Here is a 121,896-nt window from a genome sequence, read left to right as displayed (position 1 = left end):
ATTATAGTTATTAAAATCAAGAAAACACATTTATCATTGTTCATGTGCAATGTTTAACTCATGGACAAAACTCACAATGGAAGGTCTTTTCATGTTTTAAAAAGACGATCACAGGTTTCATGAGCCCATTGTCTGCAGATAGTGCATTGTATCGTATGTTCCAACACATTTGCCTCACAAGTGAAGAAACTACCGTCATCTACAGCAGCTTCAACCAGAACTCTTTCAAGAGACGATTCCGATGAATGAGCGGTGTTTTCTTTGCTTTTCTGCTTCTTCCTGCTAGTGTCCCAGGGTCATTACTTAATTTCAGCACGTTCTCTGAAACCTGAAGAGATTTTTTTATCCTTAATTTCTTGCAATGCTCTTTCACTTTAGGTACTGAGGAGGCTGAGTTCAGTAAGTCTGACATGGCTCATAGAATTCCACAGTTTCTGAGCTTCGAAAATTAGGTTTTACCCAAAGAATGCACGACACAAAGCTTTACGTCTCGCCTGAGCCCGTCAACACCGACATTGGACTGTTGATGACTCGAAACATGTTGCCCTGTCGCCCGAGTCTCTTTTCTAATTGTACCGAGCGGATGGACGTGTACGGGTATGGAGACAACCTCATGAATCGATGGACCATTCATGTCAGCAGAGGACTGTTCAGTCTGGTGGAGGCTCTGTAATGGTGCGGGACGTATGCAGTTGGATTGATATGCGACCCCTGATACGTTTAGATACGACAGGTGACTCTGACACGTGACTCGTACCTAAGCATCCTGTCTGATCACTGCATCCATGCATGTCCATTGCGATTTCCGACGGACTTGGACAATTCCCGCAAGGCGATGCGACACCCCACACGTCCAGAATTGCTACAGAGCGGCTCCAGGAACACTTTTTGCGTTTAAACACTTCCGCTGGCCCCCAGACATGAATATTATTGAACATATCTGGGATGCCTTGTAACACGCTGTTCTGAAGATGTTTCCTCCCCCTCGTACTCTTACGGATTTATGGATTGCCCTGCAGGATTCATGGTGACGATTCCGTCCAGCACTATTTCATACCTCTTTTGTATGCCCATCATTTTGGTAGGAGGTCTTTGGGATGACGATTGTTTACTGTTGTGAGACAATAAAACGCCTGCAGCTGTCCTTATGGTTTATTTATTTTGTTGCAACCAGTTTAGGCACTTCAGTTCATTTCTTCATGCGGGCGGAGGCCCTACACGATGTTAGGCACGTGTACCAATTTCTTTGGCTCTTCTGTGTATTATTGTCAGCGACTTGAGATCATGAGCTGTTAAGAAGCTTGTACCATAATTCTCGCACTTGTCAGCACTTCCAATCTTCGTAAAATTTTTCCGAAAGATGGTATATCGCCGGACTCGTACATTCTACGTATCAACGTGAATGTTCATTTTATTGCCACTTCCGCCAATGATTTTAGAAATCCTGATGGAATGTTATCTATCTCTTCTGCCTTATTTGATATGAAGGTCTCCAAAGCCCTCTTAAAATCTGATTCTAATACTGAATCCTCTATCTCTCCTAAATCGACACCAGTTTCTTCTTCTGTCACATCAGACAAATCTTTCCCCTCATAGAAGCCTTCAACGTACCCTTTCCACTTGCCCCTCTCTTCTTTGCATTTAACAGTGGAATTCCTGTTGCACTATTAATGTTACCGCCCTTCTTTTAATTTCACCGAAGGTTATTTTGACGTTACTTTATGCTGAGTCCTTCCTTACGACAGTCATTTCTTTTCCGATGTCTTCACAAGTTCCACGTAGCCATTTCGTCTTAACTTCCCTGCACTTCCTATTTATGTCATTCATCAGAGATTTTATTTCTTTCATCTATCAGTAGAAGTATTTCTTCTGTTACTCATGGCATCATCGCAGCTACCTTATTTGTACCTATGTTTCCCTTTCCTACCTCTGTGATCGCCCTTTCTAGAGATGTCCAATCCCCTTCAACTGTACTTCCTACTGAGCTATTCGTTGTTGCTGTATGCATAGCCCTAGAGAGCTTGAAGCATACCTCGTCATTCTTTAGTACTGCCGCATCTCCTTTGCGTATAGATTCTTCCTGACTAATCTCTTAAACTTCAGCCTACTCTTCAGCACTGCTATATTGTGATCTGAGTCTGTATCTGCTCTAGGGTATACCTTGCGATCCAGTACCTGATTTCGGAATCTCTTCCTGACCAAGATGTAAACTAACTGAGATCTTCCCGTATCACCAGGTCTTTTCCAAGTATACCTCTTCCTCTTGTGAGTCTTGAGCAGAATATTCTCTATCACTGGCTGAAATTTATTACAGAACTCAATTAGTCTACCTCCCCTCTCATTCCTTGTCCCAAGCCCATATTTTCAAGAAACCTTTTTTCCTTCTCCTTCCCCTACAACTGCATTCCAGTCCCCCATGACTTTTCGTCTCCCTTCACGTATTGTATTACCGTTTAATATCCTCATTTACTTTCTCTCTCTCTCTCTTTTTCTTCACCTTGCGACGTTGTCGATGTTGGTTTGCTGTCGATTCTGATACCAATCCTATCACTGAACCGTTCACAGTAACACACTCTCTGCCCTACCTTCCTTGTCTTAACGAACCCCACGCCCGTTATACCATTTTCTGCTACTGTTGATGTTACCCTGCACTTACCTGACCAGAAATCCTTGTCTTCTTTCCATTTCACTTCACTGACCCCTACTATATCTAGAGTGACCCTTTGTACTTCGGTTTTTAGATTTTATGGCTTCCCTACCACTTTCAAGCTTTTGACATTCCACACCCCGGATCGAAGAACATTATCCTTTCGTTAGTTATTCAGTATTTTTCTCATGGTCACCTCCGCTTTGGCAGCCCCTCCCCATAGATCCGAATGGGGAACTATTCCGGAATCTTTTGCCAACGGAGAGGTCATCACGACTCTTTCTCAATTACAGGCCACATGTCCTGTGGATACACGCTATGTGTCTTTCATTGCCTTCTGCGTTCTCGTGCCGTTGATCTTTGCTGATTCTTCCACCTTTGCCGGCGTAATGGCCGAGCAGTTCTAGTCGCTACGGTCTTCGACCGCCAGTGTTGATTATTAATCAGACTTAAAGCGATGTCAATTTTTCCGAACCCGGGATGGACGACGTTATTTTACATTTCTGAACAATTAATGAAAGCTGCCAATTTTTGTACCACTTTGATATCTAACTGAATATTTATGCAGCTTCCTACGGACATCAGCGGTAACTGCATGATCTGAAAAAAGTCTGGGGTTAATATTGTCTGCCAAAAGGTCTTCAGTCCAGTCACAATTGTCATTTGATAATACATATCTCCGAATTTTTGACAATAAGTGTAGATGTGGTACTGAGTCAAATGCTTTTCGAAAATCAAGCTATCACCCGATTGCCTTTATCCAAATCTTTCAGTATGTAATGTGAGAAAGTTGGGTTTCACATGATCGATGTTTTCGGAATCCATGCTGGGTGGCACTGAGGCATTGAGGACGCTCCTCTGTTCAAGATACTTCATTACTTTTTAGCTCATAATATGTTCTAAGGACACTGGACGGTAGTTTTGTGGATCACTTCTACTACCGTTCTTGTAGACGATTGTGACCTGTGCTTTTTTCCAAGAACTGAGCACCGATTTTTGTTGATGGGATCTACGATAGATTATAGATAGAAGAGGGGTAATTCAGCCGCAGATTCAGCATACGAGGTCAAACGGGTTTCATTCAGCATCTCTCTATCTACAGCTCTACGCTTCGTGTTACACCTATTATGAGGTAATCTCTGCTTCTTCAGAAGTTTGTTTACAGTGACTATATGCCATGGAAGTGCCCTCCCATTATGGACTGTTTTGCTGGGTACATACCTATCCAGTTCGTGATCAATTATTCTTTTAAATTTGAGCCCTATTAAATCTACATGTTACAGCCTTGTGCTAGAAGTTTCAAGTTCCTCATTGAGATACGACACTTCCTCATTGAGATATGACGCTACTGACTTTATATCTGGTTTATTGAACATATATATCTTTCTGCTTGATTTAGTTGTCCTTTTTACTTTGGTAATCATTGTTGCCACAATCGCGTCATTGTCGCTGTTACCAGTTTCGCTGTGGGCATCCTCAAAGAGGTGAAGTCTGTTTGTTGCCATTAGATCCAGTAAGTGCCCATTATGAATGGGGTTCTTAACTATTTGGTCTAGATTTCAGAGAAGGCATTTGGTATTGTTTCAAAGGATGTCTTATCACGCTCACCACTAACAATGTAATTTTCCCAATTAATTGTTGAGTGATTCAAGTCTCCACCAATGATTACAGTACGATTGCGGAACTTATATTCAAGTGAATTCAGGTTTTCTCTACAGTTTTCGGGTACATCAGGTGTGAGTCTGGTGCGCGATAGAGGGATCCAATTATCATTTTATGCCCACACCAGTTGCTGAGCCCTGCACGAAGAATCTCACATACAGCATCAATTTCTGTCTCGGTGGATCTGAGTTTCTTGTCTACTGCGACAAACACACCACCCCCATTTCCCATTTGCCGATCTCTCCATATAAACCAAAAATTTCCCCAAAAAGCCCTGCTATCAACTTCAGGTTTCAACCAGCTGTCTGCACCTTGTATTATGAGAGCTTCACTGCTTTTCATGAGCGCTGCAGCAGACTCTGTCACTTTGCTGGGAGTGCTTCGGCAGTTCACAATGAGAACTTCAATATCTCACCTGTGGGAGGCACTTCTTTCGATCTTACACTGATGATTCTGGGTCACCTACAGCTATCGTTATCTGGATTGGATGGAGAGTGGTCTAATGTAAAAAAAAAAAAAAAAAAAAAACTGGTGTGGACCCCACACACAGTCAGCTACCTGAGTAGCAACCCCTGACGACTAGTGGACATTTGACCCGTTCACGCGACCCACCCATTCTCAGACCTACGGCGCAAGTCCAGGAAGTCGGTATTTATACTTCACTTCACAAGGCTCTCCAGGAATATCCTCTGAAACTGTAACAAATCTAAATGTCTGAGTCAATTTATCGCTTTTTGTAATGTCCGGCATTATATCTGTCATAATGTAAAAGAATGGGGCAGCTTTAATGTCATTAGTACGTTTGTTAACTCATTTTGATTTGAAAGGCTAAGGTATTCTTGCGTATATTTTGATTTATGTATTAGATCGGTTGAAACCTGACAGTGTTTCACGAAAAGTTCGAAATTGCTAAAAAGTTACATTGTTTAATTTTCAAATTTACTCCCAGTGTCCCGAAAGGTTATTTTACTGGATGGAAGTGCTAACATCACATTCACAATGCGCTCAAGAACCTGTTTCCGCATGTTTTCACTGTTCTTTAGTTCTGACTCCATACTCGCGTCAACTGTGATTTTCTTACACACTAACTGAAAACAACGCACGAGTTCAAATAGGCATAGCTGGTTTCGTGTCGCAGTAAAGGTTCGGCTAGGCACCTCCAATCTCTAATTCCTTCTCTCCAAGTTGACGACTTGTGTCCTCGAAAAAACCAACAGGTTTACAGTAAACAATCGTTTTTATATGAATAACACAACCGTTCTCCCCAAAATCTTTGTCTTGTCAACGTGAACTTTTTGTAACTTTTATCCTACTTAGCATCTATGAGGAGTGGACTCACTGGCTGATGAGGATTTTGTCTTACGAAGAACTCTTTAGTTTTATTGTCTACATATAACTGGTAATCAGCACGATCATTTAAATAGTCTCCAATATTTGTGGGCTTAGCTACATTTATGGCGACTTTGTTACAAAAATCTTTTTCGCTTTCACAATTGCTGTTTACCTCTTTTCGCTTCAGAAGCGTTCTCACTTCTCACTCTGAATCCTTTCGTAACCATTCTGCTAGCGATACCACGAGGAACAGAAAAAAATATTGTTGTGACTAGGTTGGTTGTTTCTTTTTCTAATTCTCGCTACTTCTTTCTTTTTTGTGCACCACTTAGATAATAGTACTTAACTTCAAAAGGTTTCATTTTTCCGCAAAAGTATACAGATAAATGTTAAACTTTAAATTATTCAAGTCAAGTTTGAAAAATATCCCACCACTTAACGATTAACTTCCCGCGAAGAGGGCACGTCTGAAACTGAGTTGGCTGTCGACTGGTAGTTACTACACCACAACGTTTTATTCGATAAATGACACTTTTGTCGAATAAATGTGTGACAAGTTAAATATTTCGATAAGATGTGCATATCACCATCTAAGATACACTACAAGACAGTATCATTTTCTAGCTAAATGTGATATTTGGATATACATTCTTAATGTTGTCATTGTTCTTTATAATAACTAACATGCGCTGCCCTTTTCTGTCGACCGAGGAACATTTCGCAAACCTTACTGGAGACGGCAAGGACAAGATTGTGTACACACTCATACAACTATACTAAACTCAACGCTGACCGATTCTGCGAAACCATTTTAATCTGATCATTTCTGTGTATACTGGCGTTTATCTTGACTATTGTCTGATACATACAGTAGTGGAAATCGGTATAAAGGCACATTTCCAGGAAAGATTTAGTATATCTAAAGCATGCATGTATCGAATTTACTATGAAAGTACTAGATACTTATAAGACGTATACAGACATGTCGGAATTACATAATTTCTTTCTTAACGCGTGTAACAAAATACGGTGTTAGCATTTTCTGAACAGAAATGGGTGTAAAGGCACTCACTACCCTGTTGTGTTACTGCACTGTTAGTACTTTGTCCAACCTCCAGTCTTCCTAAATACCGCAAAAATTCTCTCCGGCATTGATTATGTTAGCGTTAGTAGTTCTTTCAGTGAAATTTTCGCCCACTCTTCTCGTGTTCCTCTTTTCAGCTCATATACCGTCTCCAATTGCCTTCCATTGCGATAAACATGCATTGCAAGTATTCCTCAAAGATTTTGCGCGGGGTTCAAATCCGCGCTTCGTGCAGGCAGGTCATGACATCTATATCTTTATCTTAAGACCACTTTTTGGCCGAAGCAGAAACATACAAAGACGCATTATTTTGTTGGAACAGTAGACTTTCGTCAGCTAGGTCCTCATACATTCTACACATTTCTGTCGCTGGCGTCTCAGTGTTCGTGTTAGAGTTCATTTTAGTGTTGCGCTAAGCAGTGCGCGACTTACCTCTAGCTCAGAAGACCGCCCAAATGGCAATACTTGCACCATCGAAAGTTGTGATCATTCTTACCTGCTGCTCTCTTCTCATATTATGCCAATACTATTGAAATCCATCCTGACCATATAAACTTCTTCTCGTCTCTGAAGTTCACTTTATCCAATTCTGAAGTCCATGACATATGTTTTTCGGCAAACTTCAGTCTAGCCTGTTTATGTTTGGGTGTTAGAGCGGGTTTCGGCAGTCGCTTCTTGAATGCAAATGTTTGTCATGTGACAAAATTTGTCGTACACGTGTAGCTGTTACTGGCAACTGTAAAATCAACAACAAGTTGAGAGAAATAACGGTTTGTGGCCCTTACTTTGTGCAAAGTTAACCATTTCTATGCCTCTGATAATTTCCTACTTAGCCCATATTTTCCGTTTTGTCCATATCGTGCGCCAAAGCACTGTACTTAAACAGTTCAACTTCTTGATAATGAAAGAGTCCCATTTCCTTGTATGTACCGATATCTGCTTTTTTTTCACACGATAGTTGTTTTCCTCGTGGCATTGTCTCAGTCGTGGGTTACGTACACAACAAGCTCTATCACTAATTGTGCCTGTTTCCTATCTGCTGTAAAGGCACGCAGGACACACTAACGCTTCACTGCCTTCATAAAGAGTTCCACGCTCTGCCACCTGAATCGTTGATGTTGTGTACTACTGACATCATCTACGATACCATTTCACTGTACTTCTCAGTATATTGTATTTCATACTGTTGTATACACATTGCGCGCAGCTGTTCCAACCGACAGCGTTAATTTTCCTGTAAATATCAGTGCTTTTATGCTGATTTCGACTACTGTATTTCTTTATTTATATTCATGTATATTTTAATATTTTATGTTCAATTTTAATATTGATAACAATAAAAATCATATTTTAATTGTTTTTCTGCTGGCTCCTAAGGTACAGGGCTGGCGTCCATTGCAGATTCTGCATGCCCTACCTAACTTCACGCCCCTCGGGGAGACCTACTTCAGCTTACTGACATCCATTACTAATATTGTCATTGGGAAGCAGTAAGTATATAGGCATCTCTTCAGGTTGATCTGGGTTGCGTATGTGAATCGCTGGAACAAAGTGAGCAACGGAAAATATTTTTCTATCTACGGACCAGATTCCATTCTCTGTGAAAAAAAAAGGTCGCTGCTCGGCTGTAGATTCGGAAAGCGGAGAACAAACCTCGAAGTGAGTCACATGTGGCTCATTAGCTAGCAGCCATTTACACAGCACTCCCTTACAATAAGTTTGCAGTGGCTTGAATATTGTCACGTCGATGGGCTACAACAGTGTGTGCCCCGCAAGTTGTAAGAGTAAAACATCAAGTGACCTCGCAAGTTTAACAGCTTCAGGATGTTTGGAGTGCGTCGGTGGCCACCCAACGCAAGAACTTTTTTCTTTGATGATGTTTTGACATAGCCGCACTGACGGAAAAAAACTGCAGCACCAAAAAATTATTGATGTAAAGTAACGAAATTTCGGGAATACATTCGTCTAGGAAACATATTTGAGTGATTAACATTGCAAGACCACAAATTAATGTATGAACGAGATAAGCCATTGCAAACGTGAAATGCTGGTACATTAATAACCGGTGTAACCTCCAGAATGTTGAATGCAAGCATGCAAACGTGGATATATTGTGTTGTCCAGTTCCCGGATGTCTGTCTGTGGGATGGAGCTTCATGACTGTTGCACCTGGTTAGTCATTACAGGGACGGTTAATGCTGTTTGTGAATGACGCTGGAGTTGTCGTTCAATAACGTTCCATATGTGTTTCGAATGGAGACAGATCTGGTGATCGAGCAAGCTAAGGCACCATGTCGAGACTCCATAGAGCATGTTGGGTTTGTAACGTCTCCTAGCAAAACACATATTATATGTGGTAAAAAAGGAGAAAAGAATAATTGAACTGGTTGATTGTAATTGCGTGGACAACGATTGTGTGAACTTTATGCAATAAAGAGAAACCATTATGTGCCATGTTTTATACTTGTATAGAATTATGTACCGATATTTTTTTAAGATAATATCTGTGTCCGCGAGTACTGAAAACGCCACAGACGATACTGATTAAATATCAAACAAAGATGAGAATATGTCACAACGAGTATAAATAGTAGTGACCGAGCATTAATTTCTCTGTCGTCTCCTTGGAGTTACGTGGGTAGGAAGAGCCTGTGACGCTATATTGTATGCTTGTGTAGCATTCTTTTGTCAAGATTGAGAAAAGGACGCCATTAGGTACTGTTTTTTAAAGGTGGGTAATAATTTAATTTTATGCACAAAAAATGGCTTCCTCTCATGTTAAATCAGTGTCCGGAGGTAAAATAGTCCCCCATTCGGTTCCCCGGGAGGGACAACTTGAAAGGAGGCAAAAAATCAAAACGAGAATTGGTACCTGGAATGTCAGAACTCTGCTACAAGCAGGAAAACTAGAAAACCTTAAAAGAGAGATGGAAAAGAATCATATGGACCTCGTAGGAGTTGCTGAGGTAAGATGGAATGGACATGGAGAGTTGCAGTCAGATGAATATGTATTCTACCACTCAGGAGGAGAAGTAAAAGTAATTAATGGAGTAGGAATGATTATGATAAAGGAATTGGCTAAATGTGTGGAATATGTAGACTATGCAAATGACCGGATTATTGGTGTAAGGCTGAAAGGAGCACAAAAAGATTTACTGATTGTCCAGGTGTATATGCCAACTTCAGAACATGATGACCAAATTGTAGAGGAAACGTACAATGTAATAGAAAGAATAATGGACGAAAATAAAAAATGCTGCAAAATAGTAATGGGAGACTGGAACGCCATTGTGGGAGAAGGGAAAGAGGGAAACATAGTAGGCAGTCATGGTCTTGGAAAGAGAAATGACAGAGGTGAATGGTTAATTGGCTTGTGCAGCGAAAGGCAGCTGATAGCGGCAAACACATGGTTCAAGAACCATAAGAGGAGGCTCTACACTTGGAAATCACCAGGGGATAAATATAGAAACCAAATCGATTTTATACTGGTAGAAGAAAGATACAGGAATGGAATCAAGAAGGTGCACACATTACCAGGTGCAGATATTAATAGTGACCACAACTTACTTATGGCAGAAATAAAAATAAGAATGAAAAAACTGAAAAAGGCGACAATGGTGAAGAAGTGGGATCTAGAGAAGATAAGGTCCAACAAAGAACAAATTACAGAAATGCTGTCTCGGGACTTTCTAAACACATTACGAGACAAAGAAGCACATGATAATGCCAACGAGTACTGGAATACGCTGAAAGAAGGAATCATTAAAGCAGGACAGCAAAATATAGGATATGTAAAAGGGAAAAGGTCAGAAAAACCATGGGTCACACAAGAAATGATTTCCAAGATGGAGGAGAGAAGAAAATTGAAAAACAAGAACACTGAAGATGCAAGAAAGATATACCGAAGGTTAAATAACGAACTGCGAAGAGAAACAGAGCAGGCTAGGAAAAAATGGCTAAAAGAGGAATGTGATGAAATTGAAGAACTGGACAGGAAGGGAAGATACGACTTACTATACAACAGAGTAAAGACTATGACATGGGAACAAAACAGAGCAGGAAGTGCTACTATGGAAATTTTGAGTAAAGACGAAGAGGTAGGGTACAAAGATCGTGACGATGTCCTCCAGAGATGGGAAGAATATATAAAAGAGCTATATGACACAAATAGCAAACCAGAAACTCTGGAACTTGAATCACACAACAGTGTAAGTGATGAAGAGAAAGGGCCGACCATCATAATGGAAGAAGTAAAGTCTGCCATTGCTGCAATGAAAAATGGCAAAGCAGTAGGTACAGATACAATAACGGGAGAAATACTAAAATGCTTGAACCACAATGGAATAAGAGAAATATTGAGGTTATGTAATAAAATATATGACAGTGGTGAATGGCCTGAGGACTTTTTGACAACAGTAATGATTCCATTACCGAAAAAACAAGGAACCAAGAAATGCAGCGAGCACAGGACAATCAGCCTCATTTCACATGCAACCAAAGTGATGTTAAGAATAATTAATAAAAGACTTGAGAAAGTAATAGAGGAGAATCTCGGCGAGGAGCAGTTTGGCTTTAGACGGAATACGGACACCAGAGATGCAATAGGGCTCCTACGAATCTTGGGAGAAAGGTTTATTGAAAATGGAAGAGACCTATATATGTGCTTCATCGATTTAGAAAAGGCATTTGACAATGTGGTTTGGGACAAGCTGGCGACTATTATGAGGGAAAAGAGAGTGGACTGGAAAACCAGAAGACCTTAATCAAAAAGTTTCAGTTAAAGTGAGAGGAGAAAGTACAAACTGGATCGGGCTAGGGAAAGGAGTAAGACAAGGATGCTGTTTATCACCTATTCTTTTCAACCTGTACTTGGAAAATATGATTGACCAATGCTCATTAGATGACAAAGGAGTAGAAATTGGAGGAAGAAGAGTAGGGTGCTTGAGATTTGCTGATGACATGGTCCTTCTAGCCACAGGGGAAAAAGAATTACAGGATTTGGTGGACACCATTGCAACTAACGGAAAAAATATGGAATGAAAATTAACACAAATAAAACGAAAGTATTGGCAATAGGAGGAAATAAGGAAATAAAAATTGTGCTGAATGGAGAAACACTAGAACAGGTGCAAAATTTTAAGTATCTTGGAAGCAGGATAGATACCGACTGGAAGTGCACCACAGAAATTAAAACAAGGATAGCAATGGCAAAAGAGGCGTTTTATAAGAAAAGGAGAATCTTCTGCAGCGGTCTGGACAGAGAACTCAGAAAGATACTCATAAAATGTCTTGTATGGAGTGTTCTTCTATATGGCGCTGAAACATGGACTATGAGGAAAAAAGACAGAGAAAGGCTGGAGGCTTTTGAGATCTGGACATGGCGGAAGATGGAAAGAATAAGTTGGATGGACAGAGTAAAAAATGAAGAGGTACTGAGAAGAGTGGGAGAGAAAAGACAGTTACTAGATGTAATAAAGAGAAGAAAAAGCAATTGGATTGGACATATATTAAGAAAGAATGACGGACTGATAAAAACAGTTTTAGAAGGTTATGTAGAAGGGAAAAGGAAGCGAGGAAGGAAGAGATTCCAGATACTGGATGACATGATGGACGGTACAACATACAGCAGCCTTAAGAAGGAAGCAATGGATCGCAGAAAATGGAGAGGCAAAGGACCTGCTAATATAGCAGATAACTGATGATGATGAATAATTTAATCTATCTAAATGTTCTGAATACAGTTACTTAGTGAAAACTTGCATTATGATTTGTAATAAGCTTGCCTGGTATTTAATCCCATCCTTTTAAGACATTTTCAGCTATTTAAATATTATTCGTGGTTCAGAGCTGCGCTAGGAACGAACGAACCGCTGCCGCGGCGCATTCAAACTGCATTAAATGAAACCAATCATACCGCAAAGAAGCGGACAGGTAATAGTGAACTAAAATTATTTCTTTCAACTTTCGGGATTGCAGTGCAGAACAGCAGATTTTATGATGTGTTTTACACGTGGACGCGGCCTGCGGGTGATATATTATTAACAGTGCAGAAAGACAATTTACCTTCATGACATAAAAGAAATCTTGCTGTGCGTAGTTCTGGTCTGGCGAACATTATAGTAAAAACATTATTTCTCTGGTAATAGTCTCATGTTCTCGTGTTAGTCGTGGAACTTATTGGTGTTTTACTGCTAACAAAAATCCACTGCAAAATTTTGATGTTAAACAAGCAATGCGTACTGTAACATCAGTATTGATAACGAAATAATTTTCAGTAACATTTTCCATAACTGTAAAGAAAGAAAGATATGTTGAACTTTATAGCGAGTTACAGTAACGAAACAATGTTCCTTTAATAGAAAGCCAGAACCAGAATAATAAGAACATAATATATTTTGTTTTGTTGAGACAAAGAAAGTCACAGCACCGCATCCCAGGAAAGTATTTCAGGGCTCTTTCCGTAGCAAACATATTTTATCTCATGTATTAGTTGCTACGCGAGCAATAACAAAGCAGAGAGCGAGCGAAAGCTACAACAGTGGTAAGTGGATGAGAGATATCCTGTTGGGAAACAACCCCTTGAACGCAGTTCATGATTGGCGGCTCAACAGGTCGAATCACCAACTGACGTACAAAACTGCGTGGGTAACCATGAGACTGCTCCTGCTCTGATATGACATAGTACTCCAGACCATAATTCCAGGTGTAGGTACAGTGTGTCTAACACGCAGACAGGTTGGTTGCAGGCGCTCAGGTTGCCTTCTTGTGATCAACTGGCATCGAGGCAGAACCAACTTTCATTAGAAGCACATACAACAGACCTACGCCGTGCCCCCAATGAGTTCTCGCTTGACACCACTGCAGTCCTAAGTTGTGGTGATTTGGGGCCATTGGAATGCATGCTACGGGTCATCTGGCTTGGACGTGTCTCGAAGAAACCAATTTGTAACAGTTTGTTGCATCACTGTGCAACCAACTACTGCTCACATCGCTGCTGCAGATGCAGTACCATGCGTCAGAGCCATACGCTGAACGCGATGGTCTTCCCTCTCGATAGTGCAACGTGACCGTCCAGAGCCCTGTCATGTTGCGACCGTACATTATCATGACCACCGCTGCCAGCAGTTGTGTAAGTGGCTGCATACCTGCCAAGTCTTTCTGCAATTTCGCAGAAGTAGCATCAAGCTTCTCGAAGACTTATTACACAACCTTGTTCAAAATGAATGATATGTTGATAATTACGTCTTTCTCCCCTTAAAGGCATTCTTGACTATCTCCAGCTCACCACTTCCAGAGGTAACTAACGCTGACGGCCGCTACAGCGTGTATTTGAAGCAAACCATATTTGCATCCTCTTAGTGACGCTGCTAGCGCCACTCTTATGCGACTACTGCGAAATCTTCAGCCATCATCTTTCAGATGTTGAAAGATGCCTAGCAACTTTAGCATGTCGCACAACACCTCCTTGGTGTTGCGACTTCTTTGCGACAGAGCTCATTATTAATATAACCAGAGTCTGAAATTTCCACAAGAGCTCCAGGTTGAGGACAATTTTTCAGGGAAGGATGAATCCTAAGCCTCTTATATATCATCATGGGAAGCATATAATTACCCCCCAGCACTCGTACAACAGACAATAACGGTGTTATTTCCTCAGTTGGAACTGGGAACACTACCCCCTTGGCAACATCTTAGGCGATTCCTCCCCTACAATTGAGAAATTCGATACTTCACGAAATAAAATCCTCAGTTTATTTCATTTATGCTGGTATCCAGGTTTTTTTTCCATAATATCGAAAACTTTGTTCACATCTTCTTTATTAAAACCTCAAACCCTAATAATACACACTTTCAGCCTGCCGTAAAGTTAGTGTGGTATGCCGTTTCACAAAAGAGTACAACCGTTTCTCACCAGCTATTTTTTTCTCTTTACTGAATGGATTGTCAAGATAATAATTAGCCTCAATTAATCGAAAGCTAACATCCTTAAGTCACTTGTAGTAAGACTGAGCAGGTTCTCTAGGAACTCTAAAATTACCTTAACCAGTTCTTCTTCACCTTAAGGTAGTAACGCTGTTTGTCTCCTATTCAACGTCCCACTGTTGCCATGTTCGATTCCCCAAAAACTTCCCCTCCAAAATGCCTCAGAAACGTTTTCGTTCGTATTTCATATGTTCTGCAACATTCGTTCAGATTTATTTTCGTTTCTTTAAAATCATCCAATTCGTGTATCACATTTTCTGGAGACCATTTTACCTATTGCTTTCCAGCCATCTTAATGAAAATCTGTAAAGAAGAAGAGAAAAAGATACTATAGCTATTGTGGAACGTCAACTCTCGCGATCAGTACTGACATTATTTTTCTCAGCTTAGGAATATTAGACTCCATAAATGTACGAAAATATTTAACCTAAATGCCTTTCTTCAATAAGATTCTTAAGTTACACAAGTGTACTTTCGGCAAATATGCCATTTTGTGAGTTTGTCATACCATTAACTAAACTATTGATCGGATGACAATTATCACGATGTCAAATAGTATTTAAATATGTATTAATTGCATGCAATATATGTGAGCGTAATTATGTTTCTTAGCTTAATACCAGGACCTTTACGAGAAGTGCACAAATTATACACGAAAACTGTCCCATTACTTGTGAAGCAAACTGAAATGCGAGACATACAATCACACCCACTAAAACCACACAGTTGTAGATCAGTGTAGTAAAACTACCGTAGGCTACTATAGACTATCATAAGTAAGGGTAGGCTACGATATTTTTCCTAGTAGCTTCGGTCAGGTGACGTCGCATGTACGTTACCTGTATGTTAGGTGTGTTGCATACCTACAGGGCGTTACCTCATAGCGACCGCTTTCTTTACGAATGCGATCAGTGCCATACTAGATTCCACCACAACAGGAAGCAGTGAACCATTGGAAACTGAGTGAGGATATATATAAAGTGCCGGGTAAAACACAGAACATTTTTGTTTTACGTAGTTACGCTTCTGCCTGTTACTTAAGAGCTAACAGTATTTATAGCAAAACTGAAATTGTCAATAATTAATTCAGGTTTTATTCCAGAATTGTTTATCTGTAAAGTGAAACTAAAAAAAGACGCAAAACAAAAATGTATCAAACATTGCTTCAATTCTTCGTCAAAATTATATAAAACATTGTTTCAGTTATGCATAAAGAGCTTTCGCACTTTTATGTAATGACATGAAAGTCTTGCCTTTCATAATAATGAAAAATGTTCTATTGAGTATAAAATAACAAAAATTGTATACATATTTTTTATGTTTGTGCATGTAAACTCTGTTTTTATCAAAAGTAATTGCCTTGTCACATAAAAGGGCAGAAGTTATGTGATCAAATAATTTTTATTACTTATAAAACTGAATTTATATTCTGTAAGGATATAAATTAGAGAATGCGCTAACACTGAATGATGTGCGGTTCTAATTACGTACAAAACGAACCTCAAAACAAACAAAAAAAACACAAAGAGAAAGTCGGCTCCCAGTTTCTCTGTTACTCATTCATTTATGCTTCTTTTTCCCGCCAATGCTACCAACACTACCGAGAATCCTATCATTCATTACACCATTTATGTAGTGTACCAAAACTACGGAACCGTAGAGCGCAACAATGTTGTAGTATCATCGAGAGTATTTCCTAGTCCAAACTACAACGTGATGCATAAGTCTGGTCGGTACATTTCAAACCGTTACGGTGAGACTTGATAGCTAGTGCGATACAGCTACTTTCAAGTAGATAGGGTATTAGTCAGAGTTTAATGGAACTTACAATCAAATGTTGGATGGGAGGGTGGGAGGGGGGCGGGGGAGGGGAGGGAGCGGAAGAAAACATTCCGTCGGAATTTCTAAAATCATTGTGTGTAGTGGTAACCAAACGACTACTCTAGTTGGTGTGTAGAAGCTATGAGACAGCAGACGTACCATCGTACTTTCAGAAAAATATTAGCAACAGAATATCAAGGGCAGATAACTGCGAGAATTATTGCACTATCAGCTTAACAATTCATGCATCCAAGTCGCTGACAAAATTAGTATGTGGAAGAATGGAGCTGAAAATTAATCTGTTAGACGACGATAAGATGAGTATTATGAACGGTAAAGCCACCAGGGAGTTGTTCCGAAACTGCGCTTGATAATGGAAGCAAGACTTAAGAAAAATCAAGTCACAGCTATAGGCTTCGTCGACCTAGGAAAAGCATTCAACCATGTGAAATGGTTGCAAGATGTGGAAAGAGTACTTTGAAGGTCACTACGAGGAGAGGAATTTGTCTGACGATGTCATGAACGAAGAAATAAAAGTCGACACGGAAGACATAGGACATCTTACGTGTAGGACAGAATGTAACAGATCTCTAAATAATATTCATTGCATTAGACTCTCGCGAAAATGTCATTCAAACAATTGCGAAGATAGCAAGGGTAGATGAGTGCGAGAATTGTAGAACAAGCATCTTAACAGCAATGCATTCAAGTTGCTGACAATAATAATATACAGAATTATGGAAAAAAAACTGAGGAGCTGTTAGATGACAATGAGTTTGACTTTAGGGAAGGTAAAGGTGCCAGAGAGGCAGTTGTGACATCGCGATTGATAATGGAAGCAAGATCAAGACACAGTCATAAGATTTGTCGACATACAAAAAGCTTTCGACAATGCAAAATGGTGCAAGACGTTGTAGATTCGGAGGAAAATAAGAGAGAGCTACAGGGAAAGACGGTTTACATGCAATATATACCAGCAGAAAGAGAGAACAATATCAATGGAAAAACAAGAACGAAGTGTTCGAATAACAGTGGGTGTTGGACATGGATGCAGTCATTCCACCTGCTGTTCAGTCTATACATCGGTGAAGCAATAATTGAAATACGAGAAAGGTTCAAGAGTGGGATTAAAATTCAAGGTGAAAGGATAGGAATGATGAGATTCGCTAATGAGGTTGCTCTCCTCAGTGAAAGTGAAGAAGAATTACAATACTTGCCGAATGGAGTGAACATTCTACTGGTACAGAATACTGACTGAGAGTAAATCGAAGAAAGACGAAGGCGATAATTAATAGCAGGAACTGAAGTCAAAGAATTCTGCTATCTTGGAAGGAAAGTAACATATGATGGACCACGCAGGAAGGACATACTCGTAAAAAGCAGATTAGTATCCGCAAAGACGGCATTCTTCACCAAGAAGTCTGCTAATCTTGAACATTGGCATTAGTTCAAGGAAGAATTTTATGAGAATGTGCGTTAGAGAGCAGCAATAGCACAGCAACGAATAGTTAATGAATCATGAACTGTGGGAAAACCGAAAAAGAAGGGGATCGAAACACTTGAGATGTGGTCCTGTAGAAGGACATCGAAAATTTGGTGGACCGGTAAGGAACGAGGGGGCTCTCCGCAGATCCGGGAGACACTGAGTAGCAGAACGGCCAGGATGATAGTATATGTGTTAAGGCATCAGGGAATAACTTCGTCGGTACTACGTGAAGTTGTAGAGAGAGAAAACTGTAGAAGAAGACGGAGACTAGAATGTGTCCCCAAGCAATTGAAGGTGTACGGTGCAAGTGGTACTGGGAAACGAGGAGATAACACGAGAGTTGGATTTCTTAGTGGGCTGCATCTGGACGGCAGAGAACCTGTAAGATGACTGATGACTTAGCAAAGAGAAGAACGTAAAGTCGTAACTTATACTGATCATCTCTCTTAATAAAGATTCGTTGGGATGGATCCTTAGAATATTCACGTGAAAAGGACATTAGGTGACACATATAGCTTGATTCGATGTCAAATGAAGTGATTTATAACTCTTAACAACATTCGCGTTGATTTTTTCCCACAAAAAAAGAAACAAAGAAAAACAAGAAACAGTAAATACTCTTTTTATCTGAGATCTGTGTCCGTTAAGGCAGTTCAGTTTCAAGGTACCTGTTCCGAAACAGCAAAATGGGTCGAAACCACTCTCAGTCAAGTACTTTTAGATAAAAATTTCGCTGCAAAGATTGACATTTCTTTTTCGGTGCAGTTCTTTCTGTGACTTCTCGAATTATGTTAAAAAAATTTGCGCTATAAAATCAATAGTTCTATAAATTTTTCGATACACAGAAAAATCGTAGAATCGTTTAAATACAAGAGAGTATTCCCTGAGTTACATCTGAAGCACAAAAGGGTTCCACAATCGTATTACAAACCGCTACGTCACGTTCATTTACATAGATACACTGATGGCATTGAAGTCAGTAATCAGGCGCCTGAGGGACACCTATCATTACAGAGGAAACCGAGAAACTGAGAAATACAGCCGAGTACAGTTTAGCAGCGGTAGCAGGCCCGCAGAGCCGGCGGCTACGTGTGCGGCGTCATCAAATTTTAACTGAGCAGCAGTCGGTTGTGCGGGTGAAAAAGTCGGAACGCCAGCTGGGGTCGCGTGAGGTCGTACAGAACAAAAGAGCCGTCAGCGGGACACGACCGAGCCCTTTGACCTAAGGCGGAGTAGTGCCATTGTTGTGGGGTAGCGTAGCCTTGACAACGGAGAAGGTACGGCCCACCGCCCGGGGCGCGGGAATCCCTAGCCGACAGTCCAGCATCGGTCGCCTCAGCCGTAGGTCACGCTGGGGCTGTGTGTGGACAAGGTGGAGGCGCTTCCCGACTACAGGTACCACTCGGCCTCCTCCACTGCTAGTTCAGTTTTGACTTTCCCAAACTGGAGCAAGCGCTGTATTTTGAAAAATACTTTTTTATTCACAACTAGCTGAGTACTTGGTGTTGGCCGGGTATGTATTAATTCCGATCGTCTATTAGTTCATCTACTCCCCCCCCCCCCCAAACACCCACCCTCTCCCACTATCGGTCCATCTCCATCACCGTGTCCACCTCCTTCTCCCCCTGTCTCTGTTCATCTTCTCCTCTTTTATTTCCATTAATGCTAATTCACAATTCACTGTCATTAAACTTTGAAAAGACTACCTATATGCAGTTCAGAACCTGTAAGAGATTTCCTTTCAGCCCTTGTGTATAACATGAAAACACGCAGATGGAGTAGGTCGACAGTGTTAAATTTCTGGGATTACAACTTGATAATAAATTCAGCTGGGAAGAGTATACCACAGAATTGCTGCAGCGCCATAAACAAGGCTCTATTTGCAATGCGAATGAATTCAGATGTAGGAGACGTAGACATAAAAAATCTTGCATAGTTTGCTTATTTTCATTCTACAACGTCATATGGTGTCATACTTTGAGGTAATTCGTCAAATGCAGCAAACGTTTTAGAGAGTAAAAGCGTGTAGTAAGACTCATTTGTTGTATAAATTCAAGAACATCATGCAGAAACCTGTTCAAGTAACTGGGTATTCTAACCACCGCTTCTCAGTACATTTATTCCTTAATGAAATTTGTTGCAATACTAGTAATAAGGACAATCTGCATAAAGACCAAAAATAACTTACCTTGGTCCAAAAAAGGGGTCAGTATTCTGGAAAACCGGTTTTCAATAAATTGCCAGAACCCGTTAAAAAATTTGGTTTCAGATAAAGACTTTTTCGTAGGCAACTTCTTCTACTCTATTGATGAATATCTTAAAAGGGGTGTTAGACCAACTTGAGTAAAAATGTCTGTTAGATTTCAGTCTTGACAGCACTCGATCACAACAACCAAAAATAGATATTTTGGGTATGATAAATTTATTAAAAGCACATATCTGTGTTTATTCTGACAGTGTATTAATGCGGTAGATATTAGCAGTTCCAGTTTACTGTAATATATTCACATACTTTGACAATGTCCTGATAAATAATCAAGAATGTGAGTATTATATTTAAAAGTCCTATTTTGTGTTATACTTTCTTATATGTTCCACACTCACGAGAATCATCTCATTTTTTGGGTCTATGGAACGAAAACTGAATCTAATCTAATCTCCTCCTCTTCTCTCACCCGGTCCATCTCCTCCTCTTCCCCTTTTCAGTCCATTTCCTCCTCATACTCCGTCTGTCCATCTCCCCCTTTCCTATCTTTCTCCCTATCTCCTCCCGCTGTCTCTGTCCATCTCCTCCTCTATTTCCTCCTCACACTCCGTCTGTTCATCTCCTCCTCCTCTATCTTTCTCCCTATCTCCTCCCTCTGTTTCTATCTCTTCCTCTTTCCTTTCTATGTCCATCTCTTCCTCTCCCCTCTCTCTCTGTCCATTTTCTCCTCTGTCTCTGTCCTTTTCCTCATCCTCCTCCTATCTGTACCTCTCTCTCCCTTTTCCCACGCTGTCTCTTCGTCCTCCTTTCTCTCTCCACGTTGTCACGCTCACCCCAATGGAGACTGGTGTTCCTTACCCCAATAGTACCTCTTTCCATATAGTAATTAATATGAGCACCAAATTTGACTGAAACCGTTCCAGGGGTTTGGGATGAGCTTCTTACCCATGGTTTTGCTCGCATACTCCCATGCCAAATATATTTCAACCATACTGCAGCGACGTGGTGTTAAGAAGTACAATGCAATATTACTTCGGATACACATGCATGTCGGAAGGAACATTTCGTCGTACTTCTGAGCAACACAGACACTGCAATACCGTATTTATCCACCGAAACCGGGCAAGTGACTTTCAATTAAAACGTCTCCCCTATACAGGAATATACATAATGGATGTACTAGTGCAAGCTGTAGACACATGGTTGACGGCATGTATAAGTTTGGGTTTGGCCGTGAAGCGTGCTCGGATAGCCTAACGAGCACTCGGGAAATACGTGTGCGAATCCTTGCCCGGCAAAAATTTCCATTGTCGTCATTCCATTACACAGTTGAAGGTTGTTCGTATTTTCAACTGCGAACACATTTCTTGTAAAAATATTTCGGCATATTTCACTTGTGCTTGTACATATTTCACTTGTATATCTAGCGAATTTCGCCCTGCAGTTCCTTTTTGACTCAGCTCGATGTTTGATGCCATATCTCCTGAACTATAGGCAGTAAAATGACATAATTTTGCAAGTACATCCAGTACATGTAAATATTGTCTGCGGAATGTAATGAAGTAAGTAGGAAAGAAGTAAAAAATTAAAACGTCTAGTATGGTGCAGTAGTTTTTCACGTATCTCAGTATTTTAGGTCGTATCTCTGAAGTACGCGTCGTACAGTGGTATATTTATGTAGGTATATTCAGCAGAATACGTGGATAGTGCCTGCCTAATTTGTTGCGAATAGAGCTAGTATCAATGCAATGAAGCAATAAAGTTTTTCCTGCGTCCAGTGTTTATGACTCCATATCTCCTGAGCTAAGTGTCCTACACTGATGTAATTCTTCTGGTACATTAGTGGTATATGTGACTACTGTCTGCAAAATGTGTCACAAATACTGTTAGCAGTAAAGAAGTAATAAAATAAAATGTATTGCTTCATGTGGCAGTTTTATTACACGAACATCGAAAATGTAGTAAACGATGAGTTTTCCTGCTTTCATTATTTTGTGGGAGTCGTCAGCGAGAAAAGTTTCGCAGAAGTTTGAAATTATTTGTGAAGTTTGTTGCAAGTCTAAGTGCTCTCATTCTAAAATGCTGGATGACTACGATATAGGTATTCTCATGTCGTACACTACACTGCTTTTTCATCCTCAACTCTTTGATAGGTTAGTTGTTCTTAACCCCACAGGGAGTCTTTCGTGACAGTAAATGTTATGACGTTTACCAAGTTTCGTTGAAATCGATCATATGGTTTGGAAGATGTGTAACAATTACACCTATTTTTATAATTTTCGTGGATTCCCTTGGTCGCAATGTGGTGGATTTATGACACAAACAGTTTCCATTGTAACGACTTGAAATCAACCAAACTCATTTTAGCTGGCCAGGATGGGCGCCAGATGACTTGTGTTACTTTTGTATCAGTATACTGGTTCTAATGATAACTCATCGACTCGTTGGAGACTAAATCAACCAAGCTGATTTTTTAAAGCGACCACGACGGTCGCCAGAAGACAACTCGCGTACTTTCGTAGCAAGATATTAGTACTAATGATGACTCATTACAGTCGAAATCAAGCAAGTTGATTTTCTTAAGTGGCCATGATGGGAACCAAATGACAACAGGTGGTACTACCGTCACAAAATACTGGTCCTGATGACGACTCGTTGAAGTCGAAACCAGTTAACTGTCACAAATCCACCAAATTACGATGAAGACAGCTGTGAAATAAAAATTATTCAAATACGTTTTCTAACCCATTTTTCCAACAATTGTGGTGTTAGTCTTCCATGCTCTGCGCTCATAATCACCCTAGTGCGGATGTTTGCTTTTGTATTGACTCGGCTATACGTCTCCCAAATTCTCAGTCTGTGAGATTAAAAAAATATTAAAAGATATTCGATGATAGGCGAGACAGGGAGAGCCCTAAGGAAATCCTACTCGAAAACTTGTCACCAAGCATTCTCAAAATCGCGGATGTGCTGTTCTAAGCAGGTTGGCCCCGTACTGTAATCACGGTGTTGATCACCAGCGCGACGCTAGAGATGTTAAGGCGTTTATGGAGGTCACTTACCCTGTCTCTCCTACTTCCCTTTTCAATTATTACATTTTAATTTGGTTTGAAGTAATTCCCCATTTCTTTTTGAATCTATACATCCACAACACCCAACAGTTTCGATAATTTGTTAAGGTGCTAAAAATTGTGTGTTGCTACAAGTTTCTGATTCTAGTTCTTTTATGCCAAGGTTGCTGCAGAATTTCTACATATGTCTCATTAACCAGTCCCTCATTTCGGGGGGGGGGGGGGTCATTTGGCCTTCGTACACGCCTATTCTTTCTAGTATCTCCAGCTTCGGTGCTTCATCTATCCACTGTATTTCCTACACGCTTAGTTAGTATTATATTTCAAATTTATCAGCCTCCTTCTACATCAGTTTTTCCTTTGCTCCAGCCTCTCTTCCCATTCAGAGCTTTACTCCAGAAGAGCCTACCATTACAGCAAAAACATAGCATCTTAATTATTACATAGAAAACAACGTTCTTCTATGTAATTCCTGTTAAGCCACTACATATTGAGGCAAATGTCGGTTAACGTGACACAGCGCAGTGTGTTACAAGGAAAACAAAGAGCAGAACTGTAAAAATGGTTAATGTCATTCATACCAATGCTAGGAACCATACATATTCGGGCGTTATCCATATTTCTACTACAGCGTCTTCGTGCCCAGCTGCTTTGTTTATTCATCCGACTCTCTGCATGTATCAGGATCAGTTGAATTCACTCATATTTCACGATCACTTTCGCCTGGTATTGATTTTTCTGACCATTTTACATTTGTAGCTTAATTTAAGGGACAGTCAAATGAAAACGACAGAGATGGAAAAAAGTAAGTGGTTCACTATTTCAAAAGTAGTCGCTACAGCTGTTAATAGATTTACCCCACTATGAGAGAAGATGCACAATGCTTCCATGCAAAAATAGTTGAGGTTGCCTACGGAACCATGATTGTACCCAGGCGTGCACCTCTTCGTCTGAAACAAAGCGACGCCCAATAATGTCTTTCCTCAGGATAGATATAGAAACCGCATGAAGGGAGATCGGAACTGTACTCGTATGTAGGATGGGTAAGGGCTTCCCAGCGAAACTTCTGCAGCGTGCTGGAAACAGCCTTGGCAACGTGTGGGCGTCCATTTGGTTGGCAGAATGTTTCGAGTACGCAGCAGAAGTTTTTCTGGGGAGTCCTTACCCATCCTGCACACGAGTACAGTCCCGATCTCCCTTCATGTCATTTCCATATTTCTGTTGCACTGAAGAAAGATTGGTGGCCGTAGATTTGCGTCGGACGAAGAGGTGCACGCCTGGATACAATCATGGTTCCCTAGGCAACCTCAAATATTTTTCCGCCAGGTATTGTCCGTCTTGTCTCACAGTGGGCTAAATCTATTAACAGTTACTGCGATTAATTTTGAAATAATGAAGTTTACTAACCTTTTTCCATCTGTCTTGTTTTCATTTGACGGCCCCTCATGCATTTTGAACGATGTTCCTTCAGCAGATTTCAATGTTATGCTAGTTTCACACACCGGTATTTGCTACAGATTAATCTAGCTTCTGTTCTGTATTTCACTACACACTCAACGAAATAAAGAAGTCTGTTTTCAGATAGCACGCCGTAATCTGGCAGGTTCTAGCGGTAAAACATACGGGTTGGACAGAAACATTCCTAAAAACATGCAAGATTGTTGCAGGGTAAATTGTACTGAGAAATAATTGTTAAGAAAAAAATTCGATACGTTGCGCTGTTTTAGGATTAATTAGCGTTGAATTTGTCCAATTAGGCCATTGCGCGATCAAATACAATGGGCCCGCCAAATACAGTTAGTGTTACTTGTTTTCATAGCGTAGATGACAGGACACGAGAGTGCTCAACCTTTAACTCGGGTTGGATTCTTACTACCGTCCCATGTAAAAATTTTGTATCGCTCTTTTGATCGGTTTTTAGCAAACGGAACAAAGGCATATTTGGCGGCACAGTCTCTGGCGGGCCTCTAGAATCTGAGCGCATAATGGCCTGATTGGCTAATTAGCTAATTCTCTCGAAAAAGGCGCAATGTGTCGAATTGTTTTCTTAACAAGCATTTCTCAGCACAACCTGCTTTGCAACGCCCTTATAAGCTTTTCAGGCTGTACCTGACCGCCCTGTATGCAGAGTGTTTCAGGAGTGATTGTCAATAAATCACACCTGGGCGGTACGGGTCAAAAGTAGCTAGAAAGCTCCAATAAACATGGGTCCACAAATCATCCGTTGGCGAGATATTGAGTTGGGAACCAACTGTAAACGCACCTGGATACCGCGGTATCCCAAGGTTTGGGATCGACTGTTTGTTTACGCATGCGCAACTACTTCCCTTTTCCCCTCCGTCGACTGTGCCGTACCAGCCTCACATTCAGTTACGAATGTGAAGGCACCATGGACAGAGGCTACACCAGTGAAGAGTACGCTGACTTCCACTTCACGTGTGGCATAGCGAACGGTAGTGCCCTCGAGGCCGCACGATTGTATGAAGAGGCTTATCGTCTCCGCAGACAGCCCGACAGGCGTACATTTGCCGGTTACATCAGCGCTTTAGAGAAATCAGGAGTATCGCACACGAAAATGTCGATGCAGATCCATAAAAGCCGATGATGAGGAAAGAGTGTTACGCATTGTAATCGAACGTTCGAGTACTTCAACGATGACGATTGCTTCCCAAGAACGCGTCGGAGTCATACCAGTATGTAGTGGATTTTACATCGGAAAGTACTTTATTTATATCTTCTCCAGTGACTGGAAGCCCTAAAAAATGCAGACTTCCCTTCTAGAGAGAATTCTTGCCAGTGAGTGCAACAACAACGTACCCTGAATCCCCTTTTATAAGCAGCATTATGTTCACGGATGAGGCTGTATTTACTCATGACAGTATTTTTAAGTACCGTAACTGTCACGTTTGGGCCAATGTCAATCCTAATGCAACACACCTATCACGACATCAGCAGTGTTGTTCATTGAGCGTCTGTGCAGGACTGCTCGGAGACTGCATAATTGGGCCACACTTCCTACCACAGCACCGGACATCAGCACATGCGGTTTCTGCGGACTGTACTTCGATTTCCATGATGATATCCCACTGAACGAACGCCTGAACATGCATGATGGGGCTCCAGCATATCTTCATTTACGAGTGCGCCGGCTTCTAACTCGGACGTATGGCCAACATTGGATAGGTAGAGTCAGGATCTGTGCCATGGTCTACCACGGATTTCTTTGTGTGGGGTCATGTCAAAAGCCTCGTCTACGCTACCGAGGTCAACTCTCTTCAGAAATTACGCTTTCGGAATGAAGCAGCCTTCCAGAATTTTATTGCAATTAACTACTGATGTGTGGCTCGGTGGTAATGAAGGAAAGTGTCAGATTGTAAATGCCAAGGGTTGAGGTTAAAAATTGACTGTATCGGAATTTTTTCCGTCACCTAAACTCGCTTTCACGTCTGCAATGAATCTATTCGTGCAGAAAATCCCTAGCTGCACAGTGGTTTGGAGTCTACGTTAAAGAGTTGTCCTGCCATCTGTAACTGTTGGGTATGTCAGTTCAGAGATCGGAGAAAGGTAAGGGCATATCATCTTCAACAGGACCATGCCTAGTAAAGCACTGAGTTAAACAACCCATAAACAGCTTTTTCTGACGAAATCGTTCTTTGGCTATTTCATCATGCAGCTTAAGAATGCTTGATCTTAATTCTTGAACAGCCACACTCTTCCGTTTTTTTTGTGTTGTTTCTTAACTTGACTGCGACTCTAAATTGTATCAAATTAGAATTGAATCTCCTGGTTGAAACCTCTTTAAATTGTTAGTCTCTTACATTGCACAAGTGTGTTGTGAGAGTTTTATCGTACGACAGTTCTCAATTTTAAATGCTGAAGCTATTTTTAATAGCAAGACTTTCTTTCGTTTCCAGAGTCTTGTTGGTTTCTATGTTCATAGATTTTGGTTACCACACTGTAGTTCCTAAACTCCCGTAGCGTTCTTTGAGATCAAATTCGTCATTAAACTCAGCAGAACTACTGTAGAAGGTTAATTCGTAAGTATCCCTGGTGTTTCAAGAAAACTGCGGCAAAACTACAAGATGTAGTTAAATGACACACATCAGTGTGCAGAGCATATCTCCAAATAAGTACCGCAGCATCGTTGCATACGTCCAGAACATGGCATACAATGAAGCGATGCGTGCGTTTTGTGTTGTTATTCGATAAATACGAGTCAGTTGTAACGTTTAAGCACAATTTCGCATCAGATATGAGGTAAAAGCTATGACAACCACGCCACAGAACATTTGAAAGACGGCACGTCCTTTGGATTCGTCTTTCTTTTACTTTAATTATTCAGATAACGTGGATGTGTGCAATTAGGGCACTTGTATCTGATTAGGAAGGCGCTGTGACTGATATAAAACTTGTTAAAGACGGCATTAGTAGTTTACAGAGTTCATTGGACGGAGTAATTTTGAGGTGACGAGATTGTTTGTGTTTAATAGAATGTTCTGCAGGACTGTTTCAGCTACAACTGGGTGATGGGATTATTAGCCTTAGAAAGCCAAGAGGTCGCTTTAATGGTTTCAGCTCAGGTAACAAGGTATTGGAGCGGACGCAGGTACAAGGTGCGACAATAAAGTAATGAGACGATTTTCTTTGCAAGATGTAGCAACCCTGCAGGCTTGCGTAAGCACAATATCTTTGGTTTATAAGCTGCTTCTAGTCCAAGCGGCACATCGATGCAACTGCTCAGTCATGAGTTGTGCTGTAACACGTTAACATGTGTTTGTGTCTCTCGTCACGAAAATGGAACCGCATAATATTGCGCAACGTTATGCCATTTCTTTTTGCGTTAAATTGGATGGAAACGCTACGACAACTTACGGTAAGCTTCAGAAGGCTTTTGAAGAGGAGGTTATGTCAAGCTCGCAAGTTTTTTGTGGCATAAAATGTTTAGTGAAGGCAGAACGAATGTTGAAAATGAAGACCGCAGTGGACGACCATCAACCTCACGGACGGATGTCAACTTGGCCAAGGTGCGTGAACTCGTACGATCTGATCGAAGATTATCCATGAAAATGATTGCAGAAGAACTGAACATCAATCGAGAAACGGTTCGTCTAATAATAATTGAGGACCTTGGTATGAGAAAGATTTGTGCAAAAATGGTCCCTAAAACTCTCACTCCACAGTCTGTCAGTACAGCAATTTTTAACCTCAAAACAAATTTCAGTACTACCACAGCCACCTTATTCACCAGATATGGCTCCATACGACTTTTTTCTATTTCCAAGAGTCAAAACGGAAGTCAAGGGGCACCATTTTCAAACAACACAAGATGTTCAAAACGCTCTGACGAGGGTCTTGGAGGATATTACAGAAGATGAGTTCCAGAAATGTTACCATCAATGGGAGAAGCGCTGGAAAAAGTGTGTGCAATCAGAAGGGAACTACTTTGAAGGAGACAGCACTAAACTTGACTAATGCGGCAAGCATCATTTTTTTTCACATAAGTCTCATTACTTTACTGTCGCACCTCGTACAGTATATCGGCTGGGCCTTCGAAACTTGGTCAAAAGATGGCAAGTTGGCGGACGTGGTCTGAGCAGTAGGGGGTACCCAGCCACGTACAGAGAGGTGCTCTTGGAGGGCTATAGTAGTGCCCTAGAGGCTTGCCTAGGGCACAACCTTTTACAACTTCCTCAGCCAAGTCGCAACGGGCCAGTGCCCTCATAATTGGTCCCTTTCGGGGAGAGTGCATTCTTCAGATTCTGTACGAATCCAAGACCATGTTTTACGTGGATCGTCCTGCGAGATCCATATCTGTAAGGATGGTAACAACATTTCCCTTCGGTAGCTGAAATGGACGGACGTAGCAGAACCCTCGAGACACTGTCGCCAGGATAGCCGCTGCGTTTTTTGGAAGTCACATAGGCAACCACGCCAAGTAGTTTCCCGAGCGAGCAAAGATTTGACTGGGAATCCAATGATAACGTCAGAACACCTACCGGAGGGCATCTGCGCTCTGTCGGGGAAAGCGATAGGATTGGATGAATGAAGTTGCCCTTCTTCGGGAGGGAGGCTGTACTGAGAGAAGAGGAATATGCAACTCGCGTAAAGAAGCGCATTTCTATTGCTAGTATGTTTTTCGAAAGTACTGCACCTTGAGTGATTTGTGAAATAGTAGAGAAGAGACGGAGGAAGATATTTGGGCTTTGGCCGTGAAGCGAATCTGATCGGATATTCAGCGAGAGCCTCGATTCGCGTTAGATTGTGGATTAGGGTTTGATCTGGTGCCGTCGTCGCGGGTCCTGGGACGAAAAGAGGAGACCGAGGTCCGTAGTTCGAGGCTCGCTGGTTGCAGCATTGCTGGGTCCCGCAGGTGCGTGGCGAGCATTTTGCAGCTCCGGCACACTACGAGCCTTTGAGGTGAATTCTCTGGGTGCACGGCGTGCTCTTTCAAAGAGCAGCAGTCGCTCTCCAATTTATGCATATCGTGCTAGCTTGCAACTTAATGATTCACAATCATTGTCAGCCAAAGCAGATTCAGTCATATTTCGTTATCCACATTTTAAGTGGGTGGCGTAGTGTAAATTATTCCACCCATTCCCCAACTTTTTGGACCCTACATCAATATATGCTTCTTTGCGTTAAACAGGCGCTTGAATTTAATTCATGATTGTCTATTTCTGTTTATCTCTCATTTCACTTCTGTGCTTTTTCTGTAATAAATCTTCATGTGGGAGATAATTGACGTTATTTTGGAGTGTTGTACATAGTGTCAACTTCAGTTTCACTGCCAGGGACCTAATTAGTCATCTGCATTTAAATCATCCATTATGTAGAGTTTCACTATGGTGTAGCTGAATGATGGTTCTCCGTCGTAGAATATTCCGGGGCAGAAGTTAATTATAAATAAAGCCACATTACCTTCCGACCGCGACAGTTTGTACATTCCGCGAGACTGTCTGCTTATATGATGCGAAGCAATCAAATCGGTCGGGATCGTCAGTGGAGAAGGCAGATCGTCAATGGACAAATCGACGACACGTCCGCGAAGAGAATTGCAGGTACCACAATCAGCCATCCAGCGCATTCTACCGGGTGATCAAAAAGTCAGTATAAATTTGAAAACTTAATAAGCCACGGAATAATGTAGATACAGAGGTAAAAATTGACACACATGCTTGGAATGACACGGGGTTTTATTAGAACCACCCCATATTGCTAGACGCGTGAAAGGTTTCTTGCGCGCGTCGTTTGGTGATGATCGTGTGCTCAGCCGCCACTTTCGTCATGCTTGGCCTCACAGGTCTCCAGACCTCATTCCGTGCGATTATTGGCTTTGGGGTTACCTGAAGTCGCAAGTGTATCATGATCGACCGACATCTCTATGGATGCTGAAAGACAACATCCGACTCCAGTGCCTCACCATAACTTCGGACATACTTTACAGTGCTGTTCACAACATTATTCCTCGACTACAGCTATTGTTGAGGAATGATGGTGGACATATTGAGCATTTCCTGTTGTAAGACGTGTATATTTCTGTTGTCTATTGTCAAACCACAATTTATGAAAGATGTTTATATTTTATTAATAGGATTAAGTAGGAATAATTAATATTTGTCATGTTGGAAATAATTGTGGTAGCAGGGAATATCTGCACCAAAGTATTGTTGATATAATTTTAAAAAGGGCGGGAGAAACCGCGTACGGACACATTTTAATAAAAGAGCGGGAAAGACCGCGCATTGATACATTTTGTAATGGTAGCAGGGATTGTCTGCACCAGAAAGCATTGTTGGCAGGAGAAACGGCATTTCAGCGTTCGTAGGAAGTCAGTAGTAACCGAGAAGTGAAGCGAGTCGGTAGCAGGTCTGAAATGAGAGGTTGAGAGATTTACAAGAGATTATAAACGGATGTACAGAGACATCATCTAACTATTATAATAAGAGGAACTAATATTATTGAATTAATTTTTTGAGAAACTCAAGACTACTGAAGGTATGTTTGCGCATTGCTAGTTGTAAGATTATTGTAAAAAGTAAGTCCCATTTGAACGTTTGTAAAATCATTTCATTCAGAATATAATTAACTTCTGCCAACAATATTGCATTTCTAATTATAATCCATCCCAAAAACCATCAACGTAAAACTTTGCAAAATTTTATTGTTGTCAAGAAAAGGTTTAACTATGAATTACGTAACTTCAGTCAAATTAATTAAAGAATAACATCAGCTTTGCTATTAAAGAATAACGTCAGCTTTGGTAGTAAATACAGCCACTTATTATGAAAGCCCACCAGCAGCTAATAGAGTATAGTAAAACAGAGTAAGCTTATTCATGTCGCAGTTCGATGTAGCAGTCAGATGGCGATCAAGTAACAGTAAAAAAGGTAAGGAACAGTTTTGGGTTATTGCAGATAACGACTGAGGGCCACGACGACGACACATTCTATGTTTCGTCGAAATAATCAGAAAATCACTTTTAATAAGCAGCAGTTAAATTTGTATGCGAAGATAGAGAAAGAGAATAAATTTCAAAGGGAAGATTTCATTTGGTATTATTAAGCAAGAGATAGAAATCCTAAGAAAAGGTTACATAGTTTGTTGTAAAAGGGAAGGTTATCAATAACACAAGAGGTATAGAGGAGACGGGAAGGTTTCACTGTAAAGAACATCATCTTTGCTTTGTCTTACTTTGTTGTGCAAATTATTGCTATTCTGGTCAGATGAAGCGCCATCTGTCGGACATTTTTTTGAAGTTTTGTATTTTTTTTTCTAATAAAACCCCATGTCATTCCAAGCATGTGTGTCAATTTGTACCTCTCTATCTACACTATTCCGTGATTTATTCAGTTTTAAATTTATACTGACTTTTTGATCACCCGGTATATAAATATCTCCGTATAAAGCCATACTGGCTCCCATTGTAACAGGGGCCGACTACTCGGGGCCATTAGCTTCGTTCTGACTTTTGCAATAACTTGGAGCGGATACTAGAGGAAGCTGTTTTTTTCATAGAATTTAGCTCAGTGATGATGCCAGTTTCATGTGTCTGGAGACGTAGGTCGTCATACACTGAGGTGACAAAAGTCATGGAATAGCGATATGCCTACAAACAGATGGCGGTAGAATCACTTATACCAGTTTGTATTCGTCTGATTCACGTGAGAAAGTTTCCGACGTGATTAAGACCACACGACGGGAATTACAGATTTTGAACGCGGTATGGTAGTTGGAGCTAGAAATAGCTAACATAGCTTTCAGATATTTGTTAAAAGACGTCTTCTATGTGTCATGAGCTGCACTAGAAATTTATGTTTACCAAAACTACTACTACTATTGCCTCCTCTCACTGTCACTGTTTTCCTCTTGCTCTCTCTTACTGCTAGTATCTCATTTATTCCTTCCCATTCCTGCTGTCTGTTCTCGCTGTCTGTCTCTTGGTCGTTGTCATTGCCATAGACAGTGCCTCTCATTTACACTGGCTCTCAACCGCTTCCATTTTCACCTTCTCTGTATTCCTCTCCCACTGGCACTGTCTCCTTCACTCTTTCCCTAGAACTGTTCTGTCACTGTCAACTACGTGCCAACGCTCTATCTTTCGGACTGCCATTGTCTCCTTCGCTCTTTCTATACCACAACCACTGTCTTCTATCTTCCAGTATTTATTACTTTTCCTTCTCTCTCAGCATAAAAAAGCGCGAATACGTGTGCATACCAAAATTTTTAGGAAAATGTTTAAAGATGACGAGGAAGTTAGAATGAGAGAGCTGCTACCTCCCTTTTCAGTCAGTGTTTTAATCTTGAGCATATTTGCTTTTTTTGTGGTACGACAGAAGCATTTTTCTGCTGGTCGATGATGGATTCGAAGATAGACGCTTTATTGGGCGATAGTTGCTACATACAGCTGGGCTACCATTATGCTTCCAAATTAGGGTTGTTTAAACTATTGTGCAACATGTCTAATCAGCTGATGTCCTTCCCTCTTCAGTAATTTTGTTGAAGAAATCTGTCAGCCATTCAGCTGAATCCCAGTGCTTTGATTTCGACAAATATGCAGGTAAAATTTTTTGTCTCGCCGCCTTTCCGTTTCTCGTTTTGTGCAACCGCCTCCTTGGTGATTAGTGTAATGGGTCTCTGTACAGCTGTTGACACTGGAGTGGAGCATGTGATCAGTGCAAATTTTCTCAAAGTATTGCCATCATTACTATGTTACTTTCTTCCTATTTTTAACAAATCTGATTCCCCATAATTTTTGTATGTCCGCTGCTTCACTAATCCATGGTTCAAATGGCTCTGAGCACTATGGGACTTAACTTCTGAGGTCATCAGTCCCCTAGAACTTAGAACTAATTAAACCTAACTAACCTAAGGATACCACACACATCCATGCCCGGGGCAGGATTCGAACCTGCGACTGTAGCAGTCAGGCAGTTCCAGACTTTAGCGCCTAGAACCGCTCGGCCACCCCGGCCGGCCACTAATCTATGACGCTGCTTTGCAAGTCGGTAAATGACTCGATTTCCGTTGGTGTTTGAAGTTTATGTCGAAATTCGATAAAGTGGACTGATTCCGCTGCTGCAACTGCCTTATTTGCTGCACTCCCACGTCACGTTAACCATTTCAGTCTACGTATGTCCTAGAATGAAGTAGCGTTTAATATAGGTGCTTTTTAAAAAATGCTGTTAATTTGTAACTTACTGAACCGCAGATGATGGGAAAAATATTCTCGTTATTTCTCGGTCGCCTCTCAGGAACACAAAAAAAGTAATATTCAAATTTTCGTTCTTAGTATCTGTATTGCCGGACGAAAAAAAGAAAACACACTTGAGAATCCTCGTCGACACTGCAGGGTATCGTAGCAAGCCGAGATTTACTTCTGGAAGAGGTCGAGCGGATACTGCAACTGTACACAAAATACCGGGCCACTTTATTTTGAACTGAACAATCTAAAATGCTTGGAAACAATTCGTATCCACAGGAATACCGCTACGTATTTGTTACTGTCGCCAAAGTCTGTAACTGTTATCACTTAATACAATGCAGACTGATAGTCTCATCTCAATGTACAAGTGACTATACTCTTTGCTACACAGTTCTGACTAATACGTCTGACAGGTCGCAGCTGGATCTGTCCTAAGACTGTGCTGTCATAGTAGGCAATGATTACAGAGTGAGTGAGCTGCGCTGCGCTCTGACACAAGTAATCTTCCGATAGAGGCGGCGTGTGGAACATCTTGAGGCTTGTCTAAGCCGACGTCTATTATTCGTTGCTGCGTCAGGTAGCGGCTGCCCTCACTTGTGGTTCCGCCGTGAGGTATCGTTTTTGACATGGGACCACATATTTCAGAGGCCACGACAATATCTAATAAATTTAAATTTTTGGCTTGACAGTGTGACATCACAAGTACTAACGTTCAACATTATCTTGCACATTCTGTATTTTTGTCATCAGCTTATTGCGTGATGTGTGTTTTACCGAATATCGTATAAAGTCTCTAATAAGCTGAACAGGCCTATTGAGGTGTGATGAAGTATGAGCTCCTAGGTCAGAAGAAAGCGTGTATCACTTACCTATCGCCCTGTTACACACACGAATGATGGCACGACACTCCGGTATTCCTCTCCGTGTGCCATTTTGTTCCTGACACATTGGCACCCCCCGGAAGCGATAATTTCTATGTCCTGTCATTCTGAAAGTCTACAGTTAATCATCTGACGACAGTGTTCAGAGTGGACGGGAATTCAGTCCGTGTCATTAGGTCAACGCTGTCGAGGACACGACGCCGTTCAACCAAACCAGTAGGGCCACCACATAGCGCGGCATCCATTCTGAGATGCAACAACGAGTAAGACAGGTAGAGTTTTAAACTGCGAGGAACCAGAAAACTGAAGAAATGTTGAGACGTGGTAAAGATAAGACCGGCCTAAGAGTACCAGTTATTTGTAATGTTCTGTTGCGAGTGCGGCAGCAGTGACGTGGGGCAGTCTATGCGGAACGCCGAACGCCGTGCTGAATATCGTCACAAAAATTTTGAAAAATCACTGGTGGCCAATAACAGTCTAATAAACAACACAAGGATTCTGCCTCAGGATTCGAACTACGGGGACTGCGATTAAGTAAACGGTGGAAACTAGAATATCTGATAGCAACTTCCATAAAGACGCCGACTGCGCAGTTAGTAATGTATGAAAGAGCGCACTTGATAAAGAAAGATCACAGAGGAAGACTTCACACAGTTTTCCATCTGATATGAATGACGGGCTGCAAATGCTGCTAAACAGCGAGTACAAACGTATTTTGTGGTTGAAGAGGTTACCTCCTGAAGACTCGGCATCTCCATGACGTTATCATGATGAAATCCTGCCAATCGAATGCCGTCTTCAGGGCGTAAATGGGAGAGCCTCGGCAGTTTACCATAGACATAGCCCCTGAAGACGATGAAGAAAGCAGTCAACGAAAGCTTGGAATTTTGTTTGAATTTGATGTGGCCACTTAATCGAGAAATTTTTTTCTAAGCGTTACAACACGAAAAACTTCATTTTAAACTTATTCTAGGGCGGTATCACTGTCCACGGGGGAACATGGGTATCCTGGCGTGGGTGTAACGGAAGGGGAAGTTGAGAGGGCGTGTCGAAAGTTCAAATATTTCCCTCACCCCTTCGCCCCTCCCCCCCCCCCCCCCCACACACACACACAGGAAATATTCTATGAAATACCTGGATTCCTCATTAACGCAGGTGTCTGCTCTACCTTCCTGGCAGCTTTGTATTTTCGCACTTAATACGGTGCCTTCGCTTTTCTCACATCTCCCAATGCATTCCTAACACAAAGAGGCGGCCGCGTTGTCTATCTGACGATAAGTAATTGACCAGTGACAACGCGCGCGCCCCCTCATAGCCTGCACGACTAGTATCCCATGTTCCTCGGCATATAGTATTGTCGATGGCAGACGTAGACCACGGCCCCCAAATTTTCACATTTTCCGCTCTCTATCGAACAATCGCCAAGGAATTTCCTCATGGTTCGACGAATTCTTCGCCTCAAACCCCGTGATATCTACAGTCGCAGAATCTAAAACTTACTGCAGCATTGTTAGACTGTTGGAAATAGTGAAGGAGAATACATAATTGATGACTAACGTCTCAGTTATGTATATCTGTTGTCTTTATTAAACTTACGGAAAACACTACTAACTTATGCACCGCCACTTTATTATTATTATTATTATTATTACTTGGAGGAATATGAACGAAGAAGTATGCATACACACATAATCAAATCTTCGACATCAGCTATTCAATAAAAGCCTCATATTCCGTACATTTCAGGAACAGAATCGTATGTACAAGCACACCATTTTGTTCTTGAAACATTCCAAGTACGACAGATTTGCAAATTTACATATCTCCGAATCATCTGAATCAGTGGGGATATACTCAGGATCCTGGTCAGATATCAGGGTGACTCAGTACATCTTCGGTTTCTTACAATTCGTCAAAAGTGGCTATAATCTTTGAAAACGTACAAGGATATCTCTGATACCTCTTAGTCACCCATTTTACCTATCGCTTGCCATTATGTTTCCGCGCAAGGCTACGCTGATTTAAGAGGAGTGAAATTAGAGCTTTTGTCCGGTTTATTACATTCTCCTGCTCATAGGTAGCGCCGTTTGACCTATAACTCAAAATTCACGGCATTGACGCTTACCATTGTGTTACTTGAGCCGCTCAAATACACTACCGACCATTAGTATTGCTAAACCACGAAGATGACGTGCTACAGACGCAAAATTTAACCGACAGGAGAAGATGCTGTTATATGCAAATGATTAGCTTATCAGAACATTCACACAAGGTTGGCGCCGTTGGCGATACCTACAACGTGCTGGCATGAGGAAAGTTTCCAACCGATTTCTCATGCACAAACAGCAGTTGACCGGCGTTGCCTGATGAAACGTTGCTGTATTGCCTCGTGTAAGGAGGAGAAATGTCTACCATCACGTTTCCGACTTTGATAAAGGTCGGATTGTAGCCTATCACGATTGTGATTTATCGTATCGCGACATTGCTGCTCGCGTTGGTCGAGATCCAATGACTATTAGCTGAATATGGAATCGGTGGTTGAGGAGAGTAATACGGAACGCCGTGCTGGATCCCAACGGTCTCGCATCAGTAGCAGTCGAGATGACAGGCATCTTATCCGCATGGCTGTAACGGATCGTGCAGCCAAGCCTCGATCCCTGAGTCAACAGATGGGGACGTCTGCAAGACATCAACCATGTGCACGAACAGTTCGAGGACGTTTGCAGCAGCATGGACTATCAGCTCGGAGACCATGGCTGCTCGGTCCGGCACACAGTAAGCCGGCCGGAGTGGCCGAGCGGTTCTAGGCGCTATAGTCTGGAACCGCGCGAGCGCTACGGTCGCAGGTTCGAATCCTGCCTCGGGCATGGATGTGTGTGATGTCCTTGGGTTAGTTAGGTTTAAGTAGTTCTAAATTCTAGGGGACTGATGACCTCAGAAGTTTATTCCCATAGTACTCAGAGCCATTTTTGAACCATGGCCGCGGTTATCCTTGACGCTGCATCACAGACAGGAGCGCCTGCGATGGTGTACTCAACGACGAACCTGGGTGCACAAATGGCAAAACGTCATTTTTTCGGATGAATCCAGGTTCTGTTTACAGTGTCACGATGGTCGCACCGGTGTTTGGCGACATCGCGGTGAACGCTCATTGGAAGCGTGTATTCGTCATCGGCATACTGGCGTATCACCCGGCATGATGGTATGGGGTGCCATCGGTTATACGTCTCGGTCACCTCTTGTTCGCACTGACGGCACTTTGAACAGTTGACGTCACATTTCAGATGGGTTACGACCCGTAGCTCTATCCTTCATTCGATACCAGCGAAACCCTACAATTCAACAGGATAATGCACGACCGCGCGTTGCAGGTCCTGTACGAGCCTTTTTGAATACAGAAAACGTTCGACTGCTGCCCTGGCCAGCACATTCGTGGTATCGTGTTGAAGCTACATGGGCAGCTGTACCTGTACACGCCATCCAAGCTCTGTTTGACTCAATGCCCAGGCGTATCAAGGCCGTTATTACGGCCAGAGGTGTTTGTTCTGGGTACTGATTTCTCAGGATCTATGCACCAAAATTGCGTGAAAATGTAATCACATTTCAGTTCTGGTATAATATATTTGTCCAATGAATAGCCGTTTATCATGTGCATTTCTTCTTGGTGTAGCAATTTTAATGGCCGTTAGTGTAACTTATGCACCGCCACTTTATTATTATTATTATTACTTGGAGGAATATGAACGAAGAAGTATGCATACACACATCATCAAATTGTAGACATCAGCTATTCAATAATAGCCTCATATTCCGTACATTTCAGGAACAGAATGGTATGTACAAGCATACCATTTTGTTCTTGAAAGATTCTAAGTACGACAGATTTGTAAATTTACATATCTCCGAATCATCTGAGTCAGTGGGGATGCACTCAGCTCCTGGTCGGAGATAATAGGATGACTCAGAACATCTTCGTTTCCTTGAAACTCTTCAAAAGTGGCTATAATCTTTGAAAACATACAAGGATATATCTGATACCTCTTAGTCAGCCATTTTACCTATCACTTGGCATTATGTTTTCGTACAAGGCAACCCTGATTTAGGCGGAGTGAAATTAGAATTTTTGACCCGGTGTATTACATTCTCCTGCTCATAGGTAGCGCCGTTTGACCTACAACTCAAAATTCACGGCAGTGGTGCTTACCACTGTGTTACCTGAGCCGCTCAAATAGCACTAGGAGCTAGTCTGAGTTTTGACTGCTTGCGTAATATTGATAAATATTTGGGCTGAAATTAAGTATCGGAAATTGTGTACTCGGAAAATGGACAGAGCCACCCCCCCTGGAATACGCCCACGTGCACCGTTGCCCGCAGGGAGGCGACGAAGCAGCCCCCGGCGACGGCGAAGACGATGGCGCCACAGGCACCCCCACTGCTGTACTACATGGCGGCCAGCCCGCCGTGCCGCTCGGTGCTGCTTCTGGCGCGCGCCCTGGGGCTGCGTATCGTACTGCGCGAGCTCAACGTACTGGCTGGCGAGCAACTCGACGCCGCCTTCATCAAGGTGACGCCGTCCACTTCACGTTCCACGTTCTCCTCCACTGCCTCGGCAAATACTGAGAGTGGACTCGACATAATAGTAGTAGTAGTAGTAGTAGCTTAATACATCCGTAGATCTCTTTTTACAAGGGTATAGGACATATCAAAGTATTTGCAAATTTAGAGCAATTTAAAATAAGCTAATTCGCATACACACATATTTACAGACTTCCAGTTAGAGACAATCATTAGATTTACTCCTGGCATACAATACTTTTTTTTACAAATAACTTATTTAACAATGTAATGACAAATTGTTCACTCATATCTCACTATCAGTCACTGCACACACATACACACATTGCTTCATAACACTTCACTCACTACACACACACACACACACACACACACACACACACACACACACACACACACACACACACACACGACACTCACACTAGTGATCTCTCTGGGCCATTTTCTGTTCCGCAACTTCCCATTTGCTATCCTGAAAAACTGAGTCAGCATCCCTCCATAATGTGTGAGATGTTGAGCTCAAAAAGAGGAAGAGGTGTTAATATTGTACGATGCATAGCTTGGGGGTAAGTATTTCCAGAAAGGAAAAACAAGAAGGAAAAGTACATAAAGTGAAGATGTTATGTGTAATGTTGGATATTTTATAATCATTACTATTATTATTTATTTGTATAACATTTTTATCAAACTCCTTCTCTGCTTTAGCTAAGTAATCCTTCAATGTATAAAATGTATTCCATAACAGGTACTTTTTAGCTGCCTTTTTAAACAAGTGTATTTTGGCAATTTCTTTAATCTCTTTCGGTAATTTTTGTACAGTTTTATTCCGTGGTAGAAAATGCTGTTTTGAGTTTTATGTTTATTTTTTCTTGGTAGATGTAAGTTGAGTCTATCTCTTGTTGCATGGTCATGGACAGAGCTGTTTGTGCAGTAATTACCAATGTTATTTTTGATGTGTACAACTGACTGGTAAATGTATTCACATAGAGCAGTTAAAACGCCCAGTGTCCTGAACAGATCTTTACAATGAGCTCGACTAGTATTTTTGGTTATTAATCAATGCGAATTATGCAATGCGCATGAACAGGTCCATTCCGTCCTCCTAGATTTTTGAAACGCGTTCCCAGTGTACCACACCGTCGACTTCTGACCAGAATACACAAATATCACGCAATCTTCGTTCATGTCCGTTCGGTTCCAGGAATGTTTCACTAAAAGAACACATCACACCCTACAACAAGTGTTCCACAGAAACAAAAAGTGACAGCAGGTGCATTCTAAGGAATATGACGCCAGTTTTTCAGTGTGCATAAACCATTTATGATGTACTGTGTGTTTATAAATAAAGTGCAGCTACTCATGGACGCTCAGTTTGGACTGTAATTACCGTATAGCAGCGAAACTTAACAGATATGCTAATGCATTGATGCAGAACCGATTTATGCTGGAAAAAAATTAGTTCTAGTTTTGGCCACCAGGTGCAAATCTGGCGCTGTGCACTGTCTGTGTACTATCCGTACTGTCATTTCACAGGGCATAACATGGGTGACCGATATGTCTATCGAGAAGAGAGTGTTAGTGAAATGCTTTTAATTGAACGGCAGCAGTTACAGTGCTGCACTGAAAGACTGAAAAGTCCGAGGAGAGAGCTGAGGTCATTAAATAGTTTAAAGAAGGTGATAATGAAATTCGAAAATACGGGTGAGTTTTGTGTGGCACCTAGAAGAGGAAGGCGTCCTGTTCCGAAGGAAGTTATTTACGAGGTTGTTGTTGCTGTAACTGAACATGCAACACGTGTCCCGGGTAGTGCTACTGTCCGTGTATTGTCACGAGAATTGTACATCCCATGGTCAACAGTAGGAAACGTTTCGTTGTCTATTTTACACTGGTCCCCGTGGCGCAGCAACTGAAACCTCAGGACACACAGCAATGCTCTGAAGTTTGTTTTCGCTTTCTATTATCCCTGAAGAGTCAAGTTAGCCAGGACCGCTAGCAATCATTTTTATTACTACGAGCAATTTCGAGAGATCTACGCCATCATCATCGGATTTTGTAACATTATTAATTGCAAATGCTTGTTAAAATATTAGAAGTCACATAGTGATATTGTGTCAAATAAAACGCAGCGGGGAACATCAGCATGTCACAAAGAAGGTAACACACAGCTGAAAGATACAGCATGTTGTGCATACGCTCCTATACTGAGACATCAGTACAACATGGACCATGTTTTCACTGTGGGTTACTTTGTGACATGCTGATGTTCCCTGCCACGGTTTATTAGACGCAATTTCACTATGTGACTTTCACCATTGTAACAAGCACGTACAATTAATAATGTTACAAGATCCGATTATGACAGCGTAGATCTCTCGAAAACGGTGACAGTAATAAAAAGAATTGCTGGCGATTTTGACAAATTTGATTCTTCCAGAATAATACAACATTCAGATCACCCCAAACTGATGCAATGTCAAAGATATGTTTTCACCTTGCGGCACGGATCCACGTTTTCGAGACCTCCCTGTAAAGTATGTGATTCCTCCTTTGGAAGAAAGCAACTCTGTGCAAACGCCTGTTTTCAGGCAAGGTGGCGTAACGCCTCATGTCGCACGCCTAGTGAAAGATTTTCTTAATGCGATCTTCCACGAACATGTTATCTCCAGAGGTTTTCCAGATTCATAGCCTGCGAGATCACCTGATATGAATCGATGAGACTTTTGTCTCTGGGAATATCTAAGAGAATGCGTTTACCAGGGACACATTCGATCTCTACCTGATCTGAAGGCCAGTATATAACATTTTGCTCAGATTCTACCAGAACTGCTGTGAGTAACTGTCGATCACGTCGTTTTAAAGATGCAACATCTCACTGACGTCTCCGGCGCTCATAGCGAACAAACTGTGTAAGCGGCAGTCGTTTGACATTTTTTCTCGCGTCTGCTCCTAATCCACTGCATATGGAAACATTTCTTCATCTTTCTTGTATTCACACAGCCTGATTTACAACTGGTGGCAAAAACTGGAACAAATTTTTTTCCAGCGTAAATCGATTGCGCACTAACGCATTAAAACATCTAATTACCAAATTTCGCTGATTTACGACAATAACAGCCGAGGCTGGACCTCTGTGAGTAGATGCTCTTTAATTATAACCACCCGCTAGATACAGATAGAATCAGCAGCATGTGACGTTTCCGTTACTTGGTATAATTAGCTCCAAACTATTTGTTCCAGTCTCTCGTTCCTGAGCGTTTGAATAAATCTAAGTTCTGCCTCAGGTGAAACGTCTATGAAATACAGGCCTTATATTCAAAATACCCGGACACGTGAAACGGAAAATCAACCAAACTGCCTATTTATGGCCCTAAATATGCTTATGACTGTGTATTTTATATATATATAACTCATCCCTACCCCCTTTTTTGCATTTTGACAGGCGTCAGATAGGGATATATTTTGTCGCCATTACTTTTTATATTTGTCGTAGATTTCATAATGAGAAAAAACTATGGAAAACAACATGAGAACACGTTTGAATGACCAAACTAGGTTTACGGATCTACATTTCCGTGATGACGTCGTTCTTCTTGCACAAAGCCCACAAAGCTTACAATAAATGACTCTCAAGCTGGATAGGATAGTCAGTTTTGCAGGGCAAAAATGAACAGTAATAAAACGAAAACACTGTGCATAAAATGTGTATATGTCTACTCAAATTATGCCGCATGAAAATTGACCAATTTCCATATCTCAGAGCCTTATCTGCAATAATGGAGACGTAGATGCACATATCAACAGCAGAATTAGGAAAGCTTCCTCAGTCTTCGAATAAATGCAGTCCATGTGGTAATCAGATTCTGTAAGTATGTCCAAAGCTTCGACTGTACTCTTCTATCACGCTACCAATAGCCGTATTTGCATGTGAGACCTGGAACATGTCAGCAAAATCGGCACGCGAGCTCAACTTTTTCACCATCGATGCTTGAGGCGAATTTTAATGGTCAGTTATCGTGACCACTTTCAAACGATGAAGTAGTGACAAGAAGTGGTCTACGCAGACTGCACAAGATGGTTGCTGAAATGAGACTGACACATGCGTGTCATGTTCTACACATGACAGATGGAAGAATCCCTAAATTAGCACTGTTATGGAAACCAACATCTGGACACGGAAGCAGAGGAACACCTCAGAACACCTAGAAACGGACTTTCTCAAAGCATCTTCAACATGGACATGAACTGTGAACAAACTGAAAATCTGGCAGCTGATCGAGTTTACTGGAGGAAATATAATGCCTGATATGCTACAAGGCATTGGAAAAACTATGTCTAAGTAAGTGTATGTAAAATGAAGTCCAAAGAATCTTCCAAACAGTATTTATAATTCACTAATTTCACGTAATGTTCATCAACAAAAATCCTGCACTGCATTTTCAAGACGCGAACAAAAGCTTTCGATTGAGGGCGTTGTTGCAGCGTATATGCAGCTTAGCACTACTCCGATGAGGGTATTTAAGCACCGACATGCAGCACCGACAGTGGCCGCAACCTACAATTAACAAACATAACTGTTCCTCTCAAAACTATATCGTTCCTCCGTTACTTAAAATACATAACTGAGGCTATACTTCTACAGAAAACGTTGAAAATAAAGCTGGTCTGAGTATAACACCCCGTCAGGAGAAAGAATGACTTTATTAATATGTTAGATATAGTGTACAAATATTCCAATGTTTATTTTGTAATTGGTCCATTGATAGATATGGAGAAAGAAATATAGTAATTACTGCAGAAAACATTAGAAATGCCATCAGGCGTACAGTCAGGCTGAAGGTTCTATACTTATGCACAAAACGTTGCATTTCAGTTTGATACACGTTCTATCCACACGATCAAAAATCACCGCCCTGAGACGGATTCTTAGGTCATTTTAGATAATGCAAATCTTGTTTTACAGTGACATTAACTAAATAAGTATATACACACACCAAAAAAAGTTTTGCATCTCCCCAGTTCCCAGAACTCCTGAAGATACATGTTGACTAGGATATTGTATCACAGACACAGTCCCTTTGACTGTTCAGAGACTTCACTGAACCCGCCCAAGGATGTAAACAACCACGCATGAGCAGGGCCTATTAAACGGAGAGGGTCCGACAGCCGATCAGTTCCAGTCATTCCACTCAGTCAATACCGTGGTTCGATCGCATCCGCATTGTTACTATGTGACAGGAAGGGCTCTCAGCAAGGGAAGTGTCCAGGCGTCTTGTAGTGAACCAAAGCGATGTTGTTCGAACATGGAGGAGATACAGAGAGACAGGAATTGACGATAACATGCCTCGGTCAGGCCGCCCAAGGGCTACTACTGCAGTGGATGACCGCTACCAATGGATTATGGCTCGGAGGAACCCTGACAGCAACGCCACCATGTTGAATAATGCTTATCGTGCAGCCACTGGACATCGTGTTATGACTCAAACTGTGCGCAATAAGTCGCATGATGCGCAATTTCGCTCCCGACGTCCATGGCGAGGTCCAAACCAAGACACCATGCAGCGCGGTACAGATGGGTCCAACAACATGCCGAATGGACTGCTCAGGATTGGCATCACGTTCTCTTCACCGATGAGTGTCACATATGCCTTCAACCAGACAATCGTCGTGTTTGGAGGCAACCCGGTAGGCTGAACGCGTTGCTGTTTTGGGGTGGCATTATGTGGGGTCGAAGTACGCCGGCGGTGGTCATGGAAGGCGCCGTAGCGGCAGTACGTTACGTAAATGCCATCCTCCGACCGATAGTGCAACCATATCGGCAGGATATTGGCGAGGCATTCGTATTCGTGGAAGACAATTCGCGACCCCATCGTGCATATCTTGTAAATGACTTCCTTCAGGATAACGACATCGCTCGACTAGAGTGGCCAGCATGTTCTCCATCGAACATGCCTGGGATGGATTGAAAAGGGCTGTTTATGGACGACGTGACCCACCAACCACTCTGAGTGATCTACGCCGAATGGCCGTTGATGAGTGGGACAATCTGGACCAACAGTGCCTTGATGAACTTGTGGATAGTATGCCACGACGAATACAGGCATGCATCAGTGCAAGAGCACGTGCCACTGTGTATTGGAGGTACCGGCGTGTACAGCAATCTGGACCACCACCTCTGAAGGTCTCGCTGTATCGTATGCAATGTGTGGCTTTCATGAGCAATAAAAAGGGCGGAAATGATGTTTATGTTGATCTCTATTCCAATTTTCTTTACAGGTTGCGGAACTCTCGGAACTTAGGTGATGCAAAACTTTTTTTGATGTGTGTAGAATACATACAGTAAGCAGTCGTCAACAATACTGCTCTTAAGTAGCCGGCACAGTGTCAAAAGCAACTGTTTCAAATTTATTTTACTCTTCAAAACTTTTCAGCTATTGCTTTACTTAGGTGATGTCGTCTTTAATCAACTATTTTACCATAATGAATGAACCGTATAAAACAAGTATGATGTGTTTTATTCTAACAATGCACAATTTCCAATCTTTCGTTTCAGTTAAATCCGCAGCACACCGTTCCAACATTAGATGACAATGGTTTCATTTTGTGGGAAAGGTAAGTCAATATTCAAATCCCTTCCGTTTTTCACAATGCAAAATGACAGCATATGAAATCAAATTACCAAGGCCACAAAATACAATCTGAGCAAAACTATCCGTAGACACTTGTGTGATGCGGAATTGATCACAAGACGTCACGAAAGGTGGACCGGCTAGTATAAAAGGAGCATTGTGTTGTCAGCAGAGAAGCAATAACAGCAGAATAGGTAGGCCACTATTGCTCAGTGACTTCGAACGTGTTCTAGTCATTCGATGTCACCAAATTAACAGACACATCAGAGATATTTCTGACCTTCTAAGACTGCCCAAGTTGACCGCTGGTGATGCGACTGGGAAGTGGAAGCGCAAAGGAACAGCAACAACTCAAGTAAAACGAGGCAGACCTCACGTAATGGTGGACAGGAACCGCCTTGCATTGCGGTGGGTGGCTCTAAAAATCGCATGAAATAACGGAGTGAATCACTCGTGCGTTCCAGCCAGCAGTCCAGCCAACACAGTGACTGTGCGTAGGGGGCTGGAGTGACGATCATGCTGTGCCCTGCGATAATCCGAAGGAAGGGTTTGGGTTGGCGGATTTATGGATAATGTCACCTGCCATCACGTGCTGTGAAATAGGTAAAGTACGGTGCAGGTGGTGTTACGTTAAAGGTTTTTTTTTTTTTTCGTTGTTAGGGTGTGATCCCCGTACTGCGTTTACGAAATAATAACTGGAAACGATATGGGGCCGACCGAAGTGGCCGAGCGGTCCTAGGCGCTTCAGTCTGGAACCGCGCGACCGCTGCTGTCGCAGGTTCGAATCCTGCTTCGGGCATGGATGTGTGTGACGTCCTTAGGTTAGTTAGATTTAAGTAGTTCTAACCTATAGGGGACTGATGACCTCAGAAGTTAAGTCACATAGTGCTCAGAGCCATTTGAACCATTTTTTTAAATCTAACTAACCTAAGGACATCACACACATCCATGCCTGAGGCAGGATTGGAACCTGCGACCATAGCGGTTCCAGAATGAAGCGCCTAGAACCGCTCAGCCACACCGGCGGCCCAGACGTTCAACGATCAACGCTGCTGACGTCGTGATGCGTGTGCTGCATTAGGACTGACATCGGCCAGAATGTAAATTCAGCCTCACCCGTGAACAGGATACTGCTTACAAACAGGGAATTCAGTGTACACTGTTGTTGCAGTCCTTGGCAGAATTCTCTCTATGAGGGAAATCTGTATTGTTGAGGGATTGCACTCGCTGGAGATGATATAGAGTACTTGCCGATTAAAACCCGCCACACACTCTTCTGTCGCCCTTGGATAGCAGTCCTTCTTTTCGAAGTACTCGAACGTTTGTGTACAATGCGCACCTTTTCTTCAACATCGGGTTCAAATGTTCAAATGTGTGTTTCAATTCCTAAGGGAGCAAACTGCTTAGGTCATCGGTCCCTACACCACTTAATCTAACTTATGCTAAGAACAATTCACACAACCATGCCCGAGGGAGGACCCGAACCTCCGGCGGGAAGGGCCGCGCAGACCGTGACGTGGCTCCTTAACATCGGGTGTTAAGCATATGCGTCGACCTTCTCGTACTGGTGTGCGAAAACTCTCGGTTTCTCTAACGCACTGACATGACCGGCTAAATGTACGCCTGTCGGGCTGTCTGCGGAGAAGAAAAGCTTCTTCATACAATCGTGCAGCCTCAAGGGCACTGCCTGCCATTCGCTCTGCCATACATGAAGTGCAAGTCGTAACTGATTGTGAGGCCGCCACGGCACAGTGCACGGAGGGGGAAAGGGTAGTGGTTGCGCACGCGTAAAGTAACAGATAGTCGATCCAAAACCTTGAGAAACCAACGTAAACACGGCGGTATCCAGGGGCGTTTACAGGTGGTTCCCAACTCTAATTAATGCAATACCTCGGTAACAGTTGATTTGTGGACCCGTGTTTATTGGAGCTTTATCAATAAATGTGCCAGTAGCTGTATTCCTATGTTGCCATATTCGTAATATGTAAAGTGTTTTTGTTCGAGTCTCGTAATTACGTCTTGTCATTTACGTTTTATTTTTGTGATTGTAGTCACGTTTGCGACTCACGTTCCAGTTTCGATGGCACACCTACCAGATGATGATTTGTGGCCAATAAAAGAACCAAATACAGCTTTGTGTTATGAATTTTGTGTAACTTATTGAAGAACTTATTCTTTGTTGTATAATTGAGCCGCTAGTGTATGGAGAGAAGTTTCAACAGCACTGCAATCTGTATCTGTTCCCTGCTTTCAGCGGTGCCATACTGTGCTACATGGCCGACCAGTATGCGAAAGATGACTCTCTATACCCGAGGGACCCGAAGCGCAGAGCCGTTGTCGACCAGCTGCTCTACTTTGACAGCGCAACTCTGCAGCAGCGTATTAACCAGTATTTCGTAAGTACTACAAATAGAAATACCAGTCATACCCCCATCGGTCCGAAAAGTTTAGAGACTGAATTAACAAAAATCAGAGAAATGTTTTAATGCTTAATGTTTCTTCTTAACCTACCCAACTTGAGTACAACGCACACTATGTTCAGGTAACCATAAGAAACAGAAAAGTCCTTTTTTGAGATGTTGTTCAATCCCTACTATTCCGTCTCCCTTACTCCACCTCTCACTTTTTTACTACTGGAGTTAATTTTACTCGGCTGGTGGTTTTATTTATTTAGATATGATTATATATGTGTAGCAGCAAGTAAGTTGGTACATGGTAACTAGTAACTTTGCTTTACGATCTTAAAGTTTGGATTTGCAATGTTCAGACTGATATAAAACTGAAATTCTGAGCTGATGGCAGTACACAAAATTATTTGTTACAAGTAGCTATGGTTTTGATTCAATGTTATTACACTGTCTTTACTTAGTAATTCTTTCTTCATAAAAGCAAATAACTTCGAGTAATGTTGACTAAATATTTCACTTTGGCTGTATGAGTCACACTAGCACACATATGTTAAGTTCAGACATGGAGTGGGAGAGGGAATAAACACTTTATCATAAATGTGGCACACCGTGGATCAAATTATTGCTTTTCCACATCTGCTCTGGATAAACATGTGGGGAACATTCACTCGCTACTGTAACGTAATCAAGAAAGAAAGAAAACTGTATCTGAACTCACTACCTTGCATCGTATTCAGAAAAGTCAGTAATGAAATTCAGATGATCGTTACAGCACTGAATGTTATTTACGTTATGCAGTGGATTTTTGAATACTGTTAATTAGAATAAGCGCGCGACTAGCCCGCGTTCTCTTAATCTCAGTGTAAAAATGTAAAATATTGCTTTGGTTTTACAGAGCAGACCTTGCCACAAAATGTGAAAATGATAAAGTCATAACACAGTTATTCTTTATATTTTTTGCGGACGCATGGAACATGTGGCACAGCACCTTCCAAATCAAACTGAGAAATGCACTGAATAACATGATATAGTCTGCAGGCACTGCTGGAAGCTGTAAGAAAATGTTAAATATTATTATGTTACCTCGCTTTACCGGCGAGGTGACTGCGATGCCTGAAATAAATATTTTTTAAATCTGCTGCGTCTGCGGCCGTTGCCCTCGCAGATTGGTACAGCGGCTTCCGGTAAATTAAATGCTTTTTACAACAACTCGCCTAATGGCGGATCTCAAGCTTCATGAACAAAAGACTGACGGCTAGCATATATATTTGCTTAACACGTGAGTGTTACTCGTAACGAACCCCAAAGAAAACAACGAGATTATTACAATGCTTTTTACTATTTATACATGTACCGGATTGTCCTTTTTATCTGAGGCACAGATCATAATCATTAATTCATTGAACAAGATTTTCAAAGATAATATGTCATGGATTCAAAGTTAAATAATGCATAAAACGTCAAATAATTATGAATTTTCTACATACACACATAGTACATTCGTGAAATGTTTACACAGTCTTGCTTTATTGCTTCACTTGGTCGTGTTTATTCGTGTTTAAATTATTTCTCTTTCACCGTGTGCGTGGCACTATATCGATACATGTTAACTGGTCTTACACACACGGAAAAAATTCTATCACACGCTTTTTATGACGACTGGCCAGGAGACGCTACACTACGTCACATTGGTTTAAATGTCGGTATGTCGTCAAAGTGTTGATACTTCAAGTGAATTTTTGCATTTTGTTGTTCTATGGTAGGTTCACTTCGATAACACCAAGTCTAGTGATGATTTCCTCCAGAATAGAAATTGCTCGCATTTTGCATTTGTCAGGTTGCAGCAGGCACCCACCCATCGTTGTTTCTGTAGGACAGTCAAGATGTTTGCATAAAATCTTCGTACACACTTTTCTCTTCTTCAGAACATTATGGAGAAAGTCCTGAACACTTGATATGGACTTGTAATTGTGACATAACGTCACGCACGATGAATGCGACCTTAGTGAAAATCAATAGGAATGCTGCACAATTGCTGTACTAGCAGATAAGCCAATGGCTTGATTTGATTTACACTACTGGCCATTAAAATTGCTACACCAAGAAGAAATTCAGATGATAAACGGTTAATCATTGGACAAATATATTATACTAGAACTGACATGTGATTACATTTTCACGCAATTTGGGTGCATACATCCTGAGAAATCAGTACCCAGAACAACCACCTCTGGCCGTAATAACGGCCTTGATACGCCTGGGCATTGAGTCGAACAGAGCTTGGATGGCGTGTACAGGTACAGCTGCCAATGCTGCTTCAACACGATACCACAGTCCATCAAGTGTAGAGACTGGCGTATTGTGACGAGCCAGTTGCTCGGTCACCATTGACCAGACGTTTTCAGTTGCTGAGAGATCTGGAGAATGTGCTGGCCAGGGCACCAGTCGAACATTTTCTGTATCCAGAAAGGCCTGTACAGGACCTGCAACACGCGGTCGTGCATTATCCTGCTGAAATGTAGGGTTTCGCAGGGATCGAATGAAGAGTAGAGCCACGGGTCGTAACACAAAGTGTTCAAAGTGCCGTCAGCGCGAACAAGAGGCGACCGAGAGGTGTAACCAATGGCACGCCATACCGTCACGCCGGGTGATACGCCAGTATGGCGATGATGAATACACGCTTCCAGTGTGTATTCACCGCAATGTCGCCAAACACGGATGCGACCATCATGACGCTGTAAACAGAACTTGGATTCATCCGAAAAAATGACGTTTTGCCATTCGTGCACCCAGGTTCGTCATTGAGTACACCATCGCAGGCGCTCCCGTCTGTGATGCAGCGTCAAGGGTAACCGCAGCCATGGTCTCCAAGCTGAGAGTCCATGCTGTTGCAAACGTCGTTGAACTGTTCGTGCAGATGGTTGTTGTCTTGCAAACGTCCCCATCTGTTGACTCAGGGATCGAGACGTGGCTGCACCATCCGTTACAGCCATGCGGATGAGATGCCTGCTAGTGATATGAGGCCATTTGGATCCAGCACGGCGTTCCGTATTATCCTCCTGAACCCACTGATACCATATTCTGCTAACAGTCATTGGATCTCGACCAACGCGAGCAGCAATGTCGCGATACGATAAACCGCAATCGCTATAGGCTACAATCCAACCTTTATCAAAGTTGGAAACGTGATGGTACGCATTTCTCCTCCTTACACGAGACATCACAACAACGTTTCACCAGGTAACGCGGGTCAACTGCTGTTTGTGTATGAGAAATCGGTTGGACACGTTGTAGGTGTCGCCACCGGCGCCAACCTTGTGTGAATGCTCTGAAAAGCTAATCATTTGCATATCACGGCATCTTCTTCCCGTCGGTTAAATTTCGCGTCTGTAGCACGTCATCTTCGTGGTGTAGCAATTTTAATGGCCAGTAGTGTATTTCGGGTAGAGCCCATTATCAGATTGTCTTGGATATCTTGGTGATCAGATGTACAAAGACAGTGTATAACGAACAAAGTTGTCATGGAAGACTGAGTCAAATTTGTTTCTTACATACGTCCTTATATACTTGATCAGCAAGATATTCATGACGATCTGATGATGAGTTCTACCTGCAACGTGTCAAATAAAGTCATTGGTTTATTAGGTGGTGGCTTCTTATTTAATGTCCAATATGGCAGTTGTGCAGTACCATGACTTGATTTGTCGCCGTGCGGTCTGGGACGCCTGCCAGGGTTCACGCGGCTCCCCCGTCGGAGGTTCGAGTCCTCCATAGGGCCTGGGTGTGTGTGTTGTCCTAAGCGTAAGTTAGTTTAAGTTAGATTAAGTAGTATGTAAGCCTAGGGACCGATGACCTCAGCAGTTTGGTCCCGTATGAACTTACCACAGCCATTTGATTTATAAATGTTGTTCCATTGCGAATTGTGACATAACAAAGTTAATACATTAAGGCCGCACTTCCAGTACTCAACCTCATCTCTTCACAACTCGCTGGTCAAATGTGCATCTGTTGTCTACAGTTGTCTGTTCAAGCTGACACCGTAGTTACTATGCTGTCGTAGCTTATACGCCAGGAATAAGAGCCGTTTGTTTTTGTACGGACGATGTACCGCTTTAGTGAGACACGATGACTGGCTTGTAAGTACTTTCAAATCATGTATTTCAGTCTCAGGTCAGTCAAATGGTATCGACATACTACCAGGTAATTATCAGATGATCTGTTTAAAAATCGAGAAAAAAGAGATAAAAAAATAGTAGAAAACTAAATTATGGATCAAATTAACTTCCATAAGTAACAAAATGTAATGTCCAGCATAACAGTAAAAATTGCTTCATTTAGTATGTCTTTCCAAGGTCGCCATGTGTTCTGGGGTGGTAAATACTCATACTAATGAATCAGGAACACAAAATATGTGCTGAAATGGTTTGAAAAAAATCTGCAGGAAATGATCGATCTCAGCTTCTGATAATAAACGCATTGCCTCAGCAGGACGACATTTCCCATATCACTGGGTTTCGCAACCAACTACAGACAATGCATACAATTCCACATTTGCAGCCACTTCAGTATCAGAGTCGGTTTCACAACATTTATGAATTCCTTCTTGAAGCCCAGGCTAACCGTCTACCCCAACTGTTTTATCTCTACTAGACTTTTCACCCACTGGACCGCTTGACACTGTGTCACCCAGACTGAAACTTCAGAAATAGTAGCTACACTATCCACAACAGTGTTCTCCAAATTATAATCTTCTGCGGGCTCTTCTGCGCTCACTTCCCAGCAGTTCCTCACACCACTAACCATAACGTCATATGTCATGGAACTATGCCATCTCCATAAACTCTTATAGACCTAAAAACATATTTATAAATATAGGTACGGCCTTCTAACTACTGTATAAGAACCAACTATAAATGAGGTACTAATATACGTATAACATTCAACTGTGTGCATAAACTGTTTTTGTCATGTTACAAATTTTCAGTAATCATCCAACACGTGCACTGTCAGAGGAAATAGTTTGTATTTTCTCAGTAGCTAACATTTTAGAGAAGATTTATGAACAATGCCATCGGCAATGTTCATTCTTCATCAGGAGAAACATTTCACAGCATCTGATCAGTAAAACTGCATGCCACTAGGAATTGAAATCACGACATGTAAGGATCGGAAGAAAAGTAGCTGAGGTGGTCAGTTCTAAAACCGAGCATGACCATGTTAAGGGAAACAGAGAAAAACGTAAAAAACTACTGTTTCACTTTGTAATGAAATTAGAAATCTATCAAAAATAAACCTTTCCAGGGGCAGATTTGGACTCTGACCACAATCTATTGGTTATGAACTGTAGATTAAAACTGAAGAAACTGCAAAAAGGTGGGAATTTAAGGAGATGGGACATGGATTAGCTGACTAAACCAGAGGTTGTACAGAGTTTCAGGGAGAACGTAAGGGAACAAATGGCAGGAATGGTGGAAAGAAATACAGTAGAAGAAGAATGGGTAGCTTTGAGGGATCAAGTAGTGAAGGCAGCAGAGGATCTAGTAGGTAAAAAGACGAGGGCTAGTAGAAATCCTTAGGTAACAGAAGAAATATTGCATTTAATTGATGAAAGGAGAAAATATAAAAATGCAGTAAATGAAGCAGGCAAAAAGGAATACAAACGTCTCAAAAATGAGATCGACAGGAAGTGCAAAATGGCTAAGCAGGGATGGCTAGAGGATAAATGTAAGGATGTAGAGGCTTATCTCACTAGGGATAAGATAGATACTGCCTACAGGAAAATTAAAGAGACCTTTGGAGAAAAGAGAACCACTTGTATGAATATTAAGAGCTCAGATGGAAACCCAGTTCTAAGCAAAGAAGGGAAAGCAGAAAGGTGGAAGGAGTATATAGAGGGTCTGTACAAGGGCGATGTACTTGAGGACAATATTATGGAAATGGAGGAGGATGTAGATGAAGATGAAATGGGAGATATGATACTGCGTGAAGAGTTTGACAGAGCACTGAAAGACCTGAGTCGAAACAAGGCCCCCGGAGTAGACAACATTCCATTAGAACTATTGACGGCCTTGGGAGAGCCAGTCCTGACAAAACTCTACCATCTGGTGAGCAAGATGTATGAGACAGGCGAAATACCCTCAGACTTCAAGAAGAATATAATAATTCCAATCCCAAAGAAAGCAGGTGTTGACAGGTGTGAAAATTACCGAACTATCAGTTTAATAAGTCATAGCTGCAAAATACTAACGCGAATTCTTTACAGACGAATGGAAAAACTAGTAGATGCCGACCTCGGGGAAGATCAGTTTGGATTCCGTAGAAATATTGGAACACGTGAGGCAATACTGACCCTACGACTTATCTTAGAAGAAAGATAAGGAAAGGCAAACCTACGTTTCTAGCATTTGTAGACTTAGAGAAAGCTTTTGACAATGTTGACTGGAATACATTCTTTCAAATTCTGAAGGTTGCAGGGGTAAAATACAGGGAGCGAAAGGATATTTACAATTTGTATAGAAACCAAATGGCAGTTATAAGAGTTGAGGGGCATGAAAGGGAAGCAGTGGCTCGGAAGGGAGTGAGACAGGGTTGTAGCCTCTCCCCGATGTTATTCAATCTGTATATTGAGCAAGCAGTGAAGGAAGCGAAAAATTCGGAGTAGATATTAAAATCCATGGAGAACAAATAAAAACTTTGAGGTTCGCCGATGACATTGTAATTCTGTCAGAGACAGCAAAGGACTTGGAAGAGCAGTTGAACGGAATGGATAGTGTCTTGAATGGAGGATATAAGATGAACATCAACAAAAGCAAAACGAGAATAATGGAATGTAGTCGAATTAAGTCTGAGACACTTAAAGTAGTAAAGGAGTTTTGCTATTTGGGGAGCAAAATAACTGATGATGGTCGAAGTAGAGAGGATATAAAATGTAGACTGGCAATGGCAAGAAAAGCGTTTCTGAAGAAGAGAAATTTGTTAACGTCGAGTATAGATTTAAGTGTCAGGAAGTCGTTTCTGAAAGTATTTGTATGGAGTGTAGCCATGTATGGAAGTGAAACATGGACGATAAATAGTTTAGCAAGGAGAGAATACAAGCTTTAGAAATGTGGTGCTACAGAAGAATGCTGAAGATTAGATGGGTAGATCACATAACTAATGAGGAGGTATTGAATAGAATTGGGGAGAAGAGGAGTTTGTGGCACAACTTGACAAGAAGAAGGGACCGGTTGGTAGAACATGTTCTGAGGCATCAAGGGATTACAAATTTAGCATTGGAGGGCAGCGTGGAGGGTAAAAATCGTAGAGGGAGACCAAGAGATGAATACACTAAGCAGATTCAGAAGGATGTAGGTTGCAGTAAGTACTGGGAGATGAAGATGCTTGCACAGGATAGAGTAGCGTGGAGAGCTGCATCAAACCAGTCTCAAGCCTGAAGACCACGACAACAACAACAACAACAACAACCCTTAAAAGAGCACAATGAACGCTTAAAGCTTTGTAGAGGCCGCTGACGTAACTCATGGCAGTGAAGTGATGTTTGTGTCAGCTGTACAGATCCGGCACAGGAAACTCAGATGATATGGAGATGTGACAGGAAGATAGAAAAGAGCTAAGTGTTTGGTCATTCCCCGGCCAACAATATGATTGAAGTTGCCCTATTTGTTGGTTTATCAGTGCACACCGTTAAAGATGTCTGCCAGTTTTGGTGTATCACTCACGGCCATGTGGCGCAGAGTAAGAACAATGGTCGTAAAAAGAGCCTAACCGAGAGGGACTGGGCACAAGAATCGTCTCTTGTCAGAGACAATAGGTTGCTGCCCCACCAGGAATTGCTGCAGTCCATGAATGCAGGTAGGTCCTTCCCACCCAGTTTCCAGTGGACATTTGGAGCAGGCACATCGAAGCACAACGGCACATAAATCTGCACGGCCTCAGTGGGCAGTGGCTGGCTGGTGACGTATAGTGTCGTCCGACGAGTTCCTATTTTGCCACTATTCGAGGGTTTGAGTGCACTGACAGCTCAATGAAGGTTTCAAACTGCGGTGTTTAAAGAGTGTAGTTTTGGCCAGATGGACAGAGTTGGTTCTGTGTTGGCTTTTTTTTACTTTTGAAAAGGGTAATCGTAGCAAGACTTGGACCCATTCATTCAGGTTAGCATGAACAAGAACAGGCATATTTAGCTCAACATTCACGGTGACTAAGTGTTACACTTTCTTCCACATCTCCACGATGAGTGTGCTGTGGACAGTCCCACCCTCCAAGATGACAACATCCGAGCTCACGCGGCTTCTCGCATACATTCCTAGTCTGACGAACAGTTACGCGCCCTGATGCACCTCGACTGAATCGCCCGCCTGTAATCCCTTTGAAATGTCTGGGAGTATTTGTAACGGCGGCTGGAACACACCAGTCAGCATCCCAATATTTTGATAGCCCTACGGAGATAATAACCAACAAGTGGCTTCAGTTGGATATGGCATACCTGAAAAACTTGGGTACTCTCTTCCTCACCGAACTGAGGCCATTATATGTTTCTTTAACATTTTTGTATTTGGTCGCTTTCTCTCCTGTTTGTTCCGTACAAATTTTTCAATTGATTTTAAACAAAATTCCTGATGAGCTAAAGTCTTGGAACTTTCAGTATACCGCAGGACTAAAGAACGGTGTAATATTAACTTGCTTTGTTGTCTGGTATGTGGCGGATGGTACTTTCTTTACCACTGTCACTTTCTGATGAGCTTTGAACTCTAGACTTTCAGCACAGCTCAGAACTGGATGAAAATGCAGTATTTACTCGCTTTCTTGTCTAGTGTGTGACGGAGGGTACTTTGTGTACCACTACTTTTTGCCCTTTTCCTGTTACACTTGCGAATGTTTTGTGGTAAGAGCGGTTGCTGTTAAGTCCCCGTGTGAGCTCGATTGTCCATAATTTTTACCTTCGAGGTCTTTTAGTGCAATAAACATGGGAGGAAGTAACGTATTGGTTGACTCAGGTGAAGAGAAACAGCAATAATTCTGAAATTTGCCCCATCCTTCTGTTGTAATCACATCAAAATGTATGAAATCGACTGAAAAATTTTACACACACAATACGAAACAGCAGAAAAGAATTATTTAAATAATTTTTGTAATGTAACATGTTTTCAGAACGGACTAAAATGTCTAAAATAATTTCTCCTAGCACCATATAGATTCCTAACGCCATGCAGATAGTCCTCAAAATTCGACCTTGTGAATTTTTGATGGCTATGAAAATATTGTAGAATTTAAAACGAAAAACGTGGGGCGCGTGCAATACATAATTGATTAATGAATGGTTCATCTTCTTACTATTATCTATTGCGTGCACCCCACGTTTTTCTACAAGTATTTTAATAGCATAAATTTTCGGAACTATCTGTACGTAGTTAAAAATCTGTATGGGACTAGGAGAAATTATTTTATACTTTTTAGACCGTTTTAAAAATGTGCCACATTAAAAAGAGTTTTATTTAAATATTGTTATCCCCTAACTTTATTTTACGACACGGGCTCGGCTGTGTAATAGAAACAAGTATGTTTTATTCAGTATGGTCATTTTCAAACGACTGTATAACTACAAATTCAATAAAGGTTAACAAAGGCTAAGAGTAAACATCGGTGCTTTGTCCTAGAACAGCATTCGAAAGGTATTAGAGACTACAGCAAAGAAATAGCGTTATACACAATTGTGGATCGAAACAGCGACAGGATGGATTTCATACAAGCTAATCAGTCGTAAAAGATGAAATGAGCAACTTGTAAGTCTTTTTACATTATTCAAAGTTGATAGCTACCAGTCACGTACAGATGATACTAGAAGAATGATTCGAATGGATTATTTGGTTTGATTTCTAACAGTGCCATATAAACTTTCATGGGACAAGATATGAGTGTTCTTAATACACTACTGGCCATTAAAATTGCTACACTAAGATTAAATGCAGATGATCAACGGATATCCATTGGACAGATATATTATGCTAGAACTGACATGTGATTACATTTTCACGCAATTTGGGTGCATAGATCCTGAGAGATCAGTACCCAGGTCAACCATCTCTGGCCGTAATAACGGCCTTGATACGCCTGGGCATTGAGTCAAACAGAGCTTGGATGACGTCTACAGGTACAGCTGTCCACGCAGCTTCAACACGATACCACAGTTCATCAAGAGTAGTGACTGGCGTATTGTGACGAGCCAGTTGCTCGGCCACCATTGACCAGAGGTTTTCAATTGATGACAGATCTGGAGAATGTTCTGGCCAGGACAGCAGTCGAACATTTTCTGTATCCAGAAAGGCCCGTACAGGACCTGCTACATGCGGTCGTGCATTATCCTGCTGAAATGTAGGGTTTCGCAGAAATCGAATGAAGGGTAGAGCCACGGGTCGTAAACACATCTGAAATGTAACGTCCACTGTTCAATGTGCCGTCAATGCGAACAAGAGGTGACCGAGACGCGTAAACAATGACTCCCCATACCATCACGCCGGGTGATACGCCAGTATGGCGATGACGAATACACGCTTCCAATGTGCGTTCAACGAGATGTCGCCAAACACGGATGCGACCATCATGATGCTGTAAACAGAACCTGGATTCAACCGAAAAAATTACGTTTTGCCATTCGTGCCCCCAGGTTCGTCGTTGAGTACACCATCGCAGGCGCTCCTGTCTGTGATACAGCGTCAAGGGTAACCGCAGCCATGGTCTCCGAGCTGATAGTCCATGCTGCTACAAACGTCGTCGAACTGTTCGTGCGGATGGTTGTTGTCTTGCAAACGTCCCGATCTGTTGATCGAGACGTGGCTGCACGATCCGTTACAGCCATGCGGATAAGATGCCCGTCATCTCGACTGCGAGTGATATGAGGCCCTTGGGATCCAGCACGGTGTTCCGTATTACCCTCCTGAACCCACAGATTTCATATTCTGCTAACAGTCATTAGATCTCGACCAACGCGAGCAGCAATGTCGCGATACGATAAACCGCAATCGCGATAGGCTACAATCCGACCTTTCTCAAAGTCGGAAGCAAAATGGTAAGCATTTCTCCGCCTTACACGAGACATCACAACAAAGTTTGACCAGACAACTCCGGTCAAGTGCTGTTTGTGTATGAGAAATCGGTTGGACACGTTGTAGGTGTCGCCACCGGCGCCAACCTTGTGTGAATGCTGTGAAAAGCTAAACATTTGCATATCACTGCATCTTCTTCCTGTCAGTTAAATTTCGCGTCTGTAGTACGTCATGTTCGTGGTGTACCAATTTTAATGGCCAGTAGTGTAGTATTTGTTAAAGGAAAGGTGTAATACATTATTGGTACAAACGAAGATTTTGTTTGAAGGTCATATAGTCACGTAGAATATAAAATTTCTGGGGAGAGTTGTCCTGTTTCGCTTCATGAGCATTTTTTTCCCCCACAGCGACCAGTAGCTTTCGGTGGGGCCAATCCTGACCCGTCAAACCTGCAGAAGGTGGAAGAGGCGCTGGGCTACCTGGACAAGTTCATCGAGGGCCGCGCATGGGCGGCTGGCGACTACTGCACGCTGGCTGACTTCTCGCTCGCAGTCAGCGTTAGTAATGTAGAGGTAGGTACTCCTATTCGTCCAGCACAGTTTTACACAAGGAGAAGCGGGTCGGCATTCGAACGAATGGTCTTTCTCGATCCTGTTGGACAAGAAGCGGGTACAACGCTGACCATTTAATCCGCAATAGGAGAAAATGCCAGAAAAGGTACGAGATAACGATAATTTACTTATTGTGCATACACAAGAGTACGAAGAATATATGGTCAATCTGAAGATGATTCAGTGCAAGCAACAATGGATTCCGACCCCGCTGGGTATCAAGTCCCACTGAGCCTGGATGACGTATGCGAGCACGTCATCCGTGCTGCTGCAAATTCATGGCAAAGTTCATCAGTCGCAACATGTGGTGGGTGTTGGAGTCCAATCTCTTGACCATTCATGACCAGATCATCAGGTGAGAGATCTGGGGGACGTGTTGGCAAGGACAACACTCTAACACCCTCTCTATCGACGTAGGTCTGAACAAAACGGACAGCAAACAGCATTGCGTTATCTTGTTGAAAGATAACGTCATGGAGACCTTGAAGATAGAGCTGAGTCATACACCTTAAGTGAGTCAAACATGTTGCGGTTGCTGTCGAAATTACAGGCGATATGAACCGAAAACTGGTAGAAACCGATCTCAGCGAAGATCAGTCTAGATTCTGGAGAAAAGTAGGAACGCGTGATTTATCTTAGAAGCAGTTAAGTAAGGCAAAGCTATGTTTATAGCATCTGTAGACTTAGAGAAAGCTTCTGACAATATTGACTGGATTACTCTCTCTCAATTTCTGACGGCCGCAGAGGCAGAATACAGGGAGCGGAAGGCTGTTTACAACTTGTGCAGAAACCAGAAGTCAGTTATATGAGTCGATGAGTATTAAAAGGAAGCACTGGTTGAGAAGGGAGTGAGACAGGATTTTAGCCTATCCCTGATGTTATTCAATCTGTGCACTGAGCAAGCAGTCAGATGTTATTCAATCTGTACATTGAGCATGCAGTAAAGAAAACCAAAGAAATTTTTGGGGGAGGAATTAGAGTCCAGGAAGAAGAGACAGAAACTTTTAGGTCTGCTGATGACATTCTAATTCTGTTAGAGACAGCAAACGACTTGGACGAGCAGTTGAACGGAATAGCCAGTATCTTGAAAGTAGGATACTAACAAAAGCAAAACAAGGATAGTGGAATGTAGTAGAACAAAACCAGGCGTTGCTGAGAGAATTAAATTAAAAAACAATTCACTTATAGTAGTAGATGAGTTTTGTTAACTTAAGATGACCGAAGTAGAGAAGATATGAAATGTAGACTGGCAATGTCAAGAAAAGCGATTCTGAAGTAAAGTAATTTGTTAACAGCGAATATAGTTTCAAGTGTTGGAAAGCCCTTTCTGAAAGTATTCGTATAGAGTGTGGTCATATATTGTAATGAAACGTGAACCATCACTTAGCTAATGAGGAGGCACTAAAAGGAATTGCGCAGAAAAGAAATTCGTGGCACAACCTCACTAGAAGAAGGGCTCGGTTGATAGGACACATTCTAATACATCAAAGGATCACCGATTTACTATTGGAAGGAAGTGTATGTATGGCGGGATGGGAGGTAAAAATTGTAGAGGGAGACCAAAAGATGAATACAGTAAGCAGACTCAGAAGATGAAAGCTGCAGTAGCTATTCGGAGACGAAGAAACCTGCACAGGATAGCGTAGCATGGAGAGCTGCATCAAACCAGTCTTCGGACTGAAGACCGCAACAACAACAACAATAACGAGGAAGCAAAGATGATCGCTTTGCGTACTGAATGGCACCCCATCGTGTTGTATTCCCAGTGGCACCTCATACCATCACAGCAGGTGCTGGGCAAGTATGAGGATGATGACTGTATCCGGTGCTGTTGTGCGCACTAATATCGGCGCACCTCTGTCGGATGCGCATCAGTGGAGGCCTCTGTGGTTACCGTTCTGACTGTTCGTGGTTTCCAGACATCCTTGTATTCACAAGGACGTGTCTTTCTGTGGTTAATCCGTTCACTTATTCAAGGTGTGCGATGTGGCTGTACGATCTAGCACGGGAGAGCAAACAAAATGCCTGTCTTCTCGGGCGCTTGTAGCATGTGGCAGCTGAGATCTTGTATGTCGTGGCTATGGTGCTCCTGAACCCATCGATTCCATATCCGTATGACTAAAGCGAGCAGCAGTACCAAAGAACAATTACCGAGAGTCTTGATAGACCACGATCTTGCAGCTATCGAATTCCAGCACTTGCTGGTAGCCATTTCTCCTTCTTACATGAGACATAATCCTATCTCCTGAGAAAGAAACAACATTATAATGCGATTTATGGGTGAGAATGAACAGAATGTAGATGTCGTTGCGTTAAAATGCTAATTATTGGCAAATCGGAGCTGGTACTCACACTTTTTATTGCCTGTCGCCATTATGGTTCTGCAATTTTAATGACCAACAGTGTATTTAGCCGTGCTCCACAGTCGTGTATGAACGATGCTGCCGCGTAAAGAGGCGGTCGCGCATTTGAGTCCTGCCTCGAATATTGGTGTGGGCTATAAATGTGGCACTACGCTTTGCATCCCGCAGTACAGAATACAGAAAATACCCATTGTAAGCTAAACACATACGTATATCCTCATGGGATTAGTTAATGTCTTTTCTCTGACGTTCCTAGTGATATCTTCTTTTATTTCAGAGGTTTGCAGGTGTAATCAGTCCAATGAAGTGTTCCATGTGACGGCTAGTGTCAACTAAAACATTGTATGGGTTCTCAATGTAAACAAAATATTTTCTGATTTGTAATCTAAACGTCCAATCGATGAAGTAACATCAAAGCTGTCTGGTGCAAATAATCCGTTCTATGACGTTTACATTCAGTGGTACAAAAATAAACAGAAAATAGTGTTTTAGCAGTTATTCCGTACAGGTAACTTGCAGAACTGGCCTGTCTTCACGATGCCGTCACACAGATGTTACGATAGTCGAAGAAAGGATCGTTATAACTTGACGTCTCGTCAAAGTCGAGGCCATTGACAGAGTCTGAGTAGAAAAAAAAAGTACGGAAAAGGTATCGCCGTATCGGCAGTGCCCTTAATGAAAGAATTATCCTGAACTTTCTGCATATGATTCAGAGAAACTACATGGAAGTTAAATCTGGATGGATGGAGGGTGTTTTAGCTCCTCTACTCAAAAAGACAAATTTAAGCACCGTTTCACATTCTTCTGCTCGACTACCGGTTTCGCACGCAGTCTCAATGTACCAGGCAAGTGAACACTGCGAAGGGGGTTCACAAAACGCATCATATTGGAGAATCATGAAGCATAAGCGTAATCCGATGGTATTATTAATTGTGTACGAGAATCAGTCTGACATGTGGTTCGGAACGCATGTGGTTTCTCCCCTATTGACACAAGAGCATTACCTAGTAATAGTTTCGCCAGAACAATTCTGATTGGAAATAACAATAGGAAAAGTAAACAAACATTGATTGAATTTTCACATTCTGAGAAATTAGAAGAAACGACCTGTTTTACTTGGTAAAATCTTTCTAAAGCCAACATCGCGTAAGTATTTCTTTATCTACAAACAACCTGCTTCGACAGACTTCTCTGTCATCTTCAGGTCTTCAAAAATTTACTTTACAAAATGTGCTTATTTTGAGGTGGACCTCACGTCAAACTTTCTTGCAGACGTGAGGTCCACGTCAAAACTAACAACCTGTCGAAACAGGTTGTTTGTTAATAAAGAAATATTTATGCGACCTTGGCTTTAGACAATTTTTTACTAACAAATATTGCCGTGTGTCAACAGGCGTTCATCTCATTTGGCACACTCTTTCCTATTCTTCTCTTCTCCTCCCTTCATGGATTGGGTGATCTCAACTGTTCTGGTCAACAAGGCCGAGCCACCTCTTCTAAGGTCTTCCCCTTTGTCTTGTCCATCTAGGCTTCTACTGAAAAATTTGCTATGAAAGTCTATTTTAATGCATTCTATCTACGTGTTCCCACAGTCGGTTTCTGTTCAAATCTGATTTCTCGTAATGAATCAACTTGTAGTTGATTTCTAATATCTCCATTTCTGAAGCGATCTTCTCTGGTGAACCCTTTATCACCGAGAAGAAATCTCATTTCCGCAGCCTGGATCCTGCTCATATGCTTTTGCGTGGGTACCCTTATTTGAGATCCATAGGTACTCCCATTACTTAGTAAAACGTCACCTGTATCCCTTTTGTGGCCTTCTTCTAATTCTTCCACAAAGTGCGTTAAGTTTTAGGATCTGGTTATCAATTTCACTGTCGAAATTTCGTCTTGTGTCACAGACCTCATACTGAAAATTGGATGCTTACTCCAGTAGCACACGGTTTATTATAATTTTAGTTCTGACACTCGATTTTCCCTAGAATGTCATAACCTTTGTTTTATTAGTGGAGATGTTCATGTTATATTTAGGTTATAAACGGCCCTTTGAAAGTTATCTTCATTTTCTCGAATTATTGTATGCTCATCTGGGTATAGTAGAGTATTAAAACGCTTCTCACTGTTGTCCTTTAGGCTGAAGATAATATTGCTTCCAAGCCCATACTAAGTGATCTATGTGTATGTTGAATAGAACTGGAGGTTGGCCACATCCTTGTCGTACTCTCCTTGTCGTTAATATCTTAGACAAGTTATCTCCATCTTCAATCATAATTTTTATCTCTTTGTAAAGAGCTATCACAGATTTAATTAGACGAGTTCGGAAGCCTCTTTTTTCCCTGTCTTCTCCAGAATTTAATGTAGCAATCCTGATGTGGCGGAGAACACTTGCTTACTCTGGGAAATTTTCTCTATCCATTTTGTCATAATTCGGCTGAAAACTGTTGAGGCCTATCTTCACACTCTCTCACTGTAACAGAAGATTCATGTGGTCATCAAAACAAAAATACGGCATCGCACGTTATTAAACGCGTGCTGCTAAAAAGGGCAGAGTGCTAGTACAGAGTTCAGCCACTAACAATGTTCAGTCCAACGAATAATTTGTTACGAGCAACAATCATTATTGTGTAGACACCTTTTAGCTGTAACTGCCTTTCTTTCAGAACGCTAATTCTGGTGGATTATCAGGGAGAAATGTGTGCAGCCCGGGTACAGCATTCACCAAGCAACCTAATGTTAATATTCGCACTGTAATAATGCGCGTCCGTCGATAACCTACTTTCCGAACCACAGGGGATGTTTTAGTGGGTCGTTTGCACCTCCTGAGGACGACTACAGCAGTCTGCTGATCTGAGTGCTCACCAGTATGTCGTCCTGTAGAGCTGATAACCGTCTGATCCAAATGTCTGGTCCTTTTAATTACACGAACCATAGGAATTGGATAATGATGATTCGAAATATAAGGGCGATCAAAATGTTTCGGTTCGAAGGCTGTATAGTCCATAATCAGTACACCAGTCAGGCAAATCGCCGCGAGCATTGAGGCAGTCATCCCACCAACGCACCAGACTGAAGACACTCGTTTGGTTCAAAATGGTTCAAATGGCTCTGAGCACTATGGGACTTAACATCTGAGGTCATCAGTCCCCTAGAACATAGAACTATTTAAACCTAACTAACCTAAGGACATCACACACATCCATGCCCGAGGCAGGATTCGAACCTGCGACCGCAGCGGTCGCGCGGTTCCAGACTGAAGCGCCTAGAACCGCTCTGCCCCAGCGGCCGGCACTCGTTTGGTTAAACACAGTGTGCTGCTGAGTGACTAAGTCTGTAACTGTCTGCTGCATATCATCGTCCGACACCAGTCGTCGATCCTTCAACCTTTCAAGGCCTTTTCTAAGGAACCGAAGCCATGAAAGTCGCATGAAAAGGGAGGGGTCAATGCAATAGGGCGGGTGCTCGAAGGTCTGCCAGGGGAGTTGGCGTAACTTCTGAATTACGACATTTGTGACATGGAGAAGTGTATTATCGTGAAGCAGCAAGGAACTTGGTGCGCCATTCCACAACAGTGTTTGTCGGCAGACATGCTGGCCCATACACATTTTTCATTCTCTGACAGATGTCTACCAGTGATTGTCTTTCTTCAGTCAAGAAAAGAATAACAGCCCTTGGACCTGTTTGGACGCATTTGGTAATAATGTCGCCACAGTGCGTGTTTACGCACTTGTCTACGTGTCGTTGCATATATGCCCGCAGCCGAGTCGCGCTACGTTGTATACACGCTGCAACAAGACATTCAAATCGAAACTTTTTCTTTGCCCTTTATAATATACTCATCATGCTGACATGACGTATCTTACTGAATTCTGATTGTGGAACGCTTGCGCGCCACCACACAATTGCTGTCGAAGTTCGGCAAAAGGTAAAGGTGTTCACGCACTTATCGTAGTTCATCCCTTTTACAAGATATACACAACTCAAAAAATTTAAACTAGTAGAATGATTGCTTCACAGCGATGAGTCCTGTCTATTGCTACTACTATTGGTGAGAGCTTGATACAGAGAGCTCTTATCCATAATAAGAACATCTCTTATGCAAGTCTTTGGTGCCTCTCATATTTTACAAGTCGGACAAGTATCGACTATCTGACGTTGACCTCCGCTCCCCAGTCGTGCCGTCTGCTGCATGATTCAGCACTACTGGCTGAGATGCCGCTAGCATCTCCGCGTATCAGTGCTGCTTGGATCAAAATAACTTTTCTCAGCGTCTGCAAATCATGTACAGACCAAAATAAGTCTTTCTTCACTGTGACATGCTTAGTTTTTAGCTGCTGTCATCCTACATATAGCACAATGACAGAATAAAATCACAATCTTTATATCAGACATCCGCTTACATACCACACTAACCTAATGCCCCCTCTGCCTCAGCAACACGCTTTCCCTGATCTGCTGAGTAATGCGTCATTAGAAAGGCATATGTGACGCAGTCATTGAGTATGGTAGTAAATAACATTTCATACTTCCAAAGCGTACTGAGTTAATGGCAGATCGAAAGTGGTTCCGTACCTGGTCGTACACAAATGGTTAAGGCCAGAGACGATCATTACCTCTTATTCACAACTAATGTAGATAGGTCAGATAGAGCAACTCAACTGCTACAAGGGTTGAAAGAAGCAAGAACGTCATTCGAACTGCTAGTCTTGCTGAAGGTAAACTTTCTGCTCATAGGCTTGTGGCCAATATCTCAGTATAGATACAACAGCAGAAATATGATTAGGAATACGGAAAAGAGCTGTGTTTTGTTCTCTGATGTACTGTTGAGCCTAAAACCAACGCGTTGGCTTGCGGCAAGAGAGCACTGGACGAAATTTCGATTGTTTTGGAGCAAAAGTTAGCATTGTGCTGGCAGTGTCTTAGGACAGGGATACGTGGCTCCTATCCTTCGAACCTCCACGATAAGCATGGCGGTTCTTTATGGATCAGAGATTTAGGGGCAAAACGCTAAGATAATTTGCTATTCAGTAAGTGTGTGACATCCTTTTTCATTCCCTTTTCGCGAGCAACAGTGGTAAAGCAAATGCAGTTTAGGTGACACAGGACACGTTATTAGGTGAATGTATGTTGGAATATCAAGTCAGGTGTGTATCTTTGATTTTAAGCCCATTAAGAATGAGCCTGGAAGACGATCTGGAAATGGGTCAAGATATTCCACGATGGTGTAGAGAATGTACCATTACTGTTGATCAGAGAAACAGAATGTAGACTCTGGTACTGACACGTGATCTACTCCTCCGAAATAACGTCAAAAGAGCCATCCAGAAACGATAAACCTAAACAGTGTCATATGGCTTCACCCTTTCACCAATAGAGAGAAGTTTGGTACTGACCGTGGGATACTAACGTGCAATCTTGCTGTCGGGGAATGTATGCCAATGTCTCTCCACATCTTGTGGGTAAATTCCTTCCACCGTCGGTGTTAGAACCGGGTACTCCTGCTGCGAACGCCACCATCCTAGCGATGAGAGTTACGGATACGGTGCGGACTCGTCAGGTCTGGCCGCATACCAGCCTCAGCGCAGAGTTTTATCTGATGCGGGCAGCCGTAACGAAGCCGAGTCACGATCGTAATAAAAGTTTCCCCGCCTGCAGCCAAATCTTCCAAGCTCCATCGAACGTGAGTAACCCTTAACGGGGTTAGCGGTGACTCAAAGGTATTAAAGTATGAAACTTCTGTATTTTTTGCTGCAGACGTTTACTTGCCACTGTAGCACCCAAAAATCATAAAATAGCATCATGATTAACAAAAAATTAGAAATTTCTCAGTTTTACAAATAAACTACTTTTCCACTTGTGTGTTACAGTAGTAGAAAACGTGCTGCAGGTATAAAGGACTCTTACAAGGGTAAATAATTCAAACTTCATTTTATTCTACAAAATTGTTTCTGGAACACTATTACAGTCAGTTATGTCGATTCGTCACACAGATGAGAAATGGCGAAACTAAGGCTGCCATATGTGATCAAGTTAAATGCTATTCGCGCTACGTTCCAGAAATGGTTTCTATGACAAAAACCTGATAAAACAGGGAAAGGAACGCCACGACTTGTGCGCCCATTGACCTATGTGGTCTGTTAATCAGATACAGCATCAGGAACGAGCTACAGTCATTTACCTGTTGTCGCTATTTGTGAGATGATGTTTGTCTGTAGACTCTCCACAACCCCTCTTACTTTACACACACACACACACACACACACACACACACACACACACACAACACACACACACACACACACACTTTTGTGATACACAATACGTTAAAATATTTACTGTAGCTTAGTTACATGGAATGAAACTTCCAAACCTGTGAGAGTTATTATGACTTTTATAGCATCTAATCCACAAACAATAGAAATAATTACAGTGACACTTTGTAGTGACTAGTGCCAGTTTCGAATCTGCTGACTGGTGGAATGTCCTGCCACATCTCATAGTTTCAGAGAAACACTATGCCTTGTCGCTGACAGAGACAGCCCTTCTTCTACGTAGCTGAATTCAAAGGAATGAAATGTCATATGATATATGTTGCTTTTCTATTTCAGTTTTGAGACGTATTTTATATAAGAAAAAAGTGATCCGAAACAGGAAGCACAATGCAGAGCTGGAAAAGGTTTGATTTAATTTAATTGATCTACTCTGTCCCACATTATTCCCATGAACTCTGCTGTTGGCTTGTTAGTTATGGTTATGGCGATAAAGGGACTAATGACCACTTTTGAGTTCATTATACACACCATTTACCACAAATTTCTCTTCAGTTACTGTATGTTGGTATTCATTCATTTATTTATTCATCACGTTTAGTATATGCCATCAAAAACAGGAAACTTCAGAGATGTACAACAAGTGAAAACAAGCATTAACCAAAGACAAATAACTCGTAGAAACTTAGTCCGCACGCAATATTTATATCATCTGTACTGCGTAATGCTAACCATACGTTTACCAGAACCAAGTAAATTAGAAATAGCGCTTCTACTTTCAGAATGGCTGGTGTTTATCTGCAATAGTAAACTTAATAAAGATATTATTTACAAAACTAATAACATACATTGAGGTGACAAAAATCATGGGATACCACAGTTATCGTGTCGGACCTCCTTTTGCCCAGCATGTGCAGCAACTTGACGTGGCAAGGGCTAAACAAATCGTTCGAAAAGCTCTACAGAAATATTGAGCCATGCTGCCTCTATAACAGTCCATAATTACGGAATCGTTGCCGGTGCAGCATTTTGCGCACGAACTGATCTCCGATTATCTCCCCTAATGTTCGATGGCATTCATGTAGAATGATCTAGGTGGCCATACCATTCGCTCGAACTGTCCAGAACGTTCTTCACACGAATCGCGAACAATTGTGGCCCAGCAACATGGTGCACTGTCATCCATAAAAATTCCATCTTTTACTGGAAACATGAAATCTATGAATGGCTGCAGATGGTTTCTATCTAGCCGAACATAACCATTTTCCAGTCAATGAACGGTGTAAACGTGGAAGATATCCTTATGAAGCAACCATCAGCTTGCACAGTGCCTTATTGACAACGTGGGGTCTGCGCCACACTCTAAACCTACGGTCAGCTCTTACCAACTGATAACGGGACACATCTGACCAGGCCACGTTTTTCCAGTCGTCTACGGTCCAACCGATACGGTCACGACCTCAGGAAAGCGCCTCAGGCGATGTCGTGCCATCAGCAAAGGCACTCGCGTCGGCCGTCTGCTATCATAGCCCATTAAGGCCAAATTTTGCCGCACTGTCCTAACGGATGCGTTCGTCGTACATCCCACATCAATTTCTGCGATTGTTTCACGTAATTAGCGCTGACAACTCTACGCAAATGGCGGTGCTGTCGATCGTTAAGTGAAGGCAGTCGGCCACTTCGTTGTCCATGGTCAGAGATAATGCCTGAAATCTGGTATTCTCGGCACACTCTTGACATTTTGGATCTCGGAATACTAAGTTCCCTAACAATATCCGAAATGGAAAGTCCCGTGCGTCTAGCTCCAACTACCATTCCGCGTTGAAAGTCTGTTAATTTCCGGCATTTGACCATAATCACGCCGGACACCTTTTCACACGCATCACCTGAGTACAAACGATAGTTCCACCAATGCACTGCCCTTTTATACCTTGTGTCAGCGATACTGCCGCCATCTTTATAAATGCATATTACTATCCTCGGACTCAGTGTATACTTGATTGCACTGGTCTTTTGAAGAAAATGGTTGCCTATATCTGTAGATAGGGAGTCTAGTCCTGTTTACGATGCCTTAATACTTGTCATGCAGATTTATAACGAACGGCGGTATTTGCCATGTAGGGATCGATGAGATACTTAAATGTGCTTGTGCCAGATTTGCTTGAAACAATATTCTTTCTGCACCCTGCTGCTGAATAAATCCTTTTTTTTTTTTTTTTTAGATGTACTGTACAAGAAGATAATGCCTTTAGACGGGGAGGGGAATGGGAATATGCGAAATGAAAGGTGTGTGAATTCCTAAGGGACTAAACTGCTGAATTCATCGGTCCCTAGACTTACACATTACTTAAACTCACTTAAACTAAGAACAACAAACACACCCATGTCCGAGGGAGGACTCGAACATTCGGCGGGAGGGGCCGCGTAATCTGTGACACGGTGCCTCAAACCGCGCGGCCACTCCGCGCGGCTATGCGAAATGAGCCAAGACTTTTGTCTTTAGTTTGACACCATAGACAAACACCTATGTGCAAAAAATACAGAACTGAGTTTCTTCGTTAGCTGATCTACGAGGTAGTGCTGAAGATTAATGCATCGAAATTTTTTATTCTGTTCCAAATATTGGTTGAGTTATTACATGTAATGGATCTTACTCGTTCGACTTTCCCGCTTTGCTGACACAAGTTGTAATTCTCTGCCACCTGAGGGCTCCGAATTGTAATGTGTTGCATGTCGATGGGTAACATGACTACACTGCCGAAAAAAATCTCAGTACCAAGAAGGAGTTCCGCGACATAAAAGAGAGTTGGTAGGCGTCTTTCTATATCTGAAAGATGATGTCTGTTTAAATTTCGTACCAGTCGCGTAAGAGTGACGCTAGTAGTGCAGCTGTGAGGGTGTAAATTAGGTTTGCTTTAAATACACGTGGTGATAGTCGTAAGCGTTAGTTACCTTTCAGATAGGATGTGGTGAGTTGATCTTAGTAGTCAAGAATGACATTTTGATTAAAGTTCAGTCTTGATCACACAATTTATGTTTCAATGACATAGGTAACCGGTTTCGGTTATTTTTACATAACCATCACCAGACCTGTGGATTAATTTTAGGAAATACTAGAAACCAATCTTTAAATAAAATGAAAGTGTCTAATGACGTCAAAATTTAACAAGATAAAATAAAATTAATTATACCCATGGCTCCCTTAGGATGGTAGGCGGAGCTCTCCTCAGCTGCTACGAAGTCAACTGATGGTTATGAGTGCTGAGCACGAGCTTAAATATGCAGAGGCTCCGCCTACTTCCTGTCACACTACTTTACAACTGCCAATCAGCGTTCATAATATGACGCCATCGTCAAAGTATAAAAATAGGAAATACACTAATAACATAAAATTGATTCATTTAAAATGTCTGATTAACAGATAATTAGTATGTGTAAATCTTATTTATATTTTAGATAAAAACGGTAAACTACGATGTGTAATAGTTGTGCCCTCTATGGGCAACCTTAATACTATTGCAGTGTCAGTTACATCAAAGATGTGAAAGTCCTTGGAGTTGTGGTATATATCGATTATATCGAGTCGCCTACATCACAATTGCATCTTTGTTGGATGTTGCAGAATCGTCTTACTTTAACTGTAGTTTTCATAGAAATATTCTTTTTAGCAGTAGGGTAGCAGCCAAGAGTACGTTCCGCATTATGTATGTCTGAATAACTGATGAGACCGCTGATTAAATTTTTAGAACTCATCGATCTAGTAGTTTTTATAATAATCAATGTCAATTTAATAAAATTTTTATATGTTGTACAGCATATTTTACATACATAGCTTTTGCCATGGGTATAACTAGTCTTATATTTTGAAACAAAAGAGTAGGTGCTTTTATTATAAAATTTCATCAAAAAGGTCGTAAAAATATTTTTCGCGAAAATCTAATTGTTCATTGAGCAGCATTGATGATTTGGTTTTCAAATGAGCATATATCTCGATTTCTTCTAAGATATTCATAAGTAAGCCTTTACTTGCATAATGAAGAACTTGTAAATTCTGCTCTACTGTCCCCTCAGCATGATTATTGAATGCTATATGATGGCCGAATACAGACTTTGTTCATGAGGTACCCGACGTATGTTCTTTGTACCTTACTGCAAAATTTTCGACCTGTTTGGCCGATGTATATTTTCTCACAGTCTCTACATTGGATCTTGTACATTCCTGATCTGGTAAATTTTCCAATATCTTTACTTACGGTATGTCTTAATTTTTGTTGTAAAGTATTGTCAGTTGTAAATGCTATTGTTATTCCAGAATTTTTGAATAAATTAGTAATTCTATCTGATATGTTTCCCATATATGTCATCTTCATATATTTTGGATTACCTATTAGTGGAGTACTTTGTGATTGTTGCACTTTATTAAAAATGATATCTACCTGTCGTGTGTCGAAAGAGTTTTTGCAATTTGTTTTAAGATGGTCATTTATTTTTTGATCTCATTAGCTTCTACTGGTAATTTTAGTATTTCGTGTATCATAGACTTAAAAAATGCTTTTTTATACTTGTCAGGATGACATGATGTGGCATTAATAATAATATCAGTGGTTGTAGGCTTCCTGTATATGGTGAAGAAATGTTTCCCATTGTTATTAGTTACAGTGAGATCTAGGTAGTTAATAGATTTTCGATTTTCATGCTCAACCATAAATTGTAACTTCGGATGCATAGAGTTTAATTTTATAGCAAGCTTCTCAATTTCATCTTTTGAACCATTATAAAGCAATAATGTATCATCTACATATCGCTTGTAATATATGATTTTATTTACGATATCAGGGTTATTTTTCAAGAATTGCGTCTCAATGTGGTTCACGAAAATGTCTGCAACTGTCCCAGCCAAAGAATTGCCATTGCTAAGCCATCTTTCTGACAATAGATTTTAGTATTAAAAGAGAAACAATTGTAATCTAAAGTGCATTCAAGCAGTTCTATAAATTCGATTATTTCGTCTTTAGTCATATTTTTGTATTGTGCTAAGTTATCCCTAATTATATTAATTGTCTCATTAATGGGTATATTTGTATACAAATTTTTAATATCTAATGAGGCGAAACTTGCACTAGTTGAAATGTCTATATTGTGGATTTGTTGTGCTAGTTCATAACTGTTTTTGATACTGAAATTGCTGTCATATATATAGAATGCTTTCAAAATTTTATTGTGTTTCATATTTAGTTTATATGAAGGACTGCTTTTGTAGTTGAGAATAGGTCGTATAGATTTCTCTTTTTTATGCAGTTTAATCTGTGATCTTAATTTAGGTATTTGGGGATTCATATTTTTCATCATATTCTTTTCTTCAGGGGTCAAGAGGTGAATATTTTCATCGACTAATTTCTTGATCTTTATCTGGAACTTTGGAGTGGGGTCTTTAGTTACTTCGATGATCCCATTTTCATTAAAAAATGAGTGTTTTAAATATATAATCGTCTTCTTTAATAACAACAAGGGTATTTCCTTTATCAGCCTTTACTACAATTGCTTTCTCTGCTAGTAGTTTATTATTGATATTTTTAAGTGTTTTATCTTCAGTTTTTATGCAGTTTATTTTTCTGTTTTAGAATTAAATCTTTCGTTTTCGGGGCTATCTTACATGCTTTGGGTTTATTTATTTTCGATATTTTGCTTGTTGCTATAACACCAAACAAGTCGAAAATTTTGCAGTAAGGTACAAAGAACATACGTCATACCTCACGAACAAAGTCTGTATTCGGCCATCATATAGCATTCAGTAATCATGCTGAGGGGACAGTAGAGCAGAATTTAAAAGTTCTTCATTATGCAAATAAAGGCTTACTTATGAATATCCTGGAATAAATCGAGATATATGCTGATTTGAAAACCAAATCATCAATGCTGCTCAATAAACAATTAGATTTTCGCGAAAAATATTTTTACGACCTTTTTGATGAAATTTTATAATAAAAGCACCTACTCTTTTGTTTCAAAATATAAGACTAGTTATACCCATGGTAAAAGCTATGTATGTAAAATTTGCTGTACAACATATAAAAATTTTATTAAATTGACATTGATTATTACAAAAACTATTAGATTGATGAGTTCTAAAAATTTAATCAGTGGTCTCATCAGTTATTCAGACATACATAATGCAGAACGTACTCTTGGCTGCTACCGTACTGCTATAAAGAATATTGCTATGAAAACTACAGTTAAAGTAAGACGATTCTGCAACATCCAACAAAGATGCAATTGTGATGTAGGCGACTCGGTATAATCGATATATACCACAACTCCAAGGACTTTCACATCTTTGATGTAACTGACACTGCAATAGTATTAAGGTTGCCCATAGAGGGCACAACTATTACACATCGTAGTTTACCGTTTTTATCTAAAATATAAATAAGCTTTACATATACTAACTATCTGTTAATCAGACATTTTAAATGAATCAACTTTATGTTATTAGTGTCCTCTGCATATTTAAGCTCGTGCTCAGCACTCATAACCATCAGTTGACTTCGTAGCAGCTGAGGAGAGCTCCGCCTACCATCCTAAGGGAGCCATGGGTATAATTAATTTTATTTTATCTTGTTAAATTTTGACGTCATTAGACACTTTCATTTTATTTAAAGATTGGTTTCTAGTATTTCCTAAAATTAATCCACAGGTCTGGTGATGGTTATGTAAAAATAACCGAAACCGGTTACCTATGTCATTGAAACATAAATTGTGTGATCAAGACTGAACTTTAGTCAAAATATAATAATCTATTGATCACTGTGCCGGCCGAAGTGGCCGTGCGGTTAAAGGCGCTGCAGTCTGGAACCGCAAGACCGCTACGGTCGCAGGTTCGAATCCTGCCTCGGGCATGGATGTTTGTGATGTCCTTAGGTTAGTTAGGTTTAACTAGTTCTAAGTTCTAGGGGACTAATGACCTCAGCAGTTGAGTCCCATAGTGCTCAGAGCCATTTGAACCATTTATTGATCACTGTATTCCAAAAATGTTTACTGAAATTGTAGTCAAGAACGACTTTAAGGAGACAAAGACGCAAATATTAATACGTCACTGAGTTTGAACGAGGTCGCGAAATAGGGCTACAAGAAGCTGGTTGGGTTGTTTGGTGGAAGAGACCAGACAGCGAGGTCATCGGTCTCATCGGATTAGGGAAGGACGGGGAAGGAAGTCGGCCGTGTCCTTTCAAAGGAACCATTTCGTCATATGCCTGGAGCGATTTAGGGAAATCGCGGAAAACCTAAATTAGGATGGCCGGACGCGGGGTTGAACCGTCGTCCTCCCGAATGCTGGTCCAGTGTCTAACCACTGCGCCCCCTCACTCAATACAAGAAGCTAGATACTGCAGAAAAACATGGCAGGAACGTAGCCACTGTAAATGATTGCTGGCAGCGATGGTCACGAGAACATATGGTCGCAAGAAGACTGAGCTCCTGACTCCCATGTGGCATTACTTAGAGGAAGTACCATCGTGTTCGGCACTTGTCTCTGGCGCATCTTACAGCAGCTATTTGAGCTGCAGTTGACACTCTAGTGTCACCACCAACTGTTACAAATCTTCACTTCAAGGGCAGCTCCGAGCCAGACTCCCTGTACCCTGCATTCCACAGACACCAAACGATCACCATGAGCGACTTCAGTGGCGTCAAGCGAGAGTTAATTGGAGGGTAGGTTGCAGGTCTGTTGTACTTTCTGATGAAAGCTGGCTCTGCCTCGATGTCAGTGATGGCCGTGTGTTGGTTAGGAGAAGGACAGGTGAACGCCTGCAACCAGCCTGTCAGTGTCCTAGACATGTTGGAACTACACCTGGAGTTAAGGTCCAGGGCACTCGGGTAGTTATTTCATATGCTGACTGCAAATTTGTCCGTCAATCTACCATCCACGAACAGAATTCCACTGGCTGTATTCCAACTGTATAATACTTGCCCACATACCGCTATTGCAACCCAACATGCTCTACAGAATGTCGACATGTTGCCTCTGCCAGCTCGATCACTGTCTCCAATCGAGCACATGCGGGACATCATCGGACGTCAACTTCAGCGTTATCCACAACCAGTACTTAAAGTCTCTGTACTGACCGACCAGGTGCGACAGGCATGCGGCTCCATCCCAAACTGACATCCAGCACCTGTAAAATACAATCCATGCACGTTTGCATTCAACATTCTGGCGGCTACACCTGTTATTAATGGACCACTACTTCCCATTTACAATTTCTTATCGGTTAGTGGAAACCACTGAAATTATACAAAAGAACTTACTTAAACATAAAAACGTTGATAGGTTTACTCATGTGGAGCTCGAAGGGGCGGTCTGTAGTGATTACCTATAGGAAGCAGAACTTCTTAGCCGAGATCGCTATAAAAAACTTTATTGTAGATAACCGGTTTCAATAAAACTAAGTTACCATCTTCATATCTGTAATAAAATTGTAAGAAGTCCTACAGACTGTTTTACAAAAGTGCAACATTAACCTACAGAGGAGCCAACTGACAACATACCTTCATAAAGGTTATTACGAGTATTTTGTGCCAGCTACAAACAAACTCTTTCCATTGAATTTCCAGGTACATAAAACATTGCAATTCGCTGGAACGTCAAGAATAAAAAACTATGTTCATCAGAATTTGTCAAAACACCATTCCGATAACGTAACACGTCATACCTACCAGCGTGCCACAAGAGTAATTGTCAATAGAATATGCATTAAACGAACTGACCACAGCACAAGAGGTGTTGCTGCAGTACATCTAAACTATCAGTAAAAGTCAAATAAAAATGTAAAACAAACACATACATAAAAAATTCTGAAAAGTTCATAAAATATTTTTGATGATTTATTCATGACACAATACTGCTAATAAACCCTATACCCGATATTTACGATACTTACGTTATACCATTACAAAACTGCAAATAGTTTTTTGGCAGTATCGCAAAGTAAGCGACAAACATAATTACGAAAGAGAAATAATCTTTTCTAAGACTTATTATAAGAAACAGAAGTTAGACTGCATGCTAAAAAAAGTAAGTAAATTGTTAAAATAAGAATACAGTAGCGTTCAACCCAATATGTGGGTCAACCAGTCCGAAAATTGTACCATTATAGCGCATCGTATCATATTTAGTGCACCAAGAAACTTATTAGGCGATGTTATAGCCCATATCACGGCCATGAATGCTACGTATAATACCAACGGAAAACGTATGTAGCCAAAGAATACTTAACATGAGAAACCAAAACGCGATCCTGACGCAGAAACCTACGAAAGCACATACATTAATTTATATCAATATAAGCTATGGGCAAATACAGTAATGTAGCAAACTATCTGCTTTAAATACATAAACCTATAAAAAGGCTATCCAATATGGTCAGAAACTTGAATAACCCATAACATACGCCACAGACCAGGCGAAAGCCGAAAATAATTTCAAAAAAATGTAAGTAACTTTCCTTAATAAATCGATCTTTACACCATCGTAACTCGAGCTCTACGTGCAGCAGCATACAGGTGGAAGTACTGAAGAACTAACCACACTAGACACGTAGTGCCTGTGTGCAACAGGATAATACTGAAGAGCAGAAGGCTATAATTTTGCTAGATATCTACATCTGAAATACATCATCACTTAGTGACATGTATACTGCCACGTAGATCGCTGTCCATGTTCAAACAACTGTACAAAAAACAATTGAAGCAGTACTAGCAAAATATGAGACATCCAACTGACCTAATAATAGCGTATGTTTATCTTATACCCACACAATTAACAGGATATTAAGAGATACTGAATGATCTTCCGTTCATATAGCAGTGCAGCTCAAGGTCTACGTTCCCCAACGTAAAGCTGGTATTATTGCAGAACAGATAAATTGAATCTGAGACACAATGACAACCTAGTACCTGTATGCATTAGTCCTGTATCTAAATAGTATCAAGTAGACCATCATACACCATAGCTCGAAGTCGACGTTAAATCATTTTCCAGTAATTCCCGAAGAATTAGAGGTGAGGATCTGAAACATTTCCAGTTCATAGCAAGTGAATACCACCCTCCATTTGAAGAGTGGATGCCCAAAGCTTCGCTAGATATCTAAATTTGAAATATATTAACACTTACAAGGCACATGCGCCACTATGCAGCCTGAGGTCTGCGTTCAAAACACACTAGACACCTAGCACCCATATGCAATAGAACAAAATCATCTTTTATCTGCAGAGAAGACGGCAAAGCTTGGCTAGGTCTCTACTTACGAAATATATCGTACATCATTATTGCTGTACAACGAAACCTGGAGGAGTAATAACGAAATAAGAGATACCCGACTGCATAAAAAGAACCTGCATTAGGAAATTACCCTCTTCTGTCCACAAAATGAGCTCTAACAGGGAATTCAGAGGTATTCAGTAGTCTGTCATTACACAGTAATGCAGCTCGGGATTGGCATTCAAAAATGTTAAGTGGAAATATTAAACAACAGACGCATTACCCCTACGAAATATATGACAACCTAGCTTCTGTGTACAGCCGGGTATTAGTGTCTACTGACTAAACGATATAAAGAAGACGATTATATAAACAAGAGCGTAGCGCGGGCTCTACATTATTATATTTCCAGACTACCTTAAACAATAATATCATAGACGAAACGCAGGAGAAGAGGATATGAACGTCATACAAATCAATCACAACAGACATCTACACACATCTGAAGAACTCTGTCACATACGTAAATCCCTAACACATATAAACAGCTGCTTAACTGTCGGATAAATACTGTAAATCAAACAATGCAATATCCGCCCAATCTCTATCTATACGATTCACACCCACAATCCCCTTCACTCGACTCCTATATAATTAAACAAATACGCATGAACATAAAAGAATCCATGTAAGTGTGAGTGGGACTCATGCGCCGAGGGTTCCATTCATACTTAATTATGTTCAAATGGTTCAAATGGCTCTGAGCACTATGGGACTTAACATCTGTGGTCATCAGTCCCCTAGAAATTAGAACTACTTAAACCTAACCAACCTAAGGACATCACACACACCCATGCCCGAGGCAGGATTCGAACCTGCGACCGTAGCAGTCGTGCGGTTCCGTACTGAGCGCCTAGAACCGCTAGACAACCACGGCTGGCACTTAATTATGTATGTGGACAGTTTATCCATCCAGGGAATCTAGAATTTCGACGATTTTTGCCTGTTATCAATATCTATACTGGCGAGTTATCAAAATGTGTTACATAAATGGCCGTATCTTTTGACTGCATTGACGTAGAAGCTTAAATGTTTTACGCCGCCAAGGGACCGTAAACTTTACTACATTACATAAATTTGATCTTCATGATAATCTTATTAGGCGCAGACCGAAACTTGACTATAGACTGGTACAGACAAATTCAGACTGGTACAGACTAATGCAGACTCATGCAGACTGACTAATCGGAGGACTGTACACTCGTTACAATACCTCGCAAGTTCATGTATCACTGTGCGAGTGTGATCTGCGAGAAGAAAAGGTTCTACGTTAGCAGCAATCTCATTGGCTGCGTTACATATTAATACATGGATCGGCGGAAGCAGAATTTGGTCCGTTTCTAAGGCAGCGCCATCTCATAGTGCGGAGACGGACGAGCGCTGTGCCTGAGCTGTTGTGCTTAGCGGGGCGCGCTCTAGTGGGAAAGTTGTGTATGCGCTGACTACGCGGAACTACACTCCTGGAAATGGAAAAAAGAACACATTGACACCGGTGTGTCAGACCCACCATACTTGCTCCGGACACTGCGAGAGGGCTGTACAAGCAATGATCACACGCACGGCACAGCGGACACACCAGGAACCGCGGTGTTGGCCGTCGAATGGCGCTAGCTGCGCAGCATTTGTGCACCGCCGCCGTCAGTGTCAGCCAGTTTGCCGTGGCATACGGAGCTCCATCGCAGTCTTTAACACTGGTAGCATGCCGCGACAGCGTGGACGTGAACCGTATGTGCAGTTGACGGACTTTGAGCGAGGGCGTATAGTGGGCATGCGGGAGGCCGGGTGGACGTACCGCCGAATTGCTCAACACGTGGGGCGTGAGGTCTCCATAGTACATCGATGTTGTCGCCAGTGGTCGGCGGAAGGTGCACGTGCCCGTCGACCTGGGACCGGACCGCAGCGACGCACGGATGCACGCCAAGACCGTAGGATCCTACGCAGTGCCGTAGGGGACCGCACCGCCACTTCCCAGCAAATTAGGGACACTGTTGCTCCTGGGGTATCGGCGAGGACCATTCGCAACCGTCTCCATGAAGCTGGGCTACGGTCCCGCACACCGTTAGGCCGTCTTTCGCTCACGCCCCAACATCGTGCAGCCCGCCTCCAGTGGTGTCGCGACAGGCGTGAATGGAGGGACGAATGGAGACGTGTCGTCTTCAGCGATGAGAGTCGCTTCTGCCTTGGTGCCAATGATGGTCGTATGCGTGTTTGGCGCCGTGCAGGTGAGCGCCACAATCAGGACTGCATACGACCGAGGCACACAGGGCCAACACCCGGCATCATGGTGTGGGGAGCGATCTCCTACACTGGCCGTACACCACTGGTGATCGTCGAGGGGACACTGAATAGTGCACGGTACATCCAAACCGTCATCGAACCCATCGTTCTACCATTCCTAGACCGGCAAGGGAACTTGCTGTTCCAACAGGACAATGCACGTCCGCATGTATCCCGTGCCACCCAATGTGCTCTAGAAGGTGTAAGTCAACTACCCTGGCCAGCAAGATCTCCGGATCTGTCCCCCATTGAGCATGTTTGGGACTGGATGAAGCGTCGTCTCACGCGGTCTGCACGTCCAGCTGAGGCGCCAGGTGGAAATGGCATGGCAAGCCGTTCCACAGGACTACATCCAGCATCTCTACGATCGTCTCCATGGGAGAACAGCAGCCTGCATTGCTGGGAAAGGTGGATATACACTGTACTAGTGCCGACATTGTGCATGCTCTGTTGCCTGTGTCTATGTGCCTGTGGTTCTATCAGTGTGATCATGTGATGTATCTGACCCCAGGAATGTGTCAATAAAGTTTCCCCTTCCTGGGACAATGAATTCACGGTGTTCTTATTTCAATTTCCAGGAGTGTATGTACACAACACATTCATATTTCTTCACGTACTACACAAATATGTAATAAAAAATGGGGGTTCCTATTTAACAAAAAACGCAGTTGATATCCGTTTGACCTATGGCAGCGCCATCTACCAGGCCAACCATAGCGCCATCTGGTTTCCCCCTTCAAGCTAGACAACTTTCGTTCTTTGTAGTTTTTTCGTTTCACGCTTATTTCGTGAGATATTTGGCCCAGTCACGATCAATGGACCACCCTGTATAGGCATGTGAATAATTACCAAGGCTGATTTGAAAACTTCAAATAATGTCAAACGAGTGATTATTGTTTCCCAGATAATGCATCTCGTATAACCCTTGCGAATCTGCCACTCATGTTATCGTATGTTACACAGTATTGTTTATCGAGTGAACTGCGCTTCAGTCAGTAGCTTTTACACCCGTTAACCTACAACTATCGATTTATACAGCAGCAGAGTTTTACAGTTAAATGTACTAGATGAATGGCAGAACAGACATATCTCGACATATCCCTGTATTTCAAAATCGTTTTTATTCAGTTTTGCCCATTCGAGCCTGTAAATGCCGAAATTTTCGCAAACGTTAGTGCATTAGTGACGCTGTGCAAAACGAACTGCACAACTGGTCACACAGTTCTACAGTAAACAGAAGGGAACAGCTTTCCGCAGTGACCACAGAGCAGCTGGCGGTACGAATCGCTCCAGCGAGCAGTCGCTGTCGTGGTCCGTTTCCGTTCATAAAGGCTGCTGCGATACAAGGCCACACCCGCGCCAGCCGACACAGTTGCGCATTCCAGTGACGTCAGAAGTACCTGATATTCGATGTTTCAGATGTGACTAGCGTTGCTTACTGTACTTTTGGTCATCAAGCTGAAATTCACACTATTAGAAGGAATAAAATAAAGCTATATTAGTACATACCGTAACTGAATTCTCTACTGACTCCAATCTCAACAATCTCTACACAGTCTCCCACATAAATACAGCGTTATCGCTATTAGTTACTCTCAAAACTAACAATATTAGGAAGCCGGACAATAACACATTGCTTAAGAATAATAATTTAATTTTGAGGAGAAAACACCTTAGTAAAAAACTTTGTATCATGTAAAGTAAGAGCAAGTTTTTAGTAATCGCACCTGGATAATCTTCGTGAATAGTGCTACGGAACAAGAACTAAGACCGAATCTCTAGTAAAGCTATACAGAGAGAATGATGTCTATTTTCTGCTACCAGTCACTTTTCTTTTGTTTTATGTTTAATTGAATATGTTTCAATGCTTTCAAGTATGTTTTGCTCGACATTAGGCGTTTACGCATACAGAAAATACTTACTTGAAGATAAAATGTCTTAACCTAAATTAACATAGAACTGTTTTGTTCAGTGTTCGCTGCTGGAATGGCTATTGGAGTGTTTGGGGAAAAGAGGGGGGGGGGGGGGGGGGAAGAGGACGTACAACAGGTAACCAGAAATCGATGTCCAGTATAGCGTTCCGTTCTGCTGGTGTGGAGCCGTGTATCTTCGTATGCTATGGCTGACACTTCAGCCTCTGTGGGATGCAGATAGTTTTGCACCCGTTGCTATGATAAGGTAACTGTGTGATGCACTCTATATATGTCAGATGTTCACTTAGAATTTTAGCGTCCCAAAGTGAACAACTGACGTATAAAGAGTGTATCACATGATAATCGCCGGCCGGAGTGGCCGTGCGCTTCTAGGCGCTGCAGTCTGGAGCCGAGCGACCGCTACAATCGCAGGTTCGAATCCTGCCTCGGGCATTGATGTGTGTGATGTCCTTAGGTTAGTTAGGTTTAATTAGTTCTAAGTTATAGGCGACTGATGACCTCAGAAGTTAAGTCGCATAGTGCTCAGAGCCATTTGAACCATTTGAACATGATAATCGCACCATGACAACTGATACAAAACTATCTGCATCCCACATAAGCTGTGGTGTCAGTCACAACAGACAACAGCTCCATGCCAGCAGAAGACACCAAAGGGTACCGGTTTTTGGCAACTCTCCCACCCTCTCCCCTTTCCCCCAAATGCCCCAATAGCCATTCCAGCAGCGAACAGTGAACACAACAGTCCTACGTTGATTTAGAGTTAGACATTTTATCTCTAAGTAACAATTTTCTGTCTGCATAACCGCCTAATCATCAGCAAAACGCGTTGAAGCGTGTTAAATTATACGTAAATCAAATAAAAGTGACTGGTAGCTGAAAATACAGATAATTTTTCCACACTGTAACGGTCCCTAAACTTAGCCGGCATGGTCAGAATTAATATAGAGATAGCTCTAAATGTAAAGTTACTGTAACTTGTACCGCCGAAACAAAACATTTGTACTTTATGAAGTATATAGAAATAAACACCCTTTCTCAGAGTAATGGTACAAAAGGCCCACCATAGCTGCTGAAAGACAGTTGTGAGCCTTGAATCCAGACTCCGTGGAAGAGGGCTGTTTTCGTACAAGATGACCAAGCTTTTCGATAGGAAAGAAACATAATTTATAGCTCCAAATAATACATATCATGATGATGGGCTTTCATGAAAATTCTATTTGTAACACAGATCTACAGCTACTTCTACATGATTACTCTGGAATTCGCAATTAAGTGCCTAGCAGAGGATTCCGCCTTCAAGCTGTTTCCCTACCATTCCACCCTTTAACAGCGTGCAGGAAAACTGAATATTTAAATCTTTCCGTGCAAGCTCTGATTTCTCTTATTATGATTATCATTCCATCCTATGTTGGTGGGTGCCAACAAAATATTTTCACATCCTGAGGAGAAAGTGGATGAATGATGTATCATGACAAGATCCTGCTGTAACGAAAACCGCTTTTGTTGTGATAATTCCCGCACATATTACATCCGTGACACCCTCTCCCCTACTTTGCGCCAATACAAAACGAACTGCCCTTCTTTCGACTTCTTATGACACCCTCCGTCAGTCCTAACGGAGTTGGATCCCACACTGCACAGCAGTACTCCAGAAGAGGGAGGACAAGCGAAGTGTAGGCAGCCTCTTTAGTAGGCCTGCTGCATTTTCTTTCTGCCAGTCTCTTTGGTTTGCTTTCCCCACTACATTATGCATGTCATCGTTCCAATTAACGTTATTTATCATTGTAATCCCTAAGTATTTAGTTAAACTAACAGCCTTTAGATTTGTGTGGCTTATCGCGCAACCGAAATTTAGTGGACCTTTTAGTACTCATGTGGATGTCTGCACAATTTTCATTGGAGATAGACGTCGCAGAAGACGAAGAAAAGGAAGAAAATTTATTCGTGATGACCAACCTATTGAAATGAGTAATCCAGATGATTTTCTCAAATGTACCGGGAATAAAACATGCACTTTTACGGAAAATATCACATCAGAACTGTTGCACACTTTAAGACAGACGACTTTAATTATTAATGAATACTGAAAACAGAAATGTTGAAAACATACACTGAAGAGACAAATAAACTGGTACGCCTGCCTAATATCGTGTAGAGCTTCCGCGGTCACGCAGAAGTGCCTCTACATGACATGGCATGGACTCGACTAATGTCTGAAGTACTGCTGGAGGGAATTGACACCATGAATCCTGCAGGGCTGTCCGTAAATTCCTAAAAGGACGAAGGGGTGGAGATCTCCTTTGAACAGCACGTTGCAAGGCATCCCAGATATGCTCAATAATGTTCATGTCTGGGGAGTCTGATGGTCAGCGGAAGTGTTTAAACACAGAAGAGTGTTCCTACAGCCACTCTGTATCAATTCAGGACATGCGGAGTGTCGTATTGCCCTGCTGGAATTGCCGAAGTCCGTCGGAATGGACAATGCACATGAATGGATGCAGGTGATTAGACAGGATGCTTACGTACGTGTCACCTGTCAGAGTCTATCTAGAGTATCAGGGGTCGCATAACAGCGCACCCCCCACACCATTGCAGAGCTTCCACTAGCTTGAACAGTCCCCTGCTGACATGCAGGGTTTATGCATTCATGAGGTTGTCTCCATACCCGTACACGTCCATCCGCTTGATACAATTTGAAGCGAGACTCGTCCGACCAGCAACGCGTTTCTAGTCATCAGTAGTCCAATATCGTCGTTGACGGGCCCGGGCGAAGTGTAAAGCTTTGTGTCGTACAGTCATCTTGGGCACACGAGTAGGCCTTCGGCTCAGAAAGCTCATATAAAAAATGTTTCGTTGAATGGTTCTGACGCTGACACTTGTTGATGGCTCAGCATTGAAATCTGCAGCAATTTGCGAAAGGGTTGTACTTCTGTCACGTTAAACGATTCTCTTCAATCTTCGTTGATCCCTTTCTTGCAGGATCTTTTTCCGGCCGCAGCAACGTCGGAGAACTGATGTTTTACCGGATTCCTGATATGCACGGTACACTCGTGAAATAGTCGTACGGGAAAATCCCTTCAGCGCTATCTCGGAGATGCTGTGTCCCATCGCTCGTGCGCCGACTGTGACACCACGTTCAAACTCGCTTTAATCTTGATACCCTGCCACTGTAGCGGCAATAACCGATCTAACAACTGCGCCAGACACTTGTTGTCTTATTGAAGCGTTGCCGAACGCAGCGACGATTCTTCCTATTTATATATGTCTGTATTTGAATACTCATGGCTATAGCAGTTTCCTTGCGCTTCAGTGTATTTGGATGTACAATGATAACTACATTTCGCGAAGAGAGCAGAACAGCTTGTTCCAGTGCTGGTGGAATCAATTTTCTGAAATCACAATATTTCCTTACAAATATTAACTGTTGCCAATGGATGATCTCCAGGCGAAAGAAGAGTGCGTTCCGTAACTCTGTCTTTGATAAAGCGTTTGTTCTACCCGTACATCTGGAATAGAGCGATCTTGGAACAATGTGGTACACTTAATAACCCTCCTAGTATAAATTTAAGTAATTAATTTGAGATTTAATCAAAACAAGAAAACAAAGCTTTCGCGAAAACCAATGGAGCTTTTACGTAAGGGTGTACAATATTTATAGCTTTTAATTTTTTTGTATCAGAAATTTGACTATATATATTTATATATATATTAATATATAGTATATATTAGTGGCAGTTGATTTAACGATATTGTTTTGTAAGCGAGTAACCTAGTTTCAGCATATGAAACTGCACATGGCCTCTAATTAATGTAATGTCTCGTGTAATCAGATGAATGTGACTAATATTCTAGGTTAAAAGTAGACCAGCAGTAATCGATGTCAAAAAATTTTCTGTAGCAAAATGTATATTGTAAAAAATTAGGACAAGCTTCACACTAAGATCATTATAAGCATAACATACTTAGAACCTACAGAATGAAGTCAAACAATACCACTTGCAAGCGTACGATTTGCAGAAATTTGATGAAAATAAAACAAGTACAAAAATTTATGAAACTCTACGACTACAGTTATATCGACATGTTGTTGTTGTTGTGGTCTTCAGTCCTGAGACTGGTTTGATGCAGCTCTCCATGCTACTCTATCCTGTGCAAGCTCCTTCATCTCCCAGTACCTACTGCAACCTACATCCTTCTGAATCTGCTTAGTGTATTCATCTCTTGGTCTCCCTCTACGATTTTTACCCTCTACGCTGCCCTCCAATACTAAATTGGTGATCCCTTGATGCCTCAGAACATGTCCTACCAACCGATCCCTTCTTCTGGTCAAGTTGTGCCACAAACTTCTCTTCTCCCCAATCCTATGCAATACTTCCTCATTAGTTATGTGATCTACCCATCTAATCTTCAGCATTCTTGTGTAGCACCACATTTCAAAAGCTTCTATTCTCTTCTTGTCCAAACTATTTATCGTACATGTTTCACTTTCATACATGGCTACACTCCATACAAATACTTTCAGAAATGACTTCCTGACACTTAAATCTATACTCGATGTTAACAAATTTCTCTTCTTCAGAAACGCTTTCCTTGCCATCGCCAGTCTACATTTTATATCCTCTCTACTTCGACCATCATCAGTTATTTTGCCCCCCAAATAGCAAAACTCCTTTACTACTTTAAGTGTCTCATTTCCTAATCTAATTCCCTCAGCATCACCCGATTTAATTCGACTACATTCCATTATCCTCGTTTTGATTTTGTTGATGTTCATCTTATATCCTCCTTTCAAGACATTGTCCATTCCTTTCAACTGCTCTTCCAGGTCCTTTGCTGTCTCTGACAGAATTACTATGTCATCGGCGAACCTCAAAGTTTTTATTTCTTCTCCATAGATTTTAATACCTACTCCGAATTTTTCTTTTGTTTCCTTTACTGCTTGCTAAATACAGGGTCATTCAAAAAGAATACCACAACTTCAAAAATGTGTATTTAATGAAAGAAACATAATATAACCTTCTGTTATACATCATTACAAAGAGTATTTAAAAAGATTTTTTTTCACTCAAAAACAAGTTCAGAGATGTTCAATATGGCCCCTTCCAGACACTCGAGCAATATCAACCAGATACTCCAACTCGTTCCACACTCTCTGTAGCATATCAGGCGTAACAGTTTGGATAGCTGCTGTTATTTCTCGTTTCAAATCATCAATGGTGGCTGGGAGAGGTGGCCGAAACACCATATCCTTAACATACCCCCATAAGAAAAAATCGCAGGGGGTAAGATCAGGGCTTCTTGGAGGCTAGTGATGAAGTGCTCTGTCACGGGCTGCCTGGCGGCCGATCCATCGCCTCGGGTAGTTGACGTTCAGGTAGTTACGGACAGATAAGTGCCAATGTGGTGGCGCTCCATCCTGCTGAAATATGAATTGTTGTGCTTCTTGTTCGAGCTGAGGGAACAGCCAATTCTCTAACATCTCCAGATACTGTAGTCCAGTTACAGTAGCACCTTCGAAGAAAAAGGGACCAAAAACTTTATTGGCTCAAATGGCACAGAAAACATTCTCTGTAAACTGTTTATACCAACGTTTAATACACCACCTATCAGGAGGTTTAACACCATACTTGGTTCGAAGTGCACGCTGAACAACTGTCGTCGATTCACTTTTGCCGTACTCAATAACACAAAAAGCTTTCTGTTGAGCAGTCGCCATCTTAGCATCAACTGACGCTGACGCCTAGTCAACAGCGCCTCAAGCGAACAAATGTACAACTAAATGAAACTTTATAGCTCCCTTAATTCGCCGACAGATAGTGCTTAGCTCTGCCTTTTGTCGTTGCAGATTTTTAAATTCCTAAAGTTGTGGTATTCTTTTTGAATCACCCTGTATACAGATTGAATAACATCGGGGAGAGGCTACAACGCTGTCTTACTCCCTTCCCAACCACTGCTTCCCTTTCATGTCCCTCGACTCTTATAACTGCCATCTGGTTTTTGTACAAATTGTAAATAGCCTTTCGCTCCCAGTATTTTACCCCTGCCACCTTTAGAATTTGAAAGAGAGTATTCCAGTCAACATTGTCAAAAGCTTTCTCTGAGTCTACAAATGCTAGAAACGTAGGTTTGCCTTTCCTTAATCTTTCTTCTAAGATAAGTCGTAAGGTCAGTATTGCCTCACGTGTTCCAGTATTTCTACGGAATCCAAACTGATCCTCCCCGAGGTCGGCTTCTACCAGTTTTTCCATTCGTCTGTAAAGAATTCGTGTTAGTATTTTGCAGCTTTGGCTTATTAAACTGATAGTTCGGTAATTTTCACATCTGTCAACACCTGCTTTCTTTGGGATTGGAATTATTATATTCTTCTTGAAGTCTGAGGGTATTTCGCCTGTTTCATACATCTTGCTCACCAGATGGTAGAGTTTTGTCAGGACTGGCTCTCCTAAGGCCGTCAGTAGTTCCAATGGAATGTTGTCTACTCTGGGGGCCTTGTTTCGACTCAGGTCTTTCAGTGCTCTGTCAAACTCTTCACGCAGTAACGTATCTCCCATTTCATCTTCATCTACATTCTCTTCCATTTCCATAACATTGTCCTCAAGTACATCGCCCTTGTATAGACCCTCTATATACTCCTTCCACCTTTCTGCTTTCCCTTCTTTGTTTAGAACTGGGTTTCCATCTGAGCTCTTGATGTTCATGCAAGTGGTTCTCTTATCTCCAAAGGTCTCGACATACATTTACGAAATTCAACCTTCGTTCCTTGGAAAAAGAAGAGAGCAGTACATACTAGCATACAATTTAACATTCATAAGGAGACTTAAGAATACTTAACTGATATAAAGTGAAGTTGATCAGAAGAAAATTTCAGTCCTGGTAAAAAATTTCCAATACGAAGATTCACATCTTATTACGTCTATGCAAACTTATTAGAATTCACTTCTGGCCTTCATCGCATAGCATAAGACATTAAGCCCTGGAATATGGTCTACGGGATGTCCCATCCCTAATCTATCACCCCATTCCCGCTTTTTTAAATAGCGATTCTTTCAATCATTCTCGAATAAAATGAGTTTTAAGCAAGTCAAGTAGAACAAATGGAATTATGAATGCCTCAGTGTCTGGAATCGGGTGGAACTAGAAAAAATGAAGAGAAGTTCAGGAATTCATATACCATGATGGTACTAAGTTGAATTGAATGTAGCTGTTGGAAACAAATATATTTTTTTTTCTCTGGAAAGGCTTTTTATACATTACATAGGTTCAATAACATCTCAAAAAGCAGCCTCCGAAGTACCGAGATGAAAAACATTTAAGAAAAGAAACAAAACATTCGTAGGATAACTGACATTCGTAATTTGCTTTTAGATACTCGAATGAGTCTGCTTCGGATTCAATGCAGCAGGTATTAAAACACCTTCCTCGTTGTTCTAACAACAGTAGCGCGGCTTCTTGGTGTTCGTCTTGTAAACCTAAATGTCATTGCAGCTGGGATCAACTTGCATGATTTCCAAATTCGTTCATTAATTTTATCTCTTGTTACGATGCACTGTGGTTTGATATTTCAAACAAACGACTCATATATATAAGGCGAATGATGTGACTAATAAAGAAATTTTTTTTATTTTATCTAGATACCATATAAATCACGCCTTGGTGACTAAGTGGTAAACTAGCAGACTGTGAATTCAACATGTAGGTTTCAATTAATAGTCAGTCCTATACTTTCTATCCGACACTTTTCTCTTCTTTTACCTTTGGCAATGTTTATTGATGTGAAAAATGCCGAATTACATTGTGGGTAGGAATGAACATTAAACTATAGATCCACCTATAACTGGGTCTTTTACGTCATTTCAAATGTCGGAGGAAGATAACGGCATACAACCTATAATAGGACCACACCTCAAGAACTGTGGAACTGTGGCGTTCAAATCAATCTTTGGATTGATTACAGCTTCACTTTTACCCTGGAAATATGTCACGCAGCCGTGGCGAAAACAGCCAAATGTATTCTTCTACGAAAATTTCTAAGCAAATAGATAGTTTATAATTTACAAGTCGTAATATATTACTGTTCAAACTAAAAAAAAGAGATTATTTAAAATATGGATGTCATGGTTTTTTTTTTTTCTAATCTAACGTTAATTTCAGGCAATATCAGTGCACCATTCCACTCGTCCCTACACGTTTGCCAGGATGCATAATTTCTAGAATAACAGCCGGAGCGATTTGGCCTGGGATATCGGCACAATAATAGACACAGCACCGATCCTAGATGCAATTTTCCAGTAGAGTATCACATTACGTCAGCTAAATTGTGGGCAGTCTGAAGCACACATTACGAGAAAAAATTTCAGGAAAACGCACAAGATGGAGAAGACTGATCCATTTCATATAGCAAGCGAAATGGCACATAGCTCATAATCTTAACTATCCAGATGCAGTTTCCCCGTGGAGTTCCTGAAAAGTTTAAGACCCTTTGCAAGCGACGTCACCGAATCCTTTACCCATTCCTCCCCAGTCCATGTTTGTGTTTCGCCTTTAATAATCTCATATTTTGAGATTACTTTTTTTAGTGTTTTTTTTTTGAGGATTTATTTTAGTTACAGTATTTTCTTCGTTGTCGAAGGAACACTAAACCTTCACCCTTCATTTTTCATAAGATGAGGGCGCTGTAACGTTGATAACTAAATAAACTGTAGCATATGCAGTCTGGTTAAAATTTTAGTTGACTTGAACAGATAAAGATTTCAGTTTCACATCCATCGCAGTTACTTGCAGGAGTCGCTTCCAAGAGGTATTCCGGTTTTATTGTACCAAGAGGCGCCTGCAATATAAGAAACATTCTTTAACTTCATACGAGACAGTAACTCGTGTTTATAAACTTTGGCGTACAATCAGTGATTACATAAATATTTTAATCTGCGGAAGTATACTCACAAAAATATGTTGAGTTTTTTTATGTCTCTCATTTTCCCTATAACTGGTTTCAAGCTATTTTGTCAAGCATTATAGCTATGAAGATCCTGTGACGTAATTTTAAGCCGCCGTTAGAGCTCTCGATATTGCAATTTCTATGTGTTGATGTTTTATATTTGTACAGTTTCGCTCGATACAGTGAAAAACAAAGTCAGTACCTAAAGACAGCTATAAAGCCGAAACCACTGCGAGACTAGTCCTTATTCTACTGCGTTGTTAACCGTGTCCATTCCAGGCAAATATAATATTCTGTGACAGTAGATTTAAATGGTTTGTTCGAAAAGTATAGTTTCCTAAAACATTTTGTACTCTTCTCGATCATGTCGTTTTTTGCAACTAAATTTTAACATCACTCGAATACTGGTTCTGGTTGTTTGTCTTACATAGTTAGGATACTGTAATTATTGTTGAAAGCTGTTCTAGTTGTATGTCACAAAGTAACACGTAATTCCGAACTTGATAAACACAAATTTACTCCACGTAACTAGGCTACGGTCATTGTTAAAACTCCCTCTTCTTGTTTGATTTGCTTTTGATTTTCTTATTTTCATTGCAGTATTTCGCCTATAATTAATCTTCGCTGATATACCACATTGCTTAGTACCACAATTGGAGCTCTAATTCGATGGGCGATGGTGCTTGTCTGCCAAGTTGATTCCTCAGCCTTAATAAGTGCTTTAGCCGACAAATTTGGTTTATAAAAGAAAGAGTGCTAAGTATTTTGTCAAAGTGAATCACGTTCGACATGAAAATTGTAGTGCTATTTAGGTTTTTTCTAAAAAATTGTGTTGCCGTTTGGTAGTGAAAATAGAGTTTCGAAGGTACCTATTATTAGTTATCTAAGGATTGTGAGAGATAATATGTCGTAAACAGGGCTACATGTGGCAAGAGCTCTGACATTATGAATTGAAGGTGGTGTTAACGACGAATTGGCATTCTACTCCTGTAATGCTTTCACTTTCCTTGTGCAGGCGTTTGGCGTGAACATCAACAAGTACCCGCAGATCAGGAAGTGGTACACGAGAGCAAGGCAGGAGATGCTCGGCTTCGAAGAGCTGAACCAGGCCGGCGCCAATATGCTGGCCAGCATACTCAAGCAGAAGGCCCAAGAGAACGAGGGAGAGAAGGAGCACACTTGAAGCACTTCCGTGTGACGCCACGTCACGTCACGTCTCTGTAGCTGCACGTCACCTTCCAGTCACAGGGCAACTCAGCAAAAGGCAGCCACTCTTAGCTCCTGTACCGACAAATACCTTTGCCTGTATATACTCAAATAAATATCCAAACCACTATCTTCACTCTCTTTCCTAAGATTGACGTCAATATATCACATCTGCTGAACGATTCTGGAATAGTTGATCAGGACGAAAATACAATAATAATTTTTTCAGAATGGCTAACATTTTCCTGAACTGCGTGTCCTGTCTGTCTTTATTAGTGTTAGTGTATGGCTGTGAAACACTGTAGTGTTTACTTTATTTGTTTACACGTAGAACATGTCATATTAACTATGAAAGTTGTGATGTGTGTAACACTTATAAATTGTTCCTGACGTTTCCGTTTGTTAAAATCGTAGCATGTAAATCCAACTACAACGTTTCTTATCATGGATGCGAAGCCAGATATAACGTGACGTTACTTTATTAAACTGTACACACATTTTCAAACTTTAAATTTTAATTGCTTATTTGTGTAACTGATTTGCAACTCTCTTCTTATGAGGTTGTCTATTGCTATAAAATGTTACTGAAATTATCTGTTGCATGCAGATTTTTAATCAGAGAAATTTTCGGAGTATTTATCTTGGAAGAATTACTCTGCCAAATATGCTTGTAACATACTCTCGGTCAGCGCTCCGCAACCAGTATGCCGCCAGAAGGCAAAAGGTCTGAAGTGAACATATACATACTATTGTAAGAAATATAGGAAAGTCGAATTTAAACATTGTGAATTTTTCTGTTTTTAAAGAAATTAAATGTAATTTATTTCCTTTGATTTCAAGTAGGGAAATACTTGTTTATTCTTTAACTGTCTAATTCCGATAACTTAATTCATTGACTCATTATTGTTCTTATATCTTTCTTATCTTAAGTTAATTGCATTCTCGTCTATGCAACTATACTGTGCCGCCAGGATGCGAGTACTTTGTAACCCAGCATCTCTCATGTAGGGATGGCTGTGCCTGCTTTTCCTGAAAATTCCGAGATTAGCAGAACTGTCCCTTCCCTATTATTTTATTGCCTTGTTTTGATATTTCTTCCAGCTTTTAGCAGCTTCTTAAATTTTACTACTCTTTTCGTTAGCCGGCAAAGGACTTAGACATTGTCAGACAGCAGTACAGTATATCAGTTCAACAATGATAGTGATAAGTTCTGTGTACGAAATGGTCAGTCCTCGACTGAAGGTCGTGAAAGCATCGATCCCGAAAAAAAAAGAAAGCAGTTTAACGGCTTTATAATAATAATTATATATCTCAGTTTTGTGTGTGTGTGTGTGTGTGAGAGTATGCGTGTGTGTGTGTGTGTGTGTGTGTGTGTGTGTGTGTGTGTGTGATGACAAATCATGCCAAGTCGCCAAGTGTGTTGTGTGTGTTGAAAAACTCAGTAATACTGCTAAGGTTGGAACAAAAAAGAAACGAGTGTAGCTCATGACTACGTCAGTAAGTGTTTCGCAAAAAGTACGGGAAGCTAGCAATAAAGTAGCGGAACTTATGGTACAGCCCAAAAAACCATACATAATAACAGAAACATTGTTAATACCCACGTGCAAAGAAATGGTAAAAATAGTCTATGTTTCAGAAGCTGCAACTGAAATTTCAGAAATTTCTCTCTTTGCTTACACCGTCAGCTGCCGTGTTTCTGATATGCCCAGTGACATGGAAGGTATTTTGAAGGAAAAAAATAAAGAGCATTTCAGATCGACGCATCCATTGATATTGGTCGTCACGCAACTTTTTTTCTACAGAAAGTATGTTGATGGGGATGTAACTTCATATAATTTACTTTTCTTTTTTTTTCTTTTTTCAAGGAACTGCCCGAACGAGCAAACCGTGAAGAATTATTTCGTGGGACTAATGAATATTTGGTCCATAATGAATTAGCGTGGGTAGACTGCGTTAGAGATTTTACAGATGAAGTCGCTTCTATGCCACGCCAAATGAAAGGATTCGCGAGTCAAGCACTTACTAATTTCCCTATTCGGTAGTCACTCCTAGCTTATGCATTCAGTATTCTGCCTAAAACTCAAGTATCTCACTATTTCAACAGCACTCTCATATCATTTGCCGTCCACCACTCCTGAAGTTCTAAAACGGCCCTCACAAGCTCATTTTTGTCACAGTAATATTATGTCCATACTCTTACATAGCGTGGCATTGAGACGTCAAGAATGGCACAATAATAACGCTCAGTATACACTGAAGAGCCAAAAAAACTGGTAACCTGCCTTGTATTGTGTAGGACCCCCAGAGAGGACGCAGAGGTCCCGCAACACGACGTGGCAGTCTTATGTCTGAAGTAGTGCTGGAGGGAATAGACACCATGAATCCTGCACGGCTGTCCACAAATCCTTATGCATACAAAGGGGTCGAGATCTCTTTTGAACAGCACGTTGCAAGGCATCCCAGATATGCTCAATAATGTTCATGTCTTGGGAGTTCGGTGGCAAGCGGAAGTGCCTAAATTCAGAAGAGTGTTTCTGCAGCCACTCCGTAGCAGTTCTGGACGTGTGGGGTGTCGCATTGTCCTGCTGGAATTGCCCAAATCCGTCGGAATGCACAATGTACATGAATGGATGCAGATGATCGGAGAGGATGCTTACGTACGTGTCACCTGTCAGAGTCGTCTCTAGACGTATCAGGGAGCCCATAATACTCAAAATGCACACTCTTCACACCATTATAGAGCCTCCACCATCTTCAACAGTCCCCTGTTGACATGCAGGTTCAGTGCATTCATGAGGTTGTCTCCTTAACCGTACACGCCCATCCGCTTGATACAATTTGAAACGAGACTCGTCCGACCAGGCAATATGTTTCCAGTCATCAACAGTCGAATGTCGGCGTTGACGGGCCCAGGTGAGGAGTAAAGCTTTGTGTCGTACAGTCATCAAGGGTACACGAGTTGGCCTTCGGCTCCGAAAGCTCAGATCGATGACGTTTCGTTGAACAGTACGCACACTGACACTTGTTGATGGCCCAGCACTGAAATCTGTAGCAGTTTGCGGAAGGGTTGCACTTCTGTCACGTTGAACGATTCTCTTCATTCGTCGTTGGTCTCGTTCTTACAGGATCTTTTTCCGGCGGCAGCGATGTCGGAGATTCGATGTTTTACGGGATTCATGACATTCACGGTACACTCATGAAATGGTCGTACGAGAAAATCCTCACTTCATCGCTACCTCGGAAATTCTGTGTCCCATCGTTCGTGCACCGACTATAACACCATGTTCAAACTCAATTAAATCTTGATAACCTGCCATAGTAACAGCAGTAACAGATCTAACAACTACGTCAGACCCTTACTGTCTTGTATAGGCTTTGCCGACCGCAGCGCCGTATTCTGTCGATTTATATATCACTGTATTTGAATATGCATTTCTATATTTGTTTTTTTGTCACTTTAGTGTAGTACACGTCGGGAAAGCGTCACTTGGAACTCTGCTTTCATAGCGAACATGTCGCCACTCGACATTGAGGAACTCTCAGGCATTGCGATTGAGCTGCTTGACTTGAAAAACAAACTCAGAAATCATGGAGAACCGGCGAAACAAGACTGAAAAGCTTCCACTAAAAATTTCAGCGGACCAGGGGCTCACTCGCTGCAGAACAGATCCGTAAACCTTAACAACATATTTACAAATTAAATACGTGAATTGTGTAATTTATCAATTTACCGAAGATATATGTGCTGCTTAAGTATTCTACTACTGTAATAACGAAATAAAACAATTATATACCGATTACTGATGGAAAGCTTATATCAGATCTTGTGTATGTGCTGTGGTAAACGGGTTCCCGAGTTTGATTCCCAGCGGGGTCAGGGATTTTCTTTGCCTCGTAATGACTGGGTGTTGTGTGCTGTCCTTAGGTTAGTTAGGCTTAAGTAGTTCTAAGTTCTAGGGGACTGATGACCATAGATGTTAAGTCCCATAGTGCTCAGAGCCATTTGAACCTTTTTTTTTGCTGTGGTAACAGCTGTTGCAAGAAAAATAAACATATCTGATCGCTGAGCATATCACCTGGCGTCATATGCCAGTTCTGGGAACTGCTACAAGGAAAATAAACATTTCTGTTTACTGTCATGTCACCACGATCCTCAGTTTTCTCTGCTATTGTGAAGATGAGGTATCTGGCATTCCCATGTCAATGAACAATTACGTTTCTTCAAAGTACTAAATGGTGCTTTAACATACATCTTGCAGCCTGTACCGAGCGAGGTGGAGCAGATTTTAACACACTGGACTCGCATTCGGGAGGATGGTGGTTCAAACCCGCGTCCAGCCACCCAGATTTAGATTCAGGAAAATGCCAGTATGATTCTTTTGAGAGAGCACGGCCGACTTCCTTCTAAATCCGTCCCTAAGCTGATGGGACCGATGACCTCACTGTTTAGTCCCTGCCCCCGAATCAGACATCCAACCATCCAGCCCACTTCCTGATCTTTTTCTCTCACTCTCGCTAGGAATTGCTGTATGCTGCTCAAAATGGCCCCTACACGCTACAATATCATGTAGGATCATCCAATTTGGCAAGTCTATATTTCTGAAACTAACAAATACATACAATGAATTTTGTGTTTGATGAAAGCACGACTCACACCCCGTCCTCTCAGCTTCAAGTCCACCTCTTTAGACACGACTTCTGCCTGGAAGTTCATTCGCCGGAGTAGAATTGTCTTAAGTGACGAGTCCACATCGAACTGAACCCCAGTAATTAGCGAAGACCTGTCTGGGGATCCCCCAAGCAGCGTTGAGATACCAGCCTGCATGACGCCCGCCTTACTGCCCGATAACTACGAATGATGTTCTAGTGTACCATTTTTTTCATATCAGGACCCCTTTTGTTGTCATCCGCGGCATCCTTGTAAGACAGCGGTACCTCAACGATATTCTACGCTGCACTTCTTTATCCTCATGGAAAACTATCCCGGGCTTACATTTCAGTACGACAATGCCCGCCCACAATCGGAGGGAGTTTCTACAGCTTGTCTTCGTGCTTGCCAACCCGTGCCTCGGTCGGTAAGGTTACCTAATCTCTCCCCAACTCAGAACGTTTCGAGCATTATGAGCAGCGTTCCCCAACCAGCTCGGGATCCTGACGATCTAACGCGCCTATTCTACAGGATATGGCACGATATTCCTTAGGATATCCAACAACTCTCTCAATCAATACGAGGACCAATAAGTTTTTGCTTTAGGGCCAGCGGTGGACCAACGCTTTATTGATGTGCTCAATTTGTAAAGCTGTTTCTCTCGAATAAATCATCGAATTTTTCTGAAATTGTAATCATTTGTTTGCCTTTACATATACATGACATCTACCGATTTCCGTCCCATTCAGATTTTGCCGTCGTGGTTCGCCTTGCTGGTTTTTTTTTTTTTCTCTTCCTTTTTGTGTTAAAGTGTAAAAGCAATCGGATTGGTCTTCCACTCCTCTGTTCAACTTTGCCTCTAATATTGGATTTTCTAAGTCTTCCAGACCGACTCCCATCTCTTCTATCACGTCATTATATCCTTCCTCCTTCAGCGCACTCTTCCGCTCTTCCATTTACTTTTAACAATGGTGTTACTCTTGCACACTTAACTCCTTTTCCTTGTATTTCACACAAACTTGTTTTCATTTTCTGAATTTTGACTCCGTCCTTGCGACGATCGTTTCCTTTCCGAATTTGTCACATTTTTCCTTCGGTCATTTCACTTGTACTTCCTATTTATTTTATTCCTAAGCAACTCAGTTTGCTGTATTTCTGACTTTTGTCTGCATGTTTTTGTACTTTCTTCTTTCGTCGATAGATTAACTTATATCTTTTTATCGAAGTTCTTTTCACAGTTAATTTTCTATTACCTATATATGTTACTTTTGTCTGTCCGACTTCCGTGATTGTTCTTTTCAGAGATGTCCATCGCTCTTCAACTGAAAGATGCCCTTTCTCTTCGAACGAAATATCAGCTGTAGGGTTCATTATCGCAGTATCTACAGCCTTAGAGAATTTCAAAAGGCATCTCATCACCATTCCTCAGTACTTCAATATCCCACTTCTTTCCACAATGATTCTTCCCGGCGATTCTCTTAAACTTCAGTCTGCTCTTCAACACTACTAAATTTTGTTCCGAGTCTTTATCTGCTGTAAGGTGCCCTTACAATCCATCATCTGATTTCGGATTTTCTGCCTGTCCATGACATAATTCAGCTGGTATCTTTCCGTGTCTCCTTTTTACAAATATATTTCCTCCTCTTGTGATTTTTGAATATTATGTTCGCTACTCTCAGTTAAATTTATTGCAGATCTCAATTAGTCGGCCGAGACAGAGTCAATATTCTCCCATATGTCTGTCTATTCGTTCCCCTGCTACACCGTTAGAATCACCCATGATTATTACGTTTCTATCCTTCTTTACAAACTGAATTACACGTTCATTGTCTTCTGCTTGTGACGTCGGTATGTATACATGAACTAATGTTCTTGGCGTTGATTTGCTGTAGATTCTGATGCTATTAATCGTTTCACTAAACTGTTCACAGTAACTAACTCTCTGTCCTTATGTAACAGTCATAACGAGTCCTACTCCCTTTACAACATTTTCTGTTGCAGTTGACTTTACTTTATATTCGTCTGGTTCAGAAATCCTTATCTTCTTCCCGTTTCACTTCACTGCCCCCAACGTATCTGTATTGAGCCTTTGCGTTACCACACTCAAATTTTCTAGCTTCCCTCGCACATTGATAATTCTGCCATTAACACGCTTCGACACGTAAAATGTTATCCTCACATTGGTTATTCAGTATTTTTCTCATGGTTGGCAATCCGTTCACAGAGATCCAAATGTGATACTTCTGCGAGTACAGGTATCATCATGACCCTTTTTCCGTTACAGGCCGCATATCCCGTGGGTAAACATTACACTGACGAGCCAAAATATTATGACCACTAGCTTAATAGCTTGTTTGTCCGTCTTTGATGCGAAATACATCACTCTTCCGATCAGGGATCCGACAGTTTGTTGGTAGGTCTGTGGAGGTATGTGGGATTAGATGCCTACACACAGGTTATGTAATTTGTGCAAATAAAGGGCCGCTAATTTGCGGACGCGGTGATGGCGCCCGATGGAGACCTAGATAGGTTCCATAGGATTTTCATCAGGCAAAGTTGGTCGCCGAAACATCAGCATTAGTTCACTATAATGCTGCTAAAAACTATAGTACGGTTCTGGCTCCGATACACAAATAATTATTTTGCTGAAAGAGGATATCGTCGTCGGAGAAGACATATATGCTTGGATGCAGGTGGTTCACACCTGTCAGCGTGTTTTCGATTACTGTCACAGGTCCCATGCAAGTGCAAGAGAATGTCTCCTATAGCATAATACTGCTCCCACAAACCTGCGTCGGTGGCGCGCTGCACGTTTCGAGTCGCCGTTCACCTCGATGACGGCGTTTGTGGATACGATCATCGACCTAGCGTAGGAAAAACGCTATTCACACGAACAGCCGACAAGTTTCCACTGATACACTTTCGAATGCTAATGGTCCTGTGCCCACTGAAATCGTAATTGATGATGTCGTTGGGTCAATAAGCGAACACGTAGGGGTGGTCTGCTCAAATGGTTCAAATGGCTCTGAGCACTATGGGACATCTGAGGTCATCAGTCCCCTAGACATAGAACTACATAAACCTAACAAACCTAAAGACATCACTCACATCCATGCCCCAGACAGGAGTCGAACCTGCTACCGTAGCAGCAGCGCGGTTCCGGACTGGAGCGCCTAGAACCGCTCCGCCACCGTGGCCGGCGGTGGTCTGCTACGGAGTTCTTTGTTAACCAGTGAGCAAGGAACAGTATGCTCCGAAACACTTGTGCGTGCACCAGCCTTGTGCTCTTATGGCAGAGACGCCACAGATGAGCATCTATCCTACTTAACAGAGCAATAGAACGTGAACATTCGACCAGCTTCCACGTTTCCGAGATAATCGTTCACAGGCTTTGCGTAGTAACAATAAAAGTTGCTTACCTCAGTGGGTATCCCCATTTTCAGCTCATATCTTCGCTAGGGTGATCTCCCGTCCATGTGATACTTTTGTTATCACGTCACGTGCCCGCAACGCGCCACCAAGCGCATCCAATGTCGCGGTGGGCAGCGCTCATAATGTTTCCCCGGTCAGTGTACATGTCTTTAATGAGTGACTTCCATTACCTTCATGCAACTGTTTCTTCCACCTTTTAGGAGGAATTCCCAAGAGCACGACAGTGTCTCGAACATCTACCTGCTCCTCCATCTTCCCTGTCAAGACCCCTGTTAAAACGAGGATAAGTCTTTATACCGCAAATAGCTCTGAGCACTATCATCAGTCCCCTCGACTTAGAACTACTTAAACCTAACTAACCTAAAGACATCACACACATCCATGCCCCTTGCAGGAGTCGAACCTGCAACCGTAGCAGAAGCGAAAGAACTTGCCCCCCTTCCAACAGCCGTGTGCCGCAAGTCTCTAGACGAACGGACGGTTCCAAATGATTGGAAAAGAGCACAGGTAGTTCCAGTTTTCAAGAAGGGTCGTCGAGCAGATGCGCAAAACTATAGGCCTATATCTCTGACATCGATCTGTTGTAGAATTTTAGAACACGTTTTTTGTTCGCGTATCATGTCATTTCTGGAAACCCAGAATCAACATGGATTCCGGAAACAGCTATCGTGTGAGACCCAACTCGCTTTATTTGTTCATGAGACCCAGAAAATATTAGATACAGGCTCCCAGGTAGATGCCATTTTCCTTGACTTCCGGAAGGCGTTCGATACCGTTCCGCACTGTCGCCTGATAAACAAAGTAAGAGCCTACGGAATATCAGAGCAGATGTGTGGTTGGATTGAAGAGTTTTTAGCAAACAGAACACGGCATGTTGTTCTCAATGGAGAGACGTCTACAGACGTAACCCCTGGCGTGCCACATGGGAGTGTTATGGGACCAATGCTTTTCACAATATATATAAATGACCTAGTAGATAGTGCCGGAAGTTCCATGCGGCTTTTCGCGGATGATGCTGTAGTATACAGAGAAGTTGCAGCATTAGAAAATTGCAGCGAAATGCAGGAAGATCTGCAGCGGATAGGCACTTGGTGCAGGGAGTGGCAGCTGACCTTTTACATAGACAAATGTAATGTATTGCGAATACATAGAAAGAAGGATCCTTTATTCTATGATTATATGATAGCGGAACAAACAATGGTAGCAGTTACTTCTGTAAAATATCTGGGAGTATGCGTACGAAACGATTTGGAAGTGCAATGATCATATAAAATTAATTGTTGGTAAGGCGGGTGCCAGTTTGAGATTCACTAGGAGAGTCCTTAGAAAATGTAGTCCACCAACAAAGGAGGTGGCTTACAAAACACTCGTTCGAGCTATAATTGAGTATTGCTCATCAGTGTGGGATCCGTACCAGATCGGGTTGACAGAGGGGATAGAGAAAACCCAATGAAGAGTGACGCATTTCATCACAGGGTTATTTGGTAAGCGTGGTACCGTTACGGAGATGTTTAGCAAACTCAAGTGGCAGACTCTGCCAGAGAGGCGCTCTGCATCGCGGCGTAGCTTGCTGTCCAGGTTTCGAGAGGGTGCGTTTCTGGATGAGGTATCGAATATATTTCTTCCCCCTACTTATACTACCTACCGAGGAGATCACGAATGTAAAATTAGAGAGATTCGAGCGCGCACGGAGGCTTTCCGGCAGTCGTTCTTCCCGTGAACCATACGCGACTGGAACAGGAAAGGGAGGTAATGCCAGTGGCACGTTAAATGCCCTCCGCCACACACCGTTGGGTGGCTTGCGGAGTATAAATGTAGGTGTAGAAATTTTGGGCCGCCATTGTTTATTTTTCTATTCATAATTTAAACAGTGGCTGGGATCGAATACGAGAACCATGATGTTTCGATTACTAGTTGCATGCCCTATCCAGAATCCACAGTTACCTGTGTGCTCCAGACGAGATCATTATATATTTGATGACCTTCAGTAACATGACTATGCTTTCGTATATGTCCGTCTTATCCAGTGATGAGCCATAGGTGTTAGTGGATGCAGTAATATCGCTTTTAATCTACTTTTAGACGCATCAGCAAACTGCTTGTTTTTGTTGAGGATGTTCTAAATCGAGAACCAAATCGTTTAGTTTCTCCTAGGATATGAGGTTAGGTAAAGTGTCTTGTGGTTCAGGGGTGCTCTCGTTCACTGATGGGGCAACTGATTTATTTCCCTCATATATCATTATCCACCTCGTTTATTTTCCAAGTTGGAGTCAGGGAATTTCAAGGCTTCATCACAAGGGAGAGATTTATGCACTGAAGTCAGGCGAGGGTGCCCAATATTGTAGTTTTACTTGAGTGAACTATAGCATCTGCCATGAAAAAATAATAATCGGAATAACCTTCTGACTCTCCCCAGACCTTTCGAACAACAAAACGGCCTGGTTCTGCGGTTTCCTTGCATCCACTCTACAAGACTGGTTGTGCAAGTTACACAATTATGCATCAATATGCGACTCAAACGTCCTAGTCAACGGGAACTTAATCGAAGTACAGTTTGTAACTCTCTGACTGTTATTTTTTTCTTTTTTTCGTGGGGTGGACTTACCACACACATAGCAAAAGTTATCAGGTCGATTTATATATGCACGTTTCTTACTAGCATAGCCACTGTAGAAATTTCAATGTAAAAAATAAAAAGTTTGTTATCTTGTGACTGGCATGACACTGAAAACAGCGAATCAAAAGTAAATACAACAGATTAAATAAAAATCTAATGCCACAGCACAAGTCTGCTGCACAAAAATAGGTGAAAAATTAAAAGTTACAATCAAGTCAAGCAATAAACGTATGTCCATCATATGATGTTTAAAATTTTACATTTCAATAGAAAGAAAAGTAGTATCATCATAATTTGACATATGAAACTATTTGGCAAATGATACTCACCTGCCACCTAGCAACTATTTTAAAAAATAAGAACGTAATTCCCTAGTGAAACTTCTTACATTTTAAATATTTGAAGATATAAAAATATTAAACTGACAGAAAAATAAATAAATAGTGTGTAATTTCAAATAACTCGAAAACCTTACATGATTCCACATTTCTAAGACCATATTTTGTTTTACAACCATCAATAGGTGGTGATTAATATATCACATACCAGGTGCAAAATGGTATCATTTCTGGTGTTGTGCGTCAGTCTCGTTATGCAATGGAAGCTCTGAATGTCCAACAATGTTGTTTACTATACTCCTTACTGGCGTAGTGTGTGCGTAAGAAAGTATAAGCAGGCAAACTTGTGGGTTTCAGCAAGTTATTCTGAATTGCGTATTCAGTATACAATGTACGCCTTTCGCATTTGCTGGTGTGCAGTGATGTGTATGCAAAATACTTCTCTAGATGATTAATCGTGTGACTGTAAACGCTTCATGTTCCCAAGTAAACTGCTCTTAAAGTCATGTGCTGTTGTATTGCCGATCACAATGCAGATCTGAGGTGCGCGAATATTGCGTACTCTCACTATTCACTCACATCCTAGTATATTTAAAGAATATCCAAAGATTTACCATGAAGGAGAACTGTTCAGTATCGTCGCCTGTGTGATTTTCTGTTCTGGAATGCTCCTCGGACAACAGGAAGTACGTGTAACGTACAAGCAGTAGATAAGCGCGGCGGTTTGTCCGATAACGCAATAAGAGAAAACGGACGTCTAGCCGAGTGATTCAGTTAACTGCATGCCATTCGCAGGGGAAGAGAACAACCTTACATAAGACACATAGCAGGCGCAGATGGTGGAGCGTAAAAACAGATTCGCCACATTCTTCTTTCGTGTAAAACACGAGCCACGAGAGAAAGTGGGTTGCATGAAATCAGACTGAAAAGAACATTGAGGATACCTGTATACCTCGGTCGTTACAGAACTGGTAGACACGTGCTTCCAAAAAGCTAAAAATCTGTCGTTATCCAAAATACTTTGCGTTTAATGCCGCCATGAAATTCGTTTCGACTTTATCTTCATGTTCCTCTGATATCCAGTCAGTTATGCACGATGATGACTAACGATGTCCGACCCGATAGCTGCATAGTCAGCAAGACGGACTGCCGTCCTAAGGAGCCCGGGTTCGATTCCCGGCTAGGTCGGGGATTTTCTACGCTCAGGGACTGAGTGTTGTGTTGTCTTTATCATCATTTCATCCCCATCCGGCGCGCGGGTCGCCAAATGTGGCGTCGAATGCAATAAGACGAGCACCAAGGCGGCCGGACGTGCCCCGTAAGGGGCCTCCCGGCCAATGACGGCAAACGCTCATTTCCATTTTCATGACTAACGATAGGGCTCCGCAGCTGTGATAGTATCAAGTGGGGTCTGAAACTGTATTGATGTACCATGCGGAAATCTTGTATGCATGTTCTCGGTTCATGGGATGAAATACGCAGCTCTAAAACTCTTTGGCACTCTAGGCGTGGAAATAAAATGTCCGACAGATTTGAGTAGTGCTTTCAAAAGTATATTAAAGATGTTTCTTGTGAACAAGTCTGTAGCACAGAGCAATTTTTGAATAGAAATAATCAGTGATTCTTTCGGGATAAAACTGTAAATGCCCAGTGGATACCGGGTGTCTCTCCTAAGAGTTGTCAGGCGAATTATCTCTGGTGTTTCGGCAGATATTTGCAATTTCGGTTTTGCGTTGTGTAGCTGGAGTCAATAGAAACAATTACTGCTAGCCACGTCTTCAAATGGTTCAAATGGCTCTAAGCACTATGGGACTTAACATCTGAGGACATCAGTCCCCTAGACTTAGAGCTACTTAAACCGAACTAACCCGCCGGCCAGAGTGGCCGAGCGGTTCTAGGCTCTACAGTCTGGAACCGCGCGACCACTACGGTCGCAGGTTCGAATCCTGTCTCGGGCATGGATGTGTGTGATGTCCTTAGGTTAGTTAGGTTTAAGTAGTTCTAAGTTATAGGGGACTGATGACCTCAGAAGTTAAGTCCCATAGTTCTCAGAGCCTAACTAACCTAAGGACATCAGACACATCCATGCCCGAGGCAGGATTCGAACCAGCGACCGTAGCAGCAGCGCTGTTCCAGACTGAAGCGCCTAGAACGGCTCGGCCACAGCGGCTGGCCCACGTCTTCCATGCGACTCCCAGAGTCTACAGAAAGCGTCCCCATTACACAAAAAAAATTGAAAGTGAAATTTTTTGCCCCCATTCCATAGAACGGTCCAAGATTAGCGTAGTGCAGTATTTCATTTACCGATGTGTATCAACACGAAGAATAAACAGCAATCCAGCAGAGACTCCGTAGTGCTGCATGCTTGGCAGCAGCAGTCGGCGCGGGCCAGGGCAATGCCGCCACTGCAGGAGTTCTCATTAGTCTTACATCTTTAACGACCCTAGCAATTCATATCGATGAAACAAATACCGCACTAGTCTAATCTGGAATCGCTCTATCGAATGGACACTTAAAATACTCTCAAAATCATTTTGTTTGTAGTGGCAAGCAAACCGACGCATTTCGTCGATACTTAGCGTCGCATGAAAGACATGATCAGCACCAGTTGTTTGGGCTGACTCCAGCTACAAACTGCAAAAACGGAATTGTCTATATCTGCCCAAACAGCAGAGGAAATGCGCCTGACGACTCTTATAAAAGACACCTTGTGTCCCGAAAAGGCACAGACAAAATTTAGTGACAGGTTCCTCGCACCAAAACGAGACAAAAAGTCTGGTAAACATGGGCTCCAAAGCGCATACATTAAGAGAACACTTACTCGGCTTCGCTACTATGAAACACATCTCCTCTAATGCAAGCTCTCTGTTTTTCATGTATTGGGAGGGTATAGTGTGGACCAAAACAAGAAAAAAAGTTTAGTAAACATGGGCTGTAAAATACATACCTTAAGAACTCTGAGCACTTATTCCGTAGAAGAGACTTGTTTCACACTAGCGAAGATTAACAAGTGCTCATAACTCTCACAGTATGCACTTTAGACGACATGTTTACTCCACTTTCTTATTTTGATTACTGCTTCCTCCTGCCAAAGTACGGAGATCAAAGATCTAGCAGTATAAGAGATACGCTTCACAGTATCTAGATGAACAGCTTAAGGTTCGCAATTTACAGCCTATATTTACTCGACAGTTTTTTACTTATTTCTATGTAACGAACCCGTACCTAAAGTTTGTTGTTGTTTTTCTGGGACATTTTATATACATCCATTAACGAGCTAAAACATTATTACCACTGCCCATCGCGACGTTGGATGCCGTCTGGTGACTTGTGGGCACGTGACGTGGTAACAAAAGTATGTAAGCGGAGCGGACACGGACGCGGGATCACCCTAGCGAATATATCGGCTGCAAATGGGGAAACTCATTGAGATATGCGACTCTGATGAAGGGCAGATTATTATTACGCAGAGCCTGTGAACGAATGTCTCGAAAACGGCCAAGCTGGGCTAATGTTCACGTGTCTCTGTCGTGAGCAGCTACGGAAAGTTGTGGAAGGACAGTGAAACTGCCACTAGGCGCTAAATGGTTGGACGTCCACGACTCTTCACAGAAAGTGGGGTTCGGCGGTTTGTCTGCTCCTTAAATTAGGGTAGCTGGTGATCTGTGGCATCTCTCCCGAAAGAGCACAATACTGGTGCACGCACAAGTGTTTCGGAGCACACCCTTTACTGTACATTGTTAAACGTGGATCTCCGCAGCAGACCATCCCAACGTGTTCACATATTGACCCAACGACATCGTCAGTTACGATTTTAGTGGGCACGGGACCATCGGGATTCGACCTTCGATCAATGGAAAAATGTTTCTTCGGTTGAATCACATCTTTGTTACTCTAGGACTCTAGGTTGACGGTCGCACACAAATGCCGTCATCGTGGTGAACGGCGGTACGAAACGTGCAGCATGCCACGGACGCAGGCTGGTGGAAGCAACATTATCCTGTGGGACACACTCTCTTGCGCTTGCATGGGCCTGTGGTAGTAATCGAAGACACGCTGACAGCTGCGATCCACCTGCATCCCTTCATGACTGATGTCTTCCCCGAGGGCGTTGTCAACTTTCAGCAGTGTAATTATCCGTGTCTCGGAGCCAGAACCGTGCTGCAGTGACTTGAGGAGCATTACAGTGAACTGAGCTTGATGTCTCGGTAACCAAATTTGCCTGACGTATATCCTATGGAACCCATCTGAATCGTCAGCGGGCGCCATCACCGTGTACACAAATCAGCGGCCGATTATTTACGCGAAATATATGACCTGTGCGCAGACATCTAATGCCATATATCTCTACAAACCTACCAACGAACTGTCCGATCCCTGATATGCAGAATCAGCGATGTGTTTCGTTATTAAGAGGATAAACAACCAACTAAGCAGGCTGTCGTACTGTTTTGGCTCGCTAGTATATATACAATCAAAATTACACCGACGAACTTCAAGGAGATGTAAAAGGTGTCTTGAGAAACAAAGTGGGGATAGTAACACGCGCTCGGAAACGTTATCCAATGATGCTACATGGCGTCTAAATTGTAGGCCCTGGTATGTACAGGATGATTCTGTGATGACATCAAAAACTTTCAAGGATGATGGTGAAACATAAGTGTATTAATCTGAGATAGGGAGCAATCAGACAAAGTGGGCTCTGGCGCAAATAATTTATTCAAAATGGCAGCTGCGTTTTGCCAGCCTCTTACGAAGCGACACCCCCCCCCCTCCACCCCTGGAAAAGTGGGAGAGTTTTGGCGTGTCAGTTAGGTTACCTTCACTAACCTAACTTCCCCACTCTTCCCCCACCCCAAGAAGTCAATCATCGCCCCTCTCCAGCCCCTCTACCACTTTTGAATTCTTGGCTGCAGAAGAGGAAGAACATAAGGTATTTATTGATTTATTTGGCTGGAAATATGGTCACGGTGGTGTTATGCTGCTGGTGAATTGTCCTCCACACTCCGCCGCCCCCTGCCCCGACTTTCTGTCGCCCCCATTCCCCCTTTTCGGATCCTGAGTATGTATCTTCAGCTCCATGTTTGAAGATCGACTGCTCTACTCCATAATCCTGCCACCAGAAGATGCTCGAAAGTATTTTCCGCCACTTCCCGCCTCCCTTTTTTCCGATCATGCATGTGTATTTTCACCACGAAGTTTGAAAACTGATTGTCCTACTCACACAATACCGCCACCAGAGGGTGCTCAAAAGTATCCAACATTCACTCCACACATTCCGCCGACGCCCCCCCCCCCCCCCCCCCCGCCCACTTTTCGAGTTTCAGCTGCTGGTTTGGAGATCTGTCAGAGACAAAAAGTTTCAGAGTCCTACAGCTAGTGTGGTGTATGTAACTTTTCTCAAACAGTTAGTGGGTTTACATTATTTTCGCTGCTGGAGTCAGGGATGTTAAGACACTTATTTTTCTTATTTTCTTCACTTTTAGAAGCAGAGTTCTACGATGGGGGAACCCACTCTGGTAACTAAGCAGAGACAGGAAAATCAGAACGATTACATATCCTTAAGTTCATGATATATTTCGAAACCCACAACAAACAGACAGCAGACCTAATATCTAAAAGATTCTCCTAGAATTCGAAGCACTATCAAACAGAAGGGAAAAAAGGCTGGAATTTTCGATATCCTATAACTATTGTCCTGGAGATGCACTAAAGCCACAATGACGGGTGTGTGACAGCATCCCACCTCTCTGAACCAAAAGAGGCTGGGCTGTCTCGACTTCTCTTCGAGCACTCGAACTAATAGGTCATCACGTGACTCTCTGACATCATGGAAAATTCCTTAGATGCCTTGTTCTGTCCTTGTCTTGTTCAAAGCCGGCTGTAGATGCTCCTATGCCCCCATCCACCGACACAAAGGATATCCTGCGACTCGCTGACGTCTTGTAACTTCCTGTGCATGGAACATACTGATAGGTTCTTACTGAGTTTACCCACAAACATGCTGCTGCTGCTGTGGGTGGATTGTCCAGCACTTCCTTCAGATGGGCAAATTAAGAGAATTTCAGCGGAAAACTATTTTGTACAGACAGAGAAACGAACAGCAGTCATATTGTACTGAAAGTTAAATCCTGCAAAAGTGCACTGAAGATCATGAAATATGGAAACAATTGCCAAAGACACTTAGTCAATTATACTACTCTGCTACCGTCGAGGAAAGCTTGAATTTTTCTGCTTGAAACAGATCTACAACCAGTTATATAACCATAAAAGATTGTACCACCATACCATATTCCTGTGTCACTATAGTAAACACAGTTCATATCCTGCACCACACAAAATCATCACTTCTGCATCCTGCATATAGCTGTCAACCACAGGACACTCCTACATATGCCACAAACACAAAGATCCCAAAAACAGAAGCACATGCACCGTATATGGTCGCAGCACTACATATTATCTGCCAACGAAAGCGCTTCACGGGCGAGCTCAGTCGGTCATCCACTGCAGCCCACGGTCATGAGACAATTCCCCCGCACGTGGGACATGCAGAAAACCTTTAAGTAACTATGAATACACAGCAACATAGCTCGTCTACGAAGATTTTTACTTGAAAGCTCGAAAAGGAGGAAACTGGTAGCTCAAATCGTATTTTTTAATGAGTATGACAGGTTCCACATCATCCTTGTACTTTACGAAGTCAACTTAAGAGCCGACACAAAGAGAGAGAGAAAGAGAGAGACTTGTAACGACTTGTCCGACTACATCCCTGACAAAGAAGTATGACGTCATTGATCACACCACCTCTCAGTCGAACAAGAGGCTTCTGGAACTCTAGGATCTGCTGGACCAACGACATACAAAGAGAGAGAGAGAGAGATACTTGTAATGACTTGCCTCGTTACAGTCTCCAGTCCTGACAAACAAGTGTGACCTCACGGATCACACCATCTCACAATGGGGCAAAGGTTTCTGGAACTTTCATTCTAAATATGCGTCTCACTGGTTCCCAGAAATACTCTTTCCTCTTCACACACTGGCCATACCGAACGCTCAGAGGCTGGAGAGACAGTGATCACCAGGCAGTCAACCAGTCAATTAACCTGGGGGCGAACAATCGTCCAGCCCAAGCACGAGGCTGAGAACGAGGTCATTAGCGACGGAGCACAAGCTCGGATTAGGGAAGGATGGGGAAGAAAATCGGCCACGTCCTTTCAAATGAAGTATCACAGGATTTACCTGGAGCGATTTAGGGAAATCACAGGACACGTAAATCTGGATGGCCAGACACGCACATCCTTATGAATGTGCGTCGAATGTGATAACCATGTCAGAGAACGAGTCTCTCTCTCACTATTTTCCGTTCTCAAGGGTAAAACGTAATGTTCAATTTTCAACCAAGACATCGTGTTTGTGAGACAAGAGGAAGTTATCAGCATGAGCTGACACTTTAGATGGTTCAAATGGCTCTGAACACTATGGGACTTAACATCTGAGGTCATCACTCCCCTAGAACTTAGAATTACTTAAACCTAACTAACCTAAGGACATCACACACATCCATGCCAGAGGCAGGATTCGAACCTACGACCGTAGCGGTCGCGCGGTTCCAGACTGAAGCGCCTAGAACCGCTTGGCCACCACGGGCGGCAGAGCTCACACTGATGGAAACACGTACATGGTTAATGCCTGGTGGCTCTCCTTCAAATAGTATTTTTGTGGAGTTGAGAACAAGAAGGCAGTTTGGTCATTTAACAGCGCATCTTGCAGTAGAAGTTTGGAGCTTGAAAGCCACGTGCAGCTATAAGGGAAAGGAACTTCTCGAAACACTTACTGAGAACAGAATTCTGGGTGAAATAATTTCTCCCGCGGCGTGCAGACAATGGTCGAAGAGGCGGAAAGACCGCCTAACTGGACCTACCTGTTAGGCGCCTCTTACGACAACAGGTACCAGGGGAGTGAGAGAAATCTACGTTACACAGCTAACACGTTAAGACTGTGTCATAAACGCCCTTTTTGAGCAGAGACGGTGGCCACAGAAATTCGCGAGTTTGCACATTCACTGTGAAACAGATACTATCAAGCGAGCGATGAAGTGGTGTCATCCCTCGGTCTGCAAACTACTTTGGAAAGCCTCAGGAATTCAAAACAATTTTAGAAGGAGAGGAGCATTTATACCAGCTCTGAAATGATCTATAAATGATCGACGATGGAACGAAAAAGCATATCTCTAAGTTTAACCAGAGCCCTTGTTTGGACATGCGGTAACGTTCAGGCCGTCCAGATAATGATTTCCATGATAAATGTGTTGTTCGCTTTAGAGCTATATGGAAACAAAATAACACTCAGCCTAAAGTGGCTGTGGGAAAAAAAATCGTCAGGAGCACAATGTCTTCTCTACCCCGCGCAGGAATCTGTGAGGGATTGGCTGCTTCTCCTGAAAAGAGAAGAATATTGTTAACTTTGATGCCGACTGTCCGATGAGTAGAGCAAAAGTGTTAGAGGGGAGACATGGAGCTCATGGAGTCTTGTGATTGGTGTGATACCCTTGTGGAGGCAGCTCAGTGAGTGCTTTTGGGAAGTTTACCAAGGTTTAATTGGAAGTGAAGGGTGGAGAAACTTACTTTCCTGATCCAGACTGTTAACTGTTCGTTGTATATTTGTGCCGCCATAAGATTGTGTTTTATTTGTGACATCACGCTTGACATGTATATTTATACTGACCACCCATCTACAAATCACAAAAATAATGACAGGGCCACAATTTCATTAATATTGTTTCAGCATTGAAGTTCATTTAGATTCTGATAACTTTGATAACCTCCAAGGCAGGTTATCAACAACAAACACATTCAAGGGGCGAAATAATTACTAAAGACACGTGGAACAGGTAGTCACGTGGATGATTTACCAGTTACAGTGACTGCTGTCACATCGATAACTCAGAGTCGCCTGTTGCCTTCCAAAAGACACCGCAAGTCCAGTGTAGTCTCGCAACCATTACGCCACCTTCCCTGGCCCCGGCGCAAACACGTGCCATATTTAATCTTCTAAATATCCATGCAAAAATCGTAAAATACTCGGAGCACACTCGATTGTGAAGGCTCCCCAACACACACAGAGAAATAATTCGTTATTCTCTAGCCCAGAGTTTGACGACGAAAGGTCAACCACACCTTCGTACTCCACTTGGCTGGTCTTTGAGGCTCAGGGATGGCTCATGCCTTAAGCTGGAAATGTCCACCTGTTCTAGCGGCTGGCTACCTCTGTCACACGCCCAGACACCAAGCAGAGCTTTCCTAGGAAACCAGTCTCATTTTTATTAGTGTAATTACAGTTAAATATTACAATTGCAGCACCAATCTGGTAATATTTGACGATGAGCGAAGTGTCGCAAATACCCCCTCCTGACGACTGTAGCTCAGGAAATATCAATTTCTCACATAAATCTATATCCTCTTTACAACTGGACATAATTTTCCATGTAAAGTCTCTCATACCCCTTACAGCTATCGATGCATTTAAATCACAATTCCCCATGCCAGATGTATGTAACGGTTGGACATATGTAATTTTTTACAGTAGTAGTCTGATCACGTCCCACACACATTGGCGACAGCGAATGACACTCAATAAACATCCGCCATACATGTTCTAATCTCCTTTATCGTATTCCTATGGTTACCATGTTATAAATACGACAGTGTTATCTTGTCAGTCTTCGTTAGCAGCACAATGTCTCTCGCTACATACGACTATATATCCTCGTTATTTTTGTAACGGCAATGGAGTAAAACAACGAATACAAAAACTTCGCTAACATCACCTGGTAGAGAATTCAGTAAGATTTTACTGCGTTTCTCTCTTAGAATATATCAGGAAAAAATATATTGTCTGCGTATTGACATCGAACATATGTGGTGATCCCATTACATATACATGCACTGGCCCTCTGGAGCAGACAGCCAGTGATCGAAGTCACTTCCAAAGACCTGTGTAAAGATTTGTCGCCTGTACTGTAGGAAGACCATATCCCACAGACTATCAGTCACAGTACTGAGTTCTTGCGTTGTTGTTACCTAAGCAGTCTGATACAATGTTTATTTGTTGTAACACATCGGAGCAGTGTATGACTACAATTACGTACGTGTCCATACACTTTGTTTTTCTACCATTGCCTTGAGGTCTGTGTCATGTGCTAAACCGACATTAACATGTTTCGGTCTAGTGGCTCTCACAGAAAGCTGGACGTCGCATGGTGTAAGCTAAGCTATCCCCACAACGCACAAGATAAAAGACAGAGACGGCGTTTCTTATTGACAAAAATGTGGTAGACATCGCAACATATTGAAACTGGAAACATTTGCAGCATTCTGGAGCATTTCCAAAGAGTTGTGCAAAGGTGATGACCTCTACATTTAATCTCATCTTCCACAGTGGCAGGGTGAGAGGTCTCAGTGTTCTATTTTCGAAGAGATCCGGAGCTATGATTCCCATTGATTCCTCAGGTTGGTGGTGCATATTGCGGACAGATGTATGATCGTTGTTTCCGTATCCTAGACGGTAGTCGTCCCGAGCTCCAAATCTTTGGACACTGCGTCTTTCATTTTTAAAACTTACAATACATAACAACATGTGGAAGAAGGGGGTATTCTGTAGGAGTCAAACCCTTAGAACATGGATAGTACGCACCAACATTTGTCAATCCCACATGTGTAAAAATGGAATGATTTTAATACACCCTCGTGAGCACATAAGTACCCTCATCCTTCCTAATTTTTGCCATATTTCCATAAATTGTACGTATTTTCCACACATTTTCATAATTTTACCGGGTTTCTGTGTTTTCAGTGCATTTTACCCAATTATCCAAGGTCCAAACCGCCACTTTCGACGAACTGGAAGATCAATAAAAAGTCTCATCACTTCAATCTCATGATACTATCAGCCAAAGACATTTCCACATGGTTCTCAATTTCTGTATCATTGCTAAACCAGCCGTTCCAATGCTTAGCGAGGGTCATACACATGTGGACATATCGTAAGACTGTTCAGTGCCTACATCACATGACACAAATACTGTTTCTTAGTGTAGGAAATAGTCATCAGCAGAGAGAAGGTATAAAAACTGTGTTTCTTATCTGAAACACTTCCTCCCCCCCCCCCCCCTCCCCACATGTAAACTGACCGGTTGACTGCTTCGTCGTCATTGTGTGACAGCATCTGAGCATCTGGTACAGCCAGCGTGCGAACAGGGAAGGGTATTTATGAGATGTTTGTAGGACTCAGCTGTTCAGAACAGAACGTCAAATCAAACACCTTTCTGCCGTCCAATTTCCAAACTGTTATTTTATTTGGCTACCAGTTTCGACGATTTGCTATGCCATCTTCAGGCCATCTGTTCAACATGTAAGAAGATTCCAGCCTAGGTACCGATCAAAATAGGGGCCAGCACTCCGATACTGGCGCACTATGTGATGAAAAGTATCCGGACACCGCCAAAAACATACGTTTTTCATGTTAGGTGCATTGTGCTGCCACCTACTGCCAGGTACTCCATTCAGCCACTTCAGTAGGCATTAGACATCGTGAGGGAGCACAATGAGGCGCTCCGCGGAACTCACAGACTTCGAACGTGGTCAGGTGATTGGATGTCACGTGTGTCACATGTCTCTAAGCGAGATTTCCACACTCCCAAACATCCCTAGGTCCACTGTTTCCCGTGTGATAGTGAAGTGGAAACGTGAAAGGACATGTACAGCACAAAAGCGTACAGGCCGACCTCGTCTGTTGACTAACAGAGACCGCCGACAGTTGAAGAGGGTCGTAATATGTAACAGGCAGACATCTATCCAGACCATCACACAGGAATTCCAAACTGCATCAGGATCCACTGCAAGTACTATGACAGTTAGGCGGGAGGTGAGAAAACTTGGATTTCATGGTCGAGCGTCTGTTCATAAGCCACATCACGCCTGTAAATGCCATCAACGCCTCGGTTGATATAAGGAGCGTAAACATTGCACGATTGAACAGTGGAAAAACGTTGTGTGGAGTGACGTATCACGGTACACAATGTGGTGATCCGATGGCAGGGTGTGGGTATGGCGAAAGCCCGGTGAACGTCATTTGCCAGCGTGTGTAGTACCAACAGTAACATTCGGAGGCGCTGGTGTTATGGTGTGGGAGTGTTCTTCATGGAGGGGGCTTGTTGTTTTGCGTGGCACTATCACGGCAAAGGCCTACATTGATTTTTTAAGCACCTTATTGCTTCCCACTCCTGAAAAGCAATTCGGAGATGGCGATTGCACCTTTCAACACGATCGAGCACCTGCTCATAATGTACTGCCTGTGGTGGAGTAGTTACAAAACAGTAACATCCCTGTGATGGGCTGGCCTGCACTGAGTCCTGACTGGAATCCTATAGCACACCTTTGGAACGTTTCGGAACACCGACTTCGTGCCAGACCTCACAGACCGACATCGATACCTCTCCTCAGTGCAACACTCCATGAACAATGGGCTGCCATTCCCCAAGAAACCTTCCAGCACCTGATTAAACATATGCCTGCGAGAGTGGAAGCTGTCACCAAGGCTAAAGGTGGGCCAACACCATATTGAATTCCAGCATTACCGATGGTGGGCGCCACGAACTTGTAAGTCATTTTAAGCCAGGTGTCCAGATACTTTGATCACATAGTGTATCTATAGATTTCTGCTCGATACAGCGGTCACTTCAACCATCCTCTCCATTTCACTTATAGCTTTTTTTAGTTTCTGTACCAGGGTGCCTAACCTCAAACTGATACATTTGTCCTTCTCCATCACTTCTGAAAGTTCGTAACATCATAACAGAATGACCCTCTATATACACACATATACAGGTGCCGGCACCTTTAACATCGGCACTCTGTTGCGTCACAAACATATGGCTCACAATTTTAGACGAACAGTTGGTAACAGGTAGGTTTTTAAAATGAAAATACAGAACGTAGGTACGTTTGAACATTTTATTTCGGTTGTTCCAATGTGATACATGTACCTTTGTGAACTTATAATTTCTGAGAACGCGTGCTGTTACAGCGTTATTACCTATAGATACCACATTAGTGCAATAAATGTTCAAAATGATGTCCGTCAACCTCAATGCATTTGGCAGTACGTGTAACGACATTCCTCTCAACAGCGAGTAGTTCGCCTTCCGTAATGTTCCCACATGCATTGACAATGCGCTGACGCATGTTGTCAGGCGTTGTCGGTGGATCACGGTAGCAAATATCCTTCGGCTTTCCCCACAGAAAGAAATACGGGGACGTCAGATCAGGTGAACGTGCGGGCCACGGTATGGTGTTTCGACGACCAATCAACCTGTCATGCTATTCAATACCGCTTCAACCCCACACGAGCTATGTGCCGGACATCCATCATGTTGGAAGTACATCGCCATTCTCTCGTGCAATGAAACATCTTGTAGTAACATCGGTAGAACATTACGTAGGAAATCAGCAATCATTGCACCATTTAGATCGCCATCGATAAAATGGGGGTTAATTATCCTTCCTCCCATAATACCGCACCATACATTAACCCGCCAAGTTCGCTCATGTTCCACTTGTCGCAGCCATCGTGGATTTTCCGTTGCCCAACAGTGCATATTATGCCGGTTTACGTTACCGCTGTTGATGAATGACGCTTCGTCGCAAAACAGAACGCGTGCAAAAAATCTGTCATCGTCCCGTAATTTCTCTTGTGCCCAGTGGCAGAACTGTACACGACGTTCAAAGTCGTCGCCATGCAATTCCTGGTGCATAGATATATGGTACGGGTGCAATAGATGTTGATGTAGCATTCTCAACACCGACGTTTTTGAGATTCCCGATTCTCGCGCAATTTGTCTGCTACTGATGTGCGGATTAGCCGCGACAGCAGCTAAAACACCTACTTTGGCATCATCATTTGTTGCAGGGCGTGGTTGATGTTTCACATGTGGCTGAACGCTTCCTGTTTCCTTAAATAACATAACTAACCGGCGAACGGTCCGGACACTTGGATGATATCGTTCATGATACCGAGCAGCATACATAGCACAGGCCCGTTGGGCATTTTGGTCACAACAGTTATACATCAACACGATATCTACCTTTCCCGCAATTGGTAAACGGTCCATTTTAACACAGGTAATGTATCACGAACCAAATACCGTCTGCACTGGCAGAGTGTTGCGTGATACCACGTACTTATACGTTTGTGACTATTACAGCGCCATCTATCACATAGCGAAAAAAGTGATCCAACTAAAATATTCATATTTCTTTACGTACTACACGAATATGTAATTAAAATGGGGGTTCCTATTTAAAAAACGCAGTTGATATCCGTTTGACCTATGGCAGCGCCATCTAGAGGGCCAACCATAGCGCCATCTGGTTTCCCACTTCATGCTAGACAAGTTTCGTTCTCTTTAGTTTTTTTTCGTTTGACGCTTATTTCGTGAGATATTTGGCCCGGTCACTATCAATGGACCACCCTATATATATATATATATATATATATATATATATATATATATATATATATATATATATATATATTTGTGTTTTATGGCTTTGTGTTGGTTGATGTGTTCCACATCATTTATTGTAAATGTGGTCTATGGAACTATGGAATAAGTAACTAACTATCATGAACATTTCTTTGATCTGCCGTCTGCAGTCTGTAGCCCATAACGTTTTTTCACGTGATGTCCAGTGACAAAGAAGTTGTGTAAGGTGATTAAAAGACATAGTTAACTTCTCCTTCCCAGCCATTTCTCCTCAAATCTCCATCGTCTTATAGAGACTGTACATAAAATCCAACATCACCAACTCTCATCATATTCACCTTACATAAATAACATAAACATCACAGTCACGCGAGAATTAACGGGCTAAAGTAGAAACTCTCTGAGGCAGTGATCAGTCGCCTAAGTAAAAGTGTCGAGAGTAGTGCAGTAGAGCAGAAGCAGTTTATAACAAAGAAACAAATATTTGAGGCAATACAGGACACCGTAGGTACACCGGAAACAGAAACGAACAACCTCTGCATGACATCGTTTATATATCCGAGCTTATGGACAGAACGAAAAACATGATAATCTTAAGAATGAGGCAGATAGGTAGCAATGTAGTTTGCCGGAGAAATCAAATTAACGTGGAGTATAAACAAGCTAACTCACCGTAAAAGAGAGAAAAATGTAAATGTATTGTGAAACGAATGTTTTGCGAAAAGTGAAAATACGAACAGGAAGATTAAAGTTAACTTCGGAGGAATAAAACATAAAGGAGATAGAAAACTTCTTTCAAGCGCGATAGGAAGTGCAGACACATGGAAAGATTACATCGAAGCCTGTACGATAGAGGACTGTTCCGAAGTGTGATAGAAGACGGGGAGGAAGCTAACATGGAATAAATAAATAAGCCAATAAAAACGGTCAGATTTTGACGGAGAGCTTTACTATCTGATATCACACAAGTGAACAGCAGTCCATGATAGAGAATCGAAGGTACTCAAAGCTGTGGAAAATGTGGAACCACAAAGATCGTTTGAGCATCGAGCGAGCAGGTCGTAGTGAACTTCCGCCTGTGCCGCAGCGCCACTTGTGTCGAAGCTACTCACAAGGGGAGGCCGCCAATTGTAAAATTCAGATTTGATTCATACTGCGCATAATGACAGCTCATGGCCAGAGGTGTAATGTGGCAAAGCACCAAGATGCACTTCTCAGCCGTTGTCGAGAAAATCGACAGTTGAAAGAAACCGTTGCGGTGAAATACTCTCTACCATTAACAATTTTCTACAGCGTCGTGGCGCAGCGGTAAGTGCTCGGGGTTCGTAATCCGAAGGCCGCCGGATCGAATCTCACGCCATGCGACCTTTTATTTTTTTTTATTTGTTTTTTGTAATTCAAATGTATATATATATGTATGCATATAATTCCCGGCAATCAGTTGCAACAATTATGCATATAATAAGCTGTTGAAAGTCGTTTGTCGTGGAAAAACTGGCGTCTTCGAACATCATTATGTTTTCCGCAAACAAAGTTGTTTTTCACAAATGTTATTAATTGTCTTCATAATGTTTAACCACGTATAGTTAACGGAAGACGTAGAAGCGATATTCCGAAACGAATACGTATAGCGTAAGTCAAACTCCGTTACTCGCTCGTTACACTTGAAGGACAGATGTTGAATGGGCCGAAACGAGCCAGCGCATAACAGCGTAGTTGCCTGCTAACTTCGAAAGAAGGTAGATGCGGTCCCTAGCGCAACTTATAACATCGTCGAAAATCAGTGCGGACGGGAGCTTTGGTACACCCTGTTAAAAAAACGGAAAAATGGAGGCGGTGCAATTGGAGAGCGATCCGCCTTCACCAACATGCATAAGCAATTCATTAATAATGTGTTGGCAAATGTGCCAACACCTTGTAGATAGAGGAGGCCTAAATGCACGCTATCTAACGCAGACGGGCGTGAATTCTGGAACAGGATAAGTAGTGAATTCTAATAAGAAAAGTATGCAGCTCCTCGAATACTTATCTTTTATATTCCTTCATGTGAGTACAGCATTCTGGATGAGACATTTCATACGATAACTATCAAACTATCACTTGCTATGTAAGGCTAATGGCGCCTTGCTAGGTCGTAGCCATGGACTTAGCAGAAGGCTATTCTAACTGTCTCTCGGCAAATGAGAGAAAGGCTTCGTCAGTGAAGTCGCTAGTAAAGTCGTCGTACAACTGGGGCGAGTGCTATATCGTATCTCGAGACCTGCCTTGTGGTGGCGCTCGGTCTGCGATCACACAGTGGCGACACGCGGGTCCGACATGTACTAAATGGACCGCGGCCGATTTAAGCTACCACCTAGCAAGTGTGGTGTCTGGCGGTGACACCACATTCCTCCCCCGCAAATCGGCGAACGGTCGTGTGATAAGGCTTCCGCCCGCCGTGGGGAGGACCCCATGTTGACGTATGCGATGAGGTGGGGACCCTAACAACAGGCGAGGCCGTGCCACCCGCACCCGGCCATTCGGTCCGAGGGGAGCTAGGAAACGCCTGAAAACCTAGTCCAGGGTGCACGTCAACATGCGGTGTATGCGCCCGTAAAGAGACAGGAGGGGCCGAAGGGTCGACCTCCATTGCGTCGGGGTACCCGACGCGCGATGACGTCATTTGGTCCGGAGCGGGCAAGAGTTCCATGGCGGAGGACAGCTGGTCACGGGACGCGATCGGCGGCGCGTGACCCAGGGAGGCGCTTGGCGGCTGCAGCGAAGCGTCGAATGCGGGCGGCGCCGGCGGGAGAACAGGCGGCGGCGGCGACGGCTGCGGCGGCGCGTCGCCATGGGGCAAAATGGAAGGCATCGCCGGTAACACCTGGGGATGAGGCGAGCCAGTAG

The 121,896-nt window shown here is 42.1% G+C and overlaps 1 protein-coding gene across 1 annotated transcript; it reads left to right on the top strand.

Moving 5' to 3' along the window:
* Positions 1 to 19,337: 19,337 nt before the first annotated feature.
* On the top strand, positions 19,338 to 94,263 carry LOC126455520 (glutathione S-transferase D7-like). Its single transcript, XM_050091271.1, has 6 exons — positions 19,338 to 19,410; positions 39,250 to 39,439; positions 46,001 to 46,059; positions 48,331 to 48,472; positions 59,931 to 60,095; positions 93,240 to 94,263. Exons 2-6 carry the CDS (start codon positions 39,287 to 39,289, stop codon positions 93,405 to 93,407), a joined length of 687 nt encoding a protein of 228 aa, XP_049947228.1. The 5' UTR covers positions 19,338 to 19,410; positions 39,250 to 39,286; the 3' UTR covers positions 93,408 to 94,263.
* Positions 94,264 to 121,896: the final 27,633 nt, after the last annotated feature.

The sequence above is a fragment of the Schistocerca serialis genome, chromosome 2 (assembly GCF_023864345.2).
Source record: "Schistocerca serialis cubense isolate TAMUIC-IGC-003099 chromosome 2, iqSchSeri2.2, whole genome shotgun sequence".
Lineage (NCBI taxonomy): Eukaryota > Metazoa > Arthropoda > Insecta > Orthoptera > Acrididae > Schistocerca > Schistocerca serialis.
Note: the sequence above shows the minus strand (reverse complement) of the source record. Positions and strands in the feature narration are given on the sequence as shown.

What these genes read in the sequence shown, in the direction of transcription:
- LOC126455520 (XM_050091271.1), top strand. Translation starts at nt 39,287, where the DNA reads ATGGCGCCACAGGCACCCCCACTGCTGTACTACATGGCGGCCAGCCCG. An exon ending in GGTTTCATTTTGTGGGAAAG is followed by an intron (nt 46,060 to 48,330) that starts GTAAGTCAATAT and finishes CCCTGCTTTCAG; the next exon opens with CGGTGCCATACTGTGCTACA. An exon ending in TCAGCGTTAGTAATGTAGAG is followed by an intron (nt 60,096 to 93,239) that starts GTAGGTACTCCT and finishes TTCCTTGTGCAG; the next exon opens with GCGTTTGGCGTGAACATCAA.